This window comes from Patiria miniata, unplaced genomic scaffold (genome assembly GCF_015706575.1).
Source record: "Patiria miniata isolate m_02_andy unplaced genomic scaffold, ASM1570657v1 HiC_scaffold_1, whole genome shotgun sequence".
Taxonomy (NCBI): Eukaryota; Metazoa; Echinodermata; class Asteroidea; order Valvatida; family Asterinidae; genus Patiria; species Patiria miniata.
Genome location: NW_024037047.1, coordinates 23,349,223 through 23,481,937, shown reverse-complemented (window position 1 = coordinate 23,481,937; position 132,715 = coordinate 23,349,223). Strand labels below are relative to the sequence as shown.

General features: G+C 40.8%; 3 protein-coding genes and 1 pseudogene across 3 annotated transcripts; 1 reads left to right on the top strand and 3 right to left on the bottom strand.

Annotated features, from left to right (window-relative positions):
• Positions 1-29,160: 29,160 nt before the first annotated feature.
• LOC119731923 lies at positions 29,161-33,426 on the bottom strand. Its single transcript, XM_038205226.1, has 4 exons — positions 33,396-33,426; positions 31,068-31,181; positions 29,985-30,262; positions 29,161-29,687 (listed from the first exon to the last, which is right to left on the bottom strand). Exons 1-4 carry the CDS (start codon positions 33,424-33,426, stop codon positions 29,460-29,462), a joined length of 651 nt encoding a protein of 216 aa, XP_038061154.1. The 3' UTR covers positions 29,161-29,459.
• Positions 33,425-34,809, top strand: LOC119731920 (annotated as a pseudogene).
• Positions 34,810-40,645: 5,836 nt separating this feature from the next.
• On the bottom strand, positions 40,646-58,364 carry LOC119731911. The gene is made up of 3 exons (XM_038205199.1): positions 58,284-58,364; positions 46,737-48,044; positions 40,646-44,569 (listed from the first exon to the last, which is right to left on the bottom strand). The coding sequence occupies exons 2-3, from the start codon at positions 47,991-47,993 to the stop codon at positions 40,646-40,648; spliced, it is 5,181 nt and encodes a 1,726-aa protein (XP_038061127.1). The 5' UTR covers positions 47,994-48,044; positions 58,284-58,364.
• Positions 58,365-74,768: 16,404 nt separating this feature from the next.
• LOC119725928 lies at positions 74,769-110,212 on the bottom strand. The gene is given in 35 exon segments (XM_038197545.1): positions 74,769-75,161; positions 75,454-75,731; positions 76,538-76,900; positions 76,903-77,086; positions 77,418-77,976; positions 79,037-79,105; positions 79,956-80,027; positions 80,564-80,635; positions 81,989-82,060; positions 83,119-83,265; positions 83,718-83,826; positions 84,198-84,332; positions 85,433-85,549; positions 86,183-86,332; positions 87,829-87,942; positions 88,364-88,486; positions 89,182-89,292; positions 89,984-90,112; positions 90,836-90,877; positions 91,527-91,705; positions 94,523-94,607; positions 95,425-95,563; positions 96,398-96,921; positions 97,993-98,165; positions 98,758-98,944; positions 99,651-99,898; positions 101,289-101,445; positions 102,341-102,560; positions 103,166-103,326; positions 104,197-104,319; positions 105,443-105,856; positions 107,124-107,271; positions 108,311-108,666; positions 109,152-109,299; positions 110,063-110,212. Coding segments are annotated over 35 exon segments (6,483 nt in total). The 5' UTR covers positions 110,210-110,212; the 3' UTR covers positions 74,769-74,933.
• Between the last annotated feature and the right edge of the window lie 22,503 nt (positions 110,213-132,715).

The window sequence follows — 132,715 nt, the reverse complement described above, 5'->3', positions numbered from 1 at the left end:
CCACTAGTTACACAACTTACTCGGAGCCCACCGTAAAACTCACCGGAGGAGATCCGCCCCTTGATAGCATTGTACGCAGATTCGCTGAGCAAAAGATTTGGAGGAACGGCAGAGGTCCCGCCCGACGAAAAAATGTGACCGAAAAGGGTGACGGTTGACGAGCCATTGACCTGGACATCTGGGAATTCTTGTGGATTAGGCACCTACAAAAAAAGGAATATAAATTATTTAAATTCTCATTGCAAACAATAATTGTAAGTTGCTAAGAGGCGACTTGACTTAACGTTGGTTTGAGTTCAACACCGATGCTACTGAAATAACAAGTCCTATATCCTGCCATATAGTTTTACTTATACGTCGAACAATCTCAAAGCGCCTACTATGAGATTTTTTTTCTATAGACAAATCTGGTGAAAGCCATTTTCTGCGGTGGTGTAGGGTTTGCGTAACTCGCGCTGAGGCAGGGCTCGCGTGCTCTGGGCTCATTCGACCAATAGGAATACCAAAATGCACGAGTGCCCCGTCTTTAAGAGTGCGTGCAGCATGCGCGTGAGCGTGACACCTCCGTAGTAAAAGCTTCTTATTCTTGTCGCCGGATTCCATGTTATAACTATAACTTTGTCCGTCAAATTAATTCTTGAGCTTTCGTTGTCCAATAACACGATTTGGTCTGATTGGAACTCAGACGTACCCTCACTGTCACCACAAACTGACACTCATGTGCGCGCGCGAGTGAGCTGCACGCGCGCGTATGTCAGTGGCGTGTCAAGTGGGGGGGGGGGGCACTTCCCCGCCCCGGCGGATTTTTTGACATTTTGTTTGTCACGAATGATTTGAAGTGCTTATAGAGTTCTTCTGACATCAATCCCACCAAAGAAAACCCGCTCAACAACCATTACAATGCGCCGTGAAATTTTCCATATAGTGATATAGTATACATAATAATGGTAAGTTTTGAAGAGCGCCCCCATTTGGAAGATGGGTACCAGCCCCCCCCCCCCCCTTCTGACTTTACGGAGTGCAACTGTCCGGAGAAGAAAAAAAAAACATGTCTACATTTCGGCGCGGATGTGCGGTTGCCCCCCCCCCCCCCCATATCAAAAGCTTGATACGCTGCTGGCTAATGTACAGATCCGGGATATTTTGGGTTTCACGAACTGACATCCTCCACAGTGTGGCACCTTCCGAGCGCACCCCGTACATTTTCGGTTTCACGAACTGACACTGATTATAATTTTACTTATTAAAACGCTTTTTAATTAAAATTGTGTATAATCACACAAGTAAATGGGTGGATTAAATTCGCAAAACCTTTCAAACCGGTTTCTCCGTTCTGTATTACCGCAGCATGCTTGTGTGTCAGCTCGTGAAAACAAAAATCTGCCTTTATTGCGTCAATGTCGATGAGCGCCAGCACTATACCGTTTTATCCAGGCCGATAAATGTTTCAATTTAGAGGCACATGGAATCATTTAATGCGTTGGTCGCACCACGAAGCAACGTACCGCGTGCATGCAGTTTGACTTGACGTCGTCGTGTCGTCATCACATGTCATGTTCATCACATGTTTTATCGATGAAATGTAAAATGTTGTCGTCATGTCATGTACGTACGACACTTGTGTCATGGATGAAATTTGAAGTGAAGTCATCATGTTGGCATCAAATCCGACATGAAGTCCATGACATGATGTCATGTACTTCACGTGTGTTATTGATGGAATTTGAGCTGACGTCGTGCTGTCGTCATCACATGTCATGTTTCTCACACATATGATATCGATCAAATTCAAACTGTCGTCGTCATGTCATCATCATTTCATGTGTGTTTCTTCGATACATTTTAAAATGTCGTTCTCATTTTGTCATGTACTTTCCATTTCTTGCTAATGAAATTTGATCTGAGGTGGTCATGTCGCCACATGTCGTATTCCTGAAATCGGAAGTATAAAAAGTTGTCATTCCCACGTTGTTATCATGGTATCATGAACGCCACATGTTTTATCGATGAAATATGTACTGTCATAAACTCATTCAAACAGCCGAAAACAGCTCGTGTTTGTCCACAAAACTTAATTCACGGGCGTTGGTAGGTGGGGGAAAGGGGGGGGGGGGCTTGCCCCCTGGAAAGGCAAAAATAATAATAATAATACTAATAATAAAGGAAATAAAAAGGAGAAAAAGAAAAAGAGGCGCTAAATCATATTGCTGTAAATTAGATGGGGGGGGGGGGGATGTCCCTGCCCCCCTCTAAAAATGATAAATCGAGAATATGTTGCGAAATACAGAAACTATTTTGGAAACATATGTTTCCCCCTCTAGAAAAAAATCCTGGCGACGCCCATGGGTCATTTTTTTTGTTTCATCTATTTTGGTTTACTCCAGAAAAGTGTAATACCAGCTGAGTTGTAAGATAAACGAGTACGGTTAAGGTTTTGAACAGTTGTCGCTGGATTTGAATAGTTGCTTCATTGGAAAGGACAGTCAGATAGGTCCAAAACATAGTCAAACACTTTTAAAACAAACGCTGCAGGTACTCACCACCTCAATTGCGTTTGAGAACACACTGAATGTCTCCACCAGTTCTGGAAACTGAAGGTTGACCTGGCTCAACTCCACACGCTCCTGGAAGATATTGACCACCGGCGTGGCGAGAGTGGACAGAAGACCATCGCCGCTTATCGGGTTAGAGTCCTTGTACACCTCTTGTAGATCATAGGGGCAGTTGTTGCTGAGGTAGGGCGCTACATCAACGCCATTTGCGTACTTGGCGTACATGGCTGCCTTGAAGATGCGCCACCAGATCAGCATACGGTAGTACTCAGCATAGACTGACAGAGAAGCCAGCTGAGTAGAGATGACTGTCACCTTCTGCAAAGTTTCGTTGATGTTGATGCCTTCTGAAGGCCCAACGTAAGGGATGAAGATGCTGTTGGTACCAGAGTACCCTGTGTCAAGCCAGAGACCATCTGCCAGCGACTGCGCCATCGCAGGATCACCACTTTCTATTCCAATTGTGCCAGCAGCTGCAGTATAGCCGTAGCCAGATTCCTTTTTGGGTGTGGTGAAGATGACAAAAGATGGCGCACTTGGTCCGGTCAGGTAGTCCAGTTGGTCGGCGTAGAACTCTGAGATCACTTTGAATTCGGCCTCGGCGTAGGCGAAAACCTGGTACAGGGAGTCACCGGCCTGGATGCTGGAAATGAAGTGAGAGCCAAAAGTCTCGTAGAAATTCAAGTACCCCTTAGCGCCTTCAATGCTAACAAGGGTTGGGTCCTCCGTTTTCTCTAGTGCCTTGAGAGCTTCCATAGCTTCAGGTCGAACGACCCCAGGCTGGATACGAAACAGCCCTTTCTCGTAAGACGTGTATGTTGCTTTCCCAACTGTGCGTGTGCGTCGAACGAGGGCGTAGGACAAGTCATTATTGCTGAGGTCAACACCGACTTGACTAGACAACTTCTGAAGCGCCTCGGCTCTTTCATCTGGTGTCAGTCCTGCGAGAATCAAGGCACCAGATGGCCAGGAGGGAAACCCTCCACCTTCGCTGGGTTTGCCCTCGGAGGCCCTGGGGCGAAGCTTGACCTGCACCAGAGCACTCAGAAGACTTTCCGTGTTCTCGTGCAGCGTGATGGTTGGCCAGTCCCACTTGGCATCAAGATCAGGCTCTTTCAGCCGGATTTGGCTCTCGTATAGGGCGGGTTTGCCCGGATCGTTGAATGGCGCCGATGACACATTTGCTTGGAAGCCAGCTAGGAGTCCTGTGGACTGTCCAAGTTGAAGGTGCGTGTCGACGTTCATTGTGGTGTTTTGTTCTCTAAGACGACGTTAATGGACGTTGCAGCTGTACACCTGTGGTAAGTCAATCAAAATGTTGGAAAGAAAAGGAGAGTGTTAGCAATACTTCAAAAATTTTGTATCAATCTTCAACGATTGGGAAATAATTTCTGTTGATAGGACAAGCATTACAATAAGAATTTTGAACTGCACATTCCTCGGCACTATGATGCTTTAAAATTTCATGACGTCAAACAACGTGATGCAATAATGTGTGCGTACATAAGTGAATCCGATCGCTGGCAAAAATAATTTTCTCGATTTTGCACCAAATAATTTCAAGTGACCTCTTATACAAATACATGTACATTAACATCATGTGAGTTGTGATTGTTTTAAAGACTGAGTCGCAAAAGGATAGTATTGTATGAGTTTAATTCTTGTACACGTCACGGGTCTGACCCCCCCCCCCCCCCCGTCACCGTTTTCACAAAGGGACGGGCATGTGGAGTTTGGAAAAAACCAACTGTTTTCGAAATAAATGAAAGAGAAGTTTCTCTGTTTTTTTTAACTGCAAAGCTATACCTTGCAACAACTTATGCAATAAGGTAGCCTTAACATAATTCTTTGATAACTACATTTTGATTGCTCTTCCCTTCATGAAAACGAAAATATCAGTTGACACTTTTACGCCTGTCAATGCAATATGTTTTGTGCGTGTGGGTGGTCAGGAATGTTCACGTCTCTTCATGAAACCGCAAAATACCATTATCGAGATGCCTGCCCCTGTCGAAACATGTCGGAATGCTTATAAGTAACATACTTTAAAGTAAAATAGTAAAACACAAATCTAAATGAAAAAAAAAAACCCAATGTAAATATTGACATGCCCGTCCCTTCTTGAAAACGGTGACGAATTCTTGTCCCAAAGTGCTTGCTCTCTTATCACAATCTAATCCTTTTGTTATTAAATCAACCACGGCCAATCAGAATATAATAATCTTAGTCAACGGGACACACATTGCCGTCATTCCAATGCTGACTGCAGACGAGGAAAACCTTTTTTAATTTGGCCTTCAATCGAGGCAATATGTTCTTCTTTTGATTTCCACATCTCACAATTCACTGATTTCAACGACTGTTTACGTGTACACATGCAATTATTTTAGTAATCTTGATTGTTAATAGTGCACCTCTTACAAACAGAGATTGATCACGCGCGATTTACATGCATGTGTACATATGTGTATACAGTTTCGAATAATCCTTCTTAAACCTTTACCGGTTTAGATTTAAAGAAAAAATCATAAAAAACCTAAGACAGTTTACCCATTCCCATTGGTTGAGAGCCCGTCACGTGGCCGGTCTTAATTGGAGGATAAAGACATGGCTAAAGTACCGAATGAAGAATTACGTCATTATTTTCCAACGACCAATCAGCGAGGCCCTTCTGTCATGGTGCGGTGAATGGACCAATAACGGGTGCTGTATGTAAGAGCATGCGCATGCGCGTAAGCATTATTAGACATTCGTTCGTAGCCCCCGCCCTGCAAACAGGACGCTGGGATACTCTGATGAATTCACGCTCTGATCGGTTGGATTTTGCGTGATCAGTGACCTGCGCGTCATCAAGGTCATGACTCTGCAAGGTTTGAAACGGCCGTTAAAGGGGCGCTAGGTCCTGAAATCCCCGAAAATGTTATGTTTTGGATTGTTTACTTAGCCTATTTCAAACATCTGGTTGAAAGGAAACCAACCTAATGTCTTACCGTTCTCGAGAAAAGACGGAACAAACGCTTGTTTACGTCGGACACGACGGAGTACTAATACGTTTTTCGTGTCGCTCTCAGTGTACGCTATACACGTTGTGTGTCTCGGCGGGAACAGCGCGCGGTGACCAATCACCAATGCAAAATATTGTGGTTTTTCAACGTCCGCAAAAGGCGAACACTTTACGCGTACGAATGAAATCACAACTAGCATCCAAACAGCTCGAATTTATGGGGTCGCAAAAGTGGACCCCGAAATTCGTTCTCGCACGCATAATACAGGAATAACACAAAAACACCCAGTTTTGAAGGATAGTTGTGTGGATGTTTATATCCTACTTTTAAATGTTATTTCCGATTATCATCATCTCGTTCAAAGCGCGTTTTGTAGCCCAATTGGAATGTTCCAGGACCCAGTGTCCCTTTAAGACTAATTCATTACTCTTTTATTCCAGTTTAGATGTTATTTTCTCGTTGAAAAGCGTAATAATGTAGGTGATTCTGTAAAACTTATCTGTGTTGTAAATTTACAATTCCCGTAACTCGCTTAGGCTCCGTTTGGAATCACGAATGGTCGGATCGCATGACGCGACGCTCAAAATGTTTTCCACATAGCCATGTTCCGCAATGAAACAGAAATCACATCCGGTATGGAATGTGCGCAATTCTGTGGGAAGTTTTCGGATAGCATTTGCGCACATTGTTTAACTGCGGTCTTGAACAGCTGCAGCCAGATGCTTTATACATAGGTCATACATTCACAAGATTCTGTGAAGCTAATCAGAGTATCCCTGCGTCCTGTTTGCAGGGCAGGGGTAAGAGCGAATTAGACAGCAAGATGGCGGCCGCCATGAGCTAGTCGGATGACGGCGATTCGGACGAAAACAGGTACATTATGCGTGTTTCGAATGCCGAATCGAGCGTTTCATTGTTCTCCGAGACAAGCTGGATAAAATTCCTTGCTTGTGCTGGTAGTCGGAAGAATGTGGGGTGATCGACACACGCAGAAATCGTGGAGTTCATCGGCATGCAGCACTCTCGTGCAAGGAGATGTGTACCGGAATCATCGGCCTACGTTAGTTTGTATTAATTATTCTTGCCTGAAACCTAATTATGAAAAGCCGTTGGATTCGGCATATTTCAGAATATTGTTTTTCTACAACCTAGATTCATATGATGTGTGATTTGTTTTGTAAAACATGTTACTAGTACTGTGGAGGATTCGGCCATATTATGACCATCATTGTTGACATCATGATCATGGTTGACAGTGCAAGGTTAGAAAAAGCCACAGATCAAAGAATTGTTTCCCCTCACAAGGAAGAGACGCTTACATTGCACTACAGAACATTTTATATTGAGTAGGCCTATGCTTCCTGACTTGGCATCATTGGGGATTGTGTAGTATGTTATGGGTCTTCCATTCAATTTAAGCCACAATTTTCTCAGTAATAATTTATAATTATCTAAGTACGAAGTCGTTAAAACCAACAGTTTGCCATTCCTTAAGCTGGCAGCTCATAGCGTCCGCATTTCAACTGTACTTTTATTTCCCTGCTATTTTTTTTCTAGATAGAATAATATAATCAAAAAAATAATGAGAACCTGTCCACTTCTCTAAATGTCAAGCCCTTTTTTCCCCCTTTTTAAATGTTTTTTCCCCCTGATCACTATACATGTGAAGAATAGTATACACATAATGAATGTTTGTATCTGAAGGTGCCATGGTGTAAATTTTTCCTAAGTTGAATGATATAATGTTCCATTCTACGAGGTGAAGCTGACTTGAATGGAACATTTCTCTTTGACCCATAATCCTTCAATCAACTGACAAGGACTTACATTGTGAAATAATTGAAATGAGAGTAATGAGTGATATTTTAAAAACATTTTCTTTATTACAGGCATTTGAATACCATCAACACATTCAGCAGTGCTACAAACGTATCTGTGATGTTTCCAGGATAGACCGTGCAGAAAGACTTGCAAAGAAACGACAACATGAAAGTCAAGGTATTTGTGCCTTTTTTTCTATGGAGTCGCATGAGCACTCTCACTTGAAACATATAACATGTCTAAAGCAGGGGCTGGTTGGAGAAGAGCCTTCCTCTACACAACTTTAGTTGGAGTCAAGGTTTCATAATTTTGTAGCTACATCAAATTGAAAAAAAACAAGCCCTACTTTAGAATTGACAATCTCTGGGAATTTGTTTTTCGTACAGTTTAAAAAACATTTCATTCATTGCTAATGTTTATTTCTCAAGTTAAAACATGCAGTTCCTGTTGCACAATAAGAAAATGCAATTTGCAATTAAAAATTGCTGTCATTTAAGAAAGGGATTTTTCTCGTAATTTGACAACTTTCAGATACAACATGTTCCAGGTGGGAACTATGATGGAGTCATTGATACCGCCAAACAAGGATGCCTTGCACCTGCACGTAAATAGGGCTAACTACCAGGCAGCCATATACAAGCGGGCCCTGGTCTAGTCTCCACACAGAGGATGGAAGGTCATCGGCGATGACATCATTATCCACTGGATGGATCTTCCCCCTGCCCCAGACAGTGTCATGAAATTTGCCCATTGCTCATGTAAAAAAGTCAATGTACAAAAGGCAAGTGTAGCTGTCTCGAAAAGAAACTGCCATGCACAGACTTGTGCAAGTGCACCAACTGTGAAAACATTCCAAGTGAAGGGCAGCGCACTTCACCCGAAAGTGATGATTCAGATATAGCGGATTAACTAATGTAAAAACTGACCATCACGTACATGTTTGTCTATCTAAATAAGCAATAAGATTGTCACTTCAGAAAGTTTGAATCACACAGTCTGCTTCCCATCCACTTAAATATTTCCAAATATGAATCAATATGACTTATGTTTAACTTACTTACATTGTTATGGATGTACGCAACAACAAAAAAAACCACACACCACATTTCAGCTTTACGGTTGAAATGGACTCCGTTGACTTTGTTGCAGGATTTTTCCACTTGCAGTTTCAGCAAGGGGATGGGAAATTATGTTACCGTGTGTTTTCCTTTTTTGTCAATCCTTTTTTTTAAGCGCTGACCGTGAAGCCAAAGAAGTTTTTTGTGGTAATGTGTAAGGGCTTAAAACAGTTTATTCCTTTTCGGTAATGTTCATGCTTACAGTCTTATTTGTTGTTGATCAAATAGACTCTATAAATACATGCTTGAGAGCTTTTTGTTATAATTGTAATTCCTTTTTTTTGGGGGGGGGGTGCAGAAGATTGTCCTCCAAGATGCTATGCAAAAGGCCCAAAAGGATCTAGGTTGATGCCTTTGTGCAGAGAGAAATGTTTCACACTTTATATTAGAGGTATTCACCAATCCTTTTATACATTGTACCATGTTCTCAACAGCAGTTCTGGGTTCTTTGAAGGTTGATGTCATTCAATATTTGTATATTATGCACGACAGATTCAGCAAGCTGCACGTTGACGGCTAAAAATGGGGTTCGTTTTTGGTTTCATTTTCGTTATCTTTTCCAAAACACTGAACATGTTGACTTTTAGTATCAGTAAGTTGCCGTTTAATCTGTCAGTATGTTACATACACTGTAAAACGCGAGAACATGTGACACGTTTAACAAATAAACGCAGTGTTTTAGATTTAAAGGGAATATAAAACATTTGCAAACATCGAAAAACAAAACTACCGATTTTTTTTACGAAAAACTTTACTAGGATGTTGGTAAATGACAGTCTTAAGCATCCTGTAAAATTATGGCACCAGGTGTGAAGTCATTTTCAAGAAAAGTGGTATTTTGTATACATTTCCAACGGTGGTCGGCCGACCACCGTTGGAAAAATCTAACTATTTTTCAACTACTGCTCCAATTTTTTTTTTCAGTCCAATTTTTGTTTGCTATTGGTTACATGTTCATAAACGGGTGCAGGCCAGTTAGACTGGTTCCATTACTTTACAATTTTGATCCATTGCATCTTTAGTGGAGTCAGGGAACCAGACTACTTGAAATTTTTAGTTTTTCTTGGTTTTTCCAGCATTTTCGAACACAAAACTTAAAACATGTCAGTTTGGGGCTCATGCCATATTTTTAATGGGGAGCGCCAATAAACTCCTAAAATCGTTCACACTATATTAACTACTAATGCACCCTTGTCACGACTATTTCTTTAGGAGGAGACCGTTCGCATGTACATCACAATCCTTCTTTTTGCTAATGCAATTTTTTTTTACGGATTTATTTTTTGGGGGGCTAGACAACATTTTTGGGAGGCTAAAGCCCCCCCCCCCCGCCCCCGTAGAACCGCGCCTGGTTTGAACCAGTTCTGGAAGCTTCCACACAGGTGGTAAGTGTCTTTTGTGTTGTTTTATTTAATTAATCCCGATATACAGTATGATAGATTTAGAAATATGATTGAGATGAATTAGTGGGAACAATTATTGGCCAAATGAACGTGTGATAAAACATGAATATGAAGGGGGAAAAACAACCCTGATTTTGATTTCCTCATATTATTTTTCTTGGATGACGATGCTGTTATAAAGTATAACTGCTGTGCAGCTCACAATATTATGAAGGAAGTTCTATATTTGAGCCACATTATGGGGATGGTCTATGTTGTGTGTATACTTAATATGAGGTTATAGCCTATGGGGAGAATTGCAATTGCAAACACGCAGTGTCAACATTTTTGTAATCTTAGAAAATTCAGTGAAGTGGATTTCTTTTTGAAATCGTGATTAAACTATTCAATAAAAGCATGCAGTTATCACCACTGCCTAAGTTATGTAAGCTCGAAGGGACCAGCATGAATGATTTTGAAAAGAAAATTCTAGTATTTGTATTAAAGGTCGGGTACAAATTGTTTACCCATAATTTCCATTTCACATGATGTTATGGGCGTATATTGTTTTAATATTTTCTGTCTGTACATCCCTTGCAGATGAAAGAAGCTATTGACTTTTAATTATGCGTGTACATAAAAGATGATCCCCAATTTTTGGTACAATGCAGTATTTCATAGTGATTCAAAACCATTCGCTTTACAGAACATGTGTGTTATAGGGTCCTCTGTAGATGCTCGATGTAATTGTAATTCACAGTGATTCAAAACCATTCGTTTTACAAAACATGTGTTATGTTTTGAATATAGGGTCTGTAGATGCTCGATGTAATTGCATAAATGTACGTTCAGCAGAACACCAAGTTTGAGCGTGGCGAGGGTACGAAGGCGAGGAGAGTGTTAACTATTCATGAGGTAATTTTGTATTGTAAAATATATTATTCAAATCTTCAATTTCATTGATTGATGATGTTTGGCTGAGATTCTATCTTGCATACGAACCTTTCAACTTTAACTGTAAATTTACTCTGGCGGTAAAACATCATGAAATGAAAAAAAAGTATAACATTCCAGGTGAATACAATTTTAAAATACAATTTTAAATACAAAGTCTCCGTAAATACCTACATGACTTCAAAGTTATTGGTACGAAACTATGAAAAGCTTGCCTATTTTCTTCAGATTTTATTTTTAATATTTGATCGATGATCAAGCTCAAACTGTAACTTTACAGTCTTTGTGCACATTATCTTTGATAACAAAGGTTAATATTGACGTGAGTCCCAAAAAGGCCGACAATTGTGCAATTTACTTTTGAACCCAATTTTGTAATCAGTTTTCATGTTCTTCCTTGAGTAAACTTTATTAATGGCTTGTCATTTTAGGGTCTCCATTAGTTTTGTTTACTGTGAGCATGGTTTCACTTTCAAAGTTGATCAGTTTTGTATGGCTCACTCAGAAATCTTGTTTATGTCAACAGAATGCTGCTGAACCAGACAGAGTATCTGCATCAAAACTACAGTTAACATTACATGTGGAGACACCATCAAGAAAGTCTCAAACTACAACACGTACTATGATGCGCTTCTTCTCCAGCCTCGGGGTACTATGCCTTTGATTTGGATTATCCACAGTATTTTCACGTGCTTTGAGTTCTTTTCCAAAAAATCATAATCAGAGAAAAGTTTTCCTGGCAGATTCCAGCAAATTCATGCAGTTCACTACAAGGTATTTGTGGAAAAATTAATTGGATATGTTGTTGAAATCTCAGCTAAAGATCAATACTTGTTTTACCTCTTCAAACTATAACGCAAACCTTCATAGGTTTTCAAAAACAAGTATAATTAATTTGCAGTTTTACTTCTAACTCTCTTTGAATTGGAAAATAATTGTTTTTAGCCCTATTTACAGATATATTTATTTACTTCAAATTCATTCTTTTGGGTTTGTTCATGTTTTTGTTTCTTTGTTTTGATACGTGTAAAAAATGTAATTGGCCTTAATGTTGGGGTCTTAACAAAAGGATTTTTGGAAACATACTGATAGGCATGTGATATATTCACATAAATGTCACATTATTTTTGCTGTCGTGATGTAAAATATTCTCTAGGGGTGACCATAAAAATACATTTGTATTTTATTGTGTCCATTTTCTTGATTCGATAGAACTCAATAGGCCTTTCACCACAATCCTATAGGTGAAAATGAAAACAGCTTTGTGAAGTGCCCTAAATGCGTTTATATCAATGTTGTTAATATTGTGACTGAAGTTTTACTTGCAATATTGCATACTGTTCGAAAACTAAACACACACTGTGAATATAAACTCTTGAAAATAATAATAAATGGCGTCACATGTTTAAAATCTGTCACAGGCAATAAACGTGTCACATGTTTAAAATTACAACAGAGTGACGTGTATTCTTTTTGACTGTGTGTTTACTTTTTAAACGTCAGTAGTATTTAAATGTTAAACGCCTTTGGTGTATATATTTTAAACACTGTTCCGTTTAAAGATTAACACCGTCAGTGTGCTGATTTTAAACACCAAATATGTTTTCAAATTAAACATGTTCATTGGATAAGGCCCCCCCCCCCCAAAAAAAGTCTCCGGTTTCTGGTATGGAGCTTGCCTGAAAAGTGGTGCGGCGACGCGGCTTTTTTTTTTTTTTACCTGATTTTTTTTGCTTCAAATGTCGGCTGATGACTGCACATGGTGCCCGACTAAACTTAGTGCAAATATATGGGAGTCCAGAGAGGCCACATAAAGCTTATTCTCGATCATAACCCCATCTAAAAATACGTTAAAATTGTGCAGCAGCAGGATTCCAGTCAAACCAGTGATTTTGGCGGTTTTGAGACATCATCTTTCATTGAAAAAAACAAACTTTTTTAAATTTTGCCGAAGCGCATGGCTACGGCGACGCGCGCGCATACCAGAAACCGGAGACTTTTTTTTTTGGCCTAAACTGCGTCACATGTTTAAAAACTGTCACAAATTAGTGTTTATTTAGGTGTTCTAAACCTAAACACATGGTTTAGTGTAGAGTGCGTTCGATTACTTCCCCCAGCTTACTTGCGCCTGACTCCTCGCGTAATGACAGACGTGCGCAGTGGAGCTAAATAAACGAATGGTTTCGGGTAAAATTTCGTGCAAGAGCTGGAAACATGGGCGCCGCCAGGATTTGTTTCTATAGGGGGGGGGGGGCAAAAAAATATTTACCAAAAAAATCCTGTTTTTCTCAACATATTCTCGATTTATCAGTTTTAGAGGGGTGTAGGGACATTTTGCCCCCACCCACCCATCCATTAAATTTACACGAATATGACTTCTCGCCTCTTTTCTTTTCTCCCTTTTTTCTGTTTCTTGTATTCTCACTTGTATTCTCACTGTATCCTCTTGCTTTTCTAGGGGGGGGGGATGTTGCAACCTGACGCCACTTTTTTCTTCATATATCATCTCAATGAAGGTCATTCATTGCAAAATGATGATAAGACATGAATCTGGGACTGAGAAATATTCCAAAAATGGCTTGACTCTCCATAGACTTTGTACACAATCGTGGAGTGGCGTCAGATTGCAACATTTTCCCGAATTCCCAGGCTGCATCCGAAGCAATTATGTCTAGAGCACGTCCACGCCCAGTGAAAATACGCGGGGACGCCGGACGCTTAGCCGTAGCTCTACATAGATGGGATACTTACCCAAGTAACCGGCTCGGCGAGTCGGTCACTTAGGCCAGGTTCGAGTAAGCGCGAAAGTCACGTGAGAGGTAAATCGAACGCTGTCGCGCTTGCACGAGTAAGCACGGGGAAGTAATCGAACGCACTGATAATGACCATCTTGGCCATTCAACTTACCGTTTTATTCGGTGTGCAAGGTCCGCCAGTCTCGTTCAGTTCACCAACGACTTTGGAGAGCGCTGTCACATCTAGGACGTCTCTGCTCAAAGAGAGTTCGCTGGCTGTCTTTATATAGCATGAACGAATACCACGGTAAGCTCACTGCGCATGCTCTATTCTGGCCCCTCCCAGTAGGTGACAGGACTCCCTGCACTGTAAATAAAATAATGGGTAAAACACGGTTGGGCAATATCATTTAAACCAACATTGGCTTGAAATTACCTTATTTAGGTAAACAGTTTCCAATAATTGTGAAGACTTTACCCAAGAGTTTAACCTGTTGATATATCGACCAACGTTGGACTTCATTATCAACCCATTTTGCCCAACGTGTTTACAGTGTGAATCGTGGTCACGTTTACAAAGTCGGATTTTGTGTACCGTTATGAAGGAGAGGCTATAGCTACCATGAAATAGAAACACACCATCGTGTATAAAGAGAAAACGCTCCCCTTTGAAAGAGAAAGACGTACTTGGCCCTAAGGGGATTCCGTAGAATTCTCCTTAGTAATAGGTACACGATGTATAGACCGTACACGGATATTTTGTAGCAGATTTTGTTCTAAAATGTTAAGTGAGGTCCCGGAAAAATTTTAGTCATGTTTTTGGTTTGGGGCAATTGACTGGACATAAGCGGCCTTGCTCTATGCTTATATGGCGAAACCAACCTCGTTCCCAGGGTGTAAGGCAGTACGCTCCCACCACTTACTGCTCTCTCACCATGGTATTAGATCATTTGAACTCGTTTTTTCTTTAAATGTATGTAAATAAGAAATGGCCTGATGCCTGCCAGTGCTTCACATCAGGGTGGAACTGGAACCCACAACCTCCTGCTTTCTAGTGCAGTTGTCTTACCACTCCACCACCCAACTTGCAGAATGGGCTGGCTGGTTCGAATTGGCTGAAGAAGCGGGTACCGCACTGAAACTTTTCATGAGATGGAATTTAGTGTCAAGGTGATGGCCATTCGAAATTAGGTTTTGCCCTTCCGGATGTAGAGCATCACTCTCAGCATCAGCAGGGAGGTTTTACATTCCTCCGTGCTCTCAGCATAGAGCACTTTCGCTTACATTCAGATAAAATGTAGACTTGAGGGTTTTTTTTCTCCGGATACTTGTCCTCCGTAAAATCAAAAAGCAAGGGGGGGGGGGGCTGGGACCAAAGACAGAACCAAAATGGACCAAAGACAGAAACATTAGCCGTAGCACGGGCATTTTTATGGGGGGGGGGGGGGGTTGAAATTTTGGCAAAAGAGAACTTGCACATCTGTGGTAAAATATAGACAGGTTTTTTTCTCCGGACACTTGCCCTCCGTAAAATAAAGAAGCGGGGGGGGGGGGAGGGCTGGTACCATCTGTCAAATTAAATACCCCCTTAACCCCCCCCCCCCCCCGGCTGGCTACGCCTATGCCACGTACGCAATTTCCCCAGCCCTGGCACATTGTGGTGTTGTCTCCATCCCTTATTGAGACCTGGAGCGTACTTTGCCCTAGCCAGTCGATTCCGGCCGCACCAGTTATTTAATATCTGAATGTAAAGCTTGGGCCTGGTATGCTTTGACCCGGTATCTGATGACATTCTAGCTATCGTGGGAAATCTCGCAGATTTCATTTGATAATAGAATGTCTAATGGAAAAACAAAATACAGGAAAAACTAGTCTCTGCCAGACCAAATAAACAAGTAATCCAATGCAAAGTATTTTGGTATTCCTCCGTGTTTTTTTTTAGTTTGGGAAGTGTTTTAAAAGCTCGGATAGAAAAAATATCCTAAAATATCCCGAACAAAATCTGCAAAAAAAGGCAGCTACTACGCACACTAACATCTCGTCCTCAAAAACATTTGGTTACAGTGGTTCGAAAATTTGCCTGAGATCGCTTGACAGAGCATCTAGAATAAAAAAAAATAATACATAAATAAAAAATGGGCCGCTTCAACAGGACCCGAAACCCACGACGTAATCCCACGTTGTGTTCTGAATCCAATCCAAACCTAGTAGCCCATGCGTTCTGGTTTAGCCCTAAAGGGGCCGGGGGCGGGGTGGAATCCGCCCCCCACTCAACATTTTCCGTGATAGCCTCTAAAAAAAATTTTTCGCGACCCGAGCTGTAATGACTTTTTAGCCTCGAGCTTTGCGCATCTTTTGATATTAAAAAAAATAAAAATCGGACCACGGGTTGCCGCGTAGCGAAACATTTTCCGGCGCTAAGCGCCGTGAAAACTTAATTTTCGCATATACGTCGTGTACACAGAGCAGAATTGCCATTCGTACATATGAATAATTAATTAGCCATAATTCCAAAACCCTTTGACCTATAGTCTTGAAATTTCGTTGGTATGTTTAGGAAGAGTTGCTCTATGCATGTGCCGAGTTTCAAAATTTTTCGTCACTCGATGGCCGAGATCTTAGGGGGGGGGGGCGGAATCCGCCCCCCCCCCGGCTGAGAGATGGTCAAAATAACCCGGCCCCTTTAGGGTTAGACATCATCCATTATTGCCGTCTCAGCCCAATTTGAGTCCAGCGTTTCTTGCTACTGTTCGTCTACTAGACTTTCCACCTGCACGAGTCCTTGCCCACATTGCTGGCCTGGTGGAATCATCACCTGTCGGTGTCTCTCATCGATTGCGTTTGTAGCTTTCCCGCTCACCGCCAGACTAGCTGTTACACGGCTGTGGGTGACAAGGCGGTCAGGTCAATGTGCGACCCTTAATATAGAGGTTCAGAAGTGGACATCTGCTTTTCTGCTAACGTAATAGCAGAAAAGCAGATTGAACGAAATTTGACTAACATCGCCCCGACGCGAACATTCCATATTATGAAAAGTTAACCCTAGAGGGGCGGGGGGGGGGGGAGGGCCGAATCCCCCCCCCTCTCAACATTTTCCGCGATAGCCTTTAAAACAATTTTCGCGACCCGAGCTGTTATGACTTGTTAGCTTCGAGCTTTGCATATCTTTTGATACCAAAAACATAAAATCGGACCAGCGCTACGCGCCGTGAAAACTGAATTTTCCCATATACGTCGTACATTTAAATAATTAATTAGCCATAATTCCAAAACCCTTTGACCTATAGTCATGACATTTCTTGGGTATATTTAGGAAGAGTTGCTCTATGCATGTACTGAGTTTCAAACATTTTCATCACTCGATGGCCGAGAACTTAGGGGGGGGGCGGAATCCCCCCCCCCCCCAGCTGAGAGATTGCAAAAATAACCCTGCCCTTTTAGGGTTAATGCGGTGCCCGCTGATATGTACATCAGATTCGAACCAGCCAACACACTAAGTATACAGTGTCTATACGTCGGTGCACATAAACACGTTGGGCAAAATGGGTCGATATGTAGACCAACGTTGTTCAACATATCAACAGGTTAAACTCTTGGGGAAAAGTCTTCCCAATTGTTGGAAAATTTTTACCCAAATTGGGTAATTTCAAACCAATGTTGGGTAAAATCATAATGCCCAACAGTGTTTTACCCAATTGTTTTACAGTGTGAAGGGCAAAACGTAATGAGATTTACATCACCCAACGCAACAATTCCATGTTATGAATCCCCTATTCTCCAATCAGTATTCTTTGTGCCAGGAAACAACAAATGGAAGCCAATAAGAATTATCTGACGCCTACCTTTCGACAAACTATTTCAAGTTAGCCAAGGACCTATCATTTTTGTTTACTTTGTAAAATTGTAATTTGGTTCAGGGCCTACCCTTACTGGTGAGAGGCATTTTCTTGAGCGTCTTTGCATGGACGAGAACAGGTTTGTTTAATATTATTTTATGTATGCTTTAAATCGAACTTATTCATATTTACGTGAATTACGGATTTGTTGTTCACTATTATAGTAAAGTAGAATCATTTCAGTTTCTGCCAGCAAACAATCGACAATTAACAAAAACAACGGTGCTGTGACTTCTGACATCTGAATATCTGAAAGCAGGAAATGGGACAACGGGGTTTTTCAATTTTTGGAGCAACGTATTTTTTTGGAGGTAAAAACTTAAAATTGTACTATTATCAAAGGCAAAATACTGTTGTCCACTTTTGGCGCTCAATAGGATGGTTCTAACTCCTCGATCCGAAACATCAATTCACATTCTAGGTCGGTCACGTATCTGCAAATAGTCCGAAGTCCGAAATCGATAGTCCGAAGGGTGCATTAATTTGATTTCGATGGTCCAAAGGGCCCATTAATTCGAAAACAGAAGAAGTTTAAATAGTCGATGGTTCGATTTTCCGAATAGACGACAGGGTTCGATAGTCCGAATCGAATAAGGTTCGATAGTCCGAATGGACAAGGTTCGATAGTCCGAAATGACAATAGGAATTATTGTTAATTAGGACTATCGGACCTAATTGGCTATTCGGACTATCGGATCTTATTGTGTATTCGGAACAATGAACTTTCCGACTAGTGAAACTTATTTTCGTTTCGGACTGTACTGAACCTTTAGACTAATTAACCCTAAATTCGGAACTTCGTACCGAACCTTCGGACTAGTTGACCTTCAGACTAATTAATGAACTTTCGGACGATTGCTTCAAATGTTCGGATTAACGAACATTATTTCATTTTCGGACAAATGAACCTCCACTGGGGAATGTGTGCATACGGACTATCGAACCTTCCCACTAAAGAACATTGGATTATCGAACCTACAGACTATCAGGCGGACACAATCTCAACAAGGGATGCTGACTAAACAAGAACGCGGTGGCTGAGATGAGATGACCTAGCAGGCAACATGTCACTTTTCTGGCGGGGGGGGGGGGGTGTGTTCGTGGTTTTACTTTTCTTGGATCAAGTATCCTCAAACCATGGGCATTGTGGGAACACTCTTACTCAATACCGGGGCTGATCCAGGAGTTTTTGCCGGGGGGGGGGGGTCATCGGCAAAAACATTCTGAAATGTAGACACGTTTTTTCCCCCGGACACTTGGTCGGGGGGGGGGGGGGTGCTCGAGTCTTGCACATCTTTTAATAGCAAAAACACTTAAATGCCGCGCAGCAAAAACATAATTTCTTAAAATTAATTAAAGCAGAATTACCATTGGTGCACATGTATACTTATTTAGCCATAATTCCAAAACCCTTCAACCTATTATCATAAAATTTCCTGGGAATGTTTATGTTACTACATCTATGCAGGTACCGAGTTTGATAGTTTTTCGTCACTCGAAGGCCGCGATCTGAGGTGGGGGGGGGGGATCCGCCCCCGGCTGTAAGATGGTCAAAACAACCCGGACAATTTAGGGTTAAATAAAGTTTGTACGACTTCAAGTCTGCCAGATTTCCCACGTCCTCTGACGTGTTCCAGACATTATCAGATACGGGGTCCAAGTTTCACATGCAAACATCATATTTATAATAAATTCAACAAAAACACCTGTTGCCTCAATGCGTGCACAGTGGTTCGTTTTGAGGGCATCAGGCCATAACACATCAGCAGTTTTTTTTGTTATCAAATCTAGGGTCCTGATTAGAATGAAACCAGATACGAGAGTTCACAGTGTGACCCAAATACATGAGAGGAGAAATCCAGTCTTTCTTTTTTTTTTTTTTTTTGGGGGGGGGACTACTTACCCCCTATTATACTACTCGAAAGTAGGCCACATACATGTCACCAATGACAATCGTGGGAGTTATATAAACGATTCTTGCCAAATAATGTCAACAGCTAATGGAATTGGTCATCATTTTTGATTCAATGTAAATAAACACCGGCACATCTATCAAATGCACTTCAAAAATCTATTAGATTGATCAAAAATCTGCCAAATTTCAAAGAATAACTCGAAATACACTATAAACACTTGATACAAATTGCGGATGTTGTAGTATTGTCTTAATTAAGGTTCAAATTGCATTAAAAATTCACATGTAAAGATGTTATGAATTGCAGAAAGTTCAGGCAACGTCACGATGAAGTCCGGTTCCATGAACATCAGCACCTCAATGTACCACAATTTTTTTCCCTCCAAATGTGCCGTTTTTCTTTCAGTTTACCATTTTGCCGAAATTCTGCTCGGAATCTGCCAAACAAATCCATTCTGTCAAATTTTCTGTCATTCCAATCTCATTTTTTTAACAAAACAAATATGTAAAGGTTAGCCGAAAACTAGACTCGGCCAAGTCAGGGTTACCCTTGGTCTGTGTTTAAATGTGCGCATAGCGCATACGTACGTACACTGTATTGCTGACAGAATTTACAACGTAAAAGCAGTTAATGTCGTGTGTGTAGGTTTTCTTATATGTTTATGGTACAGTGTACGTACGTATGCCCTGAGCGCACATTTAAATACAGACCGAGGGCAACCCGGACTTGGCCAAGTCTAAGTTTCGGCTAACTTTTTCAGATTGTTTTTGTAAAAAAAAATGAGTTTGACAGAATATTTGACAGAATAGATTTGCTCGGCGATTTCGATCAGAATTTGGCCAAAATGGTAATTTGAAAGAAAAAACAGTACATTTGGAGAAAACAAGTACATTTGTTTAAAAAAAATCAAACCCTTACAAGAAGAGTCAGGTTGTCTGGACTAGGTGCTGAGGTGCACTGGGAACCGGACTTCATCGGGACGTTGCCTGAACTTTCTGCAATTCATAACATCTTTATAAAAAAAATGTGTATTTTTAATGTAATTTGAACCTTAATTAAGACAATATTACAACATCCGCAATTTGGATTAACTTTATACAGTGTATTTGGAGTAATTCTTGGACATTTGGCAGATTTTTTTATCAATCTTACAGAGTTTTGAAGTGCATTTGATAGATGTGCCGGTGTTTACAATGATTTCAAATTGATAACCAATTCCATAAGCTGTTGACATTATTTGTCAAGAATCACTTATACAATTGTAAGGTCACTTCAAAGTATTCACGAGTTCGCTCAAGAAAGTGTCGTAAATGAAAAGGGTTTAGCATAATACGTTATCGAAATATTCATCAATTATTAATATCGTGACAAAGGAGGAATTAGTCTTAAAAAGTCAATGTTCCAGATTTTTGTTTTAGAAAGAATTGTTCAGAAGACGAATAATACAACGTCAAGTACACGCAAAAAATCCATATACCAGCCAACTGCGGTATTGAATCAGGATACGGGAAGAAAGTAAAGTTTCCTATCCGGGGCTTAATATTGGGAAACGAGGTTGGTAATAAAGTAAGTACCGGGGACGAGGTCGCCCTGAATGACATCCAACACTTTCAAAAGAGGGCGCTCTCAAGCTTGAGCACAAACTACGCACTGAGTGAAAACATTGATTGGGGACCAGGGGAAGGGGCCCAGCGACTTTTGACCGGGAAAGTAGCTCAATATTTAGACCTAATGTTTTACATCTTTGTTTATATTGAAGTAAAGTGGAGATATTCATTTTCTAAACAATAATATGACATTACTCTTACAGATTTCAAGTACCATTCGCTCTATGCATGGTCTTCATAGGTTATTAACAATAGGCCAGATAATCGTACCTGTCTTTTCTATTTGGAATAAAATTATGCAGATGATCAATATAAAGCCTGAAACTATATTTATTTGTTCTTGTCTTACTACTCATTGGAAAGCTGACTACAGCACTGATAACGATATAGGTACGGTAGTTTGTGCCGGTCAACGTCGTTCTAAGAAAAGGCACAGAACGGAGGCGCTGTTTGTCTGAGCACTGAAGAGTGCAGAGCAAGCTTACCTGGTATTGCATGTGCCGGACAAATCGACGTTAACATCCCTTCAAGTACTCCAGTAAGAGCAGGATTTGTTAAAAAGAAAAAAAAGGAAGCCCTACAGAGGATTGTAAGCTCGTATTTCTGTACAATTTGGATGAAATCATTGGGCCCTTAAAAAAAGGCTCCATTTAGTAATGCAGCATAAATTCCTTTCTTTTTTTCAAAATGGCGAAGGGCTTCAGGACTATTTTTAAAGGTGATCACTTGTTTTGATTAACATCACCGCCCGACGCTTCATAGGTCGACGGCTGATAAGTCCGACTCCTCATAGCTCCGACGCCTCATAAGTCCGAAACAGCATTTGTCCATTATCGGACTTATGAGGCGTCGAATCTATGAGGCGGAATGTATGCCTCATTGAGGCCCCCCCCCCTACCCTTGCCACCAAGAGGTTATCATTTTTTTTAGTCCCTTGAAAAAAAAAAAAACATAAAAAAAAATAAAAATAAAAAAAATAGAAACATAAGTTGTGAGCCCACCGCCTCCCGCCCCCCCCCAAAAAAAACCCCCCGAATTCCTGGGTGCGCCACTGCACGCACCTTATAGTGTTCACACTCTCTGCCCCACAAAAATACTGGATTTCTCCTCTCAAGTTTTTCCCCTAAGCAGATATACGCATGGTACGACCCAGTACGCAGGATAGCTTTGGGCATGCACAACACTACGCTGCATTTGCTGTTACGCAGGTCATAAGTTATAAATACGCAGCGCATCGGTCCCGCATCGGTCGAGTGCGTTACGAGTACGCTATGTGTTCGTGACGCACCCCGTCATTATATGAGCCGCCAGTATTGGACGTATACATAGCGTACTTGCAGCGCAGATGCAACGCACGCTGAACGGCGAGCGGCGGAAATGCGGCGGGAATACGCTCAGAAGTGCGTCAAGCTGCGGTCGGCATAAGTCGGGTGCGACCGGAATACGCTCGGCATGCGCCCTGCATACTGACCTATTCGCAGCCAGAAAAATAATGTTGTGCACTGCATACGCAACTCATACGCATCTCATACGCAATGGATGCGCTGAATTCGTTACTTGTACGCTAGATGTGCGTCGCACATAAGTCAAAGTGATCAAAACATTTCGACGTTAATTGAGCGTACGGCTGCGTATTGAAAATGTTTGATAAGGAACTCATAAGGAATTAGGTTACGCAAAGGTGTGACAGGGGCTATAGACATAAAATAATAGGAAAGCACGACATTTACTTCGCTCGTACCACCCCCCGCCCTGCAAACAGGACGCTGGGATACTCTGATGAGCTTCACAGAATTTTGTGAAGGAAGTGGCCTTTGACCTATGTATAAAGCATCTGGCTGCAGCTGTTCAAGACCGCAGCTAGACAATGTGCGCAAATGCTATCCGAAGACTTCCCATAGAATTGCGCACATTTCATACCGGATGTGATTTCTGTTTCATTGCGGACCATGTGGACAACATTTTGAGCGTCGCATAAGGCAATCTAACCGTTCGTGATTCGAAATGGAGACTGAGCGAGTGATGGGAATTGTACATTTACAACACAGATAAGTTTTACAGAATTTCGTACACAATATTACGCTTTTCAACGAGAAAAAAAATATCTCTAAACTGGAATAAAAGAGGTATGAATCAGGTCACTAGTCACGCAAAATCCAACCAATCAGAGCGTGAATTCATCAGAGTATCCCAGCGTCCTGTTTGCAGGGCGGGGGGTACGAACAAAGATTTTTATTGCTTTTACGTTGTAAATTCTGTGAGCAAAACGTGCTGCGCGTCACGCGGCCTGCTTGGCGCGATGCGCGAATTATCACGTGGCTTCGATTTACGAGAATACTTCATACCTGGATGGTTCTTCATGAATCGTGGTCATGGTTGCAGAGACGGAGTTTTTCCCCTAGCTATTTTAGGGCGGGGGGGGGTGGGGAAAAACACTAAACATCTGTTCCAGCAATAACCATATCAGTTAAGCAACCTATTTTTTTTTTTAATCATTAAGTTGTTTTTAAGCGGATTATTATTTTTTCTTCAAAGACTATACCGCTTCTCTTTATGGGATTATCAGCAGGCAAAGCGGCGACATCAATCTCTCTTTTTTGGGGTAAAGGTGCTACATTAAGGTTTATCATAACATATATCTTACCCATTTTTTTTGTTCAAAAATGAGGACTGTGCATGGTAGACTCGTTCACAGTCCTCCCAGGTCAGTCATGATTTTAGCATTTTTTCTGTCCTGTAATCGTTCTTCCGGATTTTTTTTAATGACTCATGTATATTTCTAACAGTGTCACAATAGAGTTAACGTTGATGTGAAAGAAGTTCTCAAGATTGCAAATACCTTGCTCAGAACACCTTTCCTTTCTAAAACTTTCTTTCACTTTCACGTATACCAATTGAACTTGATTTCTCTCGAAACAACTGCCTTTTGTTCTATTTCCAACATTTTATTAAGACCAACTCGTCGATTTTGTAATAAAAAAAAATGAAATCATGCAGATTGTGGATTTCAATTTTATCCACAATTAATGCTGTTGTGGAGTCATTTGAGACTAGCCTGAGTCTGCGTCTAAAGCCACTTGGTTCAAGTCACAAGCCTGGTCAAGTCCAAGTCTCGAGTCATTTGGTTCAAGTCCTAAAACTAGTGCTCGAGTCTCCAGGGTCAAGTACGAGTACCATTTTCGAATCATTGGTTCAAGTCCGAGTTCGAGTAACGAATCACTTAGTTCAAGTCTGACTATACGAGTCTTGAGTCACTTGGGTCGAGTTCAATTCTGAGTCTCGAGTCACTCGGTTCAAGTCTGAGTCCAAGTAAGGGTTTCGTTGTGTAAGTCCGAATCCAAGGTAAGGGCGATGTGGTTCAAGTCTGTGTGCGAGCAACGAGTCAGTTGGGTAGATTTTAAAATGGAATTTCTAGAAGGATTATTTGGTTCAAGTCCGAGTAGAAGTCTCAAGACGTACGAGTTATGAGGCATTTGTCAACAATGCATTAAGGAGGTACATGCACTGTACGCATACTTTTAATGTAAGCAATATGTTGGCCTGAGTGATGTTCTGGCTGGTTGTGAACATTTCATATCAACAACTAAAAAAGGGCTCAGTTAACAATAATACGTTGGAGTTTGGCAAAAGCATTTTCAGTTCAAGAAACAAAGTATCAACAATTTTGATAAAGGTTGATGCTCATTTTCATTGAAAAAGAGGGACTGGGGCAAGGATGGGTTAAATGTGAAGACAAAAATACAACGATGAACATAGGCTGACTGGGTCAGGGTGAAGTTGATTGTCTCGACACAAAAAGACACAACTGTTGAGGTCAGCAGAATAGTCCGATAGAGCCTTTCTACTGAAAGCCCTTAAGCAAAAACAATGAATAGCTCGTCAGCAAAACTTGACGCTATACAGGGTGTTTAAAAAAAAGGAAACCCAACTTCAAAGAATGAGTATGGACAGACGATATGTTAAATGGCTATAAAACTGAAATCATCTGAAAGCGTAATCTCTATGCTTTTCAATGATACCGTGTTAAGGTTTTCTGAGTCATGCATCACTGAGCATCATTGTCTTGAAAACTGGATGCAAAAATGCAGTCGGTTCACTTTCATAAAAAAAAAAACACACAACACACACACCACTGGGCACGGTGTGCCTATTGTTAAGGAAATGTCTGTGAAATGGCTTGAATGTTAATTCTCGGGAAAATGGCGCACTGTTTTGAACGTGGCTTGGTCAAAACGAGAAATTAATGACAAACAATAAAATCCAGTTTTGAAACCAACCCGACTTGTTTTTTGGTTTCTTTTTATGCACTCGTGTCTTCTTCTTGGATACTTATTCTCATGCACACCATGCCTATTGTGTTTGACATGAAAGTGAACCAACTGCAATTTTGCATCAAAATCTCATGACAGTGCCGCTCAGTGATGCATGACCCTGGAAATGTAAACAAGGTTTCATTGAAAAGCATAGAGATTACACTTTCAGATGAGACCAGTTATATGGCCAGTAAACATTTAGTCTGTCCATACTGGTTCTTCAAAGTTGGGTTTCCTTATTATTGAAACACCCTGTATGCTTTGGTATGCCGAGACTTCTAGTAGAATCCGAGGAAGACTCCAGTCTCAACCTCTTCCATTGTTCAAGATATAGGCGTTAGTATGTTTTTATTCACAACACTTTACATTCCATAAAAAACGCACCTGTCAATTAGTTACCTTTTCTAATATAATGTATTTTTTTTTCCTTTAGTGATAATATGGCGGAAGATTTTGTTCATGAAGATTGGTGATCTAGACCCTATCAATAGACCAAAGATCGGAGACTGGTAGGGCTACGTGGCTAAACAAAAAAATATATAAAGAATAAATATCCATGAAGGTTGTCGTACCATAGCAACAACATTGTTGATGCTGGGGCACGTTACACTAACCATACAACGAAGAGCGAAACTGATTGAACCTTGATATTTACAAATCCACGTACATAAGGATAGGGGACCTGTTTTTGTTTTCAACCACCACCATGTCAAAAGGTTTTCGTGGAGACATTCTTTATAAAAGACTGCAAATGAGAAACGGCAAATGTTCTTTTTTCGGGATGTACACTGTAAAAATGTTGAACAAAATATTTGTTGGGCAAACTATAACCAACGCGATATGTATAGGGAATTTAGCCCTATAGTTGAACGTGTTAACTATTTGCCCATCGTTGGTCAAATATTCTACCCATTTTGCCATTTATTTATTTATTTATTTATTTCTTATTTATCCTGGGTGATCCATTCAGTGAGAAAAACTCACTGATCTCCCATGGATCCCAGCTCACACAAAACCACTATTAAAATACAATTAAAATATGTAAGAATGTAAGAATGTTAAAAAAAAATCATTCAAATAGACTTAAATACAATAGGAATTACACAGATGATAAACAGACGTTTACAATACAATACAAAACATCACTGCAAGATGACATCCCCCACACCTGTTTTTTTCTTCCTTTTTTTCCCCCACTTATTTTCTTTTTTTAACTGAGCTGTTTGAGATGATTGACGAAGTGATTAAGACTTGCTGGATGCGGACATTTCAAATATTGCGGCAAGTTATTCCAAGCCTGGGCACCCCTGAAGTTTTACAGTATATTGACCTTCATAAAGCTGGGACTTTTCACAGATCACATCACAAACCTAAATAATTGTCATACCATGATTTTGATCCTAGCATTAGGTATGTCAGATTGCAAACTTTTTTTCGTAAAGTTAAGATTGCCTTACACCCTCGGTAAATCATTTTATCCCAGAGCCTCGTAAGGTTGTTTGATGTTGAAAATGGCAGCCTGGTCAGATCACTGATATCTATGTTTAAAAATCAGGTAGCTCATTGCCTGGTCAAATTGACACCCCGGCCCGCCTTCTTACCTTTATTATAATTAACAGTACAATTGTAAACACATCCATCCTAATAGAACCGCAATCTGTACTCACTCATTAACTGCATCGACTTTTTTTTTAAAATAATATAAATATATGTGTCACTTAAACATCAAATTCTACGAAAATTGCTGTACGTGCCTCAGTTATTTTACATTTTATTTTAAATGTTAATTGGAGTGGATATCCTGCGTGGTAGCATCAAATCATCACCAACACCACGAAGTAACACCCATTTACATACCAGTAAAAACTAGCAATCGGAGAAAACGGCAACTAAAGTTGAACGCCTTCTAAAACAACACTTTGCGTCAAAACGACAGAGTTTTTTTTCAGTTGGGTTTCTCGTTGTGGACACTTGATGAATTGAATTTATTAAATCTGCTGTTTTTCACCCGTTTGTTTATTAAATAAACAAGAAATAAGAGAAAAAAAGATGAGTGTTAGTTCGTGAAACCGAAAAAGCTGCGAAACTGTACATTTTCGTTTTCACGAAGTAACACTCTTTAATGTATACAACACGAGGAAAGTAAAACTTCAGGTCAGCGCGCACGCGCTCATACAAGTTATTACAAGAAGAGTGTTACTTCATGAAAACGTTTTTTTGCTCACTTATGAGCAGAGTGCGCGCCATGCATTGCAATGGTAAATAAAACTTGAGTGTTACTTCGTGAAAACGAAAATTGTCACTTTTGCGCAAAAGTTGCCATAGATACTTAGCGTAATCATTAAAGTAAAGCTCTTGAAGCTTTGAAACTTCGTGCAATGATAGGCCTTGATGAATAATGTTTGGATAAATAAATCAAAAAAACGGAAAATCGAAAAAAAATATGGTTTAACACGGTAGAGTGTTACTTCGTGGTGTCGGTGACGAAATGTGTGTACAGCGCGCAGCGGCCAATGTGCTATCCATTGTTTTGTTTTGTTTTTGTTTTTCGGTTATTTTTTTTTGTACACGGAGATCAGTGAGCCAGATTCACATTAATTCTCAACATTCTAATCTGGGTCAGGCATCAGACCTGAAGGTTACGACTATCTAAGGTCGGGTAGCCGGAAATACGTCGTGATTTCTACGGAAGATAACTGTGTTCCTTGGCATTTCTATAAACGCGCTGGACAGACAAACTGCAATATTTCTGGTGGATGTGAAACACCACTAATAATGTGACATAATAAGTAGAAAACAGTTTACAGAAAAAAACAAGGTACTAACGATCTTGTACTTGTACATCACGTGGTTGAACGCACTTTAAATTTTACGGAATTGCCCTTCTGCCAAACTTCGAGCAAAACCACTTCCAAAAACCTGAACTATTCATGGCAAAACAATTTGATAATTTGAAAAGTGTCATTTTACATACGTAAACAATATCAACATTGGTAGAATTAGGCACATTTATGTCGGGAAGTTGAGAACTAAAGTGAGAAATTAGTCTTCTGTTTTTCCAGTGATTGATAATGTTAAATCCTTTCCGGAGCCACAAGGGAATAATGACAACTACATTTCCATGTTATATAATGTCCCAGCCCCGTGATGGTAGGCATGTCCGAGAACATTTATCACTAGATCCTAGTTTGGACCATGGTACTTCAACCAGAGGGGGTGTCACTTGTCAGGCCTTAGTAGCTTGGTCAAAATAGAGGCGGGAATGCTACTGGGCTTGTGCACATTTACATACGCTCGTATTCAATTGCCCCTGTTCATTATGGATTGCCATGGATCGCCTCTGCTGACAAAATGAAAGAGTCTTGATCTTCAAAGGGCAATTATGTGGTTTTAATGGCTATTTGGGGCCGGAAGGATACCATAAATGAATGGACTGCGGTTAGTTGGCGTTTGAGGGCAGGGTGGCTCAATTACATGGCAGTAGGAAACAAAACCGAGCAAGGGTCAGATATGTGTAAATTTAAGGGAGCGGCTCCGCGTACGTTTAATTCCTCTTTCAATTAACACATTATGACTGAAAGTGGACGCCGACCTCAAAGTTATCATTCAGATATCAACAGTTTTAAATTTCACAACAATTAATTACCTACGAGTTTTCAGTCGTCCAAATTGCATAATACAGCAGGCACTATTTTTTTTTTTTTTTTTTTTTTTTTTTTAAACTTTCGGCCAACACGTACTGTAACATAACACCCAAGCCATGCATGCATATATCACAATAAACAAAACAATGCTTTTTGTTCTCTCGGGTTGTAGACACCAATAATTGAAAAAAAAAAAAACAAATGAAAGCCGGACAAAACAAATTGAGAAAGATGGCAGCTTTGCGCGTTTACATGTATTTTGAAAACGGTGAATCGTTTGGGACAAACCAAAGATAATTAGACTAGTTAACAGTTATTTTTTTCTGTACAGTGGAATCTACAAGAACCTCCACCTTTCCAGTATTTTGATTAAATAAGTAACACACGTGTATTTCAAAGAAATTTCAGCTCATTAATAATTGTTTTTATCATCCTTGGACCAATTTTTATTTTAATGTCATAATTGTCTTACATGGTGCCGAAGTGATCAAGGTAACAAATATATTTAAACGGTGTCTACAAGTGTGATATGGTCATCAGTTGGCCGCTGTCGATTTGCGTCTTCTGCTCATCTGGTTCCAGGCTGGCATTGTTTCTGAGTCGGCCGATCAGATTCTCTATGGCCTTGTTGTCGAGTTCGACACCGATGTCGGCCGAACTTTCTCGCAGTTTGCTGGTGGGCGCATCTACTCCCAGGATGCTCTGCGGAAGCTGCAGATAAGCCCTCTGCTGACCATTTGAATCCTATCGCGAAGAAATAACAAACGGATGAAAATTGCTGGTACAAACTCCCTACATTATGTTGACACTAAATCATGCAACATTCGGATGCTCAATTCGTTTTAATATTAATACCCACAATCACCAAGATAACTAGAAGTTTTACACACTTTCGTTTTGTTCACAAAAGCAATCACTATGAATTGCTCGTGTGTTATCATTTCTCAAGTATTGGGTTACACTAAAGACGTGTTTCATTCAACTTCAGATGAATTTTGTTTTGGGATGTTACGTAAGTTATGATAACAATGCGCCTCTCACCTTGTCCAAAAGAATGCTGTCCTCGTTCAGATGGATGCCCGAGATGCCGTTGTCGTGTAGCCAGGACAAGGCCGCCGTGACGTCATCCACGACACAGGTCACGTCGTGCTCAGTCAGGCTCCAGTTTCGCGAACCAGCGTCTTGGTTTGAGGCACAGATGTTGCCATTTGGGGAACCCCCGGGAGGCGAGCAGAGATGGGAGGGCTCCTTGCGAACCACGGGCAGGATCCGGTGTTGCTCAAGCTGCGACAACACGATCTTCAGCATCGGCTGCAGCTCTGGATAAAACGAAACCAAAGAGCTGTAAAACCTACAAGTAAGCTACAGTCCACCATTTGCAGCTACCAAAAAAATAACTGACGTAATTATTGTTGAAAAAGACATACTTGGTTCTAAGATAGTAAAGGGACTAGACTTCCAGTGATTTATTCTTTCTTGCAAGCTGTCATTTTGAAGTAATCAACGTAAGAGGGTCTTTCCAACGGTGCGTCTGAAGACGCACAGTTGGAAATGTCCGTTAGTAGTTCAGGTTTTTTATATTCGGCGAAGCGCGCGCAAGCATTGGCACGACGCACACACGAATGTTGTTCTTCTCGAAATATACAGCTGAAGCTGATCTGAAACTTCATCAGGTTAGTTGTTCAGCACTTTTCTTTAGATTTTGAGCACTTTTGTTGCTTCAAACGACCAAATGCACAAATTATAAATGATGGACTATACCTTTAAGTCATTACATGTGTATACCTTAGGGGTCAACTTTGTCTTTGTCCTTGTTTTTTTTTTTTTTACCATATATGGGTTTATAATTTTCATGTACATCAAGTTGAACCTGTGACCATCAAAATGTTGAACTGCAAGTCAATTTCAGATTTAGCTGGGTATAATTTATAACATCCCTCGTGCTGTAGATACGATATCGCCGTGTCAGGTGTGAATTAGGGGTGAAAAGAGCAACCATCCCTTTGTAATTGCAATTCCCCTGAATAGTTCGTCACTTTAAAACTTAAAGAATGCGACTCACTTTGGGTGACGTGTAATGACTTATGACGAATTGGTCTTGCATCAATTGTGGTTTGTGCTTACCGAAATCAGCGGACTGGCTGTCATTAAAGCCATCAATTCCAAGCGCTGAACTCCGCGTTCTGTTCACTGGGGACGGCGAGTAGCCCTGATTAAGCGTTCTTGCGTTTGCATTTCCTAAAATACGTATGTTTAAATGTTAAATTTACTGTTGTCGAAAGCCGTCATATTTGTTTTCAACACGTCAATATGTCAATAACGTTAGTATTACTTAATACTATGAACGGGCGATACATTTCGGTAATCGCGTCTGCCTTACGGCAACACGCCTTTTGGGGGCAACACATTGGTGTCACACTTTTGTTAAAACGACACTTAGGAGAAGGGAATTTTGTTCCGTTAACCAAAACTCACAAATGGACAAATCGTTTCAGGATAAAAATCAAAATACGGCGTGGAGCATGGGTCGTAAACTTTATTCATAAATACCTCAGACAGTTTAGCTATTCCTATTGGTCGAGAGCCCGTCACGTGGCCGGTCTTAAACGGATGATAAAGACATGGCTAGCTGGTCTTAAACACTTTTCCAGTGTCACAACAAAATGGGGACTCCTAAAAATCCAGTGCCTCTTACCGTTTCATTGGTTGAACGTTCACAATCGAATCCTCACGTGGGCATGCGCAACACTACATGCGAGTCAGAATTTTATAGTTCTAAATTCAAAACGCAACGCCCCAGGTGCGTTCTGCGTGACATCGCGCAGAACATGCTACGCGCGCCTCAATCTCCATAAAAGGGTTGTTTACATCTTAATCGCCAGCAGAACACTCCATGATTTTGCTAGAGGGATGTTTCAAAAAGCATGAAGTGAATTGGGATTTTTTAACGAATTATTTGATATTTTTTAAGGATAAGGTATTTACCTCCGGCTCGGGTAATTATCAGCACCCAGGCTTTAAGCGGTATTAAACAGAGTGATAAAAACCTCTCGAGCACACATTTATTCCCTTAATTAAACATGAGTTAAAATGTCATCTTTCAGAGAAAAAAGAAGCGCCCTCTCGTGATGCAAGAGAGGTTCAAGATTTCCTCACCTTAGGACAGCCCCCCAAAATGTTCATGTATGCTGATGTAGTATGTGAAATATTTTCTTAATATTACACTGTGGTTGTGGCACATTTCTGCAGAGCTGCTTTCGTTCTTGACACTTTTAACATTGTAATTTGGAAGGTGTAAAGAAGATGAAGATTTCATTTTAAAAGCAACGGCAACAGTGTATCACGTGTGCACCAAGGTCCAATGCGCCTTCTTCAAGAGTCGGCCATATTAAATCGAAAGGGAGGTAAACTCTTCATGTTTGGAACTTGCGACGAGAAATGAAAACTATGACCTAAAGTTAATTACAAATTAATACCAGACGGCTCTAATGAATAATTTAAATTTGTGATTAAACATATCCTAATATTTTAAACTACATTTAAACAGAAATTGAAAGTGAGGCCAGAATGCTTAAATAGTCTGGCACCATCCCATTCAACAGTGCAAAATTTATCAACTACATTCAGGCAACATGAGCAAAATGGCTCCCTTGTGAATACTGTCCATGAGCATCTTCTTACCCGAAGGGTGAAGACATTTTCGAGATCATGCGCATTGGTTCTTCGCGTGGTCGCCGAACGGATGTATTTAATTCTGTATAACCATACTGCCGGCTGCCAGCCACAATGAACATTGATAAAGGGGATCTTGAGAAACCTGGCGCGCATTAGTGCTCCAATTGTTAATGCTGAAGGCCAAGTTTGCATTGAAACACTTGATTTTTAACGTTATGACGGAGTACGAATCTCGTCCGTTCAATTGCAGAGCATTTTGTCTCACCTGGACTTTGCTTAGGAAAGAGACTATGCAATCACTGTGTCTGTCTATGTATGTAGTATGTATGTTTTATTTTGGTTAAACGTTCGTAAAATTGGTCTCATTAACAAAGTAGAAGTGCATCTGGAGCCAAATTTGAATCATAGATGCAACATAGGAACCTTCATATGATAATGATGTCAAAGGTTACACACCAAGGTCAAAGGTCACTCTTTAAAGATAATCGTAAAAGCAGGCGAGGCGCGCGTTTGGAGAACCGCCTTGTTTTCACAGCTTTAATTCTCATCCCAAGTTTCATTCTTATCCCCAGGATTTTGCACTTGCAGACTGCTTCGAGAATCTCCTTTGTCACAAATTACCAAACTACATTAACTTAGATAATTTACCTTTCTTTGCAGTTGTGCACGGCACACCACCCCTACGACCGGTAGAAGTCTTTGCTTCGTCGCAGTCTGGTCGCAGTTCTCCCGTTCAGGAGTCCCAGTCCAACCTGAGCCATAGCGCTATAAACGCACCCCCAGTAAACGTCGCATCAGGAGGCCCCATGAAGACAGTCGGCAAATCGATTCCCGTCGCCCCTACGAAGGTCACCGTGAAACCCGGACCTCAAACACTGGAGTATGAGATGGTGATCTCTCACTACAACGAGCCTCTTGATTGGTTGAGACCGTATGCAGATCACAGTCACGTGTACCACAAGGGCTCGGATAGAGGTCCTCCCTTCGCGATGTACAAATGGGAGAGGATACCAAACGTTGGGCGAGAGCCTCACACCTACTTACACCACATCATAAATAATTACGACCATCTCGCCGATTTGACTGTTTTTATGCAAGGACATGGTACCAGCAAAGACCAAAGCTGGTGTTATACTCCCATGGAGTTCGTCACGAACGCAAAGAGCAACATCTTCTGCAAAAATCGGGGCACTTTCCACGGCTGGGGCCGCATAAACCACTTCGGCAAGTGGTTGGCAGAATTGAGCAGTGGCCAAATGCGACGAGCGAAGACGACAGTGGGTGAATTCTACACGGCTCTGTTTGGTACCCAACCTCCTCCCTCAGTGCCCCGGTGTTTGGCGGGTTGTTTCTCTGCCACAAGGGGAAAATCTGAGACGGCACCCGCTGAGTTTTTACCAGAAGGCCATCACGTTTGTTAATGACCACAGCAACCCAGAAGAGGCTCATTATTTTGAACGACTTTGGGGTGCCATCATAAATGCTAAATAGGACGTCATACTGGCCTTTTGCAGTACAGTTTAGTGTAAATTATTCCTTAATTGATGACAGTACAATACGGAAGACAACTCATTATGAACTTGCGTTTTTTTTGGTTTTTTTTTTTAAGTTTCTTTGCTTCAACGCACATGCGTAGAACATTATAATTTGACTCATGCATTATGTATGGCCTTCCTCATAACAGCTTCATAAAAAGGAGATACGAGCAACTAATTGGCTGAAGCACGCATACGTATAAAGTCACGTGACTGAGTTCAGTATGCTATCTTTTCGGTAACCGCTCGAGCCAAAAATGAAGGGGAAAATGAAGAGCGATTGCTAAATAATTTGGTTATTTTCTGGAAATACATATATTTGATATGACGGATTTGTGGATGAGATGATATTTCTAATTAAAACATATTTGTTTGCTGTTCCTGATCTTGGATATTATGTATATCTTGGACATTATCCTCACAAATACGAAGACTTTATCCTCACAAAGACTTCTTAAAAAAGGGACGTTGTTTTCAATGTTTGGCTTTTAGTAATTGACAATAAATATTTGCAATTTGACTTTACGGTACGTTTTCGACTGCGCTAACGTGGCAATACCACATGTATAAAAGCGTTTCCTTTGTTAAATGATATTCGATTAAATAATAAAAAAAAGTACTTTTTTGCAATAAATATTGAAACAAACTTATTTCAATCCAGCGTACGTACTATTATTTTGTAAATATGCTAACCTGTTGGGCAATCGATGGGGAGGGTTAAAATTTGGCGAGTGGAGAGATAAATGTTTTCAAATATATTGCTTGGGAAAAAGTCAGAGGGTACCGGTGCAGTTTTATTCATTTTGTTATTTATTTTATTTTTTATTTTAATTTACGATGGGTTGGCTTGGATGGGAGGGGGATTACCCCATTTAATCCCAGGCGATACTGATGAAGGGAATGCTTTACTTTGCTGAAACAAAATCTTCCTTGCAAATCGCACGAGACTGTTATATGAAAGGAACGTGTATGAAAGGACAATAATAAAAAAAAACCCGTAAAACCGGCAGTGGAAATTCAAACAACGGGGCCGGGGAAGGGGGAGGGGGAGGGGGAGGGGGAATGGGGAGGAAGCTCTGGACACCACCTTACACTTAGTCTTGTTCGAAATACAGATGAAAATCACATGGTACTTACTTGGTTCTTGGTTGTTTCCTCCTGAGACATCCTCTAGGGATCTTGACTAGGAGGTCGCGGGGAGGTGTCGGCATCTAGGTCTCGGTCACGATGTGGTTGTAGTAATTCTCTCTGAAGGTCTTGTGCGTCACAGAGTCAGTGATGTGTTGGGGCAGTTTACTCGCGCTTGCATCAAAACAGCGTATTTTAAGCTTTTGTATTTTTCCCACCATTTTTCAGTGTCATTGAATACATTGTGGTTGTTGGGACGTTCGAAAAGTACCTCGAGATCTGCAATTTTTTGGTTTCTCATCATCACAAAAAAGTGTGCGTCTCTGTATGTATGTATCTGGGGGGGGGGGTGAGGTGGGAGATGATTCAATAACCCACCTCTGGTCAAAAAATGGGAGGGGGTATAATATAATATATACCCACCCCACTACCAGGGTTTACGCCCATGATTATGTTCTGAACAATGGCGGAGGGGAAAATAGCGGATGGGATTGAATATTTTCATGCCGCCCTCAAAGTCTGCAATATCTGAATATAATAGGAGGTATATCTTAGCGCAAGAGGGTGCTGTATCGTAAACTTTTTGGAGATATAACCACACTTAAATCCTACAATCATGGCCAAAACTCGCTGGGCCCCCACCCCCGGCCCCCGGCCTTTGTTGGCTCTCATTGCGCGGTCTGCTCAAGCGCGAGATGACAACATTGACCGGGGGAGCAGGAGACCGGGCACGAAATATTTTTTTTTCTAAAACGAGATCCGACAATATTGACAGAGGGCGCTCTCTCTGCGTTATGCATTATGATGTCAAGGGCCTAATTTCACGGCGCTGCTTAACAGTTAGCAGAAACGTTGTGCTTAGCATAGCAAAAAAAAGTGCTAACCTTAAGCACTATTTCACGTCGTGGATGTGCTAACGGTCGCGCGTGCATGGAGATGTTTATTGTTGTGGCGCTCTTGTGTTATACAACATGTGCCAGACGTGGCGCTCTTATATAATTTCAGGTATGACGTTCTTATAATACAAATTCTTGTAATGCCCTTCTAATCTTGTGTGGCTTTATAATACGCCTGTATTCATTGTTCGTTGCTCTTGGCTCCAAGGTGTTGGCTTCGTAATGACGTTTTGTACCATAGTGATATAAAATTATTTGGAAGCAGTGTTTAAGTTTCCTGTGTTTGGATTTCAGTTGTCCAATATCTGTTTTTGAGCCTCTATACATTCCTAATCCGCTACATCACAAATCCCATGAGACTGTTGTTACGTCACTTAGTTAAGACAATTTTTCCTCTGAAGTAAGCGACGTGCCTTTTGCTGTGTTTATGCTTGCGATCTCCATGAAATAGATGGAGGCTCTGTTAGCAGAACATCGTGTGCTTAGTAGCGCCGTGAAATTGGGCCAAGGGCTTTAGAGAATAAGTTATACAACAAGGAATAATGGTGTTTAAATCACCGACGATTGGCAGCTGATTTTTGGACTGGTTGAAAGTAGTCCTGACTTTTCAGGTGATTCAAGCGTTTTTCACTTCTTCTCATTTTACTTTAAATAACTAAAGCGAGGAAGGAATATTTCTCACAAGACGCAAAGCCTATATTGGGTCTGTGTTATGGAGAACAAGGCATTAGATATGCATGTAATGGACCAATCAGAAGAAGATGGGAATCGGATGTCGTTTGGGAGAAAACATCGCGACCGGGGGAGGGTATATGCTCTAGTCTTGTGTGGACGTGTTCCAACCATTTTGACCAAAATTGTCTAAATGCATGTACCCTGGATAACATGTGTAGAGGGAGGGTGTGGACCGGGTGAGCCGGGCACGGGGGACGGGTATGCATATTGTGACGAGTCCCAACCATTTTGGCCGGGATTATAGCTGAATTATTGACCCAATTATATATATATATATATATATATATATATATATATATATATATATATATATATATATATATATATATATATATATATATATATATATAAAAAAATAAAATATAAAAAATCCGTTCCCGTAAGTGACATTTATAATTTTTATATCGAAGTGAAGTTGCTATATTGCGTTAATACAACTTAACTTTGCAAAAAGATTTGCAATCTCACACACATAATCTTACGAACGGTCAACTATTCAAGAACCTTTACATTTTTGCAAAGATTGTAACTTCTAAAGCATCAGAATGTAAAACAATACTTTCTTCATTTTCGAACGTTTATTGTGCAAAGCAAAATCAAAACGAACCTTTCGAGTCTAAACTGAATCGAGCGTTGAATACAATTTAATAACCTTAGCCAATACCTATCGACGCAATATAGTCTTTAAAATATCAAGCACACAAGAACAAAAAACGCGAAAGCAAAACGGTTCAAAACTGCAAGCAAAACCGAGCATAGTCGAACATAAATGAAATAATACTTAAACATAAACTCAAAGTAATTAATTATGAACTAACAATCATGTATATTTAAGTCTGATCAGAGCTCAGTCTGATTACAGCCAAAGAGCTAGAACGATGTTCCAATTGTATTACTTCATTGATTTTCATTGCAATCATTCGGATCATCTCTAAAAACAAATCTTTCACCAACTGTTTTTCAGTTTGACTAATTTATGTTACAAATATACTAAACATACACGTTTTCAATTTGCTGCTTTTTATATTCTGATTATAGTATTATAACGGGAAACGGTACCTTGGGACACATTCGATAGACTAGTGCACGTTTTTGTTTCCAAATTTAACGACTAATTAACTCAATTTGCTCTACCAAGTTTTGGTAATCACGAGTGGACCACAAGCAATCCTTTTTTTGGCGACATTACCATTCTGCCACTAAAAGGGAGTTGTGACTCCAGGAGGACATTGCTTTTCGTGTCCAGTGTAGGGTGTGTCCCTAAGGTATAGCGTAAGACGAACGTAAAGAAATGTTTACCGAAGGGTACAGTAACATAAATTAACATAACCCAATAACACAGCGTAAATATCAAACGAAATAGTTAGGCAAACGTAGCAATAAAGCAATAACCATTCTCTAAACCAAATTACTACGGCTAAAATGATTAAATGACCAAGTTAAACCCTTCAACGAAACATCCCCTCCACCCACCAATCAATCCAGCTCGAGATTTAACCCTCATCTCACCTTATAGGAGTTATAACAATGAGGTGCAGAAAGAGTTATCTATAGTTGTTGCATAGAGAAATGACACGTATGTCCTTTTTCTATTAATTGCTCTAGGGTTCCTAATGAAACCTTCCTTTACGCTTCCCATGAAACAATTATTAAAGAAAGTGATCAACATTGTTGGTGACTGTTGAACTCGAATACGTCAAGATTGTTGTGTATATTGTTGAAAACCTGATTTTTGTATACTATTATTAATTTATGTTCGAAAATATCCAACAAAGGTGAAATTGATTTACATGGGAAAGTTATAAATTCAGTGACGAATGTTCACATTGCAAGTTCAACTAATGATACCATTAAAACAAAATTAAAATAGAACATAAAACGTACGGCAGGAGGAAAATAAAATGAAAGCAACTTTGAAAGTTATTGTTCCAAAATATTTTGGATATCTCAACAAATATCAATTTAAGCACACAAGCACGAAATCCATAGCAGAAAAGTGGAAAAGCAAAAAACACACAAAAACAGCCCCTGTATTATGATAAGGATAATCATCAATATAAAATAACCAAAAAAAAAGAAGATAAACCAAAACATAAAGCCAGAAGTTACAGTTGTCAAATATCAATGAATTGTATGTAAGTATAATGTTTTTAAATTAATCATTAATTTATTGAAATAAATGTTTGTATGAATTAATGAATGAATGAACGCAATCCGTAATGGACAAAAATGGGTTAATTATTTTCAACACACCTTTCAACCCGTCAATTCCTCTTACCACGTTTATTAAGCACACAAAGCGTGAAAGGCTACCAAAATACAATTTGAAGTCAAATGAGGTTGTGAAGTGTGAAACAAACAACTTAATATTACTTAGACTGCGCCAATTAAAACAAACTCTCAGAACTCCATTGTTTTTAAATTCAATGAAATCACATAAAATCACATTATATTACAGATTATACAGTAGTCCCCTTGAAAAGATGTAATTTAGAACAGTGTTTGAGAAGAGAGACGAAATAATCTTTGCTAAATGTGATACATCTTGCTATAATAACGTAACCATATTTCCAAACAACAAAGATGTATTAAATTTCTCAAATATTAGAAGTCCCTTCATAAACTCAAATCAACGAAACTAAATCAGGATGAAAATACCTTTAATTAGAGCTTTTCAAAATCAGTGCTTCTCATTGATCATATTAAATATTTCCCGATTAAACACATCGGTAACTAATTTTGAAACCCAATTAAAAACAAATCTCATTTCATCAATCAACGAGTTACACGTTGTACATGTGCATTGTGAGCAAAAAACCTGTAAACAAACTCGCTGTAATTACGTAAATACAATTTCGGGATCTTTTAAGCTAAACGGTCTAAGCCTGCCAAAGCAAAATTCAAACACGATACAAACAACGATTTCTTAAAATCTACTACGAACGAAAGAAGGGAAACCACTACCCCAATCGTTATTCAATTAAAAATAATTATGGTTAAATGCAATAACTACTAATGAAATAACTAAACAGTCAAAGTATTCAGCAGCATTTAAAACGACTGATTCATTAACACCACTAATATTAAATTTTAAATGTTAATAAGCAATAAAGAACACATAAGAAATTAAGCAAATTCATCAGACTTTGAAAAGGTCATGCAAGCAAAGCAGTAAAGCATACATCGTCTTAACGTAGAAGAGCAGCTAGATCAAAAAAAAAAAACATTCAGAAGAAACAGCGCTGGGGAATATTGACGAATAAATCGCATTATAATAAATATGTTCTATGTGTCAACAACCCAAGTACTAGATTACTTGGCAGAAAATAGAGCGGTAAGCCACAGGACACAACCAATTGTAATATCCGCAGACTTAACCGAGATACAGATCTTTAGACTTGGAGAATAAGATGACGCACGATTTCGACCCATCTGGACAGACAACATGCCACTGAACATAAACATTATGCGACTATGCAGGCACAGACTTGTTTATTGACAATCCATTATTGTATATAATAGAAGGAAATAGCTCGTGATAGTTTTCTCAGTCGCCACCAAGTTTTTTTTTTTCAGTAGAGAAACATTTCACACTAACATGAGTTTTGTGTATCATTGCCTCTTGATGACTTTTTCGAACTACCCGAGACATCCAATCAGGACAAATGCCATCAAGAATGCGTGTCTTCATTAATGTAGCTCATATATGATGTCATGGTGTTTCGTATTTCTTTTACTCTGTGAAATTACCGAAAACAACCATATCCCCAGGCACGAATGCCTCCTTCAGGTCAATGACGTTCTTTGCCGGGAACAAGATGTTCTTCAGAGCAAAGATGGAGATGCTGGGGAAAGGCCTGTTGAAAACTGCTTTCATTTGGGGAATCAAGTTGTTCCTGAGGGTTGTTAGGAAACGACTTTGCAGTTCACTGTCGTCACACCCACAGGCGCCAGAAGGTGGTTCAAAATTACCGTCGACCTTCACATTGGAGGATGTTGATTCCACCTTCAATGACTGGTCCTGACCTGTTCCCGTCACAGCGAAGGGAAGAGTGCTGTCCATGTTGATATCAACAGTCGTCGAGTATGGCTTGTACACAACCTTATGCCAGTCACCACAGCCGTAAACGTCACATAGCTTGTCCCTTGATCCGTATTCGAAATCGTAGGGTGAATCCGTGACCTGGAACTTTGACTTCACAGTCCAGCCGTTGACAGCGGAATCCCCAAACTTGAATGCCATCCCGGTGAGGTCAACATGGACACGGTCGCCCGGGACCTTGACATAATACTCGTAGTAGAAAGTTCCATAATCTGTCCAATGGGAATCCTCACCAACTTTTGTCGGTGGGTAAGGAGCCGACACTGTACCAGAAGTCGCTGTAGTAGACCAGACTTTATCCTTGTTGGGATCATCGCCTGGTGAATTTGCTTTCAGAATCAGACCTATCCCACCATCTCCGAGAGAGGCTGGCAGCACATCTTTGTAGAAGATCTGAGTGTTGATGATCAGTGAGCTTTGGTAGCTACTTGGTATCGGCTCTTGTAAGTACAGACCCGTGGACTGAAGTTCCCCCGTGGTAGCAATGAAAAGCTGCAAGAGATCACGATCACTGGGAGTTTGGTAGGTGTTGATGATGAAATTTTTCGGTTTCAAGGACTCAATGGTTGATACCCCCGTGTAGTCTATAGTACCGAATTTATAGACTTCGTAGCCATCCTGCAAGCCTGTAAAGTAGTTGGTCAAAGTGGCGTTCATATTAGGATTGCTTGTGCCAGGTGTGAAGTTCTCGGCCGAGAAGGCGCCGCCGTTGAGTTTTACACAGACGTTGTTCTGTGAGGAAACTGATCCAGCCAAGACCGCTAAGGGGACATCTCCCTTCACGTAGGCACCGTCGGACTCTAGAACCTCAACCTTGTCAATGACGATCCAGTTCCCCTCAGCAAGTATTGAGTATTCATAGGAACCTGAAATCATTGGGAGAGACACCTGCCCCGACGAAGAATTATTTAACAAAAACTCCAACCTGGGGGCATTGAATTTGAAATTGAATGCCGTCTTCATGATGACACCCTCTGATGACTCGGTCTCTGATGAAATATCCCCGGTTTCTCGCACGAATGCCGGGTTTCCCTGACGGTCCTGGTACTGCATATACAATTGCTCGTTGACTTGCTGCGCTGTCATCGAAAACACGACGTCCCAACCTGCACACACGGACTTACCAGACATCATTTTCAAGACTTCGTCCTTGCTTACGTTTGTTGTACGTGCGCCTCTTCGCTTGGAGATGTCTTTCCCTGAAACCTTGCTCAGGTATCTTCCTCCGGGCTTGGCTTTCTGTTTTCCTTCTGGTAAGATGCCCTTATACTTGGCCTGCTTAAAAACAGGGTGACTCGTCCTTAAGCCACGGGAGATGAGAAGATCATGAGATCTCATAAATATCTCCTTTGGTGTCAAACCCGTTTCTTTAAGCTGTGCAAAGATGTGAAAAATGAGACGCACGGTCACGCCACCTGGAAAGTTGTCGAATTGTATTCCTTCGTTGCTTGATGTCGCAGGCAAAGAGACTTTCCATGTGGAAAACGGTGTGATCTCAGATATGTTGTCAAAAGAACGGTCACCGAAGATGGCCAGACGCATAGAAGGTTTGAACGTTTTTGCAGCCTGCAAAGGTGGCACGTGGCTGCTAGAGCTGACTTCGTGGAGCCCTGTGAAGATCCGTGAGACCGTTTGAAAGGTCAGGGGTTCCCCATTGAAACCTCTGTCAAAGAATGGCTTTCCATCAAAAACTAGCTCAGTGTAGTACTTGCCGCTGTTGGTTGACTTTATCCCACCTATCTCTACTTCAACCTTCTTCACTCGGACGTAGTTGAAAAAGGCGAACTCGCGTCTGTTCATCTGGATGTCGAAGGAATGGGCTTGGTTGTTGGTTATGGTGTTGGGGTTGACACCATGGATCTCGTAGAAGATTGGATGCTCGTAGTCCATAGGTGGCGGCTGGACCGTCATGCCTTCATTGATACTCTGGGACTGCTTCACCATGGTAAGCTGAAGGTTCAGCATCGTGAAGGACCCGATAGGAGTAGGTGGTCGTATGTATTCGTACTGTAAGCCCCTGTCTTGAATCATCACAGTGGAAGCCAGTGTCATCAGCATCTGTCGTTGAAATAGCAGCAGCTGTCCAGATAGACCAATCAAATCAACTTTTGGAACTTCTAACTCATCGGGTTTGGCATCCAGAACCACTTTAAGCTCTTCCAGACGTTTCTGCTGCTCCTCGCTTAGTTGAATCTTCATATTAAGGGAAGACAGATCAGCAGAAATTTGTTGAATCGTAGCTTGACACTCCATAAGCGCTTTCCCTCTAGCGACGAGAATATTAAAAGCACCACCAAGAATGTACCGTTCGGGGACAGGTGGTCCAGATCCTAATGTAGCATCCATATTCATCTTCAACTCATCCCATTCCAAGGTTGAAGGCATCTGCACTCCATTCAGGCCTATATCTTGCAAGGCGTCTACCACTGCTTGTGGATCAGAGGGGAGTGGACCAAGAGACTCGTATGCTTTCATTACAACGTCGAAAGCCTTCATGGCATCCTGTATTTTCTGCACAGTCACTTCCATTTCTTTGAGGGCATCGATGGCATTGCCAGGGGCTTTAAAGATGAAGTCGATCTTAAACAACTGTTCAGCGACATCAAAAGCTGCTTTGAGCATCTCCTTATCCTGCCAGTTAACAACTGCTTTTTTATATTTGGCAACCTCGTCCTTTACAATATTCCTCTGGCCTTCCAAGCTGGAGCGCAGTTCCTTTTCGCGGTCAGCAGCCATATCTAATTTCTTCTTTTGATCCTCGAAGATTGAGGAAAACATGTCGGCAATGCTTCCCTGGTAGCTTGCCTGAGCAGATATGTAGTCGCAGAGAAGCTGGCCGGTTTTGATGATGTTTTCATTCAGGGCATCCAGATTGTCGATCAGTCGCTCTTCTGCCTTCCGATCCCGGATCTGCTCTTGATAGCTGGAAAGCTCATAAGAGGCTGTATTGAGAACATTTTGGACGTTGTTAACGACATCTTTGTAGGCGTCGTACTTGAGGTAAGGCACAGGCACACCAGCGCCCATTGGGTTGGCTGCCACGGTTGCCAGTTGCAATGCTCTTGCCTGCACAGCTGCAAGCTGCTCATTTGCAGCGGTGCCAGACTCACCACCAGCCACAGCAGCAAGCCAATATAGGTAGCGTTTCATCAACTCCATACTCGGGTCGTCCTTGGAGTATTCCGCAAAGAGGAAGTTCAAGCGAGCTTCAGCTGCGACGAGACCAAACTGGAGGTCCACTACCCTCTCTAAGGCCACTTCCTGTGAGGGCGAAACGCGGACATCTCCTGGAATAGACACTTTACCTTTGGCATACTCAAAAATCAGGCCATTCATGATTACAAAGAACTGGCCACTAGTTACACAACTTACTCGGAGCCCACCGTAAAACTCACCGGAGGAGATCCGCCCCTTGATAGCCTTGTACGCAGATTCGCTGAGCAAAAGATTTGGAGGAACGGCAGAGGTCCCGCCCGACGAAAAAATGTGACCGAAAAGGGTGACGGTTGACGAGCCATTGACCTGGACATCTGGGAATTCTTGTGGATTAGGCACCTACAAAAAAAAGGAATATAAATTATTTAAATTCTCATTGCAAACAATAATTGTAAGTTGCTAAGAGGCGACTTGACTTAACGTTGGTTTGAGTTCAACACCGATGCTACTGAAATAACAAGTCATATATCCTGCCATATAGTTTTACTTATACGTCGAACAATCTCAAAGCGCCTACTATGAGATTTTTTTTTCTATAGACAAATCTGGTGAAAGCCATTTTCTGCGGTGGTGTAGGGTTTGCGTAACTCGCGCTGAGGCAGGGCTCGCGTGCTCTGGGCTCATTCGACCATTAGGTATACCAAAATGCGCGAGTGCCCCGTCTTTAAGAGTGCGTGCAGCATGCGCGTGAGCGTGACACCTCCGTAGTAAAAGCTTCTTATTCTTGTCGCCAGATTCCATGTTATAACTATAACTTTGTCCGTCAAACTAATTCTTGAGCTTTCGTTGTCCAATAACACGATTTGGTCTGATTGGAACTCAGACGTACCCTCACTGTCACCACAAACTGACACTCATGTGCGCGCGCGAGTGAGCTGCACGCGCGCGTATGTCAGTGGCGTGTCAAGTGGGGGGGGGGGCACTCCCCCGCCCCGGCGGATTTTTTGACATTTTGTTTGTCACGAATGATTTTACGGAGGGCAACTGTCCGGAGAAGAAAAAAAACATGTCTACATTTCGGCGCGGATGTGCGGTTGCCCCCCTCCCCCCCCCCCCCCCCCCCCCCCGATATCAAAAGCTTGATACGCTGCTGGCTTATGTACAGATCCGGGATATTTTGGGTTTCACGAACTGACATCCTCCACAGTGTGGCACCTTCAGAGCGCACCCCGTACATTTTCGGTTTCACGAACTGACACTGATTTTAATTTTACTTATTAAAACGCTTTTTAATTAAAATTGTGTATAATCACACAAGTACATGGGTGGATTAAATTCGCAAATCTTTCAAACCGGTTTCTCCGTTCTGTATTACCGCAGCATGCTTGTGTGTCAGCTCGTGAAAACAAAAATCTGCCTTTATTGCGTCAATGTCGATGAGCGCCAGCACTGTTTTATCCAGGCCGATAAATGTTTCAATTTAGAGGCACATGGAATCATTTAATGCGTTGGTCGCACCACGAAGCAACGTATCGCGTGCATGCAGTTTGACTTGACGTCGTCGTGTCGTCATCACATGTCATGTTCATCACATGTTTCATCGATGAAATGTAAAATGTTGTCGTCATGTCATGTACGTACGACACGTGTATCATGGATGAAATTTGAAGTGAAGTCCTCATGTTGGCATCAAATCCGACATGAAGTCCATGACATGATGTCATGTACTTCACGTGTGTTATTGATGAAATTTGAACTGACGTCGTGCTGTCGTCATCACGTCACGTTTCTCACACATATGATATCGATCAAATTCAAACTGTCGTCGTCATGTCATCATCATTTCATGTGTGTTTCATCGATACATTTTAAAATGTCGTTCTCATTTTGTCATGTACTTTCCATTTCTTTGCTAATGAAATTTGATCTGAGGTGGTCATGTCGCCACATGTCGTATTCCTGAAATCGGAAGTATAAAAAGTTGTCATTCCCACGTTGTTATCATGGTATCATGAACGCCACATGTTTTATCGATGAAATATGTACTGTCATAAACTCATTCAAACAGCCGAAAACAGCTCGTGTTTGTCCACAAAACTTAATTCACGGGCGTTGGTAGGTGGGGGAAAGGGGGGGGGGCTTGCCCCCTGGAAAGGCAAAAAAATAAATAATAATACTACTAATAAAGGAAACAAAGGAGAAAAAGAAAAAGAGGCGCTAAATCATATTGCTGTAAATTAGATGGGGGGGGGGGGGAATGTCCCTGCCCCCCTCTAAAAATGATAAATCGAGAATATGTTGCGAAATACAGAAATTATTTTGGAAACATATGTTTTCCCCCTCTAGAAAAAAATCCTGGCGACGCCCATGGGTCATTTTTGTTTGTTTCATCTATTTTGGTTTACTCCAGAAAAGAATAATACCAGCTGAGTTGTAAGTTAAACGAGTACGGTTAAGGTTTTGAACATTTGTCGCTGGATTTGAATAGTTGCTTCATTGGAAAGGACAGTCAGATAGGTCCAAAACATAGTCAAACACTTTTAAAACAAACGCTGCAGGTACTCACCACCTCAATTGCGTTTGAGAACACACTGAATGTCTCCACCAGTTCTGGAAACTGAAGGTTGACCTGGCTCAACTCCACACGCTCCTGGAAGATATTGACCACCGGCGTGGCGAGAGTGGACAGAAGACCATCGCCGCTTATCGGGTTAGAGTCCTTGTACACCTCTTGTAGATCATAGGGGCAGTTGTTGCTGAGGTAGGGCGCTACATCAACGCCATTTGCGTACTTGGCGTACATGGCTGCCTTGAAGATGCGCCACCAGATCAGCATACGGTAGTACTCAGCATAGACTGACAGAGAAGCCAACTGAGTAGAGATGACTGTCACCTTCTGCAAAGTTTCGTTGATGTTGATGCCTTCTGAAGGCCCAACGTAAGGGATGAAGATGCTGTTGGTACCAGAGTACTCTGTGTCAAGCCAGAGACCATCTGCCAGCGACTGCGCCATCGCAGGATCACCACTTTCTATTCCAATTGTGCCAGCAGCTTCAGTATAGCCGTAGCCAGCTTCATTTTTGGGTGTGGTGAAGATGACAAAAGATGGCGCACTTGGTCCGGTCAGGTAGTCCAGTTGGTCGGCGTAGAACTCTGAGATCACCTTGAATTCGGCCTCGGCGTAGGCGAAAACCTGGTACAGGGAGTCACCGGCCTGGATGCTGGAAATGAAGTGAGAGCCAAAAGTCTCGTAGAAATTCAAGTACCCCTTAGCGCCTTCAATGCTAACAAGGGTCGGGTCCTCCGTCTTCTCTAGAGCCTTGAGAGCCTCCATAGCTTCAGGTCGAACGACCCCAGGCTGGATACGAAACAGCCCTTTCTCGTAAGACGTGTATGTTGCTTTCCCAACTGTGCGTGTGCGTCGAACGAGGGCGTAGGACAAGTCATTATTGCTGAGGTCAACACCGACTTGACTAGACAACTTCTGAAGCGCCTCGGCTCTTTCATCTGGTGTCAGTCCTGCGAGAATCAAGGCACCAGATGGCCAGGAGGGAAACCCTCCACCTTCGCTGGGTTTGCCCTCGGAGGCCCTGGGGCGAAGCTTGACCTGCACGAGAGCACTCAGAAGACTTTCCGTGTTCCCGTGCAGCGTGATGGTTGGCCAGTCCCACTTGGCATCAAGATCGGGCTCCTTCAGCCGGATTTGGCTCTCGTATAGGGCGGGTTTGCCCGGATCGTTGAATGGCGCCGATGACACATTTGCTTGGAAGCCAGCGAGGAGTCCTGTGGACTGTCCAAGTTGAAGGTGCGTGTCGACGTTCATTGTGGTGTTTTGTTCTCTAAGACGACGTTAATGGACGTTGCAGCTGTACACCTGTGGTAAGTCAATCAAAATGTTGGAAAGAAAAGGAGAGTGTTAGCAATACTTCACAAATTTTGTATCAATCTTCAACGATTGGGAAATAATTTCTGTTGATAGGACAAGCATTACAATAAGAATTTTGAACTGCACATTCCTCGGCACTATGATGCTTTAAAATTTCATGACGTCAAACAACGTGATGCAATAATGTGTGCGTACATAAGTGAATCCGATGGCTGGCAAAAATAATTTTCTCGATTTTGCACCAAATAATTTCAAGTGACCTCTTATACAATACATGTACATTAACATCATGTGGGTTGTGATTGTTTTAAAGACTGAGTCGCAAAAGGATAGTATTGTATGAGTTTAATTCTTGTACACGTCACGGGTCTGACCCCCCCCCCCCCAGTGTCGTCACCGTTTTCACAAAGGGACGGGCATGTGGAGTTTGAAAAAAACCCAACTGTTTTCGAGATAAGTGAAAGAGAAGTTTCTCTGTTTTTTTTAACTGCAAAAGCTATACCTTGCAACAACTTATGCAATAAGGTAGCCTTAACATAATTCTTTGATAACTACATTTTTATTGCTCTTCCCTTCATGAAAACGAAAATATCAGTTGACACTTTTACGCCTGTCAATGCAATATGTTTTGTGCGTGTGGGTGGTCAGGAATGTTCACGTCTCTTCATGAAACCGCAAAATACCATTATCGAGATGCCTGCCCCTGTCGAAACATGTCGGAATGCTTATAAGTAACATACTTTAAAGTAAAATAGTAAAACACAAATCTAAATGAAAAAAAAAACCCAATGTAAATATTGACATGCCCGTCCCTTCTTGAAAACGGTGACGAATTCTTGTCCCAAAGTGCTTGCTCTCTTATCACAATCTAATCCTTTTGTTATTAAATCAACCACGGCCAATCAGAATATAATAATCTTAGTCAACAGGACACACATTGCCGTCATTCCAATGCTGACTGCAGACGAGGAAAACCTTTTTTAATTTGGCCTTCAATCGAGGCAATATGTTCTTCTTTTGATTTCCACATCTCACAATTCACTGATTTCAACGACTGTTTACGTGTACACATGCAATTATTTTAGTAATCTTGATTGTTAATAGTGCACCTCTTACAAAAAGAGATTGATCACGCGCGATTTACATGCATGTGTACATATGTATATACAGTTTCGAATAATCCTTCATAAACCTTTACCGGTTTAGATTTAAAGAAAAAATCATAAAAAACCTAAGACAGTTTACCCATTCCCATTGGTTGAGAGCCCGTCACGTGGCCGGTCTTAATTGGAGGATAAAGACATGGCTAAAGTACCGAATGAAGAATTACGTCATTATTTTCCAACGACCAATTAGCGAGGCCCTTCTGTCATGGTGCGGTGAATGGACCAATAACGGGTGCTGTATGTAAGAGCATGCGCATGCGCGTAAGCATTATTAGACATTCGTTCGTAGCCCCCGCCCTGCAAACAGGACGCTGGGATACTCTGATGAATTCACGCTCTGATCGGTTGGATTTTGCGTGATCAGTGACCTGCGCGTCATCAAGGTCATGACTCTGCAAGGTTTGAAACGGCCGTTAAAGGGGCGCTAGGTCCTGAAATCCCCGAAAATGTTATGTTTTGGATTGTTTACTTAGCCTATTTCAAACATCTGGTTGAAAGGAAACCAACCTAATGTCTTACCGTTCTCGAGAAAAGACGGAACAAACGCTTGTTTACGTCGGACACGACGGAGTACTAATACGTTTTTCGTGTCGCTCTCAGTGTACGCTATACACGTTGTGTGTCTCGGCGGGAACAGCGCGCGGTGACCAATCACCAATGCAAAATATTGTGGTTTTTCAACGTCCGCAAAAGGCGAACACTTTACGCGTACGAATGAAATCACAACTAGCATCCAAACAGCTCGAATTTATGGGGTCGCAAAAGTGGACCCCGAAATTCGTTCTCGCACGCATAATACAGGAATAACACAAAAACACCCAGTTTTGAAGGATATTTGTGTGGATGTTTATATCCTACTTTTAAATGTTATTTCCGATTATCATCATCTCGTTCAAAGCGCGTTTTGTAGCCCAATTGGGATGTTTCAGGACCCAGTGTCCCTTTAAGACTAATTCATTACTCTTTTATTCCAGTTTAGATGTTATTTTCTCGTTGGAAAGCGTAATAATGTAGGTGATTCTGTAAAACTTATCTGTGTTGTAAATTTACAATTCCCGTAACTCGCTTAGGCTCCGTTTGGAATCACGAATGGTCGGATCGCATGACGCGACGCTCAAAATGTTTTCCACATAGCCATGTTCCGCAATGAAACAGAAATCACATCCGGTATGGAATGTGCGCAATTCTGTGGGAAGTTTTCGGATAGCATTTGCGCACATTGTTTAACTGCGGTCTTGAACAGCTGCAGCCAGATGCTTTATACATAGGTCATACATTCACAAGATGCTGTGAAGCTAATCAGAGTATCCCAGCGTCCTGTTTGCAGGGCGGGGGTAAGAGCGAATTAGACAGCAAGATGGCGGCCGCCATGAGCTCGTCGGATGACGGCGATTCGGACGAAAACAGGTGCATTATGCGTGTTTCGAATGCCGAATCGAGCGTTTCATAGTTCTCCGAGACAAGCTGGATAAAATTCCTTGCTTGTGCTGGTAGTCGGAAGAATGTGGGGTGATCGACACACGCAGAAATCGTGGAGTTCATCGGCATGCAGCACTCTCGTGCAAGGAGATGTGTACCGGAATCATCGGCCTACGTTAGTTTGTATTAATTATTCTTGCCTGAAACCTAATTATGAGAAGCCGTTGGATTCGGCATATTTCAGAATATTGTTTTTCTACAACCTAGATTCATATGATGTGTGATTTGTTTTGTAAAACATGTTACTAGTACTGTGGAGGATTCGGCCATATTATGACCATCATTGTTGACATCATGATCATGGTTGACAGTGCAAGGTTAGAAAAAGCCACAGATCAAAGAATTGTTTCCCCTCACAAGGAAGAGACGCTTACATTGCACTACAGAACATTTTATATTGAGTAGGACTATGCTTCCTGACTTGGCATCATTGGGGATTGTGTAGTATGTTATGGGTCTTCCATTCAATTTAAGCCACAATTTTCTCAGTAATAATTTATAATTATCTAAGTACGAAGTCGTTAAAACCAACAGTTTGCCATTCCTTAAGCTGGCAGCTCATAGCGTCCGCATTTCAACTGTACTTTTATTTCCCTGCTATTTTTTTTCTAGATAGAATAATATAATCAAAAAAATAATGAGAACCTGTCCACTTCTCTAAATGTCAAGCCCTTTTTTCCCCCTTTTTAAATGTTTTTTCCCCTGATCACTATACATGTGAAGAATAGTATACACATAATGAATGTTTGTATCTGAAGGTGCCATGGTGTAAATTTTTCCTAAGTTGAATGATATAATGTTCCATTCTACGAGGTGAAGCTGACTTGAATGGAACATTTCTCTTTGACCCATAATCCTTCAATCAACTGACAAGGACTTACATTGTGAAATAATTGAAATAAGAGTAATGAGTGATATTTTAAAAACATTTTCTTTATTACAGGCATTTGAATACCATCAACACATTCAGCAGTGCTACAAACGTATCTGTGATGTTTCCAGGATAGACCGTGCAGAAAGACTTGCAAAGAAACGACAACATGAAAGTCAAGGTATTTGTGCCTTTTTTTCTATGGAGTCGCATGAGCACTCTCACTTGAAACATATAACATGTCTAAAGCAGGGGCTGGTTGGAGAAAGAGCCTTCCTCTACACAACTTTAGTTGGAGTCAAGGTTTCATAATTTTGTAGCTACATCAAATTGAAAAAAAACAAGCCCTACTTTAGAATTGACAATCTCTGGGAATTTGTTTTTCGTACAGTTTAAAAAACATTTCATTCATTGCTAATGTTTATTTCTCAAGTTAAAACATGCAGTTCCTGTTGCACAATAAGAAAATGCAATTTGCAATTAAAAATTGCTGTCATTTAAGAAAGGGATTTTTCTCGTAATTTGACAACTTTCAGATACAACATGTTCCAGGTGGGAACTATGATGGAGTCATTGATACCGCCAAACAAGGATGCCTTGCACCTGCACGTAAATAGGGCTAACTACCAGGCAGCCATATACAAGCGGGCCCTGGTCTAGTCTCCACACAGAGGATGGAAGGTCATCGGCGATGACATCATTATCCACTGGATGGATCTTCCCCCTGCCCCAGACAGTGTCATGAAATTTGCCCATTGCTCATGTAAAAAAGTCAATGTACAAAAGGCAAGTGTAGCTGTCTCGAAAAGAAACTGCCATGCACAGACTTGTGCAAGTGCACCAACTGTGAAAACATTCCAAGTGAAGGGCAGCGCACTTCAACCGAAAGTGATGATTCAGATATAGCGGATTAACTAATGTAAAAACTGACCATCACGTACATGTTTGTCTATCTAAATAAGGAATAAGATTGTCACTTCAGAAAGTTTGAATCACACAGTCTGCTTCCCATCCACTTAAATATTTCCAAATATGAATCAATATGACTTATGTTTAACTAACTTACATTGTTATGGATGTACACAACTAACAAAACACCAAATTTCAGTCTTACGGTTGAAATGGACTCCGTTGACTTTGTTGCGGGATTTTTCCACTTGCAGTTTCAGCAAGGGGATGGGAAATTATGTTACTGTGTGTTTTCCTTTTTTGTCAATCCTTTTTTTTGAGCGCTGACCGTGAAGCCAAAGAAGTTTTTTTGTGGTAATGTGTAAGGGCTTAAAACAGTTTATTCCTTTTCGGTAATGTTCATGCTTACAGTCTTATTTGTTGTTGATCAAATAGACTCTATAAATACATGCTTGAGAGCTTTTTGTAATAATTGTAATTCCTTTTTTTGGGGGGGGGGTGCAGAAGATTGTCCTCCAAGATGCTACGCAAAAGGCCCAAAAGGATCTAGGTTGATGCCTTTGTGCAGAGAGAAATGATTCACATTTTATATTAGAGGTATTCACCAATCCTTTTATACATTGTACCATGTTCTCAACAGCAGTTCTGGGTTCTTTGAAGGTTGATGACATTCAATATTTGTATATTATGCACGACAGATTCAGCAAGCTGCACGTTGACGGCTAAAAATGGGGTTCGTTTTTGGTTTCAATTTCGTTATCTTTTCCAAAACACTGAACAGGTTGACTTTCGGTATCAGTAAGTTGCCGTTTAATCTGTCAGTATGTTACAAACACTGTAAAACGCAAGAACATGTGACACGTTTAAAAAATAAACGCAGTGTTTTAGATTTAAAGGGAATATAAAACATTTGCAAACATCGAAAAACAAAACTACCGATTTTTTTTACATAAAACTTTACTAGGATGTTGGTAAATGACAGTCTTAAGCATCCTGTAAAATTATGGCACCAGGTGTGAAGTCATTTTCAAGAAAAGTGGTATTTTGTATAAATGCTATTGGTTACATGTTCATAAACGGGTGCAGGCCAGTTAGACTGGTTCCATTACATTACAATTTTGATCCATTGCATCCTTAGTGGAGTCTGGGAACCAGACTACTTGAAATTTTTAGTTTTTCTTGGTTTTTCCAGCATTTTCGAACACAAAACTTCAAACATGTCAGTTTAACAATATTTGATCTGTTATATTAACCCTCAAAATAGTTCATTTCTGAAAATTACAGCAAAGGCAATGATGTACATTGCCTTTAAACACTATGTGACAAAATTAAACACATCTTGTGTTTTTAACAAAACAGTTAGCGTTTAATGTCAACAGTGCTAAAGGGTGTTTATTATGAGATCGGTCTTCGAAAATGTTTAACTGTTCAATTTCACTAGTTAGCATTTTGTTTATTCCCAAAGAATAACACTTTGTTTAATAACTCAAGTTATTAATTTAGCTGTTTTAATCAACACCTAATAAACACGGTACACGTCACGATGTTTAAATATTACCACGTGATGTTAGGTCTTAACCAATAGGATTAAATCTGATTGCGTGCTGGCATAATCGGGCCAGTTAATTACGCGGCACAAAGACAACCGCCATTTTTCTGACAATAAATCTGGGCACACTAATAGAATAATGTAATAGCGAGAATTAGTATCGTCATTCGTGGTAACAAAATGTGCATCGGGTAATGAAACAATATACATGTAGTCTTACAGAAGGTACTAACAGTTTGTCATGACCTAGGCTAGAGGTCAAGTTTGGTAAGCATATTGCCAAGTCAGCAAGAGTACTCAGATGCAACGTATTCTGTGCATGCAGTCCGACGGTTGTAGTTTGAACCAGTTCTGGAAGCTTCCACACAGGTGGTAAGTTTTGTCTTTTGTGTTGTTTGATTAAATTAATCCCGATAAACAGTATGATAGATTTAGAAATATGATTGAGATGAACTAGTTGGAGCAATTATTGGCCAAAGGATCGTGTGATAAAACATGAATACGAAGGGGAAAAAACAACTCTGATTTTGATTTCCTCATATTATTTTTCTTGGATGACGATTCTGTTATAAAGTATAACTGCTGTGCAGCTCACAATATTATGAAGGAAGTTCTGTATTTGAGCCACATTATGGGGATGATCTATGTTGAGTGTGTACTTAATATGAGGTTATAGCCTATGGGGCGAATTGCAATTGCAAACACGCAGTGTCAACATTTTTGTAATCTTAGAAAATTCAGTGAAGTGGATTTTTTTTGAAATCGTGATTTAACTATTCAATAAAAGCATGCTGTTATCACCACTGCCTAAGTTATGTAAGCTGAAAGGGACCAGCATGAATGATTTTGAAAAGAAAATTCTAGTATTTGTAAGGTCAGGTACAAATTGTTTAACCATAATTTCAATTTCACATGATGTTATGGGCGTATATTGTTTTAATATTTTCTGTCTGTATATTTTCAGGGTGTGTCTAATCCCTTGCAGATGAAAGAAGCTATTGACTTTTAAAATAAGGTAAGTGTCTTTTGGCATGATCGTCATTTGGCAGTGCAGTGTGTGATTGTAAAGATCAGCTGTGTATACAACTTTTGAAAAACCCGCAGTGCGTATACATAAAAGATGATCCCCAAATTTTTGGTCAGTGCAGTATTTCACAGTGATTCAAAACCATTCGCTTTACAGAACATGTGTTATGTTTTGAATATAGGGTCCTCTGTAGATACTCGATGTAATTGCATACATGTACGTTCAGCAGAACACCAAGTTTGAACGTGGCGAGGGTACGAAGACGAGGAGAGTGTTAACTATTCATGAGGTAATTTTGTATTATATAAAAATATATAATTCAAATCTTCAATTTCATTGAATGATGATTTTTGGCTGAGATTCTATCTTACATACGAACCTTTCAACTTCCACTGTAAATTTACTCTGGCGGTAAAACATCATGAAATGAAAAAAAGTACAACATTCTAGATGAATACAATTTTAAAATACAATTTTAAATACACAGTCTCCGTAAATACCTACATGACTGCAAAGTTATTGGTACGAAACTATGAAAAGCTTGCCTATTTTCTTTAGATTTGATTTTTAATTTTTGATCCATGATCAAGCTCAAACTGTTACTTCACAGTCTTTGTGCACATTATGTTTGATAACAAAGGTTAATATTGACGTGAGTCCCAAAAAGGCCGACAATTGTGCAATTTACTTTTGAACCCAATTTTGTAATCAGTTTTCATATTCTTTCTTGAGTAAACTTTATTAATGGCTTGTCATTTTAGGGTCTCCATTAGTTTTTTTTACTGTGAGCATGGTTTCACTTTCAAAGTTGATCAGTTTTTGTATGGCTCACTCAGAAATCTTGTTTATGTCAACAGAATGCTGCTGAACCAGACAGAGTATCTGCATCAAAACTACAGTTAACATTACATGTGGAGACACCATCAAGAAAGTCTCGAACTACAACACGTACAATGATGCGCTTCTTCTCCAGCCTCGGGGTACTATGCCTTTGATTTGGATTATCCACAGTATTTTCACGTGCTTTGAGTTCTTTTCAAAAAAATCATAATCAGAGAAAAGTTTTCCTGGCAGATTCCAGCAAATTCATGCAGTTCACTACAAGGTATTTGTGGAAAAATTAATTGGATATGTTGTTGAAATCTCAGCTAAAGATCAATACTTGTTTTACCTCTTCAAACTATAACGCAAACCTTCATAGGTTTTAAAAAACAAGTATAATTAATTTGCAGTTTTACTTCTAACTCTCTTTGAATTGGAAAATAATTGTTTTTAGCCCTATTTACAGATATATTTATTTACTTCAAATTCATTCTTTTGGGTTTGTTCATGTTTTTGTTTCTTTGTTTTGATACGTGTAAAAAATGTAATTGGCCTTAATGTTGGGGTCTTAACAAAAGGATTTTTGGAAACATACTGATAGGCATGTGATATATTCACATAAATGTCACATTATTTTTGCTGTCGTGATGTAAAATATTCTCTAGGGGTGACCATAAAAATACATTTGTATTTTATTGTGTCCATTTTCTTGATTCGATAGAACTCAATAGGCCTTTCACCACAATCCTATAGGTGAAAATGAAAACAGCTTTGTGAAGTGCCCTAAATGCGTTTATATCAATGTTGTTAATATTGTGACTGAAGTTTTACTTGCAATATTGAATACTGTTCGAAAACTAAACACACACTGTGAATATAAACTCTTGAAAATAATAATAAATGGCGTCACATGTTTAAAATCTGTCACAGGCAATAAACGTTTCACATGTTTAAAATTACAACAGAGTGACGTGTATTCTTTTTGACTGTGTGTTTACTTTTTAAACGTCAGTAGTATTTAAATGTTAAACGCCTTTGGTGTATATATTTTAAACACTGTTCCGTTTAAAGATTAACACCGTCAGTGTGCTGATTTTAAACACCAAATATGTTTTCAAATTAAACATGTTCATTGGATAAGGCCCCCCCCCAAAAAAAGTCTCCGGTTTCTGGTATGGAGCTTGCCTGAAAAGTGGTGCGGCGACGCGGCTTTTTTTTTTTTTTACCTGATTTTTTTTGCTTCAAATGTCGGCTGATGACTGCACATGGTGCCCGACTAAACTTAGTGCAAATATATGGGAGTCCAGAGAGGCCACATAAAGCTTATTCTCGATCATAACCCCATCTAAAAATTCGTTAAAATTGTGCAGCAGCAGGATTCCAGTCAAACCAGTGATTTTGGCGGTTTTGAGACATCATCTTTCATTGAAAAAAACAAACTTTTTTTAATTTTGCCGAAGCGCATGGCTACGGCGACGCGCGCGCATACCAGAAACCGGAGACTTTTTTTTTTGGCCTAAACTGCGTCACATGTTTAAAAACTGTCACAAATTAGTGTTTATTTAGGTGTTCTAAACCTAAACACATGGTTTAGTGTAGAGTGCGTTCGATTACTTCCCCCAGCTTACTTGCGCCTGACTCCTCGCGTAATGACAGACGTGCGCAGTGGAGCTAAATAAACGAATGGTTTCAGGTAAAATTTCGTGCAAGAGCTGGAAACATGGGCGCCGCCAGGATTTGTTTCTATAGGGGGGGGGGGCAAACAAATATTTACCAAAAAAATCCTGTTTTTCTCAACATATTCTCGATTTATCAGTTTTAGAGGGGTGTAGGGACATTTTGCCCCCACCCACCCATCCATTAAATTTACACGAATATGACTTCTCGCCTCTTTTCTTTTCTCCCTTTTTTCTGTTTCTTGTATTCTCACTTGTATTCTCACTGTATCCTCTTGCTTTTCTGGGGGGGGGGGATGTTGCAACCTGACGCCACTTTTTTCTTCATATATCATCTCAATGAAGGTCATTCATTGCAAAATGATGATAAGACATGAATCTGGGACTGAGAAATATTCCAAAAATGGCTTGACTCTCCATAGACTTTGTACACAATCGTGGAGTGGCGTCAGATTGCAACATTTTTCCGAATTCCCAGGCTGCATCCGAAGCAATTATGTCTAGAGCACGTCCACAACCAGTGAAAATACGCGGGGATGCGTAACGTAGCTCTACATAGATGGGATACTTACCCAAGTAACCGGCTCGGCGAGTCGGTCACTTGGGCCAGGTTCGAGTAAGCGCGAACGTCACTTGAGAGGTAAATCGAACGCTGTCGCGCTTGCACGAGTAAGCACGGGGAAGTAATCGAACGTACTGATAATGACCATCTTGGCCATTCAACTTACCGTTTTATTCAGTGCGCAAGGTCCGCCAGTCTTGTTCAGTTCACCAACGACTTTGGAGAGCGCTGTCACATCTTGGACGTCTCTGCTCAAAGAGAGTTCGCTGGCTGTCTTTATATAGCATGAACGAATACCACGGTAAGCTCACTGCGCATGCTCTATTCTGGCCCCTCCCAGTAGGTGACAGGACTCCCTGCACTGTAAATAAAATAATGGGTAAAACACGGTTGGGCAATATCATTTAAACCAACATTGGCTTGAAATTACCCAATTTAGGTAAACAGTTTCCAATAATTGTGAAGACTTTACCCAAGAGTTTAACCTGTTGATATATCGACCAACGTTGGACTTCATTATCAACCCATTTTGCCCAACGTGTTTACAGTGTGAATCGTGGTCACGTTTACAAAGTCGGATTTTGTGTACCGTTATGAAGGAGAGGCTATAGCTACCATGAAATAGAAACACACCATCGTGTATAAAGAGAAAACGCTCCCCTTTGAAAGAGAAAGACGTACTTGGCCCTAAGGGGATTCCGCAGAATTCTCCTTAGTAATAGGTACACGATGTATAGACCGTACACGGATATTTTGTAGCAGATTTTGTACTAAAATGTTAAGTGAGGTCCCGGAAAAATTTTAGTCATGTTTTTGGTTTGGGGCAATTGACTGAACATAAGCGGCCTTGCTCTATGCTTATATGGCGAAACCAACCTCGTTCCCAGGGTGTAAGGCAGTACGCTCCCACCACTTACTGCTCTCTCACCATGGTATTAGATCATTTGAACTCGTTTTTTCTTTAAATGTATGTAAATAAGGAATGGCCTGATGCCTGCCAGTGCTCCACATCAGGGTGGAACTGGAACCCACGACCTCCTGCTTTCTAGTGCAGTTGTCTTACCACTCCACCACCCAGCTTGCGGAATGGGCTGGCTGGTTCGAATTGGCTGAAGAAGCGGGTACCGCACTGAAACTTTTCATGAGATGGAATTTAGTGTCAAGGTGATGTCAAGGTTTTGCCCTTCCGGATGTAGAGCATCACTCTCAGCATCAGCATGGAGGTTTTACATTCCTCCGTGCTCTCAGCATAGAGCACTTCCGCTTACATTCAGATAATGGCACATAGACAGAAACATTAGCCGTAGCACGGGCATTTTTTTATTGGGGAAGGGGGGGGGGGTATTGCAGGAGGGCACTTGCACATCGGTGGTAAAATGTAGACAGTTTTTTTTCTCCGGACACTTGGCCTCCGTAAAATCAATTTCCCCATCCCATCCCAGCCATCTTGGTTCTTGGTTCTTGGTTTGTTCTTCTCCTAAATACTCCACGTGGGAGTTTATACAGGAGGCCAGAAACACCGGGGCAAACCCCTTCTCTTAGCGATAAGTGTTTACTCGGTTCTTTTACGTGCATGTATACAACACAAGGGACCTACGGCTTAACGTCCCATCCGAAGGACGAAGCAATAATGGTTAAGTGCCTTGCTTAAGAGCACAAGTGTCCGCCGGCGGGCTCGAACCCACGTCACTGTTGCCTCTGAAACACCAGAACGTGAGTCCGGTGTTCTTAACCACTAGGCCATCACACTCCACACTCCATCTCACCCCAGCCCTGGCGTTGTGGTCTTGTCACCGTGCCTTATTGAGACCTGGAGCGTACTTTGCCCTAGCCAGTCGATTCCGGCCGCACCAGTTATTTAATATCTGAATGTAAAGCTTGGGCCCGGTATGCTTTGACCAGGTATCTGATTACATTCTAGCTATCGTGGGAAGTCTCGCAGATTTCATTTGATAATAGAATGTCTAATGGAAAAACAAAATACAGGAAAAAAATAGTCTCTACCAGACCAAATAAACAAGTAATTCAATGCAAATTATTTTGGTATTCTGCGTGTTTTTTTTTAGTTTGGGAAGTGTTTTAAAGGCTCGGACAGAAAAGAAGTAAAAAATAAAATATCCCGAACAAAATGTTTGACTGATTAGTGGTATGCAATTGCGAATCCAAGAAAGGGGGGGGGGGGGATTGGAACTTACCCCTGCTCCCCAAATTAAAAACAAAAATAAACAAAGGAAAATGTTTTTCAATGGCAACGCAAAAAAAGGCAGCTACTACGCACACTAACATCTCGTCCTCAAAAACATTTGGTTACAGTGGTTCGAAAATTTGCCTGAGATCGCTTGACAGAGCATCTAGAATAAAAAAAAAATAATACATAAATAAAAAATGGGCCGCTTCAACGGGACCCGAAACCCACGACGTAATCCCACGTTGTGTTCTGAATCCAATCCAAACCTAGTAGCCCATGCGTTCTGGTTTAGCCCTAAAGGGGCCGGGGGGGGGGGCGGAATCCGCCCCCCACTCAACATTTTCCGTGATAGCCTCTAAAAAAATTTTTTTCGCGACCCGAACTGTTATGACTTTTTAGCCTCGAGCTTTGCGCATTTTTTGATACCAAAAAATTAAAAAACGGACCACGGGTTGCCGCGTAGCGAAACATTTTCCGGCGCTACGCGCCGTGAAAACTTAATTTTCGCATATTCGTCGTGTACACAGAGCAGAATTGCCATTCGTACATATGAATAATTAATTAGCCATAATTCCAAAACCCTTTGACCTATAGTCATGAAATTTCGTGGGTATGTTTAGGAAGAGTTGCTCTATGCATGTGCCGAGTTTCAAAATTTTTCGTCACTCGATGGCCGAATCGAGTGGAATCCGCCCCCCCCCCCCCGGCTGAGAGATGGTCAAAATAACCCGGCCCCTTTAGGGTTAGACATCATCCATTATTGCCGTCTCAGCCCAATTTGAGTCCAGCGTTTCTTGCTACTGTTCGTCTACTAGACTTTCCACCTGCACGAGTCCTTGTCCACATTGCTGGCCTGGTGGAATCATCACCTGTCGGTGTCTCTCATCGATTGCGTTTGTAGCTTCCCCGCTCACCGCCAGACTAGCTGTTACACGGCTGTGGGTGACAAGGCGGTCAGGTCAATGTGCGACCCTTAATATAGAGGTTCAGAAGTGGACATCTGCTTTTCTGCTAACGTAATAGCAGAAAAGCAGATTGAACGTAATTTGATTTACATCGCCCCAACACGAACATTCCATATTATGAATAGTTAACCCTAGAGGGGCGGGGGGGAGGGGGGCAAATCCCCCCAATCCCTCTCAACATTTTCCGCGATAGCCTTTAAAACAATTTTTTCGCGACTCGGGCTGTTATGACTTTTTAGCTTCGAGCTTTGCGTATCTTTTGATACCAAAAACATAAAATCGGACCACGGGTTGCCGCGTAGCGAAAAATTTTCCAGCGCTACGCGCCGTGAAAACTGAAGAGAGATGGCAAAAATAACCCTGCCCTTTTAGGGTTAATGCGGTGCCCGCTGCTATGTACATCAGATTCGAACCAGCCAACACACTTAGTATACAGTGTCTATACGTCGGTGCACATAAACACGTTGGGCAAAATGGGTCGATATGTAGACCAACGTTGTTCAACATATCAACAGGTTAAACTCTTGGGGAAAAGTCTTCCCAATTGTTGGAAAATGTTTACCCAAATTGGGTAATTTCTAAACCAATGTTGGGTAAAATCATATTGCCCAACAGTGTTTTACCCAATTGTTTTACAGTGTGAAGGGCAAAACTTAATGAGATTTACATCACCCAACGCAACAATTCCATGTTATGAATCCCCTATGCTCCAATCAGTGTTCTTAGTGCAAGGAAACAACAGATGGAAGCCAATAAGAATTATGTGACGCCTACCTTTCGACAAACTATTTCCAGTTAGCCAAGAACCTATCATTTTTGTTTACTTTGTAAAATTGTAATTTGGTTCAGGGCCTACCCTTACTGGTGAGAGGCATTTTCTTGAGCATCTTTGCATGGAAGAGAACAGGTTTGTTTAATATTATTTTATGTATGCTTTGAATTGAACTTATTCATATTTACGTTAATTACGGATTTGTTGTTCACTATTATAGTAAAGTAGAATCATTTAAGTTTCTGCCAGCAAAAAATTGACAATTAACAGAAAATGACGAATAGACGACAGGGTTCGATAGTCCGAATCGAATAAGGCTCGATAGTCCGAATGGACAAGGTTCGATAGTCCGAAATGACAATAGGAATTATTGTTAATTAGGACTATCGGACCTAATTGGCTATTCGGACTATCGGATCTTATTGTGTATTCGGAACAATGACCTTTCCGACTAGTGAAACTTATTTTCGTTTCGGACTGTACTGAACCTTCAGACTAATTAACCCTATTCTAAATTGGGAACTTAGTACCGAACCTTCGGTCTAGTTGACCTTCGGACTAATTAATGAACTTTCGGAAGATTGCTTCAAATGTTCAGATTAACGAACATTATTTCATTTTCGGACAAATGAACCACCTCTGGGGATTGTGTGCATTCGGACTATCGAACCTTCCCACTAAAGAACTTTGGACAATCGAACCTACAGACTATCGGGCGGACACAATCTCAACAAGGGATGCTGACTACACAAGAACGCGGGGGCTGAGATGAAATGACCTAGCAGGCAACATGTCACTTTTCTGGCGGGGGGGGGGGGGTTGTGTTCGTGGTTTTACTTTTCTTGGATCAAGTATCCTCAAACCATGGGCATTGTGGGAACACTCTTACTCAATACAGGGGCTGATCCAGGAGTTTTTGCCGGGGGGGGGGGGGTTCATCGGCAAAAACATTCTGAAATGTAGACACGTTTTTTTCCCCGGACACTTGGTCGGGGGGGGGGGGGCTCGAGTCTTGCACATCTTTTAATAGCAAAAACATATAAATGCCGCGCAGCAAAAACATAATTTCTTAACATTAATTAAAGCCGAATTACCATTGGTGCACATGTATAAGTATTAAACCATAATTCCAAAACCTTTCAACCTATTTTCATAAAATTTCCAGGGAATGTTTATGTTACTACATCTATGCAGGTACCGAGTTTGATAGTATTTGTCACTCGAAGGCCGCGATCTCAGGTGGGGGGGGGGGGGGATCCGCCCCCGGCAGTAAGATGGTCAAAACAACCCGGACAATTAAGGGTTAAATAAAGTTTGTACGACTTCAGGTCTGCCAGATTTCCCACGTCCTCTGACGTGTTCCAGACATTATCAGATACGGGGTCCAAGTTTCACATGCAAACATCATATTTATAATAAATTCAACAAAAACACCTGTTGCCTCAATGCGTGCACAGTGTGGTTCGTTTTGAGGGCATCAGGCCATAACACATCAGCAGTTTTTTTTTTTTGTTATCAAATCTAGGGTCCTGATTAGAATGAAACCAGATACGAGAGTTCACAGTGTGACCCAAGTACATGAGAGGAGAAATCCAGTCTTTCTTTTTTTTGGGGGGGGGGGACTACTTACCCCCTATCATACTACTCGAAAGTAGGCCACATACATGTCACCAATGACAATCGTGGGACTAAAAAAAGAGTTATATAAACGATTCTTGCCCAATAATGTCAACAGTTAATGGAATTGGTTATCATTTTTAAATCAATGTAATTAAACACCGGCACATCTATCAAATGCACTTCAAAAATCTATTAGATTGATCAAAAATCTGCCAAATTTTCAAAGAATAACTCGAAATACACTATAAACACTTGATACAAATTGCGGATGTTGTAGTATTGTCTTAATTAAGGTTCAAATTACATTACAAATTCACATGTAAAGATGTTATGATTTGCAGAAAGTTCAGGCAACGTCACAATGAAGTCCGGTTCCATGAACATCAGCACCTCAATGTACCACAATTTTTTTCCCTCCAAATGTGCTGTTTTTCTTTCAGTTTACCATTTTGCCGAAATTCTGCTCGGAATCTGCCAAACAAATCCATTCTGTCAAATTTTCTGTCAATCTCATTTTTTTAACGAAACAAATCTGTAAAGGTAAGCCGAAAATTAGACTCGACCAAGTCTGGGTTATACCCTTGGTCTGTGTTTAAATGTGCGCATAGCGCATACGTACGTACACTGTATTGCTGACAGAATTTACAACGTAAAAGCAGTTAATGTCGTGGGTGTAGGTTTTCTTATATGTTTATGGTACAGTGTACGTACGTATGCCCTGAGCGCACATTTAAATACAGACCGAGGGCAACCCGGACTTGGCCAAGTCTAAGTTTCGGCTAACTTTTTCAGATTGTTTTTGTAAAAAAAAATGAGTTTGACAGAATATTTGACAGAATAGATTTGTTCGGCGATTTCGATCAGAATTTGGCCAAAATGGTAATTTGAAAGAAAAAAACAGTACATTTGGAGAAAACAAGTACATTTTGTTTAAAAAAAATCAAACCCTTACAAGAAGAGTCAGGTTGTCTGGACTAGGTGCTGAGGTGCACTGGGAACCGGACTTCATCGGGACGTTGCCTGAACTTTAGGCAATTCATAACATCTTTATATGTGCATTTTTAATGTAATTTGAACCTTAATTAAGACAATACTACAACATCCGCAATTTGGATTAACTTTCTACAGTGTATTTGGAGTAATTCTTGGAAATTTGGCAGATTTATTTTATCAATCTAACAGAGGTTTGAAATGCATTTGATAGATGTGCTAGTGTTTACAATGATTTAACATTGATAACAAATTCCATTAGCTGTTGACATTTTGTCAAGAATCACTATTGATAAACGAGGTTGTAAGGTCACTTCAAATAGTCTTAAGTATTCACGAGTTCGCTAAAAAAGGGTTTAGCATAATACGTTATCGAAATATTCATTAATTATTAATATCGTGACAAAGGATGAATTGGTCTTCAAAAATCAATGTTCCATATTGGCAAGGAGGGTGTTTTGTTTAGAAAGAATTGTTCAGAAGACGAATAATACAACGTCAAGTACACTAAAAAAATCCATATACCAGCCAATTGCGGTATTGAATCAGGATACGGGAAGAAAGTAAAGTTTCCTATCCAGGGCTTACTATTGATAAACGAGGTTGGTAATAAAGTAAGTACCGGGGACGAGGTCGCCGTGAATGACATCCAACACTTTCAAAAGAGGGCGCTCTCAAGCTTGAGCACAAACTACGCAATGAGTGAAAACATTGATTGGGGACCAGGGGAAGGGGCCCAGCGACTTTTGGCCGGGAAAGTAGCTCAATATTTAGACCTAATGTTATACATCTTTGTTTATATCGAAGTAAAGTGGAGATATTCATTTTATAAAAATTAATATGACATTATTCTTACTGATTTCAAGTACCATTCGCTCTATGCATGGTCTTCATAGGTTATTAACAATAAGCCAGATGATCGTACCTGCCTTTTCTATTTGGAATAAAATTATGCAGATGATCAATGGAAAGCCCGAAACTATATTTATTTGTTCTTGTCTTACTACACATTGGAGGGCTGACTACAGCACTGATAACGATAAAGGTACGGTAGTTGGTGCCGGTTAACGTCGTTCTAAGAAAAGGCACAGAACGGAGGCGCTGTTTGTCTGAGCACTGAAGAGTGCAGAGCAAGCTGACCTGGTATTGCATGTGCGGGACAAATCGACGTTAACATCCCTTCAAGTACTCCAGTAAGAGCAGGATTTGTTAAAAAGAAAAAAAAAGGAAGCCCTACAAAGGATTGTAAGCTCGTATGTCTGTACAATTTGGATGAAATCATTTAGTAATGCAGCATTAATTTCCTTTCTTTTTTTTCAAAATGGCGAAGGGCTTCAGGACTAATTTTAAAGGTGATCACTTTTTTTGATTAACATCACCGCCCGACGCTTCATAGGTTTACGGCTGATAAATCCGACGCCTCATAGCTCCGACGCCTCATAAGTCCGAAACAGCATTAGTCCATTATCGGACTTATGAGGCGTCGAATCTATGAGGCGGAATTTATGCCTCATTGACCCCTCCCCCCCTTGCCACCAAGGGGTTATCATTTTTTTTTAGTCCCTTGAAAAAAAAATAAAAAATAAAAATAAAAAATAAAATAAAAATAAAAATAACAAAAATAGAAACAAAAGTTGTGAGCCCCCGCCCCCCCCCAAAAAAACCCCCGAATTCCTGTGTGCGCCACTGCACGCACCTTATAGTGTTCACACTCCCTGCCCCCCAAAAAATACTGGATTTTTCCTCTCATGTGTGTGGGAAACACTGTGAACTCTCATATCTGGTTTCATTCTAATCAGGACCCTAGATTTGATAAAAAAAGTTTTTCCTCTAAGCATTTTAGGGTGGTGGAGGCAAAACACTCAACATCTGTTCCAGCAATAACCACTCCAGTTTATGCAACTTATTTTTTTTTTTACTCATTAAGTTGTTTTTAAGCGGATCAGTATTTTTTTCAAAGACTATACCGATTCTCTTAATGGGATTATCAGCAGGCTCTTTTTTTTTAAGGTGCCACATAAAGGTTAATCATAACATATGTTAACCAATTTGTTGGGTTTTTTTTTGCAAAGAAAAACATAGTAAATGAGTCTACCATGCACAGGCCTCCAGGTCAGTCATGATTTTAGCATTTTTTTCTGTCCTGTAATCCTTCTTGCGGACATTTTAAGACTCAGGTATATTTCTAACAGTGTCACGTAGCGTTAACGTTGTTGTGAAAGATGCTCTCAAGATTGCAAATACCTTGCTCAGAACACCTTTCCTTTCTAAAACTTTCTTTCACTTTCACGAATACCAATTGAACATGATTTCTCTCGAAACAAGTGCCTTTTATTCCAGTTCCAACCTTTAATTTACGCCAACTCGTCGATTTTGTAATTTGATTTTTGTAATTATTATTTGTCAGTTAATTTTGATAGTGTAGGGGCCTACAGACATTTTATGGTGTAATATTCAGCTAGACGTGATCAGATACCGGGTTCAGGCTTCACTTTTAGATAACTCGTGATGAGCGCATCAACTGGCCAGGGCGAAGCACGCTCCGGGTCTCTACGGATACAGCCCGATAGTCTGAAATTCTTTAGTCCGCAGGGTCATTAGTCCGAAGGTTCGTTTGTCTGAAAGTTCGATAGTCCGAAGGGCCCATTAATTCGAAAACGGAAGAAGTTTAAATAGTCGATGGTTCGATTTTCCGAATAGACGATAGGGTTCGATAGTCCGATGGTTCGATTTTCCGAATAGACGACAGGGTTCGATAGTCTGAATCGATTAAGGTTCGATAGTCCGAATCGAATATGGTTCGATAGTCCGAATGGACAACATGGTCCGATAGTCCGAAATGACAATAGGAATTATTTTTAATTAGGAATATCGGACCTTAATGGCAATTGGGACTATCGGACCTTATTGTGTATTCGGAACAATGAACTTTCCGACTAGTGAAACTTATTTTCGTTTCGGACTGTTCTGAACCTTCGGACTAATTAACTCTAAATTCGGAACTTAATACCGAACCTTCGGACTAGTTGACCTTCGGACTAATTAATGAACCTTCGGACGATTGCTTCAAATGTTCGGATTAACGAACATTATTTCATTTTCGGACAAATGAACCCCCTCTTGGGATTGTGTGCATTCGACAATCGAACCTTCCCACTAAAGAACTTTGGACTATGAAACCTACTAGACTATCGGGCGGACACAATCTCAACAAGGGTTGCTGACTACACAAGAACGCGAGGCTGAGATGAAATGACCTAGCAGGCAACATGTCACTTTTCTGGCGGGGGGAGGGGGTGTTCCTGGTTTTACTTTTCTTGGATCAAGTATCCCCAAACCATGGACATTATGGGAACACTCTTACTCAATACAGGGGCTGATCCAGGATTTTTTTGCAGGGGGGGGGGAGGGGTTCATTGGCAAACAAATCTGAAATTTTGACACGTTTTTCCCCCGGACACTTGGTCTCGGGGGGGGGGGGACTGGGGGGGGGGCTCGAGTCTTGCGCATCTTTTAATACCAACAACATATAAATGCCGCGCAGCAAAAACATAATTTCTTAAAATTATGTAGTGTAATTAAAGCAGAGTTACCATTGGTGCACATGTATAACTATTTAGCCATAATTCCAGAACCCTTCTACCTACTGTCATAACATTTCCTGGGAATATTTATATTAAGTACATCTATGCATGTACCGAGTTTGATAGTTTTTCGTCACTCGAAGGCCGCAATCTGAGGTTGGGGTCGCCCCCGGCTGTAAGATGGTCAAAACAACCCGGACAATTTAGGATTAAATAAAGTTTGTCCGACTTCAAGTCTGCGAGATTTCCCACGTCCTCCGGCGCGTATTCCAGACATTATCAGATACGGGGTCCAAGTTTCACATACAGACATCATATCAGACATTTATAATAAATTCAACAAAAACACCTGTTGCCTCAATGCGTGCACAGTGTGGTTCGTTTTGAGGGCATCAGGTCATAACACATCAGCAGGTTGTTATCGAATCCAGGGTCCTATTTAGAACGAACCCCAATACGAGAGTTCACAGTGAGACTCCAAATACAAGAGGAGTGCTCTTTTCTTGGGCACAGAATGTGAACACCGTGTACATGACAATAATTAAGTTGCTATAAGATAGGCCCTATACACACGTCAATTCATGATACTGAAATATGTATCCTTGTGGAGACATTTCTTTGTTCTCGTGTTCTAAAGCTTTCGAGTTGAAAGAATTAACCAGAATTAATTTCCTTGGCTGAAATTCGGACTTAATATCCCTTTTCTAAAACTCTACAATTTGCGAAGAATCAACATACCTCGGGAATTCCTAGTTTTCGAGTAAAATCCATATATCTATTTTGTGTGGATCAAGGTCAAAATGTCAAACATTTCGAGTTTGATTAACTTGTCGTTTCGTATTAAAGTGTTGTGATTGACCCTATGAAACCAAAATGTTACTTAATAATGGCGAAAAAAAAGGAATAAAGTTGCTTGAGAATGATTTAAATTGTATTTATATAATGTTTCACTGTATACCAATGAACACATAATCCTGCAGAGTCGATAGTGGACCTGCTTAGGCCCCTTATGTTTGCCCAAACCGTACCCAAATTTGTGATAACAGCTAAAAACTCTGCCTGCAGAGCCACAAACGATCCAAGAATCATTTTAAAAAGCAGAAAAAAAGGAAAAATAGAAGAGCGATTGATAGATTTCCATAATTCCGTTATTTTCTAGAATTTTTTGATGTGAGGAATTTTTGGATGAGATGATATTTCTAATTAAAACAGTTTGTTGTTCCTGATCTTGGACACTGTATATATCCTTACAAACGCGTGATTTGGTGAGTCACTACAAGTAGCAAAATCCACAAATTGCCGGGGGAGAGGGGGAGGAAGGAGGGAGAGTCGGCCAGGGGCGAGTTTTTTTAGGGGCGAGTCTGTCAGGGGGAGAGTCGGTCAGGGGGCGAGTTGCAGTACTGTCGAGTCGGTAATGGGCGAATCGGTAAGGGGCGAGTTGACCCGACACCACACGGGGTATTTTTATAACCCATATACACTTCTAAGTGATATTTCCTTGAGTGCCTTTGCATGAGATAAAGCTGCTTAATTGTCATTCTATGCATATTTTGAATTAACCTGATGTTTGAATATTTGCAGAAATTAAGGATTTTAGGCGCAAAGACAGTCGTCAAAGTAAATCCAAATTTCAACAAATTGATTTTTTTTTTTAAACCAGTGCAGTTTCAATTTCTAAAAACCTTTAATTCAACTTGCACAAAATGGGTAAATTCCTTTGTCAACTTTTCGCGCTCCATAGTTATGATGGTTCTTATTACCCCAGACATCAGTCCACATAATTGGTCGGCTACGTCTCTGTGGAGGTAAACAAAATATTTTGAAATAACTTTTGAAACCAGTGTTCGAACTGAAGTTTAAGGGTTGCACCGCCGTCAGAAAAAAAACTGCAAGACTTTGTATTTTTTGTCTTCTATCCGCGCCATTGTGTTTTTGGGGTGCATCCAAAAAATATATATATATATATTCCCAAAATAAGAACGTTGAGGCCATCTGTCAATTAGTTTTGGTCTTGTACAGACCTTTGTATGGTGCAGTATTTTGTTTTCAATGAGACTTTCTACTTATACTATCAAAAGAAATCCGCAAGAATTCCCAAGAGACCTGATCAGAAACCGGGTGAATAGCATTTTTTCCAGATGTCATCGTGTTCATGGTTTTACTTTTACAAATGACCAAATCTAGGACAAAGGCGGAACAAGTCTAGATGACTCAGGACATTTTCTCTTGAATAGCTGCCAGAATGACAAAATAGGCTTTGTTTTTATCGTGTAATAATGTAATTGTTTTCAGGCGACATTCTACTATTAAATAACGTCTTTAAGACTTCAAGTCTGAGAGACTTTCCACGTCTTCCACACATTATCAGATACGGGGTCCAAGTTTCATATCCAGACATAATATCACACAATAATATTGAATTCAACAAAAACACCTGTTGTTGCATTGCATGCAAAGATTTGAGCGGTACAAATTGAATTAGGCATCATGTCATAATCACGTCAGCAGTTTTTATCAAATCTAGGGTCCTGATTAGAATGAAACCAGATACGAGAGTTCACAGTGTGACCCAAATACATGAGAGGAAAAATCCAGTATTTTTCTGGGGCAGAGAGTGTGAATACTATGTATATTGCAACAGGGGCGTAGCCGCGGTCATTTTTATTGGGGGTACACATTTTTTAAAAAGGTCACTTCAAAACTGTGTTAAATTGCCAAATTTTCAAGACTTACTCGAAATACACTGTAAAAAGTTAATACAAATTGCGGATGCTGTAGTATTGTCATAATTAAGGTTCAAATTACATTAAAAATGCACATATAAAGATGTAATGAATTGCAGAAAGTTCAGGCAACGTCACGATGAAGTCCGGTTCGCAGTGGACAGCCCCCCATGAAACCTTCTCGCCCCCCCCTGTCGCCCCCCCCCCCCCACTGAGATTTTGAGTTTCTAAAAAAATTGTCATTGATCTACATGATGCCCCCCCCCATGAAATGTTCCAGCCCCCCCCCCCCCCCCCCCCCCCCCACTGAAAAATTCCTGGCTACGCCACTGCATGCACTGTACGCATACTTTTAATGTAAGCAATATGTTGGCCTGAGTGATGTTTTGGCTGGTTGTGAAAATTTCATATTAGCGACTAAAAAAGGGCTCAGTTAACAATTATAAGTTGGAGTTTGGCAAAATCATTTCAGTTCAAGAAACAAAGTATCAACAATCTTGATAACTGTTGAAGCTCATTTGCATTGAAAAACAGGGTCTAGGGCAAGGAAAACAGGTTCTGGGGCAAGGATGGGTTAAATGTGAAGACAAAAGTAAGATGAACATAAGCTGACTGGGTCAGGGTGAAGTTGATTGTCTCGACAAAAAAAAGACACAAATGCTTAGGTCAGCAGAATAGTCCGATAGAGCCTTTCTACTGATAGCCTTTAAGCAAAAACAATGAATAGCTCGTCAGCAAAACGTGAAGCTATATGTATGCCGAGACCTCTAGTAGAATCGGAGGAAGAATTCAGTCTCAACCTCTCCCATTGTTCAAGATAAAGGCGTTAATATGTTTTTATTCACAAAGCTTTACATTCCATAAAAAACGCACTTGTCAATTGCTTTTGTAATATGAATTTTTTCTTTTAGTGATAATATGGCGGAAGGTTTTGTTCGTGAAGATTGGTAATCTAGACCCCATCAGTAGCCCAAGATCGGAGCCTGGTAGGGCTACGTGGCTAAACACAAAAATATATAAAGAATAAAGATCCATGAAGATTGTCGTACCATAGCAACAACATTGTTGATGCTGGGGCACGTTACACTAACCATACGGCGAAGAGCGAAACTAATTGGAACCTTGATATTTACAGATCCACGTACATTAGGATAGGGGACCTGTTTTTGTTTTCAACCACTACCACGTCAAAACGTCTTCGTGGAGACATTCTTTATAAAAGACTGCAAATGAGAAACAGCAGATGTTCCTTTATTCCGAGATGTACACTGTAAACATACTGGGCAAATTATCCGTTGGGCAAACTGTAACCAAACAATATGTACAGGGAATTTAGCCCAGTAGTTGAACGTGTTCACTATTCGCCCATCGTTGGTCGAATATTCAACCCATTTTGCCAATTTTTTAAAAATTTATTTATTTCTTATTTATCCTGGGTGATCCGTTCAGTGGGAAAAACTCACTGATCTCCCATGGATCCCAGCTCACACAAAACCACTATTAATATACAATTATAATATTCAGAGTACAATGTAAGAATGTTAAAAGAAAAATCATTCAAATAAACTTAAATAAAATAGGAATTACACAGATGATAAACAGACATTTACAATACAATACAAAACATCACTGCAAGATGACATCCCCCACACCTGTTTTTTTCCCTTTTTGTCCCCCACTTATTTTCTTTTTTTAACTGAGCTGTTTGAGATGATTGACGAAGTGATTAAGACTTGCTGGATGCGGAGATTTCAAATGTTGCGGCAAGTTATTCCAAGCCTGGGCACCCCTGAAGTTTTACAGTATATTGACCTTCATACAGCTGGGACTTTTCACAGATCACATCACAAACCAAAATAATTTTCCAACCAGGATTGTGATTCTAGGATGTGTATGTCAGATTGCAAACTTTTTTTCGTAAAGTTCAGACTGTCTTACACCCTCGGTAAATCATTTTATCCCAGAGCCTCGTAAGGTTGTTTGATCTTGAAATTGGCAGCTGGGTCAGATCACTGATATCTATGTTTAAAAATCAGGGTAGCTCATTGCCTGGTCAAATTGACGCCCCAGCCCGCCATCTTACCTATCTTATAATTAACAGTACAATTGTAAACACATCCATCCTATAGAACCGCAATCTGTACTCGCTTATTAACTGCATCGCCTTTTTTTTTAAATCATATAAATATATGTGTCACTTAAACATCTGTACATCAAATTCTACGAACATTGCTGTACGTGCCTCAGTTATTTTATATTTTAAATTTTAAATGTTAATTGGAGTGGACATCCTGCGTGGTAGCATCAAATGTGGGTACAGCGCGCAGCGGCCAATGTGCTATCCATTGTTTTGTTTTGTTTTTGTTTTTCGGTTGTTTTTTTTTTGTACACGGAGATCAGTGAGTCAGATTCACATTCATTCTCAATATTCTATTCTGGGTCTGGCATCAGACCTGAAGGTTACGATGATCTAAGGTCGGGTAGCCGGAAATACGTCGTGATTTCTTCAGAAGAAAAATGTGTTCCTTGGCATTTCTATAAACGCGCTGGACAGACAAACTGCAATATTTCTGGACGTTCATTTCAGAAAATGGTGGATGTGAAACCCCCCTTATAATGTGACATAATAAGTAGAAAACAGTTTACAGACAAAACCAAGGTACTATACACATCCTAACGATCTTGTACTTGTACATCACGTGGTCGGACGCACGTTGAATTTTACGGAATTGCCCTTCTGCCAAACTTCGAGCAAAACCACTCCCAATAACCAGAACTATTCATGGAAAAAAATGATAATTTGAAAAGTGTCATTTTACATACGTAAACAATATCAACAATGGTAGAATTAGGCACATTTATGTCGGGAAGTTGAGAACTAAAGTGAGAAATTAGTCTTCTGTTTTTCCAGTGATTGATAATGTTAAATCCTTTCCGGAGCCACAAGGGAATAATGACAACTCACATTTCCATGTTATATAATGTCCCAGCCCCGTGATGGTAGGCATGTCCGAGAACATTTATCACTAGATCCTAGTTTGGACCATGGTACTTCTACCAGAGGGGTGTCACTCGTCAGGCCTTAGTGGCTTGGTCAAAATAGAGGCGGGAATGCTACTGGGCTTGTGCACATTTACATAGGCTCGTATTCAATTGCCCCTTTTCATTATGGATTGCCATGGATCGCCTCTGCTGACAAAATGAAAGAGTCTTGATCTTCAAAGGGCAATTATGTGGTTTTAATGGCTATTTGGGGCCGGAAGGATACCATGAATGAATGGACTGCGGTTAGTTGGCGTTTGAGGGCAGGGAGGTTCAAATTGGCGGTAAGAAACAAAACCGAGCAAGGGTCAGATATGTGTAAATTTAAGGGGAGACTCCACGTAAGGTTAATTCCTCTTTCAATTAACACATTGTGACTGAAAGTGGACACCGACCTCAAGTTATCATTCAGATATCAACAGTTTAAAATTTCACAACAAGTAATTACCTACGAGTTTTCGATCGTCCAAATTGCATAATACAGCAGGCACTATTTCTTTCTTTTAACTTTAGGCCAAAACGTGCTGTAACATAACACCCGAGCCACGCATGCATATATGACAATACACAAAACAATGCTTTTGTTTTCTCGGGGAGTAGACACCAATAATTCGAGAAAAAAATGAAAAAAAATGAAAGCCGGACAAAACAAATTGAGAACGATGGCAGCTTTGCGTAAGGATTCCACAGTGTGCCGTTTACATGTATTTTGAAAACGGTGAATTGATTCGGACAAGCCAAAGATAAATAGACTGAAGTACCTTCACCTTTCAAGTATTTTGGTTAAATACAAGTAACACACAAGTATTTCAAAGAAATTTCAGCTCATTCAAACTTGTTTTTATCATCCTTGGACCACTTTTTATTTTAATGTCATAATTGTCTTACATGGTGCCGAAGTGATCAAGATAACGAATATATTTCAACAGTGTCTACAAGTGTGATATGGTCATCAGTTGGCCGCTGTCGATTTGCGTCTTCTGCTCGTCTGGTACCAGGCTGGCGTTGTTTCTGAGTCGACCGATCAGATTCTCTAAGGCCTTGTTGTCGAGTTCGACACCGATGTCGGCCGAACTTTCTCGCAGTTTGCTGGTGGGCGCATCTACTCCCAGGATGTTCTGCGGAAGCTGCAGATACGCCCTCTGCTGACCATTTGAATCCTATCGCGAAGAAATAACAAACGGATGAAAATTGCTGGTACAAACTCCCTAAATTATGTTTACACTAAATCGTGCAACAGTCGGATGCTCAATTCGTTTTAATATTAATACCCACGATCACCAAGATAACTAGAAGTTTTACACACTTTCGTTTGGTTCACAAAAGCAATCCCTATGAATTGCTCGTGTGTTGTCATTTCTCAAGTATTGGGTTACATTAAAGACGTTTTTCGTTCAACATAGATGGATTTTGTTTTGGGATGGTAGGTCATGATAAAGATGCGCCTCTCACCTTGTCCAAAAGAATGCTGTCCTCGTTCAGATGGATTCCCGAGATGCCGTTGTCGTGTAGCCAGGACAAGGCCGCCGTGACGTCATCCACGACACAGGTCACGTCGTGCTCAGTCAGGCTCCAGTTTCGCGAACCAGCGTCTTGGTTTGAGGCACAGATGTTGCCATGTGGGGAACCCCCGGGAGGCGAGCAGAGATGGGAGGGCTCCTTGCGAACCACGGGTAGGATCCGGTGCTGCTCAAGCTGCGACAGCACGATCTTCAGCATCGGCTGCAGCTCTGGATGAAATCAAACCAAAGAGCAGTAAAACCTACAAGTATTTAAAGCTACAGTCCATCATTTGCAGCTACCAAAAAATAACTGACGTAATTATTGTTCAAAACATACTTGGTTGGAAGATAGCAAAGGGACTAGACTTCCAGTGAATTATTCTATCTTGCAAGCTGTCATTTTGGAGAAATCAACGTAAGAGGGTCTTTCCAACGGTGTGTCTGTAGACGGACAGTTGGAAATTTCCGTTAGTAGTTCGGTTTTTTTTATTCGGCGAAGCGCGCGCAAGCATTGACACGACGCACACACGAATGTTGTTCATCTCGAAATATACAGCTGAAGCTGAACTGAAACTTCATCAGGTTAGTTGTTCAGCACCTTTCTTTAGATTTTGAGCACTTTTGTTGCCTCAAACGAACAAAATGCACAAATTACAAATGATGGACTATACCTTTAAGTCATTACATGTGTATACCTTAGGGGTCAACTTTCTCTTTGTCCTTGTTTTTTTTTTTTTTTACCATATATGAGTTTATAATTTTCATGTACATCAAGTTGAACCTGTGACTATCAAAATGTTGAACTGCAAGTCAATTTCAGATTTAGCTGCGTATAATTTATAACATCTCTCGTGCTGTAAATACGATATCGCCGTGTCAGGTGTGAATTAGGGGTGAAAAGAGCAACCATCCTTTTGTAATAGCAATACCCCTGAATAGTTCGTCTATTAAAACTTAAAGAATGCGACTGACTTTGGGTGATGTGTAATGGCTTATGATGAATTGGTCTTGCATCAATTGTGGTTTGTGCTTACCGAAATCAGCGGACTGGCTGTCATTAAAGCCATCAATTCCAAGCGCTGAGCTCCGCGTTCTGTTCATTGGGGACGGCGAGTAGCCTTGATTAAGCATCAAGGAATTTTTGGCCCGACTTTTCTTCTTTTTCCGCTGGCCCCAGTAGTTTGACAGCGTGTAAAGGTAAGGGTTGATTGAGGAGTTCAGCGGCAGAATAAAGATGGCAATCCAGGCGTAGACAGCCTGGGGTATGGCCACCTGCCCAAAGCTCGCCAGAATGGCTAGGATGATGATCGGCATCCAGCAGATGAAGTCCGTCCCCACTATCAGGGCCATCTTGGCGGCCACTCGGACCTCGGCCGAGTTCTGTGCCGAACTGCCCGGGACTGCTGCGAAGAGCGTTTCACGGCTACAAAGATGGCGGCGTAGCAGATTAACATGATCGAGAAACAGATCAGATTGACGACCAGGAGGAAGAACATGTACTCCCAACCTCTTGGGAGGTCGGGTACCAGCGGTAAGGCCAAGCACACACTAGAACTCCCGTAGTAACTGTGAGTGAAGTAAGCCTGCATTAAATAAAATTGGTTGTGTTACATTAATATGAAACATCGGAAAAGGTCGGGATAAAGGATAAAGCTAAGCACACCCAGCAACCGTTATATAATTTTGTCAAGTGAATAATCCTTTGGCAAACTATGTTAAGGTAATGTATCGTAGATGCATTGGGTTCTAACTTTATAAAGAATTACTGGAGTTACCGCTGTGGAAACCAGTAAATAGAACTTGAAATAAACGCGACATAAGCCACTTTATAGGAACGGCACACCGTCAGTTTGTCGCCGGTCGTTTACTTCTGAAAATGGGCATAATAATAATAATAATAAAACAATGGGTTACCGTGACTAGAGCAGGTAAGAGACACATCAGGAGCCCCACTACCCACGATGCTAGCACCATCCACTGCGCACGTCTAGATGTCAGATGAAGACCAAACCGGAAGGGAAAGACAATCTTGAAGAAGCGGTCGAGACTGAGTAGCATGATGACAAAGACCGAGACCTCACTGGACAAGATGCTCAGGACACCAGCGATCTTGCAGGCCAAGCCGGCCCGCCAGCCCTCAGCATGAAATGCGTAGTTGTTCCGGAAGTGTAGGTCCGCCCCCGCGATGATGATCATGTACACGCCCATCAAGAAGTCCGACACAGCCAGGTTGGTGATCAGGAAAGTCTGGACCGGGGTGGCGTCCCGCCTGGCACCGCCCACCCGACACCTGTTCACCATCCGCATTCCGAAGACCAGCGCGTTGCCAGCCAGGGCGCTCAGCCCCAGCAGCCACATAAAAAACCGCAGAGCACTATTGCTGATCAGGTCGTGGCAGTCAGAAAACTGATCGGTTGGCGCTATACATTCCACGCTTTCTTTGACGCAGCAGTACAGGTATTTGCTGGCAATTCTGTTGACATGCAAAACTCTTCAGTACATGTACTTGAACATTTCCAAATAAGTTGGCGTTATTGCCTTTGCATTTCCTAAAATACGTATGTTTAAATGTTAAATTTACTGTTGTCGAAAGCCGTCATATTTGTTTTCAACACGTCAATATGTCAATAACGTTATTATTACTCCTTAATACTATGAACGGGCGATACATTTCGGTAATCGCGTCTGCCTTACGGCAACACGCCTTTTGAGGGCAACACATTGATGTCACACTTTTGTTAAAACGACACTTAGGAGAAGGAATTTAAGTGTCGCAAACCAGCTAGATCGATTCGTCGAGGTCCAAAACATACATACACCGAAATTTGTGGAGGCAGGATGAGGTCAACTTGGGTTAGGTGACATTTTAGGTTTGTGCACTGGTCTATGGAAAAGTCGCCCTATTACTGCATTAGATACAAACTGAGACTGGCATTTCAACCAAAGACAGCAAAACGAATAAACGAATGAACACGGTTGGGAAGTTATGGATGCGAAAGGGATGGAATAGGGATGGAGAAGGCATCGTTGAGGAAAAAGTTGGGGGATGATAAAAGGAGTATGAGGAGGAGGAAAGGGAACAGAAAGGGGAAAGAGGAGTAAGTGAAGGTGGAGCGGTTCAGTGGAGGGATACGACTGGGCATTAAGGGTAGACATATTTGTTTTGTTTTACAGCACATAAAATATCCTTTAATTTATGTTCATGAAAAAAAACCCAAGAATTATATTTGCTCGAAAATACATTTAATTCTCAGTTTTAGTCACAATGCAATACTCAAATATATTTTTTGGAGGGTTTCCAAATTAAAAAGAAAATAAAAATATGCTTTATTTCCCCCGACAAAAATTGTCTGAAACTTCTTTTCTTTTTTTACTTTTTGTGGATTTGATTGGATTTGTTTTGTTTCCGCCATATTCTTTGAGCCCCAATCCTTCCGTTTGAACTAAATTCCTTTATTGATTACCAACACTCTTTACGATACTTCACCTTCAGACTATGTTCTTTGTTCTACCAACAATGGTCAATTCCTTACATTGTTTTGAGGCTTTCCAAATCTTCGAAGCCATCACTGGATTTGATGGGACTGGTGTCTCGAATTTCTCTGCAAGAGGCAACAAAACAGAACATTACAAGTGCCGCAATACATTAGTGCTATGACGACTTTTGAGGCAAGTTTGTAATTACAGTAAATATACAATAGGGATACATTCCCACAGACTTGTTTACAAAAAAAAAATCCTGTGCATAACAATTAACTAGGCCTAGCAGTAACCTAACTTTTCGTAGCCCTACCAACATTTTGCAATTTGGGATTATGCGTTACGAAGAATCGATTAAGCCTAACAGCAAGATTACCTTTTTTAGCAAAGAAATAAGACTTGGAACATTGGGGAGACATGGAAATGTCTCCTTAACTAACTCCCTGTAGCGTCTTTTACTTAAAACTGGACCAAGTGCATACAAATCAACTACTGTGCTTCCAATACAAAAATGTGCATGACATCCAAGGAAATCACTTTTGACTTGCTGGTTGACATTCATGGACTTCGTCACAATAGCGGTCCAGGAAGCTATAGGCAAAATCAATCGGATACCCCTAGCACTGCTTCAGGCCGTTAGGCCCAAGTCATGCTCCATCAATATTTAGTCACCCTAGGCCTCCTGGACCAAGTCCCCCAAAATCCGCCAAAATGGGAAGAAGGATTTCGATTGGAATCGGGGTGGTTAGGGTTAATCCACCTTGTCTCCCTAATTAGGTAGGTAGGTAGGTACATGAATTAATTAGGTTTACAGGAATTTCACAAGGCTGATTTAATATCTATACTTTATTTCGTGGAATTTCGTCAGCTAACTCAATAAAAAAACATATTCAAACGACAACAATCACAATGTAAGTGTCCAGCGACACCAACGGCATACGCTGGTGAGATTGAATTCTAAAAACAACTTACAAAACTTTTAAATTGAAAAGCCCGGCAAATGCTCCAACCTCAATGTTACTCAAGCTGTTGCCTGATAGCGACCTGCAGAAAAATACAATTTCATTCTTAAATCTGAATGTCTCTTAACCCTGGGAGCAGCTTAGCAACAAAAATCACACGGAGTGGCCACGTGGAGAATTTTATCACCACATTGTTTCTAGGTCAATAACCCCCGCGTGCCTGTACATGCATAAGATAGGTCATTCACACCGTCAGGGATTGTTTACAACCTGTCTGAGCTCTGGGCGGCAGGAGGGGTTGACACAAAGAGATCAGCGGCACAGAGGGTTTGGCCGCCATTTTCTCCAATCACTGCACAAAGGCATCAGCCGCCATCTTTGCTTCTGTCTTTCAACACTCCTTACTCCGGAGTGGCTAGGGTCTAGCCAATGGGAGTCTACAGGCTTGTGTTGTATAGTAGGGGTGAGGATTACATGGAAGCTTGGCCTAATTGGCCCATTGAAAAAAAATATGCCCATATTTGGAAAATGTGAAGCTGTATTTCTCATGCTCCGTCTGGAGTTGCATTTCATATTTCAGTCCATAACAATCGTGCACATTCAGACCTTACTACTTACAGATTTTCCAATGAAGATAATCCCTCAAAGGTGCCACTGCGTAAGACATCAATATTGTTCAACGAAAGGTCACTGTGAAAAAAATAGAAGAAGGAGACACATTTTTTAAAGTGGTTGCCTTCTGAAAAAAACCCAAAGTTTCTGTGATGCAGGTTTTGTGAGTTATGCATGGTTCTCTGGTACGTCATTATGCATACACAAAGCAATTTGTATCCTTGTGCAGACATTTCTTTGTTCTCGTGTACTACAGTTTTCGAGTTTGAAAGTGTACTTTCAAAATACTTCTATTATAACTAGACTTAATTTCCTGGGGTGAAATTTTGACTTAATATCCCTTACATAAAATACTTCACCTATACAAATTGCCCTGTGGAGACGTATACAATTTCTTTGTTCCCTATTGTACACATGTCTCCAGAGTCAAGGTACCGTGTCACAGATCAACTGTATGTTGATAAAATTGCTACTTTTGATGGATAGGAAAAGTAAAGAACACTCGTACGGAAAGGACAGCTTTATCAAGTTGCTACTCATATCCAGGTAAAACAAAAGTACGTATTCGGGTTTTTTTTTTTCTTATATAAACCATCAGACATTAAAGAATGTACAGGAATCACCAATGTTGGTAAAGGGCACACGTGACTTGACAAATTATAATACGATTATTTGACAACGTGCACTGTACTACCGTCCATGTGAGTATTATCAGCATGTATGGGCAATTCAGTAATGTACCTAAACCCCAGCAATAATGATAATGATGCGTATTTATAAAATGCACATATCCATCCGTATAGAGCTCAAGGCGCTACATCATAATGCCATGCTCATCGGACCAATGAAACATTCAAAATACCATCTCAGCTCTACGAGGATTATTCAGCTCCACGTCGTCATGTCGGCGCAAAGCAGCTAAAATCAACCACAATAACCATCTCTGCCCTCACAGGTACCCATTTACTCCTGGGTAGAGAGAAGCAATGACCGACAAGGTGCCTTGCCCAAGGGCACACGCACCATAGCCGCAGGCTGGACTCAAACCTAAATGTAGAATAACCCGCAGACCCCGAATCTAATGCGCCATATGCCACGAGGCCACGGCACTCTGATTTAATTGTATTACAATTGTTTAGTTCTGTAGCGGGAACTATTCAGCTCTTGTCCTCCGAATCCGGCTAAACGCAAGAAAAGGGGATCACCACACAGGATTTCCAACTTCTGAAGAAACTCTTATTAATTCAGCCACAACAAATCAAAAGAAGCCCACTTAAACAACATATTTATAGAGACTATTTCCGGAGTGCGCGCCAGCCAGACCCAAAAACCAGGTCGGATGCGCGCCGCCGGAGCCCCTCTGCCAGAGCCCTAGCGCAAGAAAGCAATGACAACAAAAGTGCTGCATAAGTCGTCCGTTACAGTACTTACAGGGTGCGTATGCTGTGGCTGTTGTTGAACATGCCTGGACTCAGTTCCGTTATACCGTTATCCTTGAGCTCCCTGTAACCGATATAAATTCGACGAATGAGAACATGTTTCAAATAGGAACAGGAGTATTTGAAGCTGAAAAGGACATTTGAAAATGCATTATTTCGAAACAAACGAGAAATACTTCCAAATAAATGGCAATAATTCAACACAAGAGCGATTTCTTTTAGTAAAGGACTATTTTAAATGAAATCGTCGAAGAGCTGACATACCAGCGAATCGACCATTTTGGCGATTTTGAGATTTTTTTTTATTTTGGGGTTTATAAAGATTGCTCTTTCAAGTATTTATGCCAATATTCTTCATTCTTGTCTTGATTTTGAGATTCGGTCCTGCCTGTGGTGAATCAGTCACAACAAACAAATCCATACTTTGACAAAGTGACGAATACGGAATTTCGCTGGTAACCAGCTCATGTAAGGTGTCCGACAAGTACCAACGAATGCCATTCGCCAGTTTGTGGGATAATAACATACAAACAGTGTGAAGAACAACCTGCCATTAGAGATTTTGTTACTTGAAAAACTGACGAATACGTTTACGATTAAATAAAAAAATATCGCACAACTTCTCTGATTAAATAAGTAACATAATGGATACTGCGTTTCCTATTCCTATTCCACTCTTGATCGACGCTTCCATGGATCGGGTTGACATGGCTTGGTACCCGCCCTTCCAATTTCACATACGGAGATAAAAGTCTACCAACTACACTTAAAACGATGTTACTTTTCGATTATTACGAATTCCGGAACAACAGAGGGCGATGTTTGCTTCAGAATCAAAAGCTTTGGAGCAAGTTCGAGCGGGGACCATGATTTAACATAGTTCGATTTACTTCTCTTGTACTCGACTAACTTCATGCAGAAAGGTTGGACTATGTAGACAACTATTTGTAACCAAATCAGAGGGAATGGTTGGATGGCTGGTTCAGTACTAGCCCAGTGCATTATGAAGCACAAGGGGTGGAGGACCAATGAATTGAGTGACAACAATAAGTAATGAGTATTAGTGAGCTTGCAAAAGTTACGTCACGAATCAATCACTAGTCAGCTCATGGCAGCACTTACAGGTCCACCAAGAGGGGATAATGGCTGAAGTTCAGAAACAGTTTATCCATCACCGTGCCAGACGCAGGAATCTGGTCCCTCTTTCGTCTTGTCGATCCATTGTCCAGATTTGATGCTGCACCGATCGAAGCCACTGAGTTCAAAAACCTGGTCCGAAAATAAAATGGACATAACGACAGTGCAGATGTGATTAAAATAAATCACGACAGAGTAACCATTATAAGGACAATGCAAAGACGCCATTTTCTCAATTGAAATACCAGAGAAATCACGGTTTTCATATGAAGATTCGAAAACTGTAATTTTTGCTCTCTCGCAATTTGTGATTCTACGACAAAAAAAAACACCCTTGATTCAAGTCTGTTCAAGCCGTACTGAAAGTGCGTCGTTTTGGCGCCCTCTTGCGTTGAAGTCCAATAGCGCCTTAACATTGCCAGCCGGTGTGATACTCTGAAAACTGTTGCAAATTATGTGAAAACACATCTGAGGACGGAATGCAAATCAATAGTCTCGAGGCATCGAAGAATGGTTGGTGAACTTGGCAACTTGCTTTATTGAACTTAAAATGTCATGAACTTTTTTATTTTAGAAAGACTCACAGTTGACGAACTTTAGCTGAAATCGTGCTGGCTGCTCCGGGTCCCCATTCCGTGCTTTCACACACATATGATAAACCAACACACTCGCAGCTGGCAGGACAGCTAACATCTGGGAATGAAATAAAATGAAACATGAATAATAGCATAAAATAATAAAAAGCGAAATAACATTATGATGCCTATAGGAAGGCATACCTACACGAAAGCATTAACTTCCTTTTTTTTTGGAACCACCAAACTCCCCTCAAAAGTTGAACGTGCAAATTGATACCTTCTGTTGAGCAGTGTTTTTTTTTTGGGGGGGGGGGGTATCAGTAGAAACAAAAGTACAACATGACATTTTTGGCGGATACATAATGTTCTCTTTACACATTTTTGCTGGATCTGTTTCTTCGAGCAGAAACATGAAATCGGTCCCTGATTTTTTAATGATCATCATGGTAAGCAAAAATATGCACTTAGTAGTTTGGTTCAACTTACTACAGAACAGCTCATCATCACCACCTCGTTCACCCTCATGCCCAGGACAGTCAGATTTCCCATCGCACAGCTGATCAAGACTTACACACTGTGCGTGGTTACGACACCGATAGGCCCCTGGACAAATATATTCGTCTGTCAAAAAAACAAAAACAAATGTAAGATGTCTCCCTAATGCCAAATTCCTATCAATTATAATGACGCAAAGTTTGAATTTCCACTTTGTCCGGCTGGGCACTGAGTGTGGAAATTCCTATACTACCCGGCAAAGTAGGAATGCATCCAAAACGTATATATTGACAATCGTAGGAATTTTTCAAAGTAGTTTGATGATTGTCAGGCGAATATTTACACAGAAACATACTTTCCCCTGCCAAACGGTCGAAGTGCCCATTGTTAACATTCCTTCATGGCCCTGCTACCGACCATGGTCAAAGTGAAAATTTGCACCAAATTTAGATGCATTCGTTTTAAATAAGGGGTGTTGAAATTACCTATTGGTAACATTCCTAAAATTGCGCCACTACTGAACCTGGAAATAGTGGGAATTTTGCGAAATTTTGATTAAATTTTCAATAAAAATGGGAGTTAAATTTGCATAGAGACAATTATTCCTACATTGCGCTGCTACTGAACCTAGTCAAAGTGGACATTGTCGTCAATTTTCATGTAATTGATATAGTATAGGGTATTAAAATTACCATTTCTTCATTGTGCTACTACTAAACCTGGGAAAAATGGGAACTTTGTTAATCTGATGCGCTTTGCCGCGCAGTGTTGGAATTCCAACTTTGCCCTGTGCAAATTCCGAATTTACCCAGATTCCCACATTGCGCGTGACAGGCTAGATCGATTGCTTATGGTCTAATAAGTAAACAAACAAAAAACCGAGAAAAAAACCCCGAAAATCGTGGGGTAGGAATAAGAGACATTGGGGTCGGGGGTCAGGAAAGTCGGATTATTATTTGTGCACAAGTTGATGAGAATTTCTCCTTAATGTTATTAGATTACACTTTTTAGACGTTTTAACGCGGATTAAGCATTGACGTACTTCATTGCACCAGTGAACCTGAAAATAACTCGCGCACAGCAAAACTACAAATAAATTCATTTTAGACACAATAATAGTACACGTCTACACCGTCACGTACATAATTGTGTAGGTGTTTTGCATGGAACAATGCGATTTTTTTTTTTTTTTTTAACAGTAAACCCTCGTCAGTACTCGTTCTCACCACATTGTTTCTCATCCTCCTTATTCGGGCAGTCGAACGCATTGTCGCATCGCAGTCTGATTGGAATGCAGTAGGAATCCGGGCACTTGAACATCATCTCAGGACATTGAAACGATTCTGAACAAAAGAAACAAAACGTAAAGGCAAATCACCATTAATTGCCTATTGGTTACGGATTATAATTTGTTACACAATGAAAGCTTATATGAGCAGGTTTAACTTGTAAACGTTTACAGTTGATACCGGTTACAATTCTCTTTTGTAACAATAGCACGTTCTGACATAGCATCTTTTGTTTTTAATCGGCAGAAACTCATTTTACAAAAATGGTTGCACATGGACAGAGCTTACATTCATAATAGTTCCGTTTGTTTGTATTTGTCAACGATTTTCAAGGAAATTTAATTCGATCTAGAAAACACACCTACTCAAATTTGTATTATTGGGGGACATCGCTTTGTTCGTGTACAAAATGGTAAGAGGGTCGAAAGCTATTTTCAAAACGCTCTTATTTTAAACAGAATACATTTCCTGGGTTGAAATTCCGACCGAATATCCCTATCAGTGATAAACCATTTTAATTTGCGACCGATTAGTACACCTATAGTTTTTTAGTAAAATCCATATATCTATTTGGAGAATCCTTGTGGAGACCTATGCAGCTTTAGAAACCGCCTTGTGGAGATCTTTGCAATGTTGTTCTGTTTTATGCATAGGTCTCCACAAGGTATCCTCTTTGCAAACACTTACCGCAGTCCCTAAGGTGTGTGACGTCGCGACAGCCTTGGATGTAGCCATGTCGGTCAAAATCATAGATGCAGGTGTGATTCTGGTCGACGCAGATGCCGCTTCGACACGGAATAACATTTTCGGACTCGCACGAAGCCACATATTTGTCCTCTAGGATACACCATCAAAACAATAAAATGCAAATACAGGTAAAGGCATTATTGCCTTCCAGTGGACTTGTTACCCATTGCATGCAACATTATTCATACTGTGAACATATAAGTTTAGTTTCAGTGTTTCAGTTTGAGGGGCTGGTTTTACCACAATGTTCTTAGTAAGCCACACCTCGAGAGACATTTGGCTTTGTGATGGGCAATTTGCATAAGAAATGGTAAATGAAAGGCAGTGGATATTTTGCCGGAGACGGTAAACCTTTAGTAAACGTTAGCTTGCCGGATATGCACTGAACATGCGCAGTTACTGGTTTTTTTTGTACTTTCCGGTGACAAATTTTAGTCTGGCTCCATGCCAACATTATCGTTGTAACTTCGTATTCACAAGATGGGAATCAGACCATTTTACAATTTCGGACTTTATTTCCCTTTAAAAAAAAATCCTCCAGAGCCTCAAATTTGAAAAAGAAAATGTACTACTCTGCAATAAAATGTTTGAGACATGTTAAAATAATAAAAGAAGAATATTCTCATTTTTTTGGGAATGGGGGAAAAAAACCTTAGAAATGTCGCCAGCAGGGATCAGGATCAAACCAGGGTCATCCCGCTCACGAGAGCCGTTGTTTATCCACAATACCAAGTGTGCTACTCAACTGGTAATTTAATAATCTTATAATTCAGCCCTATCTTAGAGAGTACAGCGCCCTCTGTTGATATGGATTGCCGCCGGCAAACCTTTAGTAAGCGTTAGCTTGCTGGCATTACCTCCGGCAATATATCCACTATCTAAATGAAAACGGTACCATACAAATTAACATGTGGTGAAGGTACTACATAACATACTTAAGCAAGTCTAGTTGCACCCCAGATCAGTGCAAGCCACGAGTGACATTTAGTAAGATAGGCAACCGGTCTAACTCAAGTAACAGTCAGTATCCAGTTCGTTAGTGTGACGTGACTTCAGTTTAAATCACGTCCACGGCACATTAAGTAGCATTGGAACCTTTGGCAGCGGCAGTTAACACAACTTCAGTGTTTATCCAATGGGCGATTGAAATCAGTGATGCGCACGCATATACTTATGGAAAAGTTTAACGAACCGGATTAAAGTCAGTCAACCAGGCAGTCAATCAATCTGTCCGGTAGCAATATGACTATTAAACAAAATTAAACAAAACACGACCTAAATTATGCTGATCGCCTACCCACAGAAAAATCCTGACACTAGTCTTGTTCACTGCGACAGTTTATCTCGCACGATGCTTAGGCAATGGATGGGGGCCTTCGTTTTTGCGCGCCAGAATGGGATTATAAGATGGACTATTTGTGCCTAAATTAATATACATGTACTTAAACAATTTTTGTTTTGTATAAAGTAAGAAACAACGTTAATGCTTATCCTCTGCTTGGTGCATAATATGCAGATGTTCGTGAGTTGATACGTGCAAGGGGTAGTGTATAACAAAAGGGGCTTCTTTAAAAAAAATAACTTACGACAAGGTATCTCATCTTCGTAGTGGAGACCACCGCAATCTGGGAAACTATCGCACTGATGCTCCATCGGTATCCATCGGGAGCTGTAACACTGAAATCCGCCAGTGATTAGCTCTAACCGTAAAATGAACAAAAACAAAATTCAATATTTTGCCCAAGGTCAATTCAGAACAATACAAAAACAAACAAAAAAACAGATAGCTGTGGTGGCCTTGAGTGGACATATAATGTCCATCCACAGCATTGTAGAAAGCTTAGTGTATACTGTGTTCCGGCGTCTGTTCATCTTGATGGATAAGTATGTAATTGGCCAATAGCGACCTAGCGCACTTGGTGTTAAAGCTCAGATCAAGGAAAAACGATGCGAGATCAAAATAATTAATATGTATTGACGCATACATGTGAACTTTATCAAATTAGAGTACAAGGAAGAATTATCACCGAGCGCAGCAACCAATAAAATATCGGGAAAATCTTATAGGCTGGTGCCCGTCCTCATTCATACGGACATGTTTCGAGCCCCTGAGGTACTCACCGCAACCATTGCCCTCGATGGACGTGTCTTCAGAGCAGGGATTAATCAAATCACATCGCTTGCTTAAATCGATGCACTGGCCGTTTTGACACTGGAACTGAGTCGTGTCACATTCGGCTCGAACTGCAACCGAAAACAATAAACCTTTTTATGTCAGCCCGAGAAAGGCAGTAACAAGAATAGTTCTTATTGCTTCAGAACAAGTCATTTGATTCCTAAAATACAAACAAACCAACAAATGTTACGCAAGACTTAAGAAAAATACCTATGGGGGGATTGTTTACAACCGTGCCTTAAAATATATATCCTTGTTGCAGCCATCCAAATGGCGCTCAATGTTTAGGCATCTCTAAATGTAAAAGCGTGAAAAAAATCACATGAAGCTGTTCCTCATATGGCTCTAAAAAACTGTAGAAGTTAAACACATTTTATGAGTGTTTGTTTTTTCAATAAAGGCCATAGTGTAAAACTATTCTCTAAATTCCAAATAGTGAAAATTCACTCAATTCGAGTGAAGATTCACTCCCACAGTCGGAAACTAGGGACTAGACGTTTTAGAGTGAAACTTCTTCAATCGTAAAGATAAGGTTTTCACTCGAGCTTCGTCTGGAGTGGTTCATTTTTCACACTATTTCAATCGAATGTGAGACTGATTTTCACTCTAAAACGTCTTGTCCCTAATTTCACTCTTTGGAATTTAGAGAGTACTCCAAAAGAGCAAACTTCACTCTAAAAAATAAATTAAAAAAAATCAAAAAGAGTTGTCCCTCATGAGCCTCTGAAAAAAATCCAATGGTTTACACTATCCTTGTACTCACGGCAGTTGCGCTCATCCGACCCGTGGTCACAATCCTGAATAAAATCACAGACGAGTGAGGCTGAAACCTCTCGTGGTTCACACTGAAACTTGAACCGTGCGTAGTCCAATCCTAAAAAAACACAACGTCAATGCAAAGACAAATTAGTTTCAATCTTTGCCCAACCCTTCATTGCATGATGCCATACTTCCTACCTATCCATGACATTAAACAAGTTCGTCAATAAATTACAATTTAACTTTCAGTTTCACTACAAAACCTGCCCGAGTGAGATGTACATCTTATGAATTTATTTAGACCGGAATATTAGGCTAAACAGAAGGCCTAAATTACAACTGTTTAAATTCATTATACAAATAGTTCACCCTTAGTTGCCGTCAAAACTTGCAGAATGTTTAAGAGTTTCTGTAATTCCAGATAGATAAAAAGCAAAGGTGATCCAATAATTGATAAGTTCCAAAGTTGCGCATGTGAAATATGAAAGAGTGAATATGTACGTCTTAAAATTGTACTGCAGAGCATCAGCAGTGCGAAACTACTTTAAAAAGACACTTTTATCAACAACTATACGTTCTTTCCTTGAACGTTATTTGTAGAAGTTTTTAAACACTTGTAAAAGGCAGCTGTTTCCTTGAGCAAACGAACGCGGTGTACCACTTCCATTTACTTGTTATAGCTGATGTGATAAACTTTTGTTAGCCTGACAATCTTCAATTAAACCTGAATATACATGTACTTCTAACATGGTTTCGCTAGAGCTCCCTCATTCATTCAAGAAATGTCAGTCTGGTTGCTGTCTCACCTGTTGAGCAGACAGCGCCCTCATCGCTGCCATCTGAGCAATCTGCAGCCGAGTCGCAAAGAAAGATTCTCTGAATACATTCCCCCGTCGAACACTGAAACAAGTGCTGCGGACACTGGCGTGGATGGTCTGCGCGGAAACAAATTATAACGTACGTACGACTCAGGACACCAGACCCGGATATCAGGAACTCAACTATAGCACTTGCTCTGTCTGTCACTCGCAAGCTTATTATTGGTATCACTGATTACACATCGTGGCTATTATCTGCTTGTCGACCGCCGAATAAAACAACGACATCACAATATAAGATGGTTGCGTCCTAAATACTTGGCTATTGCTGGAAATGACAAACACGCCGCAGCCACTTCTGTGGTTGAGTGTGCAATAAGCAGTCTGTGCTGATGACGTCACACTTTGTTTACATGTGCACTTTCATATGGAGCCAGTGGGGGGCCCACGGTCCATTAAGCACCATAGGAAAGCACACACGTAAACAAAGCGTGAAGTCATCAGTACAGAGGCTTATTTCCTGCCGTAACCAAGTAATTTGGACCCACCTGTCTCTTAAATACATATTTTACAAACTTTGGCTTCCTCCCCGGCTTCGACTACAGGTGATTATTTTAGAATCCAGAGTTTGGGGAACCGTGGTCCTAATATAGTTCTACGTTCCATTAAAACAAAAACACATCGCATTTTATGGGATCAGGCCGAACCGTGGTGTGTATCCATTTTATTTGTTGCTTGCAAGTTTTGTAAATGATTCCATATCCAATTTGCCCAATCTGAAATGAAGCCGAGATTTGATTCGTCTAGTTTCAAAACAACAAAGTCTGGCTTCAAACTTACCTTGTCCAACAAAATCGCCTATGGATGCAGGTTGGGTAAAATCTGAAAACAAGAACAAATTAACAAAATGCAATTGTGAAAGGACAAGAGGTGTGCCTGTAATTTTTTTTTATGCACTGCGTGAAGGCCTTTTATTTTTTTTGCTCGAGTAATTTACATACCACTGTTGAAATTGGTTTAGTGGTTTTAAGGCAACATAGCATTAAAAAGTTGTTTGGTTTTACCTGCCGCTTGCCTGTCGACAGCACTTCACACATGCTCCATATTTACCAAATATTCAATGACTTCAATGCAACAGAAGCAGCACTTGACCAAACAATTACGACAAAATCACACAAGGCAACCGGTACTCTACTTCCATGCAAGCTGAAAGAAACCCTAGGAAGAATGTTTGACCTGGATGGTGCTGAGGAGGGATGTACAGTCTGATCCATCAAGAGTAAATCACAGGCCCACCAAAAAGGCCAATACAGTGCATGAATTATACGAAACTGAGGATTTTATCAAAGGTTCATCCGAAGGCCTTGGGACTGGAGGACTTGTGAATAGATGGACTCGACCATTCCTACTACAGACTCTTATAAACCACGCGTTATTAATCAACTCGAAATTGGTTGTCTTAAATTACATGCATAACATTGCTGTCTGTGACTTGGCTTATAGACAAGCAAAAAAGGACATGAAACTACACCTTCAGCCTCTTTCTTGCACAGGTACTGGTAGGCTTCCCGAGCCGCGCACGCAACATCGACCCAGTTGGCAGACGTGCTGAAATCTTCTAGTTTGATCATTGTGCAACTCTCCAAGGCCCCTCCGTTGGGCGAATTGTACTCAAACCGCTCACTCTCTTCTTCTTCTTCCTCCTCCTCCCTACCGGATCAAAAAAATAACAGCCATTAATGTTATACCTGTGTCTTGAATACTGTTCTTTGTCATTGGCCTAAAACGATCGCGTGTGACTATACCTCATTAATATTCATCAGGTAACCGCGGCATTTCATTGGTCAGCAATGCAAACGTGTGAAAGTGTTTATTACTATACCTCATACATATTTATGACCGAGAGCCGAACTCTCACTGGTCAATTCACCATCACTTGCCAGATGTTATTCTTGCTGTTTACCAAACGCGCGCGCGAGGATTTTCGCACAGGGTAAATACGCATGCGTAGTAGACTGTCAGTCTACTACGCATGCGCTTTACAAAGCAATCGAAAAACTGTCTCAAGGGTGAGGTACGCACGCGCGAACATCGCCCACGAGCTCAATGATGCTGGGCTGGGAGAAAATGTATGGACAATAATAAAGATGCCTCATTGTACAAAAGAAAGTTGTACACCAACAAAATGTATTTACAAAGTAGTTACTGTATTGCAAACGAACCGAACCAGTGACGTCGAGCAACAATATTATTTTGGTGAGCTGTACAAGTTTCTCCGAAAATTCTGTTTGAGGTGCACATGTTTTATATAAACAAAATCCGTAACCGAATATGTATGAGGTATAGTAAAACAAAAATAATATGGTTTATTTCGAGTGGACAGTCGATATTAGCTCTCCTCCGTATTGGAAGTTGACAAACTAGTTCCCGAGGCGAAGTTTGTCAACTTCCAAAACCTCGGGGAGCGAATATCGATTGTCCACCCTCAAACCATGATATATTTGTATACTATCACCCGCGTCTTCGTACGCGCGCGTGACGCGCAAAAACCAATGAGGTACTATCAGGCACCTGGGTCACAGCTTTAGATTTGTTCCAGTACTGTGTTATCTCTTTACCAACGACGCATGTGCTTTACATGCGTACCGTGGAGAACGAACACCAGGGAGGACAGTTGCACGTGCCAGTCCATTACGGCATACATCAAAATGGTGATCGGTACGTGGTGCTCGCTCTGCAAGTTTTAACTGAGGAGGAACTGGGTGAAATTTTACACAATAATAATAAATACAGTGTTTTGTGTGAATGTTAAAGCATGGTGGAATGGAAGAATGAAATACCGCAGCTGCCTGATGAATATTTATGAGGTATAGTAAAAGAAATACAACATGTTTTTGAGGGAAATAGTGAAAACTAATGACCCCACGGTGTTGGATGATAGGGACTTGGGGGTTTCGCTTTGGGAGATTGTCCCAATCATCCAGCACCTTGAGGTCATTAGTTTTCACTATTTCCCGACAAACCATGTTGTATCTGTATAATGGCACACTCCCTGAGATATCCCACAGGCAGAGTGCTATGACTTTGTGGGTACGGTGTAAAACGGTTGTATCGCAGGTACCCGTGCTATTTGCATCACGTTTTCACACATGAGTGGGAGCAGCGAACCAGCAGACGATCAGCTGTCTCGAGTTGACGTTTGATCAAAATCCAAAGAATCCAAGACAGAGGAACAACAAAATAATTGTTGACTGCTGTGATGTGGGATAAGACGTTTTGAACACCCAAGGGGCGCATAGCACCCGAGGCGAAGCGAAGCCGAGGGTACTATGCGCCATCGGTAAAAGCCTACTATTACTTAGTCCGAGGAACTGGCAGTCAACGATTGTGAAATGTTACACATTACGGAACACATACCTCTAGAGGTATCAACAATATAATTGTTGACTGCTGTGATGTGGGATAAGACGTTTTGAACACCCAAGAGGCGCATAGCACCCGAGGCGAAGCGAAGCCGAGGGTACTATGCGCCATCGGTAAAAGCCTACTATTACTTAGTCCGAGGAACTGGCAGTCAACGATTGTGAAATGTTACACATTACGGAACACATACCACTAGAGGTATCAAGTGCGTCATAAGTCCTGTCACAATAATATTACAAATCCAATCACAATGTCCAGCCACAAGTAACAATGGCTTAACAATTACAAAGGAATATCTTTGGCGAAGTTGTTTTGAAAGCCTTGTGATTTGAAAATGAACGGGATGACTTGTGATTGATTTACAGGAACTTGCACTGTTTTGTAATGAACGCAACCAAATTCTTCCGAGGTGAGCAGAAGGTTGAACACACAGGTTTTGTGTAATCAGACAAAGTTCATGAACAACGAAAAGTACATGTATGTATCGTGAAAGGTTAAACACAAACTGACTAGGTCCATTTGTCAACAATGTGAGAGTTGTGAGGATGGGAACGCAATGGGATGAGAACCAGCGACCTATGTAGCGATTACCTTATAAACTATAAACACTTCCATATTTCAACACTACGTGGTGGAGTAAGAAGTCGGCATTCGCTGATCTGGGGCTCGACGGGTTACTTGTTTAAAGCCCAAGTATGTTTTGTTTCTTCTTCTCAGGGGACACGGTATCGAATGCCCGGTCAAATAGTTATTTAAAAGCACGAGTCAGGTTGGCGTAGTGATTCTTTCCTCTGCTTTCACGTTTGCGACCCATTTTCGATTCTTGGCCCGGCCCACATGTGGATTGGGTTTTCATTCCCTACCTGATCGCATTGTCATTCCCCACAATATTCCTCTGGGGTTTCCTCCCACCTCTAAAACTATAATTACTTCTCATTGTCTCCTCTCTACCCGTTTCTTCAGGTTTGCGAGCTACAAGCCCAGATCGCTTCTGAGGAATACTTGGTTTCATTTAAACACTTGGTTTCATTAGAACAATTAGGTAACAACAATAATTGTATTGAACCTACTGTTATTGGCCAAATTAATCATGACAAAACTTACGTAAATGTCAAAGCCCAATCCGTGTAACTCATGGGACTCTTGTCCGACCAAGTGAATACACCTTGAAGATTTCTGTTAGTCAATCCTGCAAAACAATACCGACAATGTTAATGTAAACATCAAGCCTCGCGCCCTTAATGCTCCATATTAATATTTATTTTTGCCTGAAAAAACCCACAAAACAAATACATCAAGCTGTGGAATTAGTAAGCAATTTGTGCAATGAGGAGTTTTTTTATATCCCCTCCGTTCACAAGTACCCCCTCATCGACAAAGAAAGTACAGTTGGTGGTGACCAAACACATGTTTTTATATGTCTATGCGGGTGACCGACCGACGCCATCTTGCCTGACTGAATTTTGCCGCGACGCGCAGCCGTACCACTGCGTACAAATCCCCTGGTGTACGTGCGCGTCAACCAGCTAAATGTCGTTGCTAGGTAAAAGGGCGCCCTCTTTCTTTGGCGCACGGAGCCCATAGACACGTTTTAACAAAGAGACAACAGAGTGTAATGAATAATTTTACATCATCTTTCAAAATTTAAGTCAAAGGAACTAAATCACAGAAAAAATAGTCAAACTCGGTGATCAAACAAAATGATAATGTCATCTATATTTGTATATCTACATGCACATTAATACAAAAAAAATCGAGACTCATTGCAAAAATGGAGTTTCAATTTTTCGTCCTAAATGCAAATCTGGGTATTAAACGCAACCTACGATTCACATGAGTAATTCAAAGGATCGTACTAGACAGTTTCTGGGCAAACGAAACCCGCAACTCACATGAATAATTCAAAAGATGTTACTACACAGTTTACCCGGTCAAAATTATGACTAACAATGTGAAATCGCTAAATAAAAAAGGGGAAATCCAAAAACAAAATGCATACTACTCACCTATGTAAGTGTTTGTCCTCGTGGTAAACCACTCAGTTGTGAGCATGTGGTGCACATATTCTGCTTCATCCCGGTCCCTCATACTCACAAGCGTGGCGTCTTCTCTTCCACATCTCGTATTTGCGTCGTCCCAGCGAATCTACGTTTTAAACACAGTAAACAAACGTATGTGACAGTTCGTTGTGGTTGTTGCATCATCCAATTCAGCAATGACATTTGTCGCCATTTTTGTCAATACAATTTATCGACACCTTTTTTTTTCAATCAGCGTTAATATCAACATAGCCGTCATTATCGTTAACGTCAGAATTATGGTGGCTGCCGTTATTATTACCACTTTTGTCACAACTGTCACGGTCTTTAATATCGTCACCCTCATCGCTATCATTTTGTCAAAGTCATTAGTGTCTAAATTATGAACACTGCAATCATCTTTAGTAATGCTGCCATTGTTCTCATCGACGTTGTCATTATCGTTCAGTGAAGCACTGTAAAAAATTGACTGCACCCCATGCACCGTATGCAAATGTACTAGCAAATTTTTGTCCCCAAACCATGAACACTTGAGGCTCTTGACAGGAATCTGAGGCAGTTGAGGTTATATTTGCAACAGCACAGAAGTGAAGTTCAAGTGCATGAGGTGTTAGGAAATTGCCTTTATGTATCACATGGTGTACTTGAAGCACATGGGGTGACAGTCGGCTTAACCTCAGGTAAGTGTTTTACCCAACGTTGACACTTCACGTGCATCAACTTGTTCGATTCACGTGTCTGACATGGAGTCACATTTTTACAGCGCTGTCCCTAACAATCAACTTTTACATCGTCGTTTCTCATTATCGTCATCTGTGTCACTTCTAAACTGGTGGCGTGACTGTCACTAAAATGTCATTCAAATGTCAGCTTCGTGCACCACGACACCTAAACACAAAGAGTGATCTCTATGCTACTTTGTGTATGTTGATGTGTTTACCAATGTCTCTGAATCACTTAGCCGGTAGCAGTGCTGGTTGAAGTAGAACCACCCAGTTTCACAGTGATCGCTCGTCACCACAACCTCGCGTCTGGACTGAAAATGTAATCCCTCATACTTTGCCAGGAAAATGTTGTCCGAGGTATCATATGCTGCATGGAGCTCCAACCTGACTCGGTTTTGTTTACTCCGGAGAGCCCCAGTGGGTAGGTTAACATTGCAGAGACGCTCAACGATGGTGTCCGGGTCCAACTCATCTATGACTTCCAGTAATGTAATATATCCGTTAGTGCAAGTGCTTTGTTGGACGCTGGGGATGTTAATATGCTCGAAGACAATCTCCACGAAGGTCCCCGGAGGTGTTTGGATCTGCCATGTTGCTGTTGTAGACGCCGATAAGCTGCCCGGGTAAGCCTTAGTCGCGATGTAAGCGCTCTGGTAGTTGCAAGAGATATCGGTATCGCAAGGTCCGGCAAAGTCGGAGCAAAGGAATGCCGTGTGTCCAACGTTGCACCCCGGCGCATCTGTGCATAACAGAAAAAAAATGTAAACAAGACTAGTCAAACGGCGCAAATGTGCAATATATGTACGCAGCCCGCAGGGACACAGGCTAACCAAACTTGTCCTTTACGTGGAGAGATCTCACATTACACAGTACCGCAGCACCAAGCTTGTGTGCTGGTCTTACGAGCGCACTCAATGTTCATTTCAACCAACAGGATTTTCATGTACATCGTAACAAATTTAGGGTTTGTGGCGTGGTGGTACCAATGGTGGTCAGCAAAGTAAAACGTACGTCTGGCAATTTTCTATCTTCAAACAAATCGGCATGCGAGAGCCTCGCGCTAAGCTTAATTATGATGTGATGTACATGAACAGTTAGCGTCTTCAATGGGAAGACTTTTACGCGCTAAACAACGACTCTAGAGTCCATAAATAAAGACAAATCGATACATCAGTTTCGCCTGCCTGAAAGCAAACCCCTCTCGCTCCTAACACCAACGACGCGGAATGGGAAGGGGGTGGGGGTGGTATGGGGCTAATGCAGTCCTCTACCAACCTTTGAACAAGCTACGGGGGGTCACAATGCCTGTGTTTCTGTTAAAACGTCGAAGGATAGGCACTTAACTCTTTAAATAATTACACAAGTACGCCTGTAGTAAAAACGACTGTTTTAAATCAATCATTTAGTGCACATCCCTTGACCCCAACGGTTTCGTGTAACATTAATAAGACAAAAACCAACCAAACAAACAAACAAACAGGTAGTGTGTCCTCTTCTTGAGGTCTGGCACAGTTTGGAATAAGTTAATAAAACAAATCAAATGTTTGGTTGATAATTGGATACTAGAATCTTTGGTATAATCATCACATCCTTACATTGTAGGTCCCAGGCATGCTTTACCCGGGATCTGGGATCAGGTTTTCCTTTTTTCCAGGTCAAAATATATATTTTTTTTTTCGGAGTCAAAGTGACCCTGTAAACGAGTCAAAAAGGTATCATTTTGAGCCGGATAATGGTCAGGCCCTATAGACCTGGCATATTTGGATTGAATGTGGTGCAGGACCTTTTAGAGTGAAGTGCTATATCTCACCGACTGAATCGTAGTCCATCCAAAACCCGGAATCCCCCTGCACCCCAGTCGTGATAAGAAACACGGTGACTTCGTTTGTGTCAGCAATGAAAAAGGGCAGTGTGCCTCCTCGGATATCGACATCGTTCGCTCGGTAATCGCCCTCTGGAACATTTCCATAAATTACACTAAGTCTTCGGGGGAAAGAAAATAACAAAAAAGAGCAACATGTCAGACCAAAGAAATGCATACATTTTATAATGTTTGTTAAAAAAAAGAGTTCATACTAAACTTCTTCTTTCATTTCCCCTAATAATCTACAGGTCTACTCTAAATCAAGTACGCGTCTGATGTTAGGGTCAAACGAACAAACAAACAAACACATAAGTAAATATGACAATTTTTGGCGGGTGGGGGTGTCAGATTAACGGACATGTATCTTAATAAAAAGTAATCGGATGTATAGTCGAAAGTTGATAAAAAAAAAACAGGTGGCACCTGTTTCAGTGTTTCTTGGAAAACGTGAGGCACCTGATCAGAATTTCCAGAACAAAAAAAATGCTGTTGACATTAGGGTATTCCTCGTGGTTATCTAGATCTCTAGAAAATGAGAACCACCCCAAATTTATATATATATATAATACTCCTCATATAACATGGATGTGTTATTCGCATTAGGACAGGTAAGCCTGTGTTCTCGAAATAGGTCAAAATCCGAATTTTCGTCTAGAGCTGAGATTCACCAAGAATGACCCACAGCTCAGAAAAATAAAATAAAATAAGTACCTGGAATTATTTGAGAGGTCATATTCTCGGAGGCGAAGCCTGACAAATTTGCCTTTCTCCAAACTGATCAGCCACCTGCACCTCGCGTACATATCGAGGAGTTTGTTGAGGATGCCGAACGAACCAGTTGCGTTCGTTAGAATCGACGGGGACGATCCACAATTTGAGCGGCAGTTTGAAGCACATTCTAGCAGAAAGACAAAACAACTCAGTAAATCGGTTAATCACTTCGTGTGTCTGTGGCAGGGCTAATTGTAACATCATTTAACCATTCAAAACAATTTCAAAAGGACTCTGCTTTTTACCAAGGTTTAAAACGACTTGCACCGACAAAAGAAACACCACAGTACTCAAATTACACTTATATTGATAAAGACTAAAATAAAGAGTGTGGCATAGTGTTTAGGGTTTGTGAGTCTCAATCATGGGGTTAAGGTTTCGAATCCATCTTCTGTTCTTCGTATTAGGACAAGTAATAGGGAATTCATTGTGAATCTCAACTAGAGACGAAATGCTCAGATGTTTGAGCTATTGGGGAGTATGCTTACAAAATATATTTTGTCCATGGGCAAGCGACTTCATCCTTACTTGCCTCTTTCCACCCAGTTGTATGGCATAAGCTGGGGAGTAACCTGCGATGGACCAGCATCCCAGTCAGTGGGAGTAACAATATTTTCGGACGTTATATGTTACTGCAACCCGAGATAAACGCTGGTCTGGAGGGTAACATTTGCTCAAGGCAGACTTTACTTCTTTTGTATTTTTTTTTATAAACGATGCTACCTTGCTTTCATAATTAAAGACTACATACAATGCTTAGTGGCCACTTTTATTTTAATAATAGGGCAAACATCCAGTATTCGTTCCTTTCAAATCAAACAACTGTAACTCACCGACGACAGTGAAAAGGGTCTCTATCCCAATGACCGACGGGTCACCGTGCCACGGATGGAATGATGACACATTGAAGACCGCCTGGACTTCCGAGCCTGAACCAATCACACTCACGCCTCTCTTCTGTGCCCCACGGAAGAACGCCCTCCGGACAGATGCGTTACTGTCTGGAAGGATCTCAAAGATGGCGAAAGAGTTCTCTTCGAACTCTTCAGACTGGGGTATTGCCAAGTATGAAATATCGAATCTGCATCCCACCAAGAAACACATAACAAGGAAGAAGAAACAAAAGTCGTAAATTACTCCCCAAAAACTGCATGATTCACAGCACAGAATCACAGTAGCTTAAGACGGAAATCAAAGTAACCCGCAGGGCATAATACGTCAAAGAAGACTGATCTTTGTTGCAACGACACAAAATGTGTAATAAATGAAGCATTACAGACGATACGTAAAAAAAACGAATAATTTGAAACGGAAAATGAAAAAAATGGGTACTTCAGTACCCATGGACTCATCGACCCACTTGGGAATTAAATTTGTAACGATGAGAGAGGAAGTTTGTGTTTAACGAAATGAAACAGAATTGACATTTAAAGGTCATTAACTACCAAGATGTTGCCAGATCAATTTGAACGGAGGGGGGGGGGGGTAGCAGATTTGTAAATATAGTGTGTTTTCTCCATACTTTATCTCAAATCAAAAACGTTGGGGAGACGAGGTTGTGGGAAAACAACTAACTATTAGGGCTCTGCCCAATTCCGACGATAGTCTTCAAAAAATGAATGTTTGTGAGTGCAATGGTAAGAATAATTTCATGAGGTGACAGATGAAATATATTTCATCTGTAATCGAATGAAATTATTCTTTCCATTGCACGAACGTGAAACATTCATTATTTGTTTTATATAACACCTAAATAAATCCTCATCTGATTGGTTGACTTCTAATAGCCAAATTTATTTAAGTTAAAAACTGTTTAAAAGTTCGAGAAGTTCAGAGCTATCATATTTAATTTATGCAAACTGTTCAACAGGTTGAGAAATACCATATTCAACTGTTCTCGATTAAAAACTGTTCCAAAAGTGTAGAACTCAATCAGGTCAACAAGTCCAGAACTTTTATTACCAATTTATGCAAAGCAAGTTAAAAGCTGTTTCACAAGTTTAGAACTCAAACAGTTCGACAAGTGCAGAACTGTTATTACCAATATATGCAAAGCAAGTTAAAAGCTGTTCCATCAGTTCAGAACTCAAACAGTGCAACAAGTTCAGAACTTGTATATCCAATTTATGCAAGTTAAAAGTTGTTCCACAGCGCCACCACCGGCAGCAGTCAAACCGTGCAATGGGAGTTCTATTCATCGTGCAATAGAACTTCCGGGGGGGGGGGGGCTGTCACAGCCCACATCATCCGCTCCACAAACATCAGTGACCGAGTATGTTGTTTATAATAAATGGTTAGTAAACAGTTTGGATCCACGGACAATGGACTTAAAACTTTGTAAGGACAATGTACCGAGTCCTAGGGATTCCAGGGTGCCAGGCTCAACGGTAGGCCCTACTTCTTACTTTGCCGATCTAATAGGAGTATGTGTCCATTTGTGGCCACCTTACTGAATTCTGATTTTGTCTTACCTCACTGTATAATTCTCTGGCAAGCTGAATCGTAGCTCGGTCCTGATGTGGTCAGACTCTAAATGCGGAGGGTAGTGCCAACTGCGAAAATACCCTAAAGGGGTCTCGGCTGTGATAAAGCTGCTCCCATCGTCTAAATCTTCAAGTGATGCAAACTCTGAACACAATAATACCGCAAGAATAGTGAGTGTCATACAACGTAGTGAGGTAAAGCTAATTGACCCATTGCCGTTCGCAAGTTAGCCACGCCCCTTAGAAACCATGTGGTGTTTTTGTTTTTGTATACACTTAGTTTTGTTTGTGTAAGATTTTGCCTGTTCCGCGTACATTTGTATATCATGTAATTGATATTACAAGCTACGACACAATTTACAAGCTACGTTGACGCGATTCTAACGCGATTCTACTGCGATAGGTCAACTGTGCTCGTTTAAAAACATTTCCAATTTCTAATGTAAAACACACATCAGAATTTGAAAAAAAATTTTTTAGGAGAAACATCACAAGTACAGCTAAAAATAGGTAGAATGCCTCGATAAAGTTGAGCAAAGTGTGATAAGACGCCAATCTGGTTTGAGACATGCTATAGCTGTATGTTATTGCGGCATGAGAAATGCATAATTCAAAGGGGAGTCAGGTTGGCGCAGCGGTACTTTCCTCGCCTTCAACCGCTGTTTGACCCATGTTCGATTCCTACCTGGGCCAATATATAGACTGTTTTTTCAGTCCCTGCCTGATTCCTTATTTTCCCCAGAATATTTTCTTTGTGGTTTTCAATCCTCGTCTAAATGTTATTTCTTCACATTGTCTTCTCTTTACTGGGCCCCATGGAAGACAAGTGGATTCCACTGAATGGGCCACCGCTGTTAAAATACGAAATAAATAAACAAATTAAACAAATAAAAGTTAGTCAAGAATTAGATTTTATCACTTGAACGCGTTTATATATATATAAGAAAAAGTTGCGATAATTATATATCATAATTAGGAAGTTCCATCGCAAAACTTTGACTGATTGATTTTTTCCACCTTCACATTAATAATCTTCCTACCCATGATACAGACGTAGGGAAGAGACAAGTTACAACTCCCAACCCATTCTTGTACTTCAAACGGTCTCACGGACAGGTCTATGGCGGTGCAGTCCGTCTCGAAAGAAGAATTCTGATACATCTGTGGAGAATCCTCGCGGAAGGACGGATTGGTTTCACTCAGTGGGAATGCGTTGCCCATCGAGACCCACGTCAGATTCCAAGCTCCGTCAAAGTCCGCCTGCGTGGGAACACAAACTTTGTGTGATCAAAAAATCAATCACTTAAGCCAGTCACGTGTTGTCGCCACAGGTATACCTGTGCATAACAGACCACTCTACAAATGTTTGCACAGTAGGATAAGTTGAACATCTGCACCCACATAATTACCAACAAATACTCATATCATACTCTCAGTTGTATATCAAAGTAAATTAACAGCATTACGTTTTAGGAAAAAAAAACATACGTATGATTGGCACAATGCGTTTAGATTTCATTTCGTGGGATCCTGGCGAGTCGGAAGAGAACTATGAGTATCAACACTTGATTTTCTTCATTGTATTGAAAGGGAAGAAGAGACTAGTTTCAATAAGTATGCACTCTCATGGGCTTCAAGTACACTCTTACAAGTCAGATTTGAATCCGGGATCTATTTGGCCTGACGGTTTTTTTTTTTTTTTTGGGGGGGGGGGGTTAATAATGACACTTTTTTTTCGTGTCCAAATGAACCTGAGAATGAGTCAAAGAAGTGTATATTGACCGGGAAAAGTGTCTGTCCTAAAGAGAACCTGGATTCGAGTCCAACCTTACGGGAGTGTCTCGATTGAAGGACCTTTGACCTACCCAGAATGCATCATCCATAGAAGGTAGGCGGCTACCCGCCCCCAGCGACAGACATGCCGAGTTGGCATCGTGCCAAGTTGCGTTTTTGGCGCCCTCTGTGTAACACCACTTTCCTCTTTGATTCCATGTTGAACCACTGTCGGTGTAGTTACTGCATACGGCTGAAACGGAACAAGAACAAAAAAAAACATGGAAGGGGTTTGCTTAGCCAATGTGTAAAGTCTTACAGAAATTAGGATGTCAAAAATGAAAAAAAAAACCAAAAAAAAATCTGTCATGAAGACTTTGAAGTAGGCGAAACAAGTACATGTATAAATGCATGCCCTAAACAGACCAGGCTTCGAGACCATCTTTCTACAGTAGCTCGTGATCAGCACAATCCGGTCTATATCCTATCAAGTGCCATGTATATTTCTGGGTGTTAGAAGCTGTTGTAGTAACTCGTCTTGCCGAATAACACAAGCGCCATGTGCCCTGTCAGGGTTACGACACAAAAAAAACGTCAAACGCAGCAACCACATGCGTCAAACGCCGCAAACTGCTTCAGCTGAAACTATATTCCCAGTGCGTCGCCGTGCGACCACTCTGAGAAGCAGCGCATACATCTCCAGAAACGGTGCGGTTGTGTACACACACTGCAAAAACTGTAGTGTTAATTTAACACCATTTGGTATCTATATAGGACAACACCAGTACAATTTAACCCCAGATGGTCCTATATAGATACCAATGGTGTAACTTTAACACTGCAGTTTTTGCAGTGCAGTCAGATGGACACCTGTCTTGCGCACCCGTATAATACGCGTATTACTACGCGCGCATTATAAGCAAGCAGTGTCCGTAAAGCTCACACTGTAGCCGTTTGCTGCAGAGTATTCACGCGTTCCACGTTATTAATGACTGACATTGCAACCATGCTGGATTGATGACAGCCAAGATTAGTTAGGTATGATAATACATTTGCTGTCGCAGGTTATAAATGGAATTCCAATTGCATCACCCTTTTACCTGCAGACCTAATGAACACTTACGAATACAATCTTTTCGCGTCTCGGAGTCCAGAACATAGCCCGTCGGGCACTGACACTGGTATCCACCGGGATAGTTGAGACATTCATGCGAACATCCATGGTTCCCCGCACACTCATCCAAATCTTCGCAAAGAAAATTATGACACTATAGTAAACACCGTGCACAGAGCAGAACAAGGATACAAATATAGGCCTAAAGTACATAGAACGACAACTTTTGGTAAAAGTGTGCCTTTGTAATTATCTGATCAAGCATTACTTTGCAAAGAAGCAAAGCTGGAATAAAATTTTAAGTGTACGCTGAATTAAACATCATATAAAAGAAAGTCAAAACTCATTAGAGGGGGTCATAATTATGAATCTGATCGTCTTATGATATCTTCAGGTACATGCATGTAGACCTTTGGGGAGTGTTCTTAGCTGTATTTTGATACCCAGTTTGCTTCCAAAGACTGTAAATCATCCAAGATTGACAACAGTTTATGAAAAATGATGCAGTTAAAAAAAAGTTGCACATTTAAAGAGGACGCGAGTGGAAATTGCTGCGTGACATAATGTCGCACTGCCCGAAGCGAACGGCAGGGAATATCAATCGTACAATACTTAGTGTGCATGGGAGCATGCGAAATTGAATTACCCGCGCTTTGTTCGGGCGCTGTGCGGGCGATGTGCAGTCAATAGGGGCCAATTACGGGCATATGTGTTTACGCTTAGCAATTTCCCATCGCGTAATCTTTAAATTTGCAACTTTTCAAACTGAACTATTGTTCATTAACCGTTGTCAATCTAAAACGATTTACAGTTTTTGGTAGCAAACGGAGTATCAAAACTTCCCAAAGGTCGATATAAATAACGTCATCATAAGTCGATCAGATTCAAAATTATGACCCCTCCGATGAGTGTGGACTGTTTTCTTAGAACTGTAATCAATGACTTAGCAACGTATTACAACCGAATTAGACCACAATTTGGACTAGCCTTTTCCCGAGCCATACAGGATGCTTTTCATGGTCAAAATGACTCGCAATTTTTTTTAGTGTATGAGTTACATGCTTTTTAAACCTTCATCAAGTGCACACCAGACACCTACGATGATTGACGGGCCAGCAGAGTTAGGCCAACAGAATTAGCAGCATCGCTGACACCACCACGGGCCGTTCGCGTTCTGCTATTACCGCGCAAGAGGAAGCCACGTAACGAATCGAGCAATACATGACCAATTGATCAGGATCGAACTTGCTCTTACCGTATTGGCAAACGGTGCCCCTGGAATTGAAAAAGAGGCCGTCGCATGTTGTCACCTCCCAATGAAAATCATGAGCTGTATTGACCTTCACGCACAACACTTCGCTTGAATTGGATGTGTATGGTTTCTGGATACTCGGATCAAAATTGTTGTAAGTTATAACGGAACCGTCTAGCCACGTGTACGACGGCTCATCCGAACTCGCCACTGTGCGCAAACCAATCAGGTAGCTTTGCAACTCGGAGTTTTGCAGGACGTTCATCACAACTTGCTGCATTGGGGCTGAATGGATTACAACTTGGGTGGCGTGGTGTGCAAAGACCGCATCACATGTCCATGCTTCGTCCCTGTTTGCTACGCCCAGACAAAAGCCCTTGTAACGTGTTGTATTCTCGCTGCAGAAATCACCGTGATCTATAATAAACAGGGGAAAACAAACAAACAATTGCACTGGGAATGAAACTGCAAGTTAAGTACTGTGTGTAACGGAAACAACAAACAAACTCCTTATCTATTGACCTTAAACGACGGGAAGACAAAACAATACAGATTTATTAGTCTGTAATGGGAAGAGGCAGACGGCAAATTAAAGGGAAAATACAACATTTGCAAACATACAACAACGAAATGATCAAATTATCACGAAATACCTTACTGAATTGTTAGGGACTGACAGTCTAAAGCATCATTTAAAATCGTGGCTCCTGGTGGGCTGACATTTTCAAGAAAAAAAGTATTTTTCCAACGCTGGTCGGCCGACCGGCGTTGGAAAAAACTGGCTTTTTTCAAAACTGTTTTTAATTTGTCATATTTAGTTATTCTGACTTTTCTTTGCAATTGATCACATACCTGTGAAGGGGTACAAACCTGTTAGACTTATTCGCTGACCTTACAATTCCCCAAAGTGTATTAATTGCTTCGTTTCATCTTAAGTGGGGTAAGGGAACCAGACTACAAGAACGTAATAGGTTTTCTTGGTTTTTCCAGCATCCACAAGCCCAAAACATGAAACAAGTCAGTTAACAATATTTTATATAACATACTAATCCTCCAAATCCATTTATTTCTGAAAATTGCAGCAAAAGCAAATGTTGTACATTCCCTTTAATTGTGCTGTTATGAGCAGACACGTGAATGCAAAACATTGTCGCATGTCGATTTTTAAAATGCTAAGTGAGAAATAGCCTCTTTGTGGAAAACCTCTGGGTAGCGCTCTAACAACCTAGTGCAGGAAGCAACTAATTGTTTTTGCGTCTCGGTGAAGTCATTGACCGTACCATACATGCGTAAAAATACCATGTTAACAAACAAGTATATGTCACCTGATTCGTAACAAGTTCCTATAGTTATATTCCACGGCAGTTAGTGCTGTTTCGCTGCAGTGTGCTGCGCCAATAATTTGTGGTTTGAAATGCTGAAGGTTCCGGTTTGAATCACCGAGGGAATTTTACATTTTCGTTTTTCCCCGAAAAGGGAATTTTCTTCCCTTATTTTATCAAGTCCTGATCAACGACAAAATACAATTTGCCCTTTTGGCTTCTCATTCATGGCTCGGATTTTTTTAAAGGTATGTTTAAAATCCCAGAACCATTCTGTACCAAATTAAGCGTGCGCATTATGGTCATAATACTATTTTATCGAGGTTGACAATAAACCTTGAGAATGAGGTTGATGTTATTACCTGCTAACTCGCATCCAATGACCTCTGCCCGAAGTCCTGGGTACAACGAGCTCCAAGAAACTGGCTTGATCCGGATCTTCCTTGCGATGAACGATCGGTACAGTGTGTGATGGGAGATGGTGTATGGCGAGTGCGCACCCCTGAACGTCTGGCATGTAAGCAAATGGACAATCGTTTAAAAAAAAGTTACTGTCTTCTGAAATGCACATGTCGTTGTATTTGTATACGTCATTCGCCTATAGGAAACTCTGTGACACGACTCAAGTCCGATTTACAAAAATGACAACTATACTACGCCAAATCACTATCCCTTGAATAAACAGCACTTCTCTCTAAATTCCAAAGAGTGAAATCAGGGACTAGACGTTTTAGAGTGCAAATCACTCTCACTTCCGATTGAAATAGTCTGAAATATGAACCACTTCAGTCGAAGCTCGAGTGCAAACTCGATCTTTACGATTGAAGAAATTTCACTCTAAAACGTGTAGTCCCTAGTTTCCCACTGTGGGAGTGAATCTTCACTCGAATGGAGTGAATTTTCACTCTTTGGAGTTTAGAGAGTACGTTACACTATGCTCTCGTATCCATGAAAATCACGTGCCCACCAGCTTGAACGCACCTATATTGAAGAAAAGTGTAGGCCCCCTATGCCTTTAATTTTAAATGTAAAGTGGTAACCAATGACAGGTTCGGTTGTAGATCATTATATGGGCGCTTTGTTGACTTCGATTTTGTAGGAAACGCTAGTTCATGCACAACCCCAGTTACAACAACACTTGGCTACCCGATGAACCACATGGCTACCGCCAAACGCACTGCACGCAGTTGGGTCTTGTTATTTTTGATTGTCTTTGTTATGCTTGATTGTCTTTGTTCCGTGTTGTTTGTCTTGTAAAAAAAAATACGTTTCTACATAAGCATTTTGGTCTTTTGAATGTGCCTCCATATCAGCATCTCCTTATTTTCAAGGTCTTTCTTGTATATTCAACAGCTGAGTGTATCTTTTTATACTTATCATTAATCATTATACTATAGTGTATTTGCTGAATATGAAATATATATTTATTTGAATTGAATTGAAATGAATTGAAATCTGTAAGACAGAACACAGAGGACGCTCAAATGTCATTTAGGACAATTGGGACTGCTGCTATTATTATCCTGATGGCGTATTCTTTTGAACTTACCATTGTCACTCCCTCGTTGTCCACATAAGGTCTCCATGTCTCCGTGGTTAGACCGTCAGCTCCAGCCCTGTCCGCAGCGTACAGTAAAAGGTAGGTGTCCACCCATAAGGAGTACTGGTGCTGCCGCCCAGCCTGCACTGTGAACCCGGTGACCGTGTGCAAGGTCAACAGGTCAATCTGCAGCCACTCGGCACCTGTGCTATATTCAAGGTTCCACCCACTGGATAGGCCTACCCACTGATGGAGGCGGGGCGTGGCTGAGACGGTCAGGCTGGAGCCGGTCCTGTTCACACTCTCGGTAGATATCTGATGGTCTGCGATTCGCCCGCTCTCCATTCCAAGTCGCTGGCGGCAACCTTTACCACGACCAGAATCATAATACAAAGGTGACTTCAGATTTCTAAATGAACAATTAGGCACGTACTGAGACTTGAACAGTTCTTTTTTTTCTTTTGTAACCAACAATCCGCTAATTAAATGCAAAATCACAAGGGGTTATAGTAAAACTGAAAATGTATCGTTGCGAGTAGCATATGCTTATCAGTGTTTTATTGATGCATATTATTTCAATCTTCTCCTTTTGTTCATCTCCTTTTTTCATTAGGGAGCATGAAAAATGATGGGTGTGCGAGATAGGTAGAAGGCTAATATAAAAAAATGCCTCATAAATCCCCATTTCTCGTGGTTGATTCATCTACAACACGATAGGCAATGTGTCAACTCAAATCAAAAGTGTTCACTTGTATGTGTATTTTGGGTCTAATTGAATCACCACACCAAATAGTGATATTAAAAGATAATTTTTTTTTTCTCCAAGGCACCCTACCATTTTGAATGTTACCTGATAGGGATAAACAGCCAACAAGTTCAACCTTCAAGCACGCTATTCCAACCCACTCCAGTATGGTTATGTAGATCGCGGTACACTCAACCGGGGAACTCAAGGTGTGTCGGTACAGATAAGACGCTTGGCTGTTACCACCGATTACCTTGGTTGGGGGGGGGGGAGGAAGAAGGCCATTATGCACCGCTGCCAATTTTTAATTTGATACGCATAATGTGTCGTGTCTTTGATACTATAATTTTACTGGACTAGACTGGCCACTTGCCATGTTTAAATTGTAATAAAACAAATAAAAAAATCATCTTTCTAACTGAAAATAACGTCTTGCACTGCACTTGCGTCACAAAGGCGTGGAGCAGCCCTTGATGATAAAGCACATCAAGGAGGAAAGCTCACTGCCTTGAAAACTATTGAAATGTAAGCCTAATTGGACCGAATCACCCAAGGACTTGCTACACGCTTATTTGCAGTTAGTTCCTCATGTTAACATGGGCTCGTAATAAACTAACGATACTGGGAACACAATAGGAGGACGCTATTTAGTTTGGGTAAACTCTTGTGTATTTGCCCGGCCCTAAGTGGCTAAAAACCGCCCCTCCTAGTAATTATTGTCATCTGTCATCATTATAGTTGTTAAAGCATCCCAGGGGAAACATCACGCCAACTTAGAGAGAAGACAATGAGAAGAAATTACAGTTTTAGAGGTGGGAGGAAAAGTCCAAAAGATATGCTGGGGAAAACCCACGGAATCCGGTAGGGACTGAAAACCCAATCCACATATTGAGCCAGGCGGGATTCGAACCCGGGTCACAGCGGTGGAAGGCGAGGAAAGTACCGCTACGCAAATTAAACTAACTCCCACCTTGCAACACCTTTCAATTGTAATTAAAAAGGTTAGGAATTAGTACCTCAGTCACGCTTATGTCATCTGGCACGGCCACAAGGTTTAAGTTTTTATTCACGTGGCTGACTCGAAATGACGTCACCCTCCCAGCCTCGCAGCCTTGCGTGACAATGGAGGTCACCACGTGAGGGCGCCCCAGACGAATGGTCATCGTGGACTCAACGTAGCCCAACGGGCGCGCCTTCCAGCCGCAGCTCTGCTCGAAGTAGAACGGGTCGAGGCGTGCCGCTCCTTCGGCACAGTTAGGGTTCAAGTATGTGGAGACCCCCAGTTGATTGTCTGCAATCTGACCATTGATCATACCCAGGCTGTTGTCGCAACCTGGTAAGCGTAAATGAAATAAACAATATACGGTGCATTTTCTGCCGCCCTGCGCAAGGACTCTTGGAATCTCTAAACTCGCTTAGCAATCATCAGATAGACTGCGATTTGTCCAGTTCATGACCCGGGGTCAGGACTTCCGGGTGCAAAGGACTTGGGCCCAATTTCTTGGCTCTGCTGACCGTCTTACAGCAAAAATTCCTTTCTTACCATAGCAGCATATTATTTACGGTAATCGTATTTTACGCGTTAGCGAGGAGTTGTGGCTTCTGCGCATGCGTATATCCCGTAACTAAGGGTTATTTGCTTACAGGGTGGGCACAAGCACACAAAACGGTTAGCACAAAACGGTGATCGTAAGCTCGGAATGCTGTTGTTATCAGAGCCATGAAATTGGGCCCTGGTCGCAGGAAATACACGCACGTGTTAATGGCAAGTTACTTACACACAATGCTTTGCTCTCCTTCCCAGGTGTTTGAGGAATGCACCTGCAGTCAGTACGGTGGTGGGGACGAGCGAACGTGCAAATACTAGCGCTTAAAACAAGTGGTCCACGTGAATTCGTAGAACCACCTGTGGATATTGTATAACTACCCTCTCAACTCGTACGATTGAACATTTCAATCTTTGAAGAGATTGATTGTCTTAATTTCCCGATCTAATAGACACAATTTAGATTGAAAACGATCGTTGATATCGCCTTTGGCAGAATCTACGTGTCAATCGTGAAAAGGATTGCAAGCTGTTTCACGCATGCGCATTGTGACAATGCCCTCCCGCATTTTTTCCAGTAGGTGGTTTACTCAAATATCATGCATAATTCAGTTTTCCTTTGAATCGTCGCAAGACACTTAAGCTTTAGTTCTCCTTTTTTCCCCTTAAAATAACATTATCTCAACGATACATTAAAAGAAGAAAAGTAGTCGATGTAAATGAGTAGCGACGATGTGGACTTGAACAAGGATCCTGCAAACAAGAAATAACGACTCGGCCAAACTCCTGGTTAGACGCGTGATAACGTACAGGTGTGAATACCACGAACACCTGTCAACAAAGACCCCTGCGCGCGGTTGCTTTCTGATTTCCAGGGCTCTGCCTTCGACCTGGTGTCGAATTCTGTCAAGCCATCTAATTATATTTTTGAATATTCATGATCCTACGTTTCTGGCGTTTATTACTGAATTTTGATAAGTGATAAATACATATCCATGTGAACGCCGAGCACAATTCTAATAGCTTTTACATTAACTATTAAATATCGCAATTGTTTTATCGGTTCGGGACCACACCTCTCTAAAACCTTTTAGCGAAAGCCTAATTAAAAACGAGATTTGGGTAAAGGGTGTTCTCGACGGAAAAGGTATCATATTTGACGTATATTCTCTGGGTAAATACTTCATCTATGACGACACATAATGCACAATACCATCTGTTATTTATTTTAGTATTTATTTTGTTAACAATTTTGTTAACAAAATAAATACTCTAGGATATAACAGACTATGTTCGTAGCACAAATAAAAAAAGCCGGTACTGCAATGTTGACCTTGGGCTTAAAAAAATGTTGTAACGTCATGAGAGTGGGAGTGAGGTGTTATTACACATTCATTTACAAATTCATCAAACGTTTTTAATATTTTCAGAAGTTCTTTTCACATGTTTTACCTCACGACGAACATGTATCCTCTCCTATATCAGCATTAAGTGTGCACATTTAATTGGTGACGTCATCAAACCGTAAATAACATGTGCGTGCACATAAAATGTAGGCCTATACTGATATTGAACATACCCTAACAGTTATTTTTTTTCCATATTAAAACAAATTATTCTACTCTAGACGCTAAATTTTGTGTGTTTTTTTTCTGTGCGGACATACAAAAAAAACAAAAACAAGTTATGCCCGATTACCCTGCATTTGTAACCCGACAAACGCGAATCTCAGTTTCTTTCATTTTCGTTTTGTTTCTTTTTTGTTTCTTTCGTGTCTTACTTCTGAAGGAGAAGATGGTGACTAACCAACATACATGACATTTGGTTGTTGGGGTGTTTGTTTGTTTGTTGGGTTGTTTGTTTGTTCGTTTATTTTTGTCCTCCAAAAGAGGCCACACAGCACACTCTGCTGTTCTAGAAGACAGCCATTAGATTAAGACTTACCGTTATCTCTGCAACCGATGACCTCAAGACGCAAAGCCACCTGGCCATGCCACTTGGTCGGATTGATTCGAAGGTAGCGAGTAAAGACAGCCTCATCAAAGAGTATTGTCTGAATGCAATTCGCCTCCCTGTTGGCTGGAAAAATCTGTCGAAACACGAGAAACGGGGCTTCAAGATCTCCTATTGAAAACAGTGTTTTCAAAAAATATATCGCAATTTCTTTTATGCATGCACTGCCTCAAGAGTTTGCTTCAAGCTGTAAAATAAAGTATGGACTTGTTAAGGTTTATTCTGCTCTTCCTATCTGAGAGAATTTTCTCGCTGTACAAAGATTGAAAGTGTTTTGTATTTTTTTCAGTGTAGTACGTGGCCCCTTACTGCTAAAGGAATTGTTTGATTATTTCATTCAAAAATAGATACCACACGTGTTTTTTTTAACACCATACAAATATACCACCAAGTGTTCTTTTTCTCACAACTACCAGATATTACTTACAGTTGGTATCTGTACTGTAAAACAATAATATTGAAAGTTTATGGTGTAAATTTAACATCGATGCATCAGATGGAGTTATCATACCATGTTCATTCTGTGCGCTGAATGTAATAGGAGGTTTAAGACGAGGAGGAATGAAACTCGTCGATCTTGAAGAACAACACAAACATCTGTTTTTCATGTAATCTACCTTTGGAGCAACCGGCCCGAACTCCGTCACCGTGTCTGTGTACACGCCCACTTTGTCCCAGACCCCGCCCACCGGATCGTGAGTGACAAGCACTGTGAATTCCTCCACCCAGTTACCATAGTAACTGCCGTTGCCACCGCCTCCTTGAACCATGAGACCTGTCACTTTCATTCTTTCCTAGAGAAAATCAAAATGTTAAAATAACTATCAGTGATTCAATCAATTGGAGCGATTCACGATAAGGTGCGCCCCAACATTTATTTCCCCAAAAAAGGTCCAGGCCTATTTCCAGCCCCACGGGGCGACATCGGTATACGCGACGCATTAGCACGCTTTCAAGATGGCGGACATCCAGGGATTCAGATCGATGCGAGTCGACGAACTGCAGAAATTTGAAAACTACCGCCGTAAATTAATGTAAACACCGATGCTCAAAATTTGGGGTTTGATGCATGATCGGTATGTGAAGGAGTCAATGGCGGCGACTTGCTCAGGAACTAGTTGCTTTTAATGCAAGGGAGTGCATGCGCTGTTTTGCGTATAATTAGGTATTTAAGGTATTGTTATTATTATTGCACAAAGCTCTCTCTCACAATGTTGGTGTCTAGTCCGAAAATTAGCATGAATGCAACATTGACAGGTGGGGGGGTATGGGGGTATCTGTAGATCAAAATTTTCCTGGTCGTATGGTCATGCAAATCGTTGTCTACAGTCGTTTGGCAAAACGCCAGCTTAAGTTACCCAACAACCTTGTCCAACATTGAGAGCGCAAGCCCAGCAATTCACAGCCCCACCAGGTAACTCCTAAAGTGTACAAGAACCCCAGGTCATGTGTGTACAAGAACCCCTAAGCTCCGCTTAGATAGTAACATGACGCCCCCCCCCCCATGAAATGTTCCAGCGCCCCCCCCCCCCCCCCCCCCCCCACTGAAAAATTCCCGGCTACGCCACTGACCAGCGGGCTCTTTCTTTATCGGGTCTTTGGCCATTCACCCGTTGCCCATCATAGACAGTGGATTTTAAAAAAAATTCTGTGTCACGCGCTCTGTATCATGTTACACAATAATGCGCCTGGCTGTTGTTGTTTTACAAAATACTGCAACATACGAATTGACCACTCAAACAGTTTAGTCCTTATATTGGAATGAAATGACGCCATGAATTAGTAAAGTCGACTCCGATTGGCTGGCGCGCGGCTTGCATATAATATGTCTAGACATATCAGTCGTTATACAGGAGAATTGTGATAACGGGTGATGCTCAGACTAAATGTTCAATGGCATTGATCCCAATTCATAAAATCTCCTTACCAGGAAATTGATTTGGAGATAGGGACGAGCCTCTGCCTCCGCCAAAGAGTTGAACTCTTCTGAGTCGGGCATCCAGGAGGAGGGCCCGTTCAGACGCCCCGCCCACGGGGCGTGGTCATCGCTCGCGTACGAGGAGGCGCTTAACTGCGCATCCTGTATGAGTCCGACTTCTACGCCAATCGGCAGTAAGCACTCTGGTGGAGTGTATTAAGATAAGAAACGAACAGAACCAAAGTAAACCATTAACACTATTTATTTGAATCAAATTACCGATTACCTTACAAATTACAAATTACATTACATATTTAATTTGACAGTTCGCATGGTGAATAGTACAACTTGGAACACGTGTACGGAAACATCGTAGGAAATGACTATCTGTACAGAACCTGAATTTATTATTATTTATTATTATTTATTCGACCAAAACAATACACAATTAACAAACACGGTATGAAGCACAAAAACTAAACAAAAATGTATGAAAGCTACGAAATACAAAATAAAACAAAATAAACACAAAAGACGACACTGTATAAGTGTAAGTGTAAGTGTAGGGGCCACAAAAACAACGCATAATATGAAATGAAATGAAAACATCCGAAGACAATATATAAAAAGACGATATGTGGGTCAGGGGTCACAAAAGTAAATTTAATTACTATTACCCACAGGTATGTAACCCCGCACATATTAAGCAGACAAACGCAGACAAGAACAAAACAAGGTACAAGAAAATAATGAAAATATTAAACAGCAACAAAAAAACTGGCCCCTGTTACAAATTACACGCAAGCAAGAAGACTAATGCAACGAAACCCAAATCATGTGAAAGTCATGTGAAAGTCCCCACCAATTAAATGCAGCAAATACATGTATATGAAAACACTAATGAGGATAATGAAATCAGTTGTCTGAGAAAAGTAATTGCCGAAGATTCCTAAGGAAAACAGGTAGAGTGTCCAGTAGTTCAAATGAAAATGTCAGGTTTTAATTCATTTGACGTTTCGGTCAAACGCTCTGAAATTGTACTCAGTATAGTTACAGTAATGTAATAAAAAAAGGGAAATTCGGAGTTGCTTTATTTAACTGCATGTGTTTGAAAGAAAAACAATTCCAAGAGGTAGCCTTACGGTTCTTTCAAAATGTTGGCCGTCAATTGTTTTTACTCCGAACAATACAGAAATTCCTTTGGATGCAAGAGGAACATCAACCACAACAGCTGCATTTTCTTAACATAATTACCTGTTTGGCCAAAATCGGTGATTTCAAAGACGTCACAAACTGAAAACAATAAGACACAGAGTATTACAATAAGTCCTGGAAGGAAGCTAGAAAGTTGTTCGATGTAACACATGAGTGCTACAAGGCGTACCTGCCGACAATAAAACGCCCACGCTACATTATGAAGAAGATGTTAGCGGCAACATAGTCAGTCAGCATCCGATTCAAACATTTACATTATGAAATAGATTCACGGAACACGAACGAAAATGGCTTCCACGTCAATACGGTCTAACAAGTAACCCCGGATCACCGCGTATTAACGATAATCGACTGTAGGCAATTTTTGTCAACAGCACAAATAGCGCTCTTGATAATACTAATAATACTATTAGAAGTTCCCATAGACTTGTGCACATCCCCCCCCCCCAACTTAAATGACTCCTAATCCCAATTTTAAGTTACCTTATCCTACCCCCTCCGCAAATTTGGTACTTTTACTCATTGGACTACAATCAATCGATCTAGGCATTTTGCGACAATAAATGTTGCCTCTGACTAGGGGTTGAGGCATTAGGGCTACAGTGAAATGTCTCCCTAATTGCACATGTCTCCCAAAGGTATATGTTATGACGCTAAAATGTCTCCAAAGGTCATCCTTTTGGTGGCAATACGCAGCATTAATTTGGTAAAGCGCATATTATTTGAAAACAATAGGCTAGTCATTCAAAGACGCAGGGTAATGTGTTTGTGAAAGTAAAGGTCATTATGTGTGAGAGAGAAACCGATTGAGGAGGTTGGTTCTGAGGTGGCAAGTGTAGAGAGTTTAGTCCTGTATTGCCCTTAACTGGTTAGGAGTTCCAGAGACGCGGTGCAAAGCTGGGAACATGTACGGTCTCCCCATGGTCGCTAAACGAGCCCTTGGGGCAAACGAAATGTTAGATGACGACATCAGACCTGGTCTCAGTTGACGATGTCGTAACATATTCCTAAGATAAAGTGAGGCTAAGCTATGAAGAGCTTTGGATGTAAGTAGGGGAACTGTGTAATGTATGTGGTACTGGATTGGTAACCAATGAAGATACATCTGTGGTACAAAAGCTCATACAGAAATGGCCTCTGCAACATGTTCCCGGGTAAGCGAGAAAGACGCTTTTGGATTGGATACATCTTTGGGTGCCAACGATCTTTACCATGACCTTCACACTTTTTACCTAGGGTAACATCCATAATATACGGTTCCTTGGAAAGGACGGCTGGTATGAGAGTGAAAATTAACCCAAACCCCTCAACCTCGAAATATGACTAAACTGCCGTGGTATATGGCAGTGGATACGACACGTTCGCCGGCTTAACCCTAAAGGGGCCGGGTTATTTTGACCATCTCTCAGCCGGGGGGGGGGGGGCGGATTCCGCCCCCCCCCCTAAGATCTCGGCCATCGAGTGACGAAAAATTTTGAAACTCAGCACATGCATAGAGCAACTCTTCCTAAACATGCCCAAGAAATTTCATGACTGTAGGTCAAAGGGTTTTGGAATTATGGCTAATTAATTATTCATATGTATGAATGGCAATTCTGCTCGGTGTACACGACGTATATGCGAAAATTCAGTTTTTACGGCGCGTAGCGCCGAAAATTTTTTCACTACGTGGCAACCCGTAGTCCGATTTTTATGTTTTTGGTATCAAAAGATGCACAAAGCTCGAGGCTAAAAAGTCATAACAGCTCGGGTCGCGAAAAAAATATTTTTAGAGGCTATCGCGGAAAATGTTGAGGGGGGGGGGGCGGATTCCGCCCCCCGGCCCCTTTAGGGTTAAGCAGATTTCGACACTCACCCGTGTCCTTCCTGAGGTAGAAATCGAAACGCTCAGTTTCCAAAAGATTAACAAAGAACTGGTTGACGTCATTCAGTAGACAACTCCGCCGTAATGTGTCCACGATGACCGATCGACATTTGAAGTCTTTCTTGTCTGCGCATGTTTGCAAGCACTTCTCAACCGTAAACTGGGCGGGCTTGAAGGAGACCGTTTCGACAACTGACCATGCGTCCCAGACTAGTGTGTGCAGTTGAAGCTGATCAAACAACAAAGCAGATTCACTTGTACCTACAAAGAGACAACCAGAAGTTTACTGTTGATAAGAAAGGCCACCTTAAGGGCGAGTTGCCTTTTTAAAGTGTTCATATATGGAACAAATTATGATGCTTACTTTCTTGCTGCTTTGTCATTCTGACACTGACAAAGAAACAAAGGGAAATAGTGGATGTATACTTTTGGAAGCCCGTTGTATAGTCAGCAGTGCAACTAGGGTTAAACTTCTAGGGGACACCAGGGGTGTAAATTATTTTCTAAGGGGGCACCTGAAGTCAAATCTTTTATTGTTTTTGTTCAGTTCAAGATTGCAAATGGGGGGCACCGGGGGTAAGGTACGGTCATCCACTGGGAGGGGGGGGGGGCACATGCTCCAGTGTCCACCATAGTTACGCCACTGTGTAAAATTGTTAGAACGAAACATTTCTTTACTTTACAGACTTTTCACCGCTCTTGGTAAGTGTTAGTTCATTCATCATGTTCATTCTTTAGGGCAATTTAACTGTCAGAGCTTCAAAACATAATGCAGTGTTCTTACAATGTGCAATCGCACAGTATCCCTGCTGTATAGTGCCGTTTGCGAGGAAGTAGCACCAGGGCCGGCTTTCCCCATCCGGATTCCTGCAATAGTTCTCCGTCAGATCTGCAAAGAAAAAAAACCCCGTGATGTATCATGGACGCAGTCATCTTGAAATTGTTTATGCTTTAGTGCAAGGCTCTTTTGCAGTTATGGCGCCCTTTAGAGTCCTGTTTCTGTTTTAATAGAGTAATATCTATTTGTTGTAAACCCACTTTTAAAGTATAAGGATGAACCATACTAGTTAATTATCATAACATTTGCCTCGATGGGGTTGAACCTAAGCAGATCCAACAATATTTCCAATAAGCGGTGTATAATTTTATTTTACATTTTAAAAAGTCACTTTTGCATTCTACGGGCGCGGGATATTTGAGGTCGAGTAAAGGAAAATATCGTTTTCGTGAAAAAAAAATGTTTACTAGGTTACAGCAGAGCAACTTGGTACTTGGTTGGTTCTTTTCCTAATTAGGACTTCCACAAGGGAGTATAAAAAGGAGGCCAAAAACACCGTGACAAAACCCTTCTCTTAGCGATAAGTGTCACTGGGTCCTTTCAAGTGCGTTAGGCCTTGTACAACACACGGGACCTCCGGCTTAACGTCCCATCCGAAGGACGAAGCAATAATGGTTAAGTGCCTTGCTCAAGTGCACAAGTGTCCGGGCCCGGGCTCGAACCCACGCCACTGTTGCCTCTGAAACACCAGAGCACGAGTCCGGTGCTCTTAACCGCTAGGCCATGACACTCCCCTTAATAACTTAATGATTTGAAATTACAGTTTTTAAATCCCACAAGGAAGAGAGTGACGTCATTGCATAGCGCCCTCAGTTGTTATTCCATTTGCCTACCCGCCAATGGGAACATGGTACTGTTTACTCCATGATCTTGCACGGTATCCCACTGGAGGCACTGGTACCCGCTCTCAGTGAACTCTCCCCCATCTCTGTAATCAGAGCCATCATCGCGGTAGCAGGTTGTGTGAACTGCAAATGGAGAGAAAAAAAAGCATTCCACATGCAATGAAAGTTCCAGGTTTCACAGTGAGGGATTTTTTCTTTTCTTTTAAGCTCTGACAGGACCGTGTCACTTGCTTGTCAGTCGGTCGTTCGGTATGTCTGTCCCCGGAAAATTGACCAAACTGAGCCCCCTAAGTTTCCCATAAAATATAACTACCAAATTGTAATTAAAAAAAAAAAATACAAAATACATTAAATACTTCACATAAATTGTTTGTAACAATTTGGAAGAATATTTATGAAGAGTTTGTAAATAAAGGCAAAATATGTGCAGTAATGCTATAGTCACGTGGTATTTATCACAAATCGCTATAAATCTAGGTATAACTCTGACGTATTGTGCTCCATATGTGAAATCGGCGTCGCATTTTTGATCTCTGACAGGAATCACTTCGATAGATTTCATGCACTCCGTTCTTGTCAACACAGGTTCGTCCCCTTTACTTTACTTTACTTTCATAGGTGGATTCGTTGTCGTTAATGCCAGCCAATGTATAAAGGGCTTTTGCAGCAATGAAGCTAGACAATGCGTGACAGTTTAACAAAACTATATTAATTTTGCACATGCATTGTTTGGTGCACCTGGTCAGGAATAAGTACTTTTACATAGTCATTTTGCAAGCACATAAGTTAGGTCAACCTTATTAGTCCAATGCGTGGATATCCGTCCTCAATGCAGTATTTACAATTGGCAAGGATTACACGAAGTCACGAATGGGGCAGAATTCCACCGAACGAGTTAAGATTTCTACAGGATGATGTCTGTTTCAACTGCGTGTGCCCACGTTGTTTACTTGCAAAGTTGCCCGACTATCAACCATCCCTGTGCTCCACTGATACTGCGGAGAGTACAGATCATAATTCAACCATTAGCAGTTCCTCACTACTATCTTATGGAAGGAGCTCCAGTGAAATCAACTGCCTCATGATCAATGCTCGGAGTATCGCGAACAAATTATCTTAACTGGAGCAACTTGTTTACAGCGTCGGTGCGGACATTGTGTTCATAACAGAAACCTGGCTGGACGGTAGAATCCACTCGTCTGAGCTACTTGATTCGTCTTTTCAAATTTTTCGTAAAGACAGAGATGGTAATGGTGGCGGTATCCTCATAGCCTGTAAGAAGGAACTCAATCCATTACATAAATCTGCTTTAGAGACAGATATCGAAATACTATGGATTGAAACTAAAACTAAGTAAGGAAAGATTCTCAACGGCTGTTTGTATCGTCCACCTTCGGCTGACTCACACTCTGATTGACTCTGTTCTCAGCTGATTGACTTTGTAACAAGGCGTTCATCTGACAACAGCAGCGATGGTAACATCCTGGACTTGCTGTTCACCAACCGACCGGACATTGTAACAAACATGCCCAGCCTTGATAATATTGTTCTATTTAACAAGAAATGTTCCAAGCCATCTATTTTCATTTCACGGTACATTGATCAATTTTCGAAAGTTCATATGAATTAATTTCATCAGACGATTTTAAGTGTTCCTTGGGACACCTGCATTATTGAGGGTAACATTACCGATACTTGGGATAGATTTAAGGATCTTTTCTTAACAGCAGTCAGCAGCGTTGTTCCCAAAATACAAATCAAAGGAAAACGCAAAGTTCCATGGATCACTCCCGAGATTCTCAGATTATCCAAATCCAAGAACAAATTATACAAATCTGCAATACGTAGTAAGCAAAATGGCAGGAAATGGGAAAAGTACAAAACCTGTAGAAACAAGGTTAGGAAACTTACTAGGCAGGCTTTTTCGAATTATGTGTCTGAGTTGTCAGCAAATTGTCATCAAAATCCAAAGAAATGTTGGTCCTTTATCAAGTTGAAACGATCAAGTTCATCCTGTGACAATTTTATCATTAATGGCAGTGAAATTAGTGATGCTCAGGTTATCTGCAGCGCCTTTAACTCAAGTTTCTGCAGTAATTTTTCAGCTTGCTCTAACATTGATGACCAAAATCAGCTGTTTAACTCTTGTGACAAGGTACATCATTCCACTTCGCCTTTAATCTTTGGTGACATCGTTACTTCACCCACAGAAGTACACACAATTGTATCCACCCTCAAACCACATAAGTCTTTAGGTCCTGACGAAGTTTCACCTAGGATGCTGAAACTCGCCGCCCCTTACATTTCAGGGTCCTTATTCACAAAGCACCCGTAAATGCTTGCGGGCGCGCAACTTCCCCGCAACCCTCACTTAAGCACTTGCGGGTTATTCACGAAGCCCCCTTAAATCTGCGTGTGCCCGTACTCTCTTAATTCTGACGATTGAAATTTCAATCTATTAGATTGAATTCTCAATCTTTCACAGATTGCCGTGAGGGAACAATCTTTGCGGATTGACCGTCAATCCTTTTTTAGATTGACAATTTTCAATCCACAAACGAGTGGATTTCAAACTTCAATCGAATTTGGATTGAAAATATGTCAATCTAGACTGATGATTGCACTATTCAGTCTAAAAGATTGAAATTCTTAATCGTTTAAAGATCGAAAATTTCAATCCTATTGCTGGATTGACACACACGCGCTCATGAACCCACCCACATGCACAAGTTGCACAATCCTTTTTTGTCTTTACTTTAATACATTGCTGCTTTAATTCAATACATGTACATGGTAATACATTAAATTAAAGTAATACATTTAGTTTAAGGACTCCATTAAGTTCAAGGACTCCATTAAGTGCAAGGAATGCAATTTCAGAGAATGCATTAAGTTCAAGGAATGCAAGTTCAAGGAATGCATAAAGTTCAATACAGGTAATACATTAAGTTCAATGAATGCATTAATTCAAGGAATGCAATACGTTCAGTTATATAAACAATGAAATTGAAGGAAGGCATTAAGTTCAAGGAATGCATTAGATTCGAGGAATACGTTTAATTCGAGGAATGCATTAAATCCAAGGAAGTCATTAAGTTAAAATGAATACAATACATGAAGTTCAAGGAATGCATAACATTCAAAGAATGCATGAAGTTCAAGGAATGCATTAAATCCAAGGAATTCATTAAGCTCAATGAATGCATTAAATTCAATGAATTCATTAAGTTCAAGGAATGCATGAGGTTCCTAGGAATGCATAAAGTTCAAGGAATGCATTAAGTTCAAGGAATGCATTAAGTTCAAGTGATGTATTAAGTTCAAGGAATGCATTAAGTTCAAGTGATGTATTAAGTTCAAGTGATGCATTAAGTTCAAGAAATGCATTAAGTTCAAGGAATGCATTAAGTTCAAGTGATGCATTAAGTTCAAGGAATGCATGAGGTTCCGAGGAATGCATAAAGTTCAAGGAATGCATTAAGTTCAAGGAATGCATTAAGTTCAAGTGATGCATTAAGTTGAAGGAATGCATTAAATTCAAAGAATGCACTAAGTTCAAGGGAATTAAAAAGCACTGAGATTCCTTAATGATTGCAGTAACAATAACATTGTTAGAATTTCTAAATTTCCACAAGGAAATAGGATGATTCCTATAGTTTTTTATGTTTATTCCAGAGACACACGTAGTTGAGGTGACACTCAAAATGAGTCTCACACTTAGTTAAAAAGATAACATGTGAGGGATTGCCTGAATCGACTCTTGATCCCAACGATAGTCTCAGGGACAGAATTCCAGAGTCTGGTATAGTACGGTGTGAAAGATCGCTGCATGACTTGCAGTTCTGGGCACCACATGGCGTACACAGCAACGCAGCAATCTTGTGGGTTGATGGAAGCCATGTTTGAGGTTGGTGTTTCTCGCAAGGGTGGGACATTTTGCTGCCTGGTGTATAATGGAGAGGCCAGCAAAGTCACATCGGAGTTGCAAAGGCTCCAGGGGGATGTCAGGGAACATTCTGAGAAATTTCCTCTGAAGTGCATCGAGGGACCGGAGAACATACAAGGGGAGCTCTGTTCCATATACTGGTGATGCATACTCCATAATGCTCCTCACACAGGGTGTGTACACTCGGGCAATAAGCCATTTGCGAGTTAAATTTGAATAAAATCTGGAACGCTGACTTAATACAATGCTTTGCACGTTTTAACCTAGCATTCTCCCGACCAAAGAGACTGTTACTATATCACGTGATTCGGGGCAAGCCTTATGCTAGCAACCCCCAGCTCCGGCATGGTCTGGTGTCTTTGTGCCATTCTCACCCATTGTGAACGATGTATTGGTGCTGAGCGTCTCTTACGTAACTATGCAAGAGCTTGCCCCGAATCTTGTGATTAGCAACAGTGTCTTTGGTCTGGAGAATTCGAGGTTAAAATGTGCCAAGCATTCTGAGCAAGTCATTGTACCAGACGTTTTTTTCAAATGTAAATCCCAAAGGGTATAGGTTACTCGCAAATGGCTTATTCAAGGTGGAGATAAATTTGGTTATGTTGTTTACATCTACAAAAGGTATAACAATTTTGGCCGGATGTTTGACTGAACACTTGTTCCAGGCTGTTCTTGGGTGACATCCCTGTAATGGTGCTCCGCCACTGAAGGTTGTCTCTGACCTTCTGTTTGGGAAACCTTAAAAAGTATAAAAAAAAATAGTTCCAACAAGACCTACAAGTACAAGTACAAACCACTGGTGGTCATGTGCCTGTCTGTTTATGATACTGGTCTAGTTTATCCATCACTTTATGGTGCTACTAAGAATACATAATACTGATAATTTAGGTCAGCCAGGATTACCTTTTTGAGAGATAATTTGTGGGAGTGAACTTCTGAGTGCAATTAATTCGTCTATCAGCCTTGCCAATTTTAATACCCAAAAAAATAATTGTGCCAGATGGGCCACTGTTGCAGCTTACTAAATCATGTACATTAAAATTTCATTTTGTCATGGGATGCGCTGCGCACATGTAAATTGCTAATTAATGTGTGTAAATTTAAATATTAACTTTCATGGTAAAATATAATTGTAAACGTGTGTGTAAATTTCGTTGTGATGTTTGGAATTTATCCACAGTAAAGACTGTACATGCTGTACATGGACGTCAGATGCATCGATGAATAACATGGAATAATTATTAGGCCTACCTTGAATTTACTGGTCTGAACACACTGAACAGTTCTCTGAACTTGGCTGGACCTCCACATAATTAACATGTTGTCTTCATGATGATCAAAAATCACCCAGGTCATGGAGGAATGGTCACCAATCAGCCTGGGCTGAAAAGAAAAACAAACACAAAATGATTAAAAAACAGATGACTAGGTAGAAGACCGTAGTCTTTGAAATCACCAAGGTTTCACTATGTACATAGATGTAGGCCTATGCAACTTTTGCATGCATGTACATGTACATGTATGCATATACATGCATGCACATATAGGCCTACATGTACATGCATGTAGGCCTGGCCTACACTGCCTAAACCACTAAACATATGCTAAATCCATGTTCGTTGTGAACACACAGTTTTGACTCGATCAGGGCCGAGTTGAACTTGGACCGAGTTGTCTCGGATATTATGTACGTAACCGGCATAGCGCATGACCGGGGAAACAACCAAGTCGCCCCAAAAATGTTATGAAGAACAACGGACATTCATTAAATATGATGGCTATCGTTACGGCACTCATGCACTGTAAAAACGCAATGCGAACATTATAAGAACTACAACTACCAGTAGGCCTACCGGACCAACTGCCTCGCTTCGGTCCGGTAGTTCGATTGCACGCTAGTTTTCAATGAGCAGGGGTCATGGCTCAAATCCCAGCCGCGCGGCTATTTTCATTTGTTTAGGCCTAGCTCCAACGTAAAACGCGGTTGACATGTCATTTGTCATGGTTGACGAAACCCGCACAGAAACAGAACTTTGCACGAATATATTTCAGTTATTTCGACAGGTCAGAAAAACTTCAACGACTCAGGCGTTTGACTCTATAAAAAACATAGTATTACTTTGAAATGGATAGAAGAAACGTACTTACATTGTTTGAAAAAGCTGATTCTTGTTCGCGAAACATCGGTCATGTCGGTACACCGACCAACAAAGATGGCAGACATCATGACAACGAGCGAGGCGGTTTGAGCATTGTCACAATGCGCATGCGCGATCATAATAATGCAGCTTTTTGATTGGTTCAAGTTTTCAATCATCATAATAGATTGAAACAGCCTTCAATCTTTTTCACGATTGACTCGTAAATTATGCGCAAGGCGTTTTCCTCGATCGTTTTCAATCTAAATTCAATCTATAAGATTGGGGGAAAAAAATCAATCGCTTCAGAGATTGAAATTTTCAATCTTAAGAATTAAGAGAGTAAACCACCCGTAAGTTTGCGGGACCTCCAGACGTCCCGCAAGCATACCACAACTTGCGTGGATCATCTCGATTGTCACAATGGCGGCACTCTTGGCATGTCTTTAGGATCTACGAACTGAATCGACGTGCCGGTTCATCTTCCGTGACCGGTTGAACCAACTATAGGATGAGTCAATCGGTGGGGGACAAGTCCTCCCCCCACTTTTTTTTTTTAAGTGGCGGATATCATATCGTTGCCCCCCACCCACACACTTTTTCTATCCCCGAATAAAAATGGTAGCCTACATAATGATTCTATAGTAGCTGATTCAATGACTCCAAACTCAACAAATGATGTTTAAAAGATGATCTTTTGCTCACAAAAGTGGTTTGAGTGCTCAGGAATTGCCTCAGATCGCACAACAGAGCAAGCATCTAGAATCCAAAATTTTCGGGGCCTGCTCCATGCCGTAATAGGTATGTCCTTTACTTTTGGGAAGCGACTGCCGCCCTTTTTTATGGGACGAAGTACATCTTATGGGATTTTAATTGTGAACATTTCACTTAAATTGCACAGTCTAATCCTAAGTTACGTCTATTTCAATAAAACGATCACAAAATTGTTTACCACTCATCACGTGATGCAAACTGAACACCTATTGAGTACAATGAAACGCGGACTTTCCCACCTCCACTGAATGAACGAGAGCATGGGAAAGGATACAAAAATCACCATCAATATAAAAAAAAAACCCATAGAGCTAACTTGTTTCTTACATACTGAAAGCACACATTCTGACAGTGGTTTCTGTCTTGAGTTCAATTATTAAAGGGAACCTGCAAAAAGGATTTGTATGACTTAAATAGATTTAAAACAGCTTTCTTGCCATGTTACTATTACTTTCAACCTTCTTTTGTAGTAGTAAACGGGAGACAATGCAGCATTTCAATTTTTATGCTATTGAAAATTTCCATATTCATCAGCCAAAGCGTGATGTCATTCAAAGCAGAACAGAAGTGTCTCTACAGCTTTGTGTACAAATATATATCAAACTTTTCTTTAGTTTCTTGCAGTAATTTCCACTTTTTACTTGCTTATCATGTTAAACAGCTTGTTTGGACACTAGCAGTCGCCACTAGTTTTGTCGAAGCTTTTTTGTGGGCAACTGTGCACCTTGGGTGTCCTGTTTCTGGACAGATATGTTGCGCGGTATAAAATGTGTAATTATTATTATAACTTTGAAGGAGTTAAGTTTGTACTGTTCATATGCACTTTTGACAAGGAGTTCCTTGTGCGACAAAAGCAAAATAGCGCCCATTACATGCTATTGTATTGATGAAAGGATTTGCTAACAATTGAAAAACTACCACTTTCTTGTCACTTCCAACGACAAAAAGTATTACGATCTTGTATGTATTGTTGCGACACATAATAATGTGCAAGAGAACAAGATGAGCTGCATTTCCACTGCATGTTTCCTTTAAAGTCTTGTTGGCATTTTAAAGTTTGTCTGTAGTATGATTCTCACTAAACTCAATAGCTTTCAATGACATTCAAGGACAGCTATAAAAATGGGCTACGTTTGTAACACATGCATAACTTCTGAAAGCATTGGTAAATTTTAGTGATTCGTTTTTTTTTCTTTAAATGAGTGGAAGAACATGCTCTTAAAGACATGTTTGATTGGTGTTGATTGTTTGCTAAGAAAACAAAGACAAGTTAATCTTTAATCGACTCTGCCTGTAATTTTTACAACGAGCAAGAACTCTGAAATGGGATAAAATGTCTTAGCATGTGTTTTTTGTTATGTTCAACCAATTAGTTGCGGGTGCCCGCAGCATGCGGGTCCACTAAGGGAACTCTAAGTGTGCTTCGTGAATACCACTTAACGCAAGTCTTACGTGCCCTCAACATCCACTCACGGGTCAACGCAACGCAAACATTTACGGGTGCTTTGTGAATAAGCACCTGGTACTTTGTGTAACATATTCAACATGCCTTTGGGACTGATTCCTCTCAACTGGAAAAGTACCAATGTTGTACCATTGCGCAAATCACGTATGATATCGGTAATTACCGTCTAATATCTGTATGGTCTGTAACTTGTAAGATCTTGGAGACTATTATTAAAGATAGACTCTGTCGGCATTCTTCTTCACATGGTTTACAGTCGCCAACACAACATGGTTTTGGGGAACGTAGATCTTGTGTTACTCAGGTTTCTTCCTTATTTCATCATTGGGTAGGAACTCTAGATAAACGAATCCCTCCCAGGATTGACGCAATTTTCTTAGATTGGTGTCGGGCCTTTGACAAGGCTGATCACCAGCTCTTCCCGCAGAAAATACACAAATTTGGCATTTTTGTGGCAACACATTACAGTGGCTGTGTAGCTATCTGATCAACCGGCGGCAACGGCTAACCTTCAAGGGATCAAGCTCGGCCTTGGAGAGTGTTCGTTCTGGAGTTCCGCAGGACTCTGTTCTCGGCCCAATCTTGTTTAATTGGTTTGTTTTTGACCTTCCATTCTGTGTGCAGTCTCATTTACCACAATATGCTGATGACACAGTTCTCTATCGTGTTATCAACGCCCCCGTTGATGAAGACATTCTGCAGAATGATTTAGACATGATTTCTACTTGGAGTGTGCAAAACAAGATGAAAGTAAATAGCACCAAATGCAAAACAATGCATGTCACTAGTTCTTGAATCCCCATTTCAAAAACGTAATCATATTGACAACAGTGTTTTGGAAGTTGTTAATTCTTACAAGTATCTGGGTTCTGTTGTGTCATGTGATATTTCACGGTCCAAGCATACTGACATGACAGTTGCTAAAGCTTCTAGAGTATTATGCCTCATCACTAGAGTTTCTTGGGTGTCACAATCTGAGTCACGTCGCAAGGAGGTTTTGTTATACGACTGCATACAAAGGGTTATGTCTGCCCATTCTTGAATACGGTGTACCAGTGTGGCAGCCCTATCAAAAAAAAAACATTCGATCGCTTGAGCACATTCAACACAAATTAACTAGGATTATTTTCAATGGCCGCAACACAAATTAACTAGGATTATTTTCAATGGCCGCACCACCCCATATACTGACCGTTTAGCTAGCCTTGGTATTTATTCACTTCACTCAAGAATGTGGTATCTTACCTTCATATTTGTTTGTGAGTGTTTGTATGGGATATATGACTTACCAGTGTTTACTTTTGTATCTATCAATAGTCGTAGAAGTGACACTCTTCATTTTAATCACCCATTTGCCAGAACTGACATGATGCTTTCAAACACTCACTATTTCTTAGATTTTCGAGTACAAGGATTTCGCTTCCAGAGCAAGTCAGAAATGAATTTCTTTCTAGTTTTCACAATTTCAAAACAAGATTAAGGCCGGTTCTAGACAGCTCTGTGGATGTATAATAGGTGTGTCAGTGGGTTTTTACAGCATCAATCAGGGGTGCGAAATCTCAGTTTTAAAGCTGATTGCATTTGTTTTTTTTTTTGTTTTTGGGGATTTTATGTTTCCCTCGCTTGCTGTGTGCACCTTCTTCGGCAGTTTTCGGCTATTTTTGTATCAGTGGTCACTCACGCCCCTGATCAATAGATGGTGTTTTACTGCCTTTTAATGATTTTACGTCGAAATGTCAGTGAATTATGCATTTAATCCAGCCTTGTATGTTTGTCTTTTGTTTGTTTTTGCTCCTTTGTTTACCTAGGGGGGGGGGTTAGGGTTGTTTTTGTTTGCTTGTTGGGCAGGTTGGTTGTTTGTTGGGGTGTTTGTTCTCTTGTTTTTGTGTGTGTGAGGGAGCATCTTATTTTTAATGTGCTTGGATCTGTCCATCTGTCTGTCCTTTTTTCATGTTCCTTGTATCATGCAAGTGTCTTTGTCTCTACTTCCCTTGTTTGTCTTTTGCTTACAGTTTTCTTATTTGTTTGTTTGTTGTGTTTTTTTTGCTTGTTTGTGTGTTTGAGCTTTTGCCTGTCTGTCTGTTTGTCGTCCTTTCTTTTTGTTTCTGTGTCTAATTAAACTGTACTGTTGCAGTTGGAGAGCCTCTCGACAAGCTTTTTAGATAGCTTTTTAGGCAATCCCTCAGGCCTGCATATGGTTCAATTTAATGTCGAATGTGTTTTAATGTGTTTGTTTGATAGTTTCGTGTATAGTAACCTTTTGTAGTATGTCCTTTTGATATTCGTTGTCGTGTCTAGCAATTTTTACGTTATTGAATTATAAAACTGTCTTATACATTTTTATATTTTAATTGTCTCGTGCCTGAAAAATTTCTGAGCCGAAGGTTGCATGCGAGTCACGTACGTGATAGCTGTATTAAATTATGACCTATATATACGTTACGGTAGGCCTATTTATCAAATCTTCATGGTGACATGTGAATCGTCAGAAATTACAAGCCAGTACATGCATCTTTCATATTGTAATCAATTATTTTTCAGCAGTGTGGAGCAATAAATGACATGTCGGCCTTGCAAAACAAATGTCCTCAACCCCCGCAGTTGGTATCGCACCCTACAAACCGTTTCAAGTGGATGTCGTAAACGCACTCATAAAAGTTTGCTGGTTGAAGACCTACTTTCACAAGGCAAACAAAAAGTGACACTGCATTTCAGGGTGACCGTTTAAGCCGATTTTCGGCTAACTTTGGCAGATTTTACGTTAAAAAAACGAGAAAAATTGACAGAATGGATTTTTTTTGGCAGATTCCCTGCAGAGTTCTGCAAAAATGGTTTGCCAGAAAAACATAACAAATTCAAAAAAATGGTACATTTGTTTAAAAAAAGCATCAATGTTTTCAAACAAAACCTTGCATTGTGGGACAGGTTGGCTGGTCTAGGACAACCGCGTTTTGCATGAAATGTACGCAATAATTTCATAACATCTTTATGTGACTGAAGATTGTGTATCAATGTAATTTGAACCTATAGCTCCATGATTAAGGCAATACTACAATACTGCATGTAATTTTCAGTGTTTATTGTGCATTTCGAGTAATTCTGGGGAATTTGGCAGATTTTTGATAAATCTGACAAATTTTTGAAGTACATTTAGCAGAATTTGGCCGTGACCTTACGGTCACCCTGCTGCATTTGGTTCGTTATAATATTTTTACTGGTTGAAATGCAAAACTGAGGTTGCAAACCGAAGCCTTGGTCACGGTCCACTAAATGAATCCTGACATGTTTCTACTTGAGTTCTAGCAATAAAATGTGATGGCCACTGCGACTTTCCCGTTAAAATTAATAGCCGCTTCCTTCAGTTTCATTTGAAATGGAACTCTGGCTTCAACAGACAAAAACGAGAGTCCCCCAATTTCATCAGCAGAGTAGTCGCTTTTCAATGAGAGCAGTAATTATCATTGGAATGGTCCAGAGGTTCATTGTTTTCGTCTAGGAAGTAAACGGGGGAAAAAAGGTTCGTTAGGAATTCAATCTCAAAATGACTGCTCTTTAACGAAGGGGAACAACACAAGATTACTCGCTTTGGTGACTCGTAAAATGTGAGCGTTCTAAACATATTACTAATACAAGGTCAAAGACGCTACATGAAGTGGAGATATTTCGGCCGTCGTGGGGTACGGCCGTTTTGGCAAACGAACGTAGTTCTTGATCAATTGCATGAACCTTTTTTTCTCTGGGAAAAGGATTAGTGCCAGCGTACTTCTAAATATTACGCATCCTTGCTTTGACAAAGAACATCATATAGCAAATTGAAACAAAACAAACTCCCTTGGGGAACATGCGGGTATAAATTGACAACACAGGGTGTTGTTAATTGTCTGACAAAACTCTCTTTTGGAACATGCAGGTATGATTTGACAGTGTTGTTAATTGTCTGACCTGATCAGGAGACATATCAACAACAAAATGTTAGTGTTGTATCGTTTGCCTTTCGTTGTAATTTAGAAAGGACCTATGTATATCATACTAAATATTATTTATATTTTATGTAAGGCCAAAAATGAAATGTCTCCGGTTTCTGGTGTGGAGCTTGCCCCAAAGTGGTGCAGCGACGCAGGTTTTTTTAATTTATATTTTTCCCCTCTTCTATTTTTTTTTTCTCAAAATGTCGGCTGATGTTGAAGATGACGCTTCGATCCCATTAAAACTCTCGAAAGTATACTTCACTAGGGTGGAACTTGTGGTGACCTCAGAAGACCATAGGGCTTGAGAATTCTGCACCCACTAACCATCTCGACCAACACGAATATTCTTCGGGAAATTTGGATAGTCACGACAAAACTCAGAGAGAACGGTCACGTAAGGGCCATACAACGACATCGCCATCGAGCATGCATGTGCTGCCAGGCTGGTCATTAGTCTGCTCCCTTGCTTACTGCACTGATTAAAAGGCATTTACAGGTTCAAGTTTACAATCATCGCTACCTCAGTCTGGCTTCCAGACACACAATTACAAAATTACCGTACCGTCTGTAAATGGTGCCCGACCTTATTTATTGCAAAATGTATGGGAGCCCAGAGAGGCCAGTACGTAAAGCTTATACTCGTAACCCCATCTAATTAAAACACGTTAAAATCGTGCAAAAGCAGGATTCCAGTCTAACCGGTGAGTTTGGCGGTTTTCAGACATGCATCTTACATTAAAAAAAATCTCATTTTGCCGACGCGTGTGGCTTCGGCGATGCGCACGCAGACCAGAAACCGGAGACTGTTTTTGCCTACGGTAAATTCACAGAATATGAGTCTTATTTATTTGTTGCATTGTCATTTTTATTCGTAAAGGAAGACAAGTAGACAGCACGATGGCACCCGTTAGCGTATCTTCAACGATCGGGGCACTTTTTTCCATCGTGGATTTGCGTGGGTAATTACGGATGGGTATGGCTTGGAGCTACGTTTGTTGAAGTTGATTATATAGGTAAATAACACATAGACAAGACACCAAACAACCCCCCTAAAAGCCATGCCGTAAAATGAGTCTCGGCAATTTCAGGGGTAAAACTGCTTTAGCCACAGTGCAGTGTCAAGATCAAGCACTTTAATC

Bases quoted from the DNA above. Each gene is read 5' to 3' on its own strand.
- LOC119731923 (XM_038205226.1), bottom strand. From the start codon at position 33,426: ATGGGGCCTCCTGATGCGACGTTTACTGGGG. The intron at 31,182-33,395 runs GTGCGTTTATAG...TACGTATTTTAG, and splicing joins TGATGCGACGTTTACTGGGG to GAAATGCAAACGCAAGAACG. The intron at 29,688-29,984 runs GTGAGAGGCGCA...TCTTCGCGATAG, and splicing joins ACAGCATTCTTTTGGACAAG to GATTCAAATGGTCAGCAGAG.
- LOC119731911 (XM_038205199.1), bottom strand. From the start codon at position 47,993: ATGAACGTCGACACGCACCTTCAACTTGGACAGTCCACAGGACTCCTC. The intron at 44,570-46,736 runs GTGAGTACCTGC...TTTTTTTTGTAG, and splicing joins TCTCAAACGCAATTGAGGTG to GTGCCTAATCCACAAGAATT.